Source organism: Amaranthus tricolor, chromosome 8, assembly GCF_026212465.1.
Source record: "Amaranthus tricolor cultivar Red isolate AtriRed21 chromosome 8, ASM2621246v1, whole genome shotgun sequence".
In the NCBI taxonomy this organism is placed as follows: domain Eukaryota; kingdom Viridiplantae; phylum Streptophyta; class Magnoliopsida; order Caryophyllales; family Amaranthaceae; genus Amaranthus; species Amaranthus tricolor.
In genome coordinates, this window is record NC_080054.1 from 25,245,302 (window position 1) to 25,352,768 (window position 107,467).

Here is a 107,467-nt window from a genome sequence, read left to right on the forward strand (position 1 = left end):
CTTTACCATTTGATTTTTGACGCTTCTAGAACAACTATTTTCTCTTTTCTTCCTGGTTCCTTCCTATTCTTTATTTAACATTACCACCCCTAACCTACAAAATTGTGCTTTTTTTTTTTTGTGTTTTTTATAATATTATTCAAACGAAAACAATTTAATTCAAAGACAAAAGATTGATTAGAGAGTAGACAAATTTTTGTATGAGACGGTCCCACCGTGAGACATGCTTCATACTTGAATTAAATAACCTAATAATAGAAATTTTTATCTTAAGGGCTTTTTGTTATGAGATTGTCTCACCACAAGACATTCTCATACAAGACGAGCCGGAGAGAATATAATATTTTCTGAGACTTCAACACTCATATTAGCATTCTAGTTGAGTTGATTTTTTGACATGATATTACCCTATCAAAGCTGTGTATATTGTTGTGGGTATTTATAAATGGATTGCTAGCCATTTAATCTACAAGTCTCAATTATTCTTATTGGATCGAGTTAATTAATGATCTTTATCAATAAAGGGGTAGAGCATAGAATTTTGAGGTCCTGTTAATAAATCATTTTACTATAATTCCCTCTAACGAACAGATCATTTGAAAGGGATTTAGAATTTTGTATCACAAAATAAATTCAGAAAAAAAAAAAATTATTTGAGATTTGAAGTCAAAAAAGTTAGGATGTAATTTGATTATATGATGGAACCAAAATCAAAAGGTGTAGATTAGACTCGTTACATCATTAGCATTGCTATTTTAAAGTTACAAAAATCTTAGAAAATCAATTTTCTTCTACCAATAACAATTAATTTAATTAGGAAAATCAGATACGTTGCAAATACTTCTAGTAAGTGTACTTTTAGTTAGGGAGAATTTATAAGAAAAATAAAAAAGTACCTAAGAAAATGTGAAGGAAACGCAAGGGATTACGCAAGACATCAAGTGTATTGAGTATTGACTGATCAATTCAATACATTTTATATATTATAATTATTACTTCTGTATATTATTACACTAAATAAACAATATATATACCTCCAAAGTTTTGCCTACCATGACGGCGTCACTTATGTTTCATTAATAATGATGACTCTTATATTCAATTAATTTTATTTTGCCAAAATAGAAATAGGACAATTAAAAATAGAAATAGGACAATTAAAAATAAAAAAATAAAAAAATAAAAAAATGACAATTAATGAAATAGGACAATTAAAAATACTTTGCCAAATAAAAAAATAAGACATCTATAATGATTCGGAGGGAGTAATACACAACTACCAAACAGAATCTAAATATAAATATAAGCCTTTTCTTTAATTGAAAGGAAGTGTTATAAATGTAGAGGTCAGAGCAAATATTCAAACTATTACGATAGCTATAAATAAATATGCTTGAATATTTTAGGAAAGACTTCAAAAATAAGACGATACAAGATGTAAATTTAAACAAGTCAATGCCAATTTGTGTCATTATTCTTCCACATTCTCCGTTCGGGTTTATTGATCCTTCAACCATTATATATTTTCAAGTTGCTTTATAATTTAATAAAAAATTACATAACCAACTAAATAATTAAACTTTGTCTTAGTTAAAAAGTAAATACCACAATTTAAAAGAGATTTTAAATTTAATTATAATCTAACTCTATTTTTTTATACGTCTACTATGTAATAAAAAAAATTTAATTTATAAACTACCCTAGTAATAAAAAAAAAAAAGTTTGGCTGACTTTAAGATGTTTTGGATATTACTATGAACTACTTTTTTTATTTATCAACCTATAAATTAAAAAGAAAAAGTTTGGCTGACTCAACCACCTAATAATCAATTATCTTATAATAATTGCAATTTAAATATGTATTTGCTCTCAAAATACTCTGTATGGGAAGGGAGTGTAGTAGGGGTTGTGATCCGAAAACAAATACATAGCAAATGTTTAATTATTAGATGATAATCCAACTATAAGATTATTCACACTGATTTAATAATTTTTCCAAAGTTGAATGCATTTTTTTTTTATTTTGTAGTCAAATTATATATATATAATTTAGATACTTTTCTTATTAAATTCAACGCTATCGTTCGGTTGACCTTAGCTTAATTTTTAATACATATTCAAATCTATTTTAAATGATTAATTAATTCACGTTCTTGGTCTTTGAATTCGAGATTCAACACAAGCACCTCAATTTAATTTTTTATATATGAAATTTATGTCCTTATCTTTTGTGTAAAATTGTATAAATATAAATTATATTCCAAGTATGGTATCCCTATTATAGTTTTAAATATATTTCAATAAAATTTGTAGAAGTACTGCATACCAACATTTATTGTCTTTTAAAATAAAATATATAATTAGAAGTGAAAGTTTGATTAACGATTTGGTTTTCTCTTAAACCAAATCGAACCATAAAAATTTGTTTTTATTTTTTCAATTTCATTTCATATCTTATTGTATTGAATCGCACCAAACCGAAAATCGAATCAAAACGCTAGACCGAATTATTTAAACTTGAATTACGTAAGTTAGGCAACGTATAAAATATTTAAAAGAAGCAAATTCAAAGGACATGATTGTATAGTTGTATTCGTTATTAAGAATTTATTTATTTTTATGATTTGAAATCCTGGCTCACATGTTTGAATTTTGATTAGCTATTAGGCAGAAATCCTTTAGTGTGTAATTAAGTGCCACGTAAATTTAGTTGTTAGCGTTATGAGTTTAACAAAGTCTTCTAGAATTGTTTGACCAATCATTACATACCACATTTACACAGCTCACAATCCACATTCCACATGCTTCCCCTTTTCGTATAAATTATTTTTTACCACTTTTTTGTTTCATTAACCACCTTTTTCATAAAAGAAAAATTATAGGAAACTATCTAATTTATAGGTCTATTTGTAAAAAATTACGTTATATATTTTTTTGAAAAACCTATCTAATGTGATATATTCCTCTGCAAATAACTACCACTTAAAGGAAAACGTTAATTGCCCGTTAAGTTTAAAGATTTGAACAATTTGAGAAGTTAAGTTGTCTAAGTGGCAGTATCTCATCGGTTTCTGTATGTTAAAAATTTAAAATAATTAAAAATCAAAACTACCACTTAACGGAAAACGTTAATTGCCCGTTAAGTTTGAGGGTTTGAACAATTTGAGAAGTTAAGTTGTCTAAGTGGCAGTATCTCATCGGTTTTTGTATGTTAAAATAATTAAAAATCAAAGCACATGAATTAACAAAATAAAAATAAAAGATATTTGACGTCATTTTTACCCATCATAATGATTTTCTCCAAAAATGGACGTCGTGATTATCCTTATGGGGTAACCGTTTCGGAAATCCGGTCGAAACAGATACTTATTCACCTATTTCCTGACACGTAACCGAAAAAGATATTTAACGTCATTTTACCCATCATAGCGATGATTTTTAAAAAAACGGACGCCATAAGGATAATTGCAACGTCCGTTTTTTGAAGAAAAAAATCGTTATGATGGGTAAAAATGACGTCAAATATCTTTTATTTTTATTTTAATTTGTGTTTTAATTTTCTAATTATTTTAAAATATGAGTAATAATGAGATACTGCCACATAGACAACTTAACCTCTCAAATTGGTCAAACCCTCAAACTTAACGGTCAATGAACGTTTTCTGTTAAGTGGTAGTCATTTGCATAGAAATATATTACATTAGATAGTTTTTTACAAAAAAAAAATTACATAAGATAGTTTTTTGCAAATAAATCTATAGATTAGGTGCTTTCTTATAATTTTTCATTTTTATAAATATTACATTAAATTTTTCTTATTTTTATTTTCTAAAATTATTTATGGTCATGATTTATATTTTTTTATTTTTTTCACATATTTAATTACATTTTTAATCTTATCTACACATTTATCTCACTTTTTTCTAAAATATACAGTTTTATTACTTTTGTTCGTTTTTTCTTGATTTTCGCTCATTTATATTTAGACTATCTCTTTAGGACTGAGAGAGTGATACTATTTTTTTACTCAAATATAGGAGTATTTTTGTATCACGCTCTTACGTGTCTATGATTATTAAATACTATCTTTGTTTCAAATATTTTTCCTAATTACCTTTTTTGCATATTCCAATGTAAACTTTAAAATCAAATAATTTTAAATGTGAGTTTTTAAAAATTTTAAAAAGTTGATATTTAGAAAGTATATTGAAACGAATCTAAGAAGATCCCACATGAATATTTTTTTCTTATACATCAATGAGAAATCATAGTTAAAGTTTGACACAAAAATTCGTAAATCTTATTTAAGAAGAACATATAAAACCGGAGGGAGCAATGAATTTGTCAAAGATTAAACAATTGTGAAAGCAATTAAATTGTATAGAGAAGATTAAAAGTGAAAGAAAAATGTATAGTTAATAATTAAAAAAAATGTGAAGATAAAAGAAAAATATTAATTTTAATTGATAGTTGGATGAGAAATTTTAGAAAAAAAATAAAATAAAATAAGTACATATAGTTTTGAAAAAAAAATAAGTGACATAAAAGAGAGATTGAATTTGTGTATAAAATAAGATCAAATAGATATCCTTATATTTCCTTTTCACTTTATAAGTGGAAGTGTCCAAAATCAGTGCTTGATGAAAATTTGGTAATAAATCTCGAATTGTTTTAAAAGTTCAAAAAATGTCAAAAATAAAATTATTGCATTTATAGATGTTTAAAAGTACCTAATCAAACTTATTGAATATATTCTGAATAATAAGCAATTTAAGATAAGATGCTAGTTGAGCAATATCGTCACAATATACCAACTTTTGGCACTTTATTATCATCATAATGATTTAAACACATTAGAGAATTACTTATATTTTTTTTTTGATTATAGAAAAGCCAAAAAAAAAAAAAGGCTAGATGAGAATTAAAATTAAAACTTTTTTAAAGTGATATTTACTCTCCCAGCAAATATGATTTATTTGCTATCTTTTTTCTTTTAGACTTTAACTTTATGCGAGAATAATAAATTAATAATTATGACAATGACTGACTATACTCTTCAGTTGATACAAGATCAGATTCTTGCTTATAATAAAACACCTTTAAGTTTATACCAACACTTTTCAACAAAAAAAATTTACATCAACCTACTTTTGAGATTAATATAATAATTAGTTAAGAATTGTTTTGATAAAAATCATCTTAAGATATTTTGTTTTATACTATCTATAAGTCTATAACGTGCATAGCTTGAACTAATTGATTATGAAATTAAATGAGAGATATTAAATTTATGTTAACTTATTTGGACTTTTTGATTGAGGTGAAATGATTAAAATGCCCCTATCAAAAACTAAATCATAGGAGTAAATAAATGATTTTTTAAGAATTTAATTAACATTTAATCTTGAATAAATAGTGTTTTTGACATTTATGAAATTTATGTGCAAGTAGTAAAATGAAATCTTAACTTGTTTGTCATCTCCACTTTCTAGATTCCAACGTCCACATCTATGGGCTTTGGGCTGTATGCTTAAATTCCCACTAGAAAAAAAAATCTTAGAAAAACATATTAATATAAATAAAGATAAATGGTATATAAAGTCCTAAATAGAATATTGTGTCCTTATAGGGAATATACTATTGTACTTGTTTTGAAAACATAATTTTTTTCCAATTATATTTTTAGAATTTTTAAAATTTACAAGCTCCAATTTATTCTCTAATGAAAGCCAAAAAGAATAATAAGAATCAGATCTTATATCAATTAAAGCATATATACCAATTATTTTAAATAAAATCTTAAATTTGACTTTCGTTATTCATCTCCACTTGTTTTTCATCTCCACTTTCTAGATTCTAAAGTCCACATCTATGGCTTGGACTGTATGCTCCAAGTCCCACTAGAAAAATAAAATGTTAGAAAAGCAAATTGATAAAGGTAAATGGTATATACGGTCCTAATAAAGGATTTTGTGTCCTTAATATACTGCAATTTAGTATTGTATTTATTTTTGAAACATAATTTCTTTTTATTATATTTTAGACTTTAAGTTGACAAGTTACTATTTATCTTTTTTCGGATTTCTTTAAATTATATAAATTTAAACTTGAAGAATATAGTTACCCAATTTGATCTCTAAGACTCTACTTCATAGTTACTCAATTTGGGGGTTTCCCGACTACATGCATCCTCTTTACTTTTTCTTTGAGGGGAACAAGTATGGATTGTCTGCATCTTTCAGGAAAAACACCCCCACCCAAACTCTGTCTTGTGCGGAATACCGAGAGTGTTCTTTACTTTTTTTTTTTATTCAATGAACTCTTGATAGTCTAGTATAAGCAAGATGGGGACCAAAGAAATAATGAGAACCAGATCTTATATCAGTTGAAATATGTATATCAACTATTTTAAATAAAATATTGAATTTAACTTTTGTTATTCATCTGCATGTTCTCCTCCCAAAACCTAGCTAAATATTTTATTCTCTCTTTGGATTGGTTAATTTAGATATCCTTTTTGGTGTATAATGCAATGTCTTTTACTTGCACTTGCTCCAACATATATCATGCATTTATATTTTGGGACGACGAAATAAGGTTAATAAAGTAGTGAAGCATCATGCATGGCGACATGGCGTATCAAATAGTTGGAGTTTGCCTTAAATAAGTGGAGGTAGTTAGCATGCTGAGGCATACACTATTCCACGTACACTTTTGATTGATTAGGGTATAAGAATTTTTCAATTAAATAATGCAAAATGAGTGAGACGAAAAAGTAGAAGAATATACTTCCTCTATTCTGAAATACTTGCTACATTATTATTATTAACAGTATTCATTGTTCAAGCTTATTTATATATTGTGGGAAAAAATATAGTCAAGTGGAATCTCAATTAAATTGTCTAATCGCATGCTTTCGTAATTTTGCTTTTCATAATTTTAGATGTGCATAGTTCAAAATATAAATGATTAAAATAACACATTATCAAATATAACAAGTATAATAAAACGAAGGAGGTAACTTATATTTTTCATTCATGCGAAGTGTCAAATATGAGGTCCTTGCAAAGGAATAACTCTCATAATCTCATCTTATCATTATTCCATTTTTGTTATAATCTATACTTTTTCTATTTTTTTAGTATTGCCTGAATTATTGATCTAAAATGACTTTTTACTTCGTTTGATTTATTATTTTCGAAATTTGTCAAGGAATCAACTCAACCAAAAGCTTAAGCTGATGGTTGAGGATCCAGGATATATTATATACTCTAACACGCCCCTTCTCACAAGAGCTCTTTGGGCTAAAGGTGTGGATGCAGCACAGGCCCTCCTCATACCTGGTGCTAAATATTCCACTTAAATGAGGGGTAGTTAAGATTCGAACTCGTGACCTATTATTACGTTGGCTCTGATACCATGTCAAGGAATCAACTCAACCAAAAGCTTAAGCTGATGGATGAGGCCTCAGAATATGTTATATACTCTAACAAAATTTAACCTATTAATATTATTTAAGATTTAGAAATAACTAAATATTTGTTTTCCTCCTATACTCTAACTAATGTTGTAATATATGTTACTATGGGACTTATTTAGACTAGTTGTTATTATACTTGAAAAAAAATTGTTTTACATCTAATTGTTATTTTGAAAAGATACCAATATAGTTGGAATTGTTTAGAATAATTATTAGTTAGTTGAACTTAATAAGAAAATTGGTCATAAATAATTTCAATTACTCTTAAATTCCATTTAATAAGCCACATTTTGAATTTTAATATAAGAATTTTTTACTTAAAAGGATGCAAAATGAAGTATAGAGATAGTATTCTAACGCAAGTGATATTTTTTAAAAAAGATTGTAACCTTTATTCCATCGTGGAATAAATAGTCCTCCCAACTTCACATTTGAAAATCAATATGAAAATTGCATTTGCCAATTTCTTTTCCTCTCTCACTTTCTTCTCTTTTTATCTCATTTCTTTAGTGGGCCTTTTTCCGTCTTTTCCTCTTTCACTGAGCACGCACTTGGTTTAACTTTAGACAAACTCATTTTTTAGATTTTAGTGGTATAAGGGTTAACTTAATATGAAATTTTAATATATACTTCCTCGCTTCTATACTTGTTACATATGATTTTTTACACAATTTAATATGTATTTTTTGATCATTTATATATTGAATTATACACGTTTAAAAATTATAAAAAATTAATATTATGAAAATATGCGATTAATTCAAACAAGATCCCATTTGACTATATTTTTTGTTACACATTAGCCGTAATATATAAAATAAGCTTGAACGATGAATAGTGTCAATAATAGTCATGTAGCGAATATTTCAGAACGGGAAAATAATAATTCATTATTTTGATGTTGTTTAGTGCTTTTTATTTTTATATATGGGCTTTTGAGAACAAAAATAATTAAAGAGATTGAAATATTAGAATCTTAGAGGCATGCAAAAATTTGAGGTCCGTAAATTATTCTTTGCTATTATTTTCTAGCATAATACATATTTTTTTATCCACCGAGAATTTGCGTTAATATTATTCTAGATTTGGAGTATATAAAAAAATCAATTGATAAGAAATAGTATTCCAATTTCCAGGTGTAATTGAAGTTTAAGGTGTTGATTAGTCTCTCAAGAGTCAAGATATATTCTATTATGTATTATTGGGTCTTGCCTCAGCTTGAGAGTTTGATTTTTTTTAGCCTTTTTTCTCATCTCTTAGCTTACGCTATAATTAATTTGTTTAAAAAAAAAAACTTATTTCTATTTATGGATTTCCACTCGGTACATGAGTTTTGAAAAGTCCCAACACATCCATGATGCATGTCATGCTGCCCAAATACAAGAATTAGTGTTCTTTGAGATAGCCAAGGAGAGGAGTAATTTTCAACTGAGCTTTTGTCATTATTATAACTTGATTTATGTATTTAGATCATTAGCCATGCTTTACATGGAAAACGACAAAGACCCCCTTTCCCTTCTAAGAAAATTTGAAAAAAATAAGATTATTTAACAACTTAATTCTAAAAATAAGCTCCGTAAAAACTTATTTTCCAAAATAAGCGTCCGTACATCCAGACCAGTGCTTTGGATAAGTCGCTGTTAGTAACAGCGAGAGAAGGAAAAAAAAAATTAAAAGACTTAAGTCGCTGTTAGTAACAGTGACTTAAGTCGTTTTATTTTTCCAGTTTCTGCTTCTTCTTCATTTTAGTTCGCGTTTTTCACTTTCTTCTCCCTCGTTTATCCTCCATTAAAATCACATTCAATCTTTCAACTAAATTCATCAAAGTCGAAGTTGGTACCACTAATTTGTTGTATAATCTTCCTACATCGAAGTAAGGTATTTTTTTTCTGATTTTTTTCAATTTTTGGAAAATTAGGGTTTAGTGAATTTTAATGAACTTTCCCATTAATATAGGTTCATATACTTGCAATTTACTAATTGTTGTTCATCTACAGTTTATTGAGGTACGTTTTATTTGGTGTTGTTGTTCAACTTGTTGTTGAATTGTTGCAATTGTTTCAAGTACGAATTTACTAATTGTTGTTCAATTTAAAATTTTTCTATTTAGAGTTGATTTTAAAATGTATGTCATGTATAGTGGTCATTTAGAATTAAGCTCTACGAATATGTCGAATGTAGTTATTATTTGCCTTGATCTTCATAATTAATAGTTTGTTCAAGAATTTGTTGTTGAATTTAAAATGTGTAGTGGTAATATATTTATGAACACGATGGTGATGTTGATTTTGTATTGTGTTGTTGTAGAAATTGGTTCATTTCGTGTGACTGTTGTATGCTTTTGGAATGGTTCAATACGATCAACGAGTAACAATGTTAAGTATGTTGGGGGAAGACGTAAACTGTTTGCATGCAATTCATACATGGATTTGAATGAATTTAAACATTTTATATGCTCTAGGATTGGTATTGACACTACAAGAAGTACTGTCAATTTAAGTTTTAAGAACAATCTTAGTGGAGATTTGTTAGCTTTTCCGGTTGAGAATGAGGAGGCTATAGATGCAATGTGGGAGTATTCAAGGTCTACCCCTAGTCCTTCTTTAGAGTTATATGTAGAAGAGGTACCCCTAGGGAATGAAGATATCAATGTTGTGGAAACAAATGCATTCATGAATATAACTCCTTCTGCTCCTTCTCATACGCCCTTCCCTACCCAAGAAACCCAAAATCCCTTTATGCCATCTTCCTTTTATCCTTCTAATGAACCCAATCAAAGTCAATTTCAAGTCAATTTCATTAATAATTAAGTCTTACTGCAGGCACAGGGCATTGCATCAGTCATCAGCTCCTCCCAAGAGGAGCCCGTACGGGAGATTGCCCAAGGCATACTCCTAGGCACGCAGTTTCAACACTTCATTCCCGAAGTGACTGCGCCCCACACCACTACGTACGAGTACGAGTCATCTCCTCATCACCCCGACGTTCATCTTGAGGAGGTTGACTTAACGTGCCCGAACTACGGTGCCGGGTCCTCACAGGGTGCCACATCATCACACTATCAATCCCCTCCCCTACCCGAGCGTCATGCGACTGCATCTTACTATCGTAGGAGGCGTCGTAAACCGTCACAATTAGACAGGGTACAGGAGGAGGATTAGCATTACAATAGTTTTTGTATATTTTGAAGATTAGTGACATTTTGTATATATTCAACACTTGTACATATTCAGAATTTGTAACATATTGACTTTTGTGTATACTTTGTAATATATGTGTACATGTATATATTTTAATCGTATTAGCAAACGTTTATTATCGTTGCCTTGATGTTAAGTACTCAGACTTTTCGGCGATGAATCATTCCGCCAAGAATGTAGTATGAATTTAATCAAAAACAAACAACCAATCATATTCAAATAGGGATGTTGTTATCGGACATTCAACACAATTGCAATCATGTTCAACAAATTCATATCAAATTACATACTTCATTCGTTAAGTTAAACTATCGTCGCTAACTAACAAGGCTTCTTAAACTTTCTCATAATCCTTTCAGTCTCTTCTTTCCTATGCACCAATATCATCCATTTGTCTCTTTAGATTAAATACCTCATCTTTGAGCTCTTTTTTTTTCTTTTCAAGCCGTATTATTAACTCTCTCTGCCATTTCGTACCCTCCAGAGCAATCCATCTAAAGTATGTGCATCCTAATCCGTCAACCAAGTAGAAAGGGCAAGCAACAAATTCACGCCCTGGATCAAAGTCGCTCCAATCTGTATTAATCTCAACTTCATAACCACAATCACAAAACTCTTCAATACAATGCTCCTTTGACATCTACATAATACATATAATATAGTAACGTAAATGAACTTTCAAAAATTATATTAACATTTAAAAATTAAAAGTAAAACTAACATAATACATAATGTTACCTTTAGAAAAGAGGAGAAGAATGATGTAGAATTGATATAATGAAAGATGGGAGATGAATGAGCTATTTATAGAACATCATTATAACGGCTATTTTCAAGTTTCTAATGGCTATTTTTCTAATTAACAACGGCTACTTTACTTCGTAAAAAAAAAAAAAATCAAAGCACCTAAGTCGCTGTTACTAACAGCGACTTAGCCAATTTTTTTTTTCCTTCTTTCGCTGTTACTAACAGCGACTTACCCAAAGCTGTGGTCTGGATGTACGGACGCTTATTTTGGGAAATAAGTTTTCACGAAGCTTATTTTGGGAAATAAGTTGTTCAAATGTCTTATTTTTTTCGCTTTTTCCCCTTTTAAACCATTAGACAAAGGCCCATCTTAAAAGATCCAAACTATCATGAATTACACAAATTGTTATATGAGACGATCTCACTGTAAAACACGCCCTTTATAAGAATTAATCAGATAACCGAACTAACACAAACTATAAAAGTATAATAAACTCTTTGGTTTGAAGTCATCTTATCAAGAGACAACATCTCATAACAATTGCTGATAATAAAAATTAAAAAAAATCACTTCAAGAGCTGAAATTCTTGTATGGTGTCAAAAAGCCACCATCATCATCATCATACCCAATGTATCCTATTCTAATTATGATCAGGGTCTGAGAAAGGAAGAACGACGGCAACTCATACCCATAAAAGAGTGCAGCAAAAGAGCTCCTCGGCTTGAGAAATAGGTGTCAAAAAGCCAAAGAATCCCTATTATTCAATCAAAAATCATAAAATTTAGTGGGACGAACTAAAATGAAAAAAATACGTATGTAGGTTATAAGTGGTTTAGTAGTGAGTTGACCTAGAGCTGTTCATGGGCGTGCTACCCTCCAGGCCCGGTCCGCCCGGCTCGAAAAACGGGCGGGCATGGACAGCGTTTTTTAAAAAACATTTAAGTTTGGACGGGTAGTACCCGCCCGCCAAGATAAATGGGCGGGCAGCGACACTAAAAAATTACCCGCGGATATACCCGCCCGCCCGCTTAGTTTAATATATATTAAATTTTTAATAATCAATTATATTAAGTTACCCAAAAGAAAAAAAATAAAAAAAATAAAAAATAAAAAAGGAAGTAAGGAACCGCCTCTTTTAATGTTTTAAGTTACCCTAAAATTTCAAAACCTGCTTTTGAGTTCTTGCCTTCTTCATTTCTCCCACACGGGCACACGGCTTCACAGTTCTTCATTCCTCCCTCACGGCTTCACAGTTCCATTCTCCAATCTCCATTAAAGCTTCCCGGCGATTGGCGCATGCTGCGGTAGTCCTCAAGAACTGCGGCTGTCTCAGGTAGTATTTTCGTAATTCTCCAACTTTATATTTTGTATTATATTTTTGATATTTATGTAATAAATACCCGCCTACCCGCAGGTCCCGCCCGCTTTAAAAATGGGCGGGTAGCGACAAAAAATTATGCCCTCAAATGCGGGCGCGGTTTTGTATATTTGTGCCCGCGGGTAGATTTTATAGCAAATACCCGGTCCGCTACCCGCCCATGAACAGCTTATAGATATTAACACTATAAAGAGATGAAACGGAGCGTAAATGTACAAGGTTATTCATTATAGTATTCATATACAAAGCTGTTTTGACACTTTAGTTTCACTAAAGACATTATTAGCCATAGCAGCATTTCACCAGAAAAGTACACATATACAGTATTTCCAGTTAGAATCTTCATCTATCCTAAACACATAGCGTATTTGTACCGTAAAAAGTAGCCACATTTTATTGGAAAATACAAGAGTGCATCAAGCCAAATCTTTTACTTCTGCCAGCGCTACACACTACTTTAACTCCTGCATCTTTAACAGCAACACTGAAATCGGGCGCGGAAATAATGTTCGGCTTTCTCTACATGCGTTTCTTCGCTGCAAAACGGCATAAGTTACGCAAAGTTTCACTTCAGAGAGTTCCTCGTAACAACAGTGTGTTGATTAATTAGTTTGTTTATCTGAAGTCTCCTTTCAGAGCGTCGACTGCTCTTTGTATAGCTCTGGCAACCCTCCAAATCTCATGCTGAATAGCCACTTCATTCTCCTTTGATTCAGAAATAGCATTAGCTATGGATGGAAAGAAGCTTAGCTTGCTATCGCACTTATTGGAAGGCCCGTAAATCTGAAAATCAAAATTAACCCGGGAAAAATTATACAACACGTAACTTCAATAAGAATTTATTTGAGAATTCCAGTTATTGTCTCCCCAATAGAAAGACTAATCCGTATTCCTTTTAATGCAATATTTGGAGTCATCCTTTCATTGTGATTAGGAATGACAAAATGGGCGAGTGGATGCAGTATATGCCCTCCCCCACACCCATACTCACCTAAAATTTCATACCCATCACCCACCTATCGTCCATGGTGAGTATAATTTTCATATCCATGTCTGCCCACCTGGATATGCATTCAAACCTATTCCCACCCAATATGGCCAACTGGGTATACCCATCATGGATACCAACCTTATACCTGCCTCACATTCACTCCAAGTCTGCGTTATATATCCTTACAATTTACTTATACATCTAATTTTATTTAAACCATAAAAAGTAATAAAATAAAATTAATATCCCTAAAAATATTGTCAATATTTTTTTAATAAAAATATACAAAATTGATATAAAGTTGTACATTGTAAATGTAAGGTGGACAGCTAGGGGCAAGCAGGGTGGGGCGGGTAAAACCTCATATCCACCACCTACCCACTACCCATAGCAAATAGGACTTTTTATACCCATACCCACTCACTACCCACCAAAATAATACCCATACCCGCCCCAACTCGGGCAGATGTGGTACGAAAGCCGTATAATTTTACCCGCCTGCCATCCGTAATTGTGACCTGAAAGTTATATGACTTGACTATCTTGGGTTTTTGAGAAGCATAGCTTATACACTAAATCACTAATGCATCACAACATCAATGATATGGCAATATGCCCTTCTAAATGGTTTTTCATTGACTCGTATTTAAATAAACAGATTTTACCGGACATTAAGAAGATGCGACTACTATATCAGAACAAATGGCATGGTAATGAGTAGCTACATGGTGATAGCCTTTACCTTCATAATTCTTTTCTTTAAAGCATTTAAATTTTTTTTAAAAAAAAGTACAACACTTACCAAATGCTTGAACCATCGATTCCCTAGTAACCCATCAGCATCTAAGAAACCTCTTTCAGCAAGCATCAACCGATCATTTAGCATTCTTTTCCTTAGCTCCATATCAGTAGAAGTTTCTTCCATTCTTAGCTTCTGCATTTTTATACAGAATATGTAACAACCCAGACCAATTGCAAAATCTCCGTTTACCAAAAACAATAAAAATAAAAGCACAGAAGTTCACATATGCCGAAGCTTCATGTCAAATGCTCGACTAACGTTTCAGGCTCGATAATATAAGGTCTTGCTTTCCATAGATTCTTAACTAAACTTAATTAAGAATACATCATGAGCACATCCATAATATATTACTCCAAACTATTGCTCTTCATAAAATGTTGGGTTTGTCATTTGTCCAAGGTTTTGTGTGCAGAACGAATCTTCACGATTTGTTCTTGGAAGCTAAGAAAAAAACAGCAGAAAATCACTACTTATGAATAATTAGGATACTTGCCTTTAGATGAGGAGGTGATTAAAAAACGGTTTTCTCAACTTCACTTAGGGACTAGGATGTTTTTGAATAAAATTTTCAAAACATACTCGATGACTTAAGAAGCAAGAACACTGGTCTACTTATTTCTTTTTACTTCTAATACATATCTCATTTTTCAAAATACTTGCCCCTCTATTTTCCTAGTCGTCAATTCTAGTTCAACATAGAGTCAAACAAAGCTGTAAATTTTTCATTAGTCAAAACATCAAACGGAAAGCAGAAGTTAGTTTTGAAAGCACCTTTGGTTGATTCTACAAAGGAACGGATATTAACCTAAAATGATTTGTGGCATTGAGTGTGAAAATGCTCATATGGAAAGTAGCTGCGATTCAGACATGTATGATAGCATACCTATGTGGTTAAACGTAATTGGGAAAGTGACATCAGATGGCTCTAATTAGACCGACGCGATTATATGGGTCATAAGTAAATGGGAAGGTACTAATGTCTACTGCAGTACTGCTAAAGTACTGCTGGGACCACCACTACCAATGTCTATTTTTTCTAGAAAAAAATCTGAGCATATTAGTTTTTGGGTCTCGATAAAATGATCAGGGTCTTAAATAAGGCAACGCGGGTTGAAATCTTAAGACATTTCATTGGAGTATAAAAGAAAAGAAAAAAGAAAAAACAGCAGCTACATTAATAGAAAAAACTATATTAGTCACCAGATGCATTTTGCAAGTTGCACATGAAAATGTCAAAAACGTAGTTGCTTTTGTCTCACCTGTGCTTCCTCCTCAACTTCTTGAGCAACCGCAAGTAGATTTTTAACAGACGTAGTAATAGGAGTAAAAGACACATGACCATCTAACATGTCGCTCAAGATATTTGTATATTCCTGAATATATGTAGATTACTTGAATTAGTCCTCCAATACCAAAAGACGTGAACTAGTTGCAGTACCAGCTGTGGCATTCACCAATCAACTCATACTAAAAGAGTAACAAGTCAATACATAATAGATAGTAGTATTAGTTATTAGTAGGGCCGTCGATTATCATGTGCAAAGCGGTCTATAGCATAGGAACCCGTTATCAGAAGGCCCCAAAAATCTATTTTCATACTTATTTGATTTATTGTTTCAATTACCGCGAACATATTTATACTATTTTATACGAGGGTAACTAAGTAATAAAGACTCAAATATAAATATTTTAATAAATGGAGAAATTTTATCAAATACTACTCCCTCTGTTCCTTAAAGAAGTTCCCACTTTCCATTTTGGGGTGTTTCAATTGTTGTTCTCATAAGGAATCTTTCCATTTATATCACAAATTTTGGACAAAAATAACCTTACTCATCCTCTTTTTAATATTTTAATAATGATTGTGGTCTCCACATATCTTCCACTAACTCCATTTTAACATTTTTATATTCCTTATGGTCCCCACATGTTTCTCACTAACTTTTATAAAAACATTTTTTAATTAGTTGTGGTCCCTATATTTTTTCTACTAACTGTCTTTTAATATTTTTTTAATATTTATGGTCCTTACTTTTTCTCCATAAAATTTAATATTCAATAAAATAATATCTCCACTATCTAAAAGATTCTATTTTTCCTAATTCCCGTGAACATTCTTTATGGGAACTTCATTAATATTTTATTTTTTCTTTTCATAAATTTTAAGGATTTTCAAGATAAAATTGGCACAGGGGCCCCAAAATTTACAAGACGGCCCTTAGCCAAAGCGTGAAATAGCATAAGCTCAATGTACACATAGAAACCAGTTTACACTAAAAGAGTATATAAAAGCATGGATACCTGTAGCTGTATTGCGTATGAAGAATAATTGAACGGGAGAATGGTATCATCTGCCAAACGAAGAGCAAGAAGGCCCCAAAGTCCGGCCACTGAAAATAAAATATGCGTCTTGTTAGAGCCTAGAAGGCCAGGAGCATGAGTTGTATTTTTCCAAATTATTCTTCAATGAAATAACTGAAAGAAAATAACTCACCAGCCGCATGACGCTTAAATAAAGGATCACCATGAGTTATCATCCAGTCATACGAGTCAAAAGCTGTGTGATATACCGGAAAATCTAGAGAGATAGGGAAAGAGTATAGAATTTAGCTTTTGACCTTTATCAAGATTAAATCTTGTCATTCATGATCAAGAGATTCATCTTAAAGTTGACACAAGTACAAAAGCCTTTTTCTGAAACTACTACTCCATGGGAATAACAGATAATTCACTGAATCTTGGCCTGCAAGTACCTGATCGTCTTGTTGATTTAACTAATGAATTTTTGACCCATTTGTTCCTCTTGCATTTACGGCCTACGAGCCTCGTCCGCAAAACAATTCGTTTCAGAAGCTAAGTGCATTTCAAATAACCTGTTTGGAGGATATTTCCTAGGGAAAAGATAGTTTGACCACCAGGAATAAACCCAGTATCACTTACATTACAGGCATCTAGGTGAGCAAATTAGCAAGATGCTACAGTGTGATGCATTGTTATATTGCATTCAGATCTAAAGAAAAGTAAGGATTGTGTCTAAAAATCCCTTATTTTGATTTTCATGAGGTACACCTTGTGAATTACGTTTCACCTTCAAGTATGTGCAAGACCCTCTTTAAGGGGAGTAAAGGGTGACAGACTAATTTTGTGTTTGGGTTGATGGAGGGGAAGGTTGGGGATGGAACACGAGGGAGGGTAAGGTTGGGGATGGAAGATGAGGGAAAGTAAGTTTGGGTAAAGAGACAGACGAGAGACAGTGGGCTAATATTTTGACTCCAAATCTTTCCAACTATGAAAAGATGCGGTTTAGAGTGGAGAAGGAAAATACCTTTTTCCTTTTTGTTTCCTCTCTTTTCCCTTCTTTCTTTTTCGGATCCTCAAAAGGGAAAGAACTTTCATATATGAAAATAGTATGGAAAGTGGTTATCACAAATTTAGTTAACTGAGTTCAATAAATAATACCTTGTTGTGTACTCCCTTGGTCTCCCTGATTTTGCTACATATACTATTTTAATCCATCCCGCATGGTTTGCAACATTACCTCTTTTGGACATGACCTCACCCTTATAATGCCCCACTCCAACTCCCAATGAATTTACCCCATTTTCATTTTCGTCTGCCCAATGAATTTACCAAATTATTATTTTTGGACATGAATCCACCACTTTTACTCTTATTTTTGAATATCACATTACTTTAGCCCATTATAACTAACTTCTTAATCTCCGTGCCAAAAACAAATGGGGCTAATTCATTGGGATAGAGGAGTACAATTTGTTATTTCCTAAACTAAAACCTATAATTATTTCACTAAAGAAGATGAACCTACCTACATACCCCTTATAATACCCACTTTCTACCTTTTCCTTGCTTTGTGTACAAACTCCCCTTAGTAGAAAACTCAGGGAGGCGGAGGAGCAGGTCTACAACTATGCTTTGACATGTAAGGTAATCAACATGATTTGACCCACGAGATGTATCACCTGTCAAGCTAGTTGAGTCAGAGCAGATCTAATTACTCGTTCGAGTGACGACAGTAAATGATCCATCCTTAAGGCATCATTCTTTACAAGAAAGCATCAAAAAGTAAAACACTATTAAAACATAACCCTTTGTTGGCTGGATAAATAATGTCTCCTACGGCCAGAATACCTTTCCCATAATACATGTCAACAGAAGGAACGCCTACATGCTGCAGGAATGGAGCAAAATCCGAGTCCACTCCGCTAAGCCTCTGGATCTGCAAACCAATGAGAAAGATATAAATTAGCTAAAATGTTCAATCAAATATCAACACTCACAGTAATACCCAGTACACTTTTTTCATTTAATGGCGGCTTAAATGCATAGTCTCTTATCGGAATATCGCCCATTAATTCCATTTAATAGTAGGATCCAGTCCAAACTCCTTTTGGATTGGGGAGCGAAAATTAATCAACCACATCGCCTGAAATCCAATCTTGATCCTTTTTTAACTAAACTCATAAACATCACAAGTGAACAAATTTCGATTACATTCTGCCAACTATTTGACCCATAATCTATGAGACTGAACTACTAACTTTCCATCAATTGCAAGTCATCTAGTTTTGCATGGATAGAAAAAACATCAATCTCAGGCTTCTCCACAAAAATAGAAAATTGAAGTCCCTACAATTACTAGTAATTGTGATGTTGAGGATTTTAATGTGAATAAGCAATCATTTATTATGCAATCAGCCACAATTCAGATCATTCACCCTATTGTCATCTATAGCAACTTAAATTTCGGGGAAATTTCACGTGGTAACCCTGAAATATTGAGTTTTCCACGTGGTAACCAAAGTTTTTTAAAAATCCACGCGGTAACCCTAAGGTTTACCCAATTAATCCTCCGTGACCTTTTTACCCAAAAAACGTTTGTAAACGTTAGTTTACTAAGAATAAAGCATGGAACGGCTGAAGCAATCAAAATCTCCTTATTTCCCCAATTTAACTCTCCAAACATCACATTTCCCTTATTTCAACCAAATTCACCAATTTCTTAAAAAACCCTAAATCCCTAATCCTAAATCCCTAAATTCAATACAGAAATTCAATGAAAATCATCTCCAAAGATCACAAATTCAATGAAACATTAGTTTAGTAAGAATGAAGCATGGAACAGCTGAAGCAATCGAAAACCCCTTATTTCCCCAATTCAATACCCAAACTACGGAGAATGTTGTTATTATTTATGACAACATTGATGTTATGTTGTGATGGAAGCAAAAGTTTTACTTGCAGTGTTTTAATTCGCTAATTATCTATGTAAGCGACTATTTTTCCATGCTAATATCTTTGGATTCATGTAACCAGCATTCTTGTTGGTATAAGATTTTGGCATTCTTCTTGTGTTTTATTATTTGATTACATGAACCAGCATGAGAAGAGATTGAGTATAAGCTCTCAAGTGTTAAAAGTCAAATGTTTAGAGAAGATCGGAGTTTTTGTTCATGTTTCAAGATGAAGCTTTTTATATTGAGGGATGACTCTTAATCACTTTTATTTTGGATGATATAAGAAGCCACAAGAATGCGGCCTTCCCATGGAATGTTGGCAACTCTCTGGTGGGTCTGAGGATGGAGATTGCAATGATAAGTCACCGGAGAATGTCAATATCAACATGAGAAACAGAATTAGATAATTTGGCAGCCCTTAATCTAAATTTATCAACTTTAAAACTAAGGAAAATTGGTTCTAATCCTCATTTTCAAATTATGGTGAGAAATTCAGCTTGTCTAAAAGGATTAGAGCTTTGAACGTTCTACATACAATTTATGCCGTAAATAATATCATACTCATGGTTTCTCGCTTTAAGAGGTATGACAAAGGAAAGACTATTTCTTTAAAAAATTTTAAAGAGCTATATGGCGTTGTCTACTTTCTAGTATATGGATAGAGGCGCACACTTGGAAGATGAAAAAAAAAAAAAAGAAAAAAAATACAGAGAGAGACAGATGCATTGAAAGTTACTTTACATTGCATGTCCTAAGAAAGACCTGTAACAATACCACGAGACATTGATCAATGAGTGAACTTAGAAACAGGTTTTTGTCCCGCTTTGGCAAATCCGAGTTCCTTAAGTCCGATTTTCTTTGATTTGTATATACAGGTTTAGAGAGGTTTAAAGAACATGCCTACTGTTTTATTAGAATACTTTATAGTGATTTGGAAACATTTAAATTTGATATTTTTATTAAACTTGGTATTCTTTAACCTTAATTTGAATTATTTTGACTTTATAGTGATCTGGAAACATTTAAATCAACCTAGAATGATGGGGAAATTATAAAAAGGAATAAGGTGGAAATGTCAAATGAAAAAACAAGATTAAGTTTTTCCCGAGAGGGCATAAAATGATGAAGCTCAAATGAAATCCTCGTAAACACCAGCATTCACTCACTCCATACACAGAAAATTGCAATGCATATATGAAAAGAAAGCAGAGTTGTACAAGTATCTTACATTGATGCCTTTATTTCTGGCAAACCATTGTTCAAAAATTGTTTTGGCCTCAGCATCAGGATCCTCAATCTACAGCCACTTAAACCAATTTCAAATCAAAAATATGATTCACATCCCTCATTTACTCAAATTATTATGCAATTCTCAATGTAACATGATTCGCTAGCTAATTCGCTTTTTGAATTTGTGATTCACACAATTTTGCCCAATAGCCCAAAACTGACCGTAATTCATTTTTTCAATTCGCGAGGAAATAAGCGAATCATGTGACACTGGTTATGCTATTACCTTCTTCATGATTTCAACGAGAAGATCATCCAATTGTGGAGTCGCACTAGCAAATAATCCAGAGCCTTGAACTGCACAATCCACATTCAAATAAGCTACAGCCTTTGAACCAAGATTCATAATGTTTAGTTCAACCCATTCAGTAGAACCTATCTGGAAAAGAAGATGGTTTGATAAATTAGAGCTAGCAGTTTATGATATGATCCCAGTAACAATATAGTCATTATTTGTTAGGTTACATTCACAGAAATCACTGAAAACGACAATATAGCCTTACGAAATGGTAACACGAGCCCAATAAGTGCACATGTCCTTAGGAAAACTTTTTCTCCTTGTAGAATACTCGAAGAAATGATGATTTAACTCACAAGGTAGAAAGGGTTTCCATTTTTGTATAATTAGTATGCAAGTATAAATGTTTTATGCATAGCCCATACGTATTAAGATAGTACTTTCTCCGTTCCATTATACTTGTTACATTTGACTTTTTACGCAATCCAATGTGTTATTTTGTTCATTTATATATTAAATTATACACATCTAGAAAGTATAAAAAATTAATGTTATGAAAGTGTGCGATTAGTCGAATTAAACAAGATCCCACTTGACTATATTTTTACATACACATTAGCCGTAATATATAAAATAAGCTTGAACGATGAATAGTGCCCATAACCGAAAAGTAGCAAGTATTTCAGAACAGATGAAGTATTAAGGATCTCGTACATTAAATTTATAGAAAATAAATGCTACCCACCATTCCAAACTCTTCAGCATCCCAGCTGCAGAGGATAATTGTTCTGCGAGGACTCCATCCCAAGCGCATCAGCATGGCATATCTACGAGCCACATCAAGTAGAGCAGCAGTTCCACTATTAGGGTCCACAGCACCAAACGTCCATGCGTCTCTATGGTTTCCAAGAAGTATATAACGGTCTGGTTCTTCTGATCCCCTGATAACTGCAAACACATCATAAATTGTGGCAATTTTTTCCTCTCCCTGCAAAAATAACACCAACCTAATAAGAAAAAAAACAGACAAATAACGGACAAGTATTCAATAAAGGCAAGCTTTCTTGGTTGATTATACACCATTGACCATTCCAAGAAAACAAATTTAACCAATCCTTAAACCAATAGGAGCACAAATTTTTTACTAAAAAAAGCATGTACGATCTCGAAGAACCATCATAACCTAAAGCTTAAGCTGACAATAAAGCCCCATGATATGTTAGACTCTATCACGCCTCTTCGAACACGAGTCCTTTGAGCTAAAAGTGTGCAACGCAAGTCCTCCTCATACCTGGTACTAATGTTACACTAGATTTAAGGGGTGGATAAAATTTGAATCCGTGACAATTTGTCAAGTCATTTCTCTTGATAATGAGTCATCTCAACAGAAAGCTTAAGATATTGTTCAGCTATTGACAGCCACATCATCATCCACATATTTCATAAGAAAGCTTCAATCAGAGGAAAGGGGCAGGCCCACATAGAAGAAGATAAATATCTACAAAGAAAGATCATACTGTGTATAACCTTGATTATATCTACAGCTTATATCATAAATCTTTAAGCTGTTGTGACAAAGCTTATATTCATCCTTTTCAATAACTGGCATCCAAACGAACTCTTTTAAATGGAACTCAATATCAAACTTTGGGATCTATATCACTTTCCATTGACCTTCCATCTTTCTGCCACAACTTATTTGTATAACAATAATATGAAATTAAACATCACCATCATTCACAATCTAATTATCTAGCAACCAAACCATAACCATCCTCAACCATAAAACTGTCATCACAGATAAACTCATCTTCATATTTCTCAAACATACTCCACAATGAAAACAGTTGTGTCAATCCTATTTCAACCTTTGTTGGACTCGTGTATTGATGTCTGATACTGGTACTTGTCCAAGTGTTGGATTCGTCTAAATATTCAATTTTACGCCTAAAATGAAGTGTCTAGGTGTCATACCAATGTCCGAGCATCAAGGATCAGACATGGATACGTGAAGCAAAATGAAAGAGTCCAAGTAACATAGATTTCAACATAAATACACTTTATTCAACCTTGAACCTACCCCATTCAAAAAAGACCAAAACTTGAAGACAACTAAGAATTGACCATGACTTTTTCCTACATAAATAGCATTGCTACATGAGGACCACACCACATTTTCACACATATGCAGTAGTATATCAACAAGTCAGACTACAAATATCCAACAGAAATCAAAAGAACTTCATTAAATTTGTAAACTGTAAAAACTAACCTGGAAGGTATAATTTAGCACAGTGGGACCAGGACCAATCCTTACATCATTCCCATTATTTAGGGCAAGCTCCCATTTTTCTGGCAATTTAGGTCCTTCAAGTGACCTTAAAATAACACCAGCTGTTTCAATAGATATAGGCATTGAAGGTATCTTAGGAAACCTATCCTCCACTTCCTTGTCATTCCTCCCTAATCTCTCACCTCCCTCCACAACACTGGCCCAACCAGGGCTAAGTGGGTCCCCCAACCCTTTCATTACTGTCCCTCTCTCAACCCCCTTAACATACACCCCTTCAGTGTAAGTTAGCACAGCCACTGCTCCTCTTGCTTCTGCCACCCTCACAACACCTCCTCTTGACATTCCCTCCCCTCTTCTAACAATCACAACACACCCACTAACATTCACCCCCAAAACCTCCAGCTCATGATAGTCTTCCTCCCTCCCATAATTTGCAAATACTGCCTTACCTACAGCCATCCCTGAAGGTGAATAAGCATGATATGGTTTAACTACATCAAAACCCACCTCAGAAAACCCAATTTCTTTACTACCCAGATTGCTAAAATACGCTGTCAGTGAAAGAAACTCAGGATAAGACAATAAAACCTTGTACTCTGAGACTTTGTTGTCAAGTCCCAAACTTTCAAAGTGGGTTTTAACATATTGTGTAGTTTGATAACCCTCTTGAGTTCCTGCAAGGTGAGGGTGGAGAGTCAAAGAACGGAGGTACTCAGAAACGGTGTAGTTTGATGAAAGAGAAATAAATGTACTGTGATAATGGAAGATTGAACTTGAGGATTTGTGGGTTTTTTTAGTTGTATAATTTAAAGAAGAATCAAAGGTAAAGAACCCAAAAATGCAAAGAAAAACTATGAAACTGAAGGTGAAAATGGGTTGTCTGAAAATGGAAGAAAAAAGTTGGTGGATCATTATTGTTCAAAGATAAAGATACTCTCAGATTATGAGTTAAAAAGAAAGTTGCAGGTATAATAATGGAGATAAAAGTATGAATTTTTCTGGGTTTCAGTCTTCCATTGAGATTCAAGCAATTGAAAGGAACCCTAATTGACAGTTATGGGTAAATTTTTATTTTTTAGGCTTGTTTATACAGATTACAGACTACGTGGAAGTTGGGACTTGGGAATTTATTAATGGCTATGAAATGGAATGTCACTTGAGGACGGTAGCTTTCAATGGTGAAGTGGAGGGGTCTACAAATAATTATAAAAGGGTCCCACCATTTTTGTATTCTTTGTTTGCTTCATGTCGTCTAACCTTTGACTCAACATCAACCACTAAACTCGCACGAGTCACACAACACTATATGGACAACGGAACAAGTGATGAATGAATGATTGAGTAAATTTTGTATAAATTTATTCTACATAAAAGTTATATAATGGTATTTTGGTGATTGATATTAAATAGTGGAAATGAAAATAAAAATGATTTATTGTGTAAATTTTCATGCTATGTATCGTATTATTTATATGATAATGAAAATTTAATCATAAAAAAAAATTTATTCATAATTTTTCATTATCAACTAATATCATATGTTTAAAAGAAAATAAGCATGACCTTTGACCTTTAAACTTGTCAAGAGATAATCGTACTAAAATTACACTTAAATTTTCATTAGCATTGCCATCATTTTGTACCAATCAAATGGGTCATAAGAGGTGTAATTAAGTGAAGTCTGAAGTAGAAAATAATAAGTGATATGAGCTTGTGAACTAAAGATTAAAAAAGAGTGCACAATTAAAATAGTATGTAATAGGTGTTGGGATACGATGGATGCTTAAAGCGGAATTTCAGGAAACACTTCCCTAACATCTATCTCAGGATCATAAACATAATCAAACATATGAATCATATAAAAGGATTAGTCTATATTACCTTTGTAGCGTGAAATCCACGAAAATAACGCGATAAGATAATATGGAGAGCCTCAAACGTTGCTCCTCTATTCGGTCTACCGGAATCAATTGAACACCAACGTTTGCTAGAACGGAAGAGATTGTTTCTCTTGCTTTTTCTGGTTTTTCAATAACTGTATATGAGAATTGTGTATGGTGAGAGTTTTAAATAAACATATTTATAATACTCACATCCATCGTCCCATTATCCCCACTTCTCCACTACTAGCATTATATCCTCATATAATACTAGTAACCTAGGTCAAAAAGAAACCGATTCTTTTGTTAACCTAATTGGATCGCAAGCCCATACTCCTAATGGGCCCGAGTCATTTACCGTTCAATTGATTCTTTTGTAAGACCTTATAGGATTAATTATATTAGTTGTGGTCCAATTATTATTGACCCACCAATTATATTTATTCTCTAGCAAGCAAATATAATTACTAATAATAATTAACTTTATTATCTTCATAAATATCCTATATATTTATATTTAGTAATTGTCGGAAATGTCTACGGACATATTCCTTCAATCTCCCACTTGTCCGAAGACAATTGCACAATTATAAATTCCTTAAGCCACTTAATGTGAAATTTGACAACACAGTGTTATTTCTCAAATTATGTTTCTTGATCTCTGAGTTCGAATTGTTCAACTAAGGATTAACCATTTAATCTTATTCCGCATGGCCATGCAATTTTCAATTCTCGCTCATCAAGAGGCCTACACACCAATCCTATCACATAGGAGGACTTATTCATTCTTGTATGACCATAACTCCCACTCAATTCTTAGCCCACCTGATCACTGCCTTTATAGCCTCCTTTTACAGCACGACGTTTAACAGCGTCAAGGTTAAACTAATTATTTCGTAGTGATTAAGACATACTCATGTCTAAGGAATCCACTAAATATAAGGATTCGATTCTGCCCTTTCGAATCAGATTAGGTCAAGTCTCAATGCATCAGGTATGCATCCATGTAATCGATTAAACATCTCTATGTTTCCATAGCCCATGGAACCGAGCTATCAATTAATTACATGCTAATCTTTAATAAACCACTTATGTCCAATTTAGTGATTTAGATTAGGGACATTATATAAATTGTGATTTCAGTTCACTTATAGGGTTCCATTATCGAAACGTTTCCAATAGTCCTATTGAAAACACAAATTATATGAACATTTTATTTAATACTAAACCAAGCAATTAAATAAGAAACAAACCATTTATATTATTGATAAACATTCCAAACATATGGTAAACAAAATTCTTTATAATTGTAAACATGAAGTAAACAACCTAAAGACATTCTCCTATATGCTTAAGCCCCATAGACCTAGTATGACTCTCATGCTTCGGCTGAGGGAGTGGTTTAGTCAACGGATCTGCTATGTTATCCGTGGTATCAACTCTACTTATTATTACATCCTGTCTTCCAACAATATCTCGAATAAGATGGAATTTTCTTTCAACATGTTTAGATTTTTGGTGAGATCTAGGTTCCTTGGATTGAGCAATAGCACCTTCATTGTCACAATACAACTTGATGCCATTCTCAATGCTAGGAACTACACCCAGTTCACTAACGAACTTTTTAATCCAAACAGCCTCTTTTGCTGCTTCAGCTGCTGCTATGTACTCAGCCTCTGTTGTAGAATCTGCAACTGAACTCTGCTTGGAGCTCTTCCAGCTCACAGCTCCTCCATTCAGACAAAATATGAAACCAGATTGGGATCGGAAGTCATCTTTGTCAGTTTGGAAGCTTGCATCAGTGTATCCAGTGACAAACAACTCATTAGCTCCGCCATATACCAGAAATTTATCCTTTGTCCTTCTTAAGTACTTGAGGATATTTTTCGCTGCTATCCAGTGTGCATCTCCTGGATTGGACTGGTATCTGCTGCACATACTCAAAGCAAATGCAACATCTGGTCGAGTACATATCATAGCATACATGATTGATCCTATTGCAGAAGCATAAGGAACATTATTCATACGCTTGAACTCTTCTGAACTCGATGGGCACATAGTCTTGCAAAGTTTAATGCCATGTTGCATAGGAATAAACCCTCTTTTGGAGCTTTCCATTTTGAACTTTGTGAGAATCTTATCTATGTAAGTCTCTTGATTTAGTCCAATAAGTCTCCTCGATCTATCCCTATAGATCTTTATTCCCAGTATGTACTCAGCCTCTCCCAGGTCTTTCATAGAGAAATGACTTTTAAGCCATTGCTTGACCGACTCAAGCATATTTTTGTCATTCCCAATGAGGAGTATGTCATCTACATACAAGACCAGAAAGGTGATATTATTCCCACTTAACTTCTTGTATACACAAGATTCCTCTTCATTTCTAAGAAAACCAAACTCTTTGACTGCCTCATCAAATCTGAGGTTCCAACTCCTTGATGCTTGCTTCAATCCATAAATGGATCTCTTAAGCTTGCATACTTTCCTTGGATTTTTCGGATCTTCAAAACCTTGTGGTTGTGTCATGTACACATCCTCCTTTAAGAACCCATTCAAAAAGGCAGTTTTGACGTCCATTTGCCATATTTCAAAGTCATGAAAGGCAGCTATTGCAAGGATTATCCTAATGGATTTTAGCATGGCTACTGGAGAAAAAGTTTCATCATAGTCTATACCATGAATTTGTTTGAAACCTTTTGCTACCAACCTTGCTTTGAAAACACTAATGTTTCCATCCTTGTCTGTTTTCAGTTTGAAAATCCATTTGCATCCAATGGGTTTTACCCCATCAGGCAAATCAACCAAGTCTCAAACTTGGTTTTCAGACATGGAATCCATTTCAGATTTCATGGCTTCAAGCCATTTTTCGGATTCAGGACTCTCCAAAGCATCTTTGTAACTAGTAGGCTCTTCTGATTCTAACATGGTTATTTCAGAGTTTTCTGTCAAAAGGAAATCAATATATCTTCTTGACGGAATTATTGTCCTACTAGACTTACGTAGGGGAACAACAAGAGAAGTTTCTGCCTCATTAGGTAGAGTGACTTCGTGTGGATTTTCTCCACTTGGGGCGGTAGGAGGTAAGTGCGTTGAATGCATTTCCTCCTGGGCATTATCATGCTGGGGCGCCTCTGATGAGGTGTTAACCTTATTCATTTGTTGCTCATCTCGAACTTCTTCGAGATATACATTACTCCCACTTGTTTTTCTAGAAATAAATTCCTGTTCTAGAAAAACACCATTGCGAGCAACAAATACTTTGTTTTCGCTTTGGTCGTAGAAGTAGTATCCCTTTGTCCTTTTTGGGTAACCCACAAAAAGACATTTGTCAGATTTAGGTGCTAGTTTATCAGATATTAAACGTTTTACATAAGCTTCGCAACCCCAAATCCTTAGAAAAGACAACTTCGGAACTTTTCCCGTCCACATCTCATATGGTGTCTTTTCCACTGCTTTGGTAGGTGCTCTATTAAGTGTGAATGCAGCTGTATCCAATGCAAATCCCCAAAATGAAATAGGAAGATCAGCAAGACTCATCACTGATCGAACCATATCTAATAGAGTTCGATTCCTCCTCTCAGAGACGCCATTTAATTGTGGTGTTCCTGGTGGAGTCAATTGTGAGAGTATGCCTCGATTTTTCAAATGATCATCAAACTCGTGAGACAAGTATTCCCCACCACGATCGGATCGTAATGCTTTTATTTTCTTCCCAAGTTGGTTCTCTACTTCATTTTGAAATTCCTTGAACTTTTCAAAGGACTCCGACTTATGTCTCATGAGGTAAACATATCCATATCTGCTTACATCATCAGTAAAGGTTATAAAGTAGCTGTAACCACCCCGAGCCACGGTACTCATAGGTCCACATACATCAGTATGTATGAGAGCTAAGAGGTCATTGGCCCTTTCACTTGTACCTGTGAAAGGTGACTTTGTCATTTTTCCCATCAAACAAAACTCGCAAATACCAAATGATTCAAAATCAAATGATTTTAGAATTCCATCTTTATGAAGTTTCTCTATTCGTTTTGAACTTATGTGGCCTAATCGACAATGCCATAGGTAAGTGGGGTTTGAATCATTTGTTTTACGTTTCTTGCTGTCTATGTTATAGATGTGAGTTTCTAAGTCTAGCACATACAACCCATTTAATAATTTAGCTGAAACATAGAACATATCATTTAAATATGCAGAACAACAATTATTCTTAATAGTAAATGAAAAACCTTCCGTGTCCAAAACCGGAATTGAAATAATGTTCTTGGTGATGGCAGGAACATAATAACAATTATTTAGTTCTAAAATTAAACCAGAGGGTAATGTTAAAATATAAACTCCAACAGCTAGAGCAGCAACTCTTGCTCCATTTCCGACTCGGAGATCCACCTCACCATTGCTCAAGCTTCTACTTCTTTTTAGACCCTGCACATTACTAGTAATGTGAGACCCACAAGCAGTATCAAATACCCAAGAAGCCGAAGTCGCTAAATTAATTTCAATAACATATATACCTGAAGATGAAGCACCAGACTTCTTTTTTTCTAGATAGACGGGGCAGTTCCTCTTCCAATGGCCAATCTTGTGGCAGTGGTAGCACTCATGTAGTGCTGCTACTTTAGCCTTTGGAGTAGCCTTTGGTCTGGGAGAGGCATTAGTGGTAACTACCTTACCATTGCCATTCCATTTAGGAACCCCTTTCTTCTTGAACTTTTTATTCTTTCTGACCATAAGCACATCTTTCAGTGCGGGTTCAGAAGGTAAGCTCCTTTCAGCCTGAATAAGCATACCATGCAATTCTGGCAAGGTTGCTTCCCCTCCTTGCATGTAAAAATTTAATCTGAAAGCATCAAAAGTTTCTGGCAAGGATCTGATCACAATATCAGTGGCCAGCTCTTTGGGATAAGGAAAACCCAACTTTTCCATGACTTGAAAATGCCCTATTAAGGCGAACACATGGGGTCCGACGGGTTTTCCCTTGCCCAGTTTGCATTCCAAAAGTTTACAATTAGCTTCAAATCTCTCTAATCGAGCATTCTTTTCGAACATTGTTCTAAGTTGCTGGATTATTGTGTAGGCATCAAGATTGTTAAAACGTTTTTGAAAATCATGTTCCATGCAAGCAAGCATCAGACATGTTACTTGCACAGAATTGGCCTCGAGATTTTGCCTAGCTCTTTTCTCTGCAACTGTTGCAGTTTCTGGCAGGGGTTCAGGGAGTGGAGTGTCAAGAACACTTTCCCTTCCTTCAGCTCTGAGAACAATTCTCACAGCCATTTTCCATTCAAGGAAGTTGTTTGCATTCAATTTGTCTTTTTCCAAGACACAGCGCAAGTTAAAAGCAGGAGTGTTGTTGTTAGTTGAACCAGACATGATTTCTACAACAATGTAATAAAGTAAAATTAATAGTCTATCAATAAGCAGTAATTAAACAATTTAATAATTTATTCAAAATTTTAAAATCCCCTTTTGAATAAATAACAACTAAGATCCTCTCCCACTACAGTTAAACGGACTTTGGCCCTGCCTTTAACTATAGTAGTTAAGGTAAGTAAACGTTTTACTAATTATAACTAATTATAATTCTTAGTAGATAGATTGATAATTCTTGTTCAATCCTATCTCTTAGTTTCAAAACCCAAAACTTTGTTTTTGATGATTTTGTTGAGTGAAACCAAACATGAACCTGTAAATTTTCAAAAAAAATTTACCCCATATCCCAAGATTTATGAGCAATACCTCGCTTTGGCAGAATGTATTATTCATTATCAAAGGCTTATAGGTGTTGTTTGGAAAAACAATAAAACTCAATATTATTTATGGGGATTCAAGTTAATTAGCATGGTTAATATTAAGTGAACACATAGCATATTTAACCAATACATTAACTTATGCATGAAAAGACCAAAATAAACGCTCAAAGCAAATAAAATCATGAATAAAAGATGATCTAGTATGGCCCCCTAAAAAAAAATTCATGAAGCTTCCATGAATCTCCATTGATCACCTTCCTTGAAACTCCTTTCATTTGTGATTACATACTTTGAATAAAAAAAAATAACGATGCGCAGATCGTATTTAATTACATTCAAAACAAACGATTCGCAGATCGTATATACTTACATTCAAAACAAACGATTCGCAGATCGTATATACTATCCTAATTTTATATATAAATTTTGTTTTGGGCCATACTAGTCATAGCATGTCAAAATAATATCAAATATTCTAAATGACAACAATGTAATATATCAAACTAAATGGTCATAACAATTAGCATATAAAATACCCTTTATGTTTAGTCAAACTTAACTAATTTAAGTGAGACAATTTAAGAGCAAAAAAAAAATATCCTTTAATTTTAGTCAAACTTAACTAATTTAAGTAAAACTAGTTTAAGGGAAAAAAAAATTAAGGCTCTATTAAAAGTTATATGCACATAAAAAAAAAACAAAAAAAATTCCAAAAAAAAATTTCGGAAGCTGCATACAATTAATAAGACCAACCCATATTTTCTGGAACCATCTTCATCATTTCAAAAAAAAAAGGTCACCTTCAACCTTCATGTTAATGGAAGAAATAATACAGAGCCCAGAAAGGAGCCACGCAGCCGCCAGCAGCCGCCAGCAACCCGCCTCCCTCCGGCCATTATAGCCACCTAGACAGCCCGTGGTCTACGCTTCATCTCTGGTTATTGTTCTTTTTTTTTTTTTTTTTTTGATGTATTCGAACAAATTCGAATTGATATACCATTTTTGTGCATGAATTGCTTTAAATATCAGGAAAAACAAGTTTTTCGCATTTAAATCTCAATCCAATTGTACAAATTTTGTGTTTTAACAATTAAAATTGAATTGGGGAAAAATTAGGGTATAAGCATTTTCGATCCAAAACACTTTAATACCATTACGAGAAACACAATAACAATGAACAAATTTTGTGTTTAATTTCATTGTTTGGATTTCGTGAATAATCAAAGCCCCAAGACAATTAACACAAAATATCGAATTATCATAAAAAATTAAATTTTATTTTTTTTTTTTTTTTGTGATGAATTCGAACAAATTCGAATTGATATACAATATTTGGCATGAATGGCAATATCAGGAAAAACAAGTTTTTTTTTTTTTTGCATTTGTTTTTCAATCTAATTGAAATTGAATATTATGAATAACTTCCATACAGTTAACATAAAAAAAACTGATTTTTATGCAAAAAAAAAAAACAAAACCGATTGTATATTGTTCCAGAGAAAAATAGATCATATGAATATTATGAATTAGGCTTAACTGATACCACTGTTGGGATACGATGGATGCTTAAAGCGGAATTTCAGGAAACACTTCCCTAACATCTATCTCAGGATCATAAACATAATCAAACATATGAATCATATAAAAGGATTAGTCTATATTACCTTTGTAGCGTGAAATCCACGAAAATAACGCGATAAGATAATATGGAGAGCCTCAAACGTTGCTCCTCTATTCGGTCTACCGGAATCAATTGAACACCAACGTTTGCTAGAACGGAAGAGATTGTTTCTCTTGCTTTTTCTGGTTTTTCAATAACTGTATATGAGAATTGTGTATGGTGAGAGTTTTAAATAAACATATTTATAATACTCACATCCATCGTCCCATTATCCCCACTTCTCCACTACTAGCATTATATCCTCATATAATACTAGTAACCTAGGTCAAAAAGAAACCGATTCTTTTGTTAACCTAATTGGATCGCAAGCCTATACTCCTAATGGGCCCGAGTCATTTACCGTTCAATTGATTCTTTTGTAAGACCTTATAGGATTAATTATATTAGTTGTGGTCCAATTATTATTGACCCACCAATTATATTTATTCTCTAGCAAGCAAATATAATTACTAATAATAATTAACTTTATTATCTTCATAAATATCCTATATATTTATATTTAGTAATTGTCGGAAATGTCTACGGACATATTCCTTCAATAGGTTCATATATATTAGACTTTTACTAAATGATTTGGATCAATTTTTGGATTCTATCACAATTTAAGAATCCGATCTAAAAATATTAGAATTATTATTTTATGTATTTGCATTTCTATTTAAATTTATATTTATATATATATTTACGTTATTTTTTAAAACTCTCATTTTCCATGCATATTTTTTAAATGGACTTTTGTAATATTTAACTTGTTCAAAGGGTGACCCTATGACATTCTACTTGAATTTTTTTTTTTTATTTGGCTTTTATTTTTTTTAACTTTTTTGTTAAATCTTATGTGCATTTAGAATGTGGCAACGAACCAGGAAGGGTCCTTACAAACGTGAAGCCGCTCTTTCTCTCATCATGATGAAGATATTTCTTTTTTTAGAATAAGACGACTTACGATAACTGAATTTATTAGGACGCCTTAAAAGATTTGATCTCATCTCTGAATTTGAGAAACTCTGAATCGATAGATAAAAATACTCTTATTAGACGAGCGATAGAAATAGTTGAAGGCATCATATTCGTGTGTCAAACCTTTGAAGTCCCCTTTCTTTAACCTCTTTTGCCCTATTTAATTATGCATATTATTTCCTTTCTTTATTTTCTCCTAATGAACCTATCGTAGTCCATCTTGTTTTAGTATCTACCGTTTTGCCTATTTATCTTGGTGCTTTCATTTCATGTTGCAAAACGCTATCTTCATGGGGGTTTTATTCTCCTGCCCGCAATTCTCCTGCTCTCTCCCTTGAGAGGGTACGGGTATGATCTGTCCGCTATCTCTTCTCCGGACCTGACTTTGTGCGGGATGATGGGTTGATGACCATAACCATGACCAATCGCTTGAACCTACCTTATTTATTGAAATAAATAATTATTATTGTTACTTAAAAATTCAATAGCAGACCTAAGATCTAAAGAGGGGTTGCCCAATTTAAATTAATATGCATTTTAATATTTTATGTTGCCATTTTTTTTTAGTGTATGACACAAATAATTTTTATAAATTAAATTCATAATATTAACCCATAAGATTAAACAAAAATGAATAAATGAAAAAAAAAAAAAAAAAACCAAGGTAAAACACCTTGTTACAATGAACATCTCTAGTAAAAGCAAGTGTGAACCAATTATCTAAGGATATGTGGTGTTAGCATTGTGAAATCAATGTGAATTTTTAACAGTAACTCTCCTAAGAGATTGTTTCTGAGAGTGATGGTTCTCGGGAAGCCTAAGCCCACAAAAAAAATTAATTAAAAAAAATGCTAATTAATTATCTTCTAAACATCATTATGATAGAGATTTAGAGTATACTAAATAGGGATTGGATATACATCAAATAGGTATTTAGGGCATGTCAGTAGAAATTTGAGATATACTAGTAGGTATTTGGAGTTGTTAAGATTTTAAGGTATATTAAGTATGAGTTTGAGATATAGTAGTACCAAAAAGGTATTTGAGTTAGATCAAGTAGGTATTTGGGATTGTCAAATAGATGTTTGAGGTATACCAAGTTGGTATTTAGGATATACCTTTAAAGTATACTCAGTAGGTGTTTGAGGTATGTCAGGTATAGAGATTTGAGATATACCAAGTAAGTATTTGGGATATACTAATCAGGTATTTGAGGTTGTCTAGTATGTGTTTGAGGTATATTAAATATGGGTTTGAGTATGTAAAGTAAGTATTCGAGGTATGTCAAGTATTTGTTTGAGGTATGTCTAATGGTGTTTTAAGGTATACCAAGTAGATGTTTGAGGTTTTACAAGAATCAGACTATTAAAAATATATATTTGGCAACTTTAGGACACTAAAAACACCTACTTAACATAATGCAAACTCCTATTTAACGTATTCTAAATGCCTACTTTAAATATCCTAAATCCTATCAAATCAATAAGCATGTTGTTAAACTATATTGAGTTTAAACTCTATCTCGATTGTATTAAGTTATAAATAAATATTTTTTTTTTGAGGTGAGTTGTGATAAAGCAATTCATATTTATAAGTTACAACCTTTTAACTTTTTGTATTCTGAAATATTTGAAGTATTATAAGTGTAAGGAACTAAGTTCACAATTTTATGAAGTATGATTAAAGTTTCTTCTTATAACCTTGTTCAAACTACAACAGTAAGCTTTCCTAAAACATAAATTTCAAATGAAATACAAATGGTAAATTTAACATAAAGGGAAATTTTTAATAATAAATTCAATTTTGCCTTATTTAGGGAAAAAACTTATTTATTATTTATTTATAAATAAATTCACTAAGGATATTTGCTAAAAATACATACATGTATTATTTATAATCATCTTTAAAGCTTTTTTTAAGTAAGAAATTAGAAATAAATAATATTTGAGTTTATTTTCAACCATTATATCAAATATGTAGGTTTATTTATGTCGATTTAATTTTGATAATTTTTCCTATATTTTTTTCCATATGTAAGTAAAAGCATTAACAGTGCGTTCGGTAATAAATCGTAGGAATAATACTGAAAAATTATTGTAATTTTGATAGAAATATCTTTTCACGAGTTTAATGGTGGGAATATTTTTTTTATGATCAAACTTCATTACAATGTGAATAAATATTATAAAAATTTATAGTATAAATTATTCTCATTTTCACGTACAAATTGTGGTAAGTACAAAAACTCATTTTTAATTGATAGTAGTTTTTAACCAATTTTTCTTCTGAAAAAAAAAAAAAAATCCAAACGAGTAATGTGATTATTGAAGAGGGAAGAAAAGGTTATGAAGATAATTGTCTGTCTGACTGTCTCCAAGCTTCGTATCTGATCGATGGACATCACATGGATTTCATCTCTGCCTTAGCGCCTTTATCTTCACAAATCCCTTAGTAATCTTCCTGCTATTTCTCTCTCTAATCAAGGTACGATTCCCAATTTCATCTTTCTTTTGATGTGTGTCAAATTCAGCTACAGAAATGATGCAAACTACATACAGTAGCTCAATCATATCACTAAGAAGAGCCTACGATTACTGTTATTACTCAAACGAAAGATGCCCGTCAACTTATTGTTCTTGTTGCTGTTCCTTTCCCATCTATTCTTGTACTCCTAAATTAATAATACCCACAAACCCTAGTTTTTTATATGGGTTAAGACAGTCCTCTTTGATTCAATGTCCTTCAAGGAGATTCACTTTAGGATCTAGTGATAGGAAGTACTGCTGCAGGTCATTGATTTATGATGTGGGTCATTGTTGTTGTTATGAATCATGCTGTGTTAAGGGAAGAGTTGATAGACTTATTACCAAAAGTTGTAAAGAAAGCTGTTGTGTTAAAGAGAAGAGTATTGATGTGAATAGAATTGTTAAGAGTAGTAGGATGGGTAAGCCGAACCGGGATTTTAGAGTTTATGCAATTGGAGATGCTGAAGCTATGCTCGATTTGTTGAGTGAGGAAGTTATTGAGGAACGTGTGAATGTTAGGGAGAGAAATAGGAGCTTTACCCAAGAAGGGAAAGGTGTTAGGAAGCAAAATGTTGTGATTGAGAATCTAAGGGATGTAAAGGGTAATGTGGATTGTGGATATAGCAGGAAGAGTGAAATGAAAAGACATCAATTGGAGTTGGGAAGGGTTGGGTTTAGGAATTCAAGTGATAAGAAGACAAGAGAAAGAGAGAACCTCTATAGAGGCAATGATGTAAGGTTGAGGAAAATGGAATCTGGCTCATCTTGCTGTTCTTTGTTGGATTCAGGGGACATTGATAGTGATACGGATGTTGAGATAAAGCGGGTGCAGCTCGTTGGAGAGTCTTCTACCGCCAATAAAAAGGATGGAAGGAAAAGTAGTGGTGTTGTGATTAGAGAAGAGACTAAACAAAACTGGGAGAGGTATAGGAATGAGAAAGATCAAGAGTTGCGAAGTAGCACGAGAGATGATCGAAGAATTAGTAGCTCTATTCAGCGAGATTGTAGAAATAAGTCTGAGGGAAGTAAATCGTGGAATGAATCTGTTAGTCAGTCTCAGTTATCCGGGGCTAAAGAAATAAACTCTATGATTGCTTCAAGTTCGAAAAAGCAATCTAGTTATGGCAATGAGAAGTCAACTTCGGATGTGACATTGGTTGGACAATCGAGTTCTCACAATCAAATAGACAAAAGAGCTGATAGATTCGTGAAATCTAGCAGTCAGCATGAACATTCAACGCACAATAATAGAGAAAATATTGTAACAACTTCTGATGCATGGAGAAGATTTAGTCAGGATGAAGATTCAAATATAGCTGATAATTTGGTTCAGGAAGCAGGGTGTGACTACTGCAAAACATGTGGTAGAAGCATGGAGGAAAGGGAGAGGCGGTTAGAGTTTCAACAGCATATGAAGCAATCAGAGATGAATGCTGATGGTAAGTTGGCCATAAATGCAGAAAGTTTGTTGGAGAATAGCTATAGGAAGCAGGAAAGGAATTCAAGTTCACTTCAAAGTTCAATTGAGGAGGAGAGAAACCAGCTGAACCAAGTTCACGAGGTGACTGAACAAGGCAGTGTAAAGGCAAAATCCCAATATTATCGAGGAACAGTATTTAGTGATGATCGTCACGAGCAAAGCAATTTAAGGGTAATGCGGCAATCAGAAGCAATTACGCAAAGTAAGGAGGAGAAGTCAAGAACATCAGAGAGTCGGTACGAAACGAGACGTAGAGCAGAACCGAAGACTTCAAGCTCATTTCATATTTCAGCCAAGGATAGTGGGCAGGATGATCAAATATACCTGATGACTGGTCAAGTTGATGCAAGGAGAAGATCCCAAAAGCACAATAAGATTATGAAAACTGATGCTAGTTATCTTCAGAGTACTTCAAACACACAGAAACAATCTGAAACTGGATTGAAGCAATTGGAGGGAAGTACAATCTCACTTGATGCAGCTGTGGAAGGAAAAGGACTGCATGAGGAATCACTAGGCAAAGTGACTAAGGATATTGAATCGCACAAAGTGTCTCATACTGAGATAAGTGATTCGCGAGTTCATTCTTCCAATTTGGAGATAGATCGTCAATCTGTATTTGATAAGAAGATTCACAACGAGCAAACGTATTCAAAAGTGAAGGTGAAATCTGTAGAGGAATCAGTAGAGAAACGCAAGTGGATTGATGAAACAATGGTCCAATCTACGGTTTGTATGGAGGCACCAGGGATTTCTAAAGGACAAGTTTCTCAATCAGTACCTTTAGTTTCTCAGTTTAGTGAAGAAGAAGCTGAAAGTGGACAGTTTTCAGTTTCACCTCCACCTTACCATTACTTAGACAGAAGATCCCATTCCCATAAGACGTTGGGCAGTCCTGTGAGAAATGACATGGGAGGGGCCATGGAAATGGGCTCTGGAACTACACTTGGAAGAATGTCGTCATTGTATGGTGAAATTGATGACCGTAGAACCAAGGCCAGTGAAGAGTATTCTTCAGAGAGCATGCTAGTTTCTGCTGCACGTATGCAAGAATCATCGAATTTGATTGTTGATGAATTTTTTGAGAAGTTGAGCCATGAAGCATCAACTTCTGAGATTAGTCCTGAGCAGAAACTACGAAAAACAGATATAAAGCATCAAGGTAATATCCCTATGTTGAAAAGATCAACTCAATTGGATACTGATAAGACATTAGAGAAGCAAGGTTCAAACCATTCGTCTGGCATTTCTAGTTCTGATTCAGAGATGAAAAGGTCCCAGAAGCTTAATTCAGAGAATTCATCCCCACATTCTGTAACCAAGGGATCCTCAGATCAGATGTGGGAAGTAAAAGATCACATTGTTGAAGAAGTGTCGGAAAGGGGAACATCAGAGGGTGCAACTTCTGAAAGTGTTGTTACTGTTCGGACAGGAAAGTTTTTGTGGAACGTTGTTGCTAATATATGTCGACTTCGATGGAGTTCACATTCTGATTCTGAAAAGCAGAAATCCCCCGTTAGAGCACAGAGCTCTCCAAGTGGCTCTGCTGGTGAGACATGGTTTTCTGGAGATGATGCAGAGGAAGCAAGTAGCGAAGGCATGAAAGCCGAGCCGATTAATTTGCTGCAGAAAACTACTTCTGATCCCTCTCCACCGGGGACCTCTGGAAGTCAAAAGGGGGATGTGGTTGTTAATGCGAGCTCGTCTTCCTCTTCTAGTCCCTTACAGATTAGTTCATTATCAGGAGGTGTCATTGTTGGTGAAAGTGCAAACTTGGATGTTCCACAACATATGTCTATACCAATCCCTTCTGTAGATTTGTCAATAGATTCTGCTAGGAAATTGAAAAGATCATTTGCTTTTGAAGACGTTGATGACTCGGAGAAAAATGAGGAACCCGTTGGCTCTCCTGAGGAACAGAGGGATTATGCTGCTGAGGAGAGGCACACTGATGTTTCTGGTTCTCAGGGAATTGATATTTCTGCTTCTGAGGAAACTGATGTCGAATTTAAAAGAAAGAGGCTTCAACGTAGCAAGCTAGTTTTGCAAAGGTTTGATGAGTGGGAAGATGCTTATAAACGTGACCGTGAGCAGAAAAAAGTTGATGAAATTTTCATGAGGGAAGCACTTTCAGAAGCAATAAAGGCTGCTGATTCGTGGGAAGTTCCCATTGGTGCAGTACTGGTTCAAAATGGGAAAATTATTGCTCGTGGGTACAATCTGTGAGTAATTGTTTCCGGTTCCCAGAATTAGGATTTCAGATGCTTTCCTCTGCTTTTATTTTGAACTTTTATCATCTAATTGATTTGCTTGTTTCAGAGTGGAGGAATTGAGGGATTCAACTGCCCATGCAGAGATGCTTTGCATAAGGGAGGCCTCAAATGTTCTTCGCACGTGGAGGCTGTCGGTAAATTCCTTTTACTTCCTTTTTACTACAGCTATTGAACGATGTAATCTTTAAGTGGGCTTATGGCTGCATGAAATATGCCAAAGAGTGGGCGTCTTGTATTGGCCTAGAATCAAAATTCTGGCATGGGTTTACTATGAATTATCTGGATGGAAGGTCAAAGTAATTTCACTTTTTCTTTTAAAAAAATGGCCATATCTGGATGCAGATACTAACATAAACAAGGTTTTCAGTATATAACCTGGGATCCCTCAATGTTTATGTCTGGCAGCGTTGCTATTCTTTTGATGACTCCAACTTTGAAGGTCTTCCGTATTTGCTTTTTCTTCACCCCAACACCTAAACTTGTGTTACCTGAAGCTGTACATTTCATTGCATGTTTGTTTTCGGTGATAATGCAATCTCGGACTACACTCACTGGCATGCCAAGAATGACAATTGCATTTCTGTACATAAATATAAAAGACTAGCAGTGTAAATAATTGGTGTTTTATTAGAACATTCTCTCAAATGTTTTGTTTGTTCTGAAAATTTGCTTAATCCAAACTCACACGAACACCTTTCAGGCTGTCATTAGCCACACTTACACTCCTTCCATTTTTTTCTCTTACGTATCCATTCTCTTGCCATTGACTATGAAAGTTAAAATGATACATTCATATAATTAAACCAGTAGCAAATTTCATTACATCTTTATGATCCCAATTCCCAATCGTAGTGCTGTGATGGACCACATATAGCCCAACTAAGGCTCCATGATTGTAAATTTTCACTAGCTTGTTACTCCACAAATACTTAATGAGTGGACCCTTCGGTGGCTATGTGCTCTTTTACTTGGGTATATTGCTGAGTTATATGTAATGAACCGACATAGATATGGAGGATTTTGATTTTTGATCTGTAATAGGCAGAATCAATAGTAGTGTATAGCAACAATGACAGAGAAATATGAGTGAATAGATAGATTTGTATGTAGAATCAAGAATGTAGATAAACAAATGTGTAATGAATGTGAAAGTAAAGTGTAAAGGAATTGTAACCTAGAAAGTTTACAATACAACGTGATAGGCGTCAAGCAATTCGAGAAGCTTGAAGTCTCCTTAAATGAATCACGAAACTAGCCCATTTTTTCAATGATTGAATGAATATATTTTACTCTTCCCCTCCACAATAATTCATTACATTATACTTGGTATAAAAATAAATACAGAACCTTCATTGTGAAATTGATTGCTTCGGAGAGCTGCTATATTTCATGTGACTATAACAACCTTTTATATGTTCATGGTCCTTGGGATGACAATGAACAGTCAGTTATGGACTTTTTTTTTATGTCCTTGTGAGCATGCTTTGTGTATATGGGCATTGAAAATCAGCTGTCAAGATTGTTTCAGACGTATGCCTATGTAATCATGTCATCTAGTCAACTATTTTGGCAATTCTCAGTTCACCTTATGAATGTCCTGAAATTAATGCTGCATTTTCTTTAGGAAACCACCCTCTATGTAACGCTGGAACCATGTCCCATGTGTGCTGGAGCTATTCTTCAAGCAAGAATCAGTACCCTTGTTTGGGGTGCTCCTAATAAGCTTCTTGGAGCTGATGGTAGCTGGATAAGGTATGGATGACTTTAAGCTATTTTAATAGTATTTATTCATTAATTACTGTTAGTATTAATTTTTTTTATCGTGTGAACAAGAGTTGAGCTGTTTGGGCGTTTTGGCGACATATTTTACACTAAGGAGTCATTGTGATTTACATCAATTTTTTATGTTGTCTTAATACATGTAAGAAGTCATTGTCATCGTTCGTCTATAAATTAATCCATAAGCGCAGAAGTTTTTGCCAGTCATCATTGTGGTATGCTCAATCCTTGTGGTATGCCAGTAATTTGTCCTGTGTACGATCACCTATTCGCCTTCATTTAGGTGTTTATGCTTTGTATCTTTTGCTGTATCTCAACTACATCAGTTATTTTGGCCAAAGGTGATGCAAAATGACCAATTAATTTGGTCGAGCTCGAACATGGCTTCATGGTACATTCATAGTGAATTTGTCATGCTTATCTAGACATGACTAGTTTATAATTACGTTCGTGCCCAATCTCTTGAGCTATATGGTTCAAGTGGATATAATAGAGTGGAAGATTGGATTCATGTGCTAAATACGAAATAGTTTGATTCACATTTCTGAAGGAAAATAGTAAATGAAGTATTGCTTATATTATGTATCTAAGAATCCCCGAATTTTCGTACTATACATGCATAATGATATGTTAATTCCCTGTAATCAAATGCTTTCAAATACTGAAATCCACATTTTATTTTCAGGCTATTTCCAGAAAGTATGGAAGGAGAAGAACGCTCGGATGTGGCAGATAAGCCAGCCGCTCCTGTACACCCTTTCCACCCTAAGATGAACATTCGAAGAGGGATACTACAAGAAGAATGCGCTGATATAATGCAGCAATTCTTCCAACTCAAGAGAAGGAAAGCCAAGGCTGAGACTCCATCCGAGGATCCCGCTCAGCCGTCTTGTTTTCCGAAACCTCACCATCGACCAAAGTTGCTGCATAAAATGCATAATGTATTCCATCCTTCGAAACAGTCCGATTAATTTTCACTTGAATGTAGATTTGTGATTTGATACCATGGAAATTTCGGGTTGAGTCAAGTGGTGTGTATAGCCATCACAAGTATATACTCCTATGAGTTACCAGTATTAACTTCTTTTTCGTATCTTTTAAAGATTTATCAACCATATTTTGTTGCGCAAAAACATTATGTGTTTTAGGTAGAAACTGATAGTAGATATAAATATGTAAATATTTTATCTTATATTTAATTAAAATAATACCCACTACAACTCAAAGATTCTATCTTCCTTAATATGTGTGAAAAACCCAAAGTGGAAAATCAAAAAAGAATGGAGGGAGTATCATTTATATGATTTTGATGCTGAATTCAATTCCATATGCGTATTAAACCCCAACAAATAATATTGCACTTATCTTTTTGGAACTACTAATATGCATTAACAAATACTTCTAAATCCCAATACATAAGCTTTTTACTAACAAATCGTCATTAACATGTTTTAAAACTAAAATATCTTTTTGTTGTTAGTTCATCTTTATTGGATTTCAAAACTATTTCATTACATTCTTTGTGTTGATTAAAGAAACTGTTTTCAAAAGGTTTACAAAATCTTCCAATGACGATGCTAAATGTTGATCCTGAATTTTGTTTGAACTTAAGTAATGAGTTGTTTTAAGAAAATGTTTATAAAATCTTCCAATGACGATGCTAAATAATGTCCGTTATAGTTAAGTAATTGGATGATTAAAGTAACTGTTTTCAAAAGCTTAAAGTGATGGTTACCTTCACAATTTCTTTTTCTCTAAAAATTACAAAGTAAGCTATTTATATAGGTCGTTTCACAATAAAACAATCTTATATAAAATTTGCTGAAGTACGAGTTACTGATGCAACATGGTTAAATTAAACATGGATTACCATGTTTTAACCAAAGAGCCGATACTTATTTATTCATATCAGCTTAGCTTTGGCCCACTCTACATGTCGATTTAAGTTTACTATATCATTTTTAATACATGTTGATTTCAATAACGGAAATTATTAATTTAGTGACATATGATTGGAGTTAGTTGGAAGGCGGGACACAAGATGAGTAATCTCCATCACACGAATAACACGCGCCATCGTACGTTACACTACTTCTCACAACCAACTCTCACATTCTCCATTTTTAACTATTTCTTCTCTCACCCTTTATTTTTTTTTACTTTTTAATTTATACTTGGCTCTAATTTTTTTCAGTTGTCCTATTTAAATTTTTTTATATTATTTATCGATCACTCTTAATTTGTATTTAATTTTTAATTTAGATGTCAAAATATTTAAAACTAAATTAATGCATTGGATAGTGTCTCAAAATTAAATGGGATAATTGAATAGAATTGGAAGGAGTAATATTAATAATAATATCTGCCTTAACTCGTACATTCACATCGGCGCCATCCTTTTCACCTCTCACCTCTTTATGGCTTCCTATCCCCTTCAACTCTCCAGATTACATTTCTAAGTCTTTATTCTCTAATATTTAAACAGATTTCAATTAAACTTTCCTTCAATTCAATTTCATTTTCCATTTAGAAACTCCATCAATTAAGATGAAGATGGAGTTGTATAAAGGAATTAAAGAATTGCGGCCATTGATGAACTTACTGTTTCCTTTGTGTGTTCACTGGATTGCTGAAGAAATGACTGTATCCGTGCTTGTGGATGTTACCACCCGTGCGCTTTGCCCTTTTCAGACTACCTGCTCTGAGGCTATTTATCTCAACGGCCTTCAACAAACTGTAATCTTTTATTCCTCTTTTTTCTCCATTTTCCTTTTTTAACTTGTGTTATTACTTACTATTTTAGGTTTTCATTATTTTTGAGAAATTTATTAATATATTAGCGTTAATTTTAGAAAATTAATATTTTTTTCACATTCACGATTTGATTCCAAGTTTTGCAATTATTTAGTGTGATGTCCGATGTTATAAGCTGATTGATCGGAGTGATTGATTTTTTGGTAAAGTGTTTCCACTTTTACTTCTTACGAGTAGAAAACAAAGATTTGGGGGTTGTTGTAAAGAGAGAATATACTTGGCTACTTTTTCATCCAAGTTTGGGGATTGGTCCTAAAACGGCTCTACTTTACAATATTTTTCTGCTTGTTTTTTTTTTATTTTTTTTTATTTTTTTTTTAATAATTTTGCTTCTATCTTATATTGAAAACTTTTGGTTTTCAGTAATTGAAATATTTTTGCCAAATATTCAGATCTTTTATGTATAAAATTCATAATCGAACTTAGATGCATATTTATACGATATTAATTTAATTATACATAATTGTAGATATTAAGAGGAACATTTGGATAGGGTGTATTAATGTAAGTACTTAATAACTCAAATAATGTAAGGGGCCTTTTGTTATGGTATGTGTTTGTTGTTTTTCTTTGATGGAAATTCTCAAAGCATTATCGTGTTCAACTTCATAGCTTGGTGCGATATAAATGATTTATTTGTTGAATTTTTCAAGGAATATGATGGAGATGTATTTGTTTTTATCATTAAATCTGATAACGATGTCCTTATCTTGATACACTATTGGACATGGGAAGGAATGGCTCATGGAGCATTGTAGAATAGAAAGAAAAAGACGTTGTGAAAAAAAGACAAACTTTATCCAAAGTTGCCAATAGTTTTCTCGTAGAAAGTAGTTATCTTGATGAATTTGTTATATTGATACTTTTCATCAAAGAGCTTTTTAAAGAAAATAATATACTTAATGCAACAAAGTACTAATGTTTGTGAAAGATATTGCGTATGAGTACATACGAAAATGACTTACTAAATTTTATGTGCTCGTTATAGTTGTGAAGCTGCAGATAATGTTTGTAATCAATGATTAATTCAATGATTAATGGAAAACAACCTTTGTGTCAATTTACAGTGAAAAACTTGTGTATATTTCACTCTCTCAAACCCACCACTTATTAGCATTGAGTTGTTGAGGAATGTATTTGTTTGTATGTGACTACATCTGAAAATGACATATTGTCTATCCCAATGAAGGATGAGATATTTCCATGACCACATGTAAAAGGAATTATATGCGATTTTTTTTTTTACTTCTGAAACCTACTTTATATTAGTTTTACAGCAAATCGAGGGCCTGATGTCACGCTGTTCGTGTACGGTAATTCGGATTAGATTGCTAAGAACTCTGATACGTTGTATACTTGTAGTCCTAAGATTTAGGTTGCTTATATCTAATTATGCATTTTAAAAGGAAACTAAAATTGTAGGAGTACTAGAAAAGTTTTTAAACAGATTATACAACATCTTGGATACAGATATGTGTTTTCACTTAACATTTAGCACTAGTGTTAGCTGAAATCTAATGTAGCGCATGTTTTCAGTTTGAAGTTTCTAACGCAAGTAACTTTGAAATATAGGTGGTTGGAATTTTTAAGATGGTGGTACTTCCACTCTTGGGTCAGCTTGCTGATGATTATGGACGGAAGCCATTGCTCCTTATTACTCTATCCACAACAATTATCCCCTTCTGTATGTTGAATATTAATCTGTCTCTGCCTTCTCAACTTAACTAGTTAAGTTTGTAATGCGGATTTTGTCTGCAGTAAAATTTTCTCTTTGAGTAAACTTTATGGAAGGTTCTTTTTGATTTATTAAAAGGTAAATATGATAAAAGTACCAGGGGTATCTGCTAATGTATTCTTTTTTAGAAAGAAACGTGCAATTATTGATAAAATGTCGCTGCATTCAACTATTGTGAATTAGGTGTGTTAAGTTTGACATATAGATAATGCACTTGTTATATTTGAACATGTTTTTGTTGAGCTGATTCTGGTCTTTGTTGCTTTCACTCTACCTGTTATCAGGTTTTGAAACAGATTACTTAAGTTTTTTTCTTCATTTTCCCACAGCTTTACTTGCCATTGACCAATCCAGAGAATCTGTTTATGCTTATTATGTACTCCGGACAATTTCCTACATTATAAGCCAGGGGAGTATATTCTGCATTGCCGTTGCTTATGCTGTAAGAACTAATCCTTCAACTCATCATTTGGAACGCTGGATTAATTGTTACTGATTAGTGATTATTATAATTTCATCATCCTCTTATAGGCAGATGTCATTGAGGATTCCAAAAGAGCTGCTGTATTTAGTTGGATCACAGGTCTATTTTCCGCATCCCATGTACTGGGAAATGTGTTGGCTCGATTTCTCCCGGAACAATACATTTTTGCGGTGGGTTCATATTTTAAGGTTGTTTTTACTGATTTATCTACTATTATATTTATAACCAATGAGAATTTTCCTGATATTTCTAGGTATCAATTGCTCTTTTGATCTTTTGCCCTGTTTACATGTTATTCCTTCTGCCTGAAACTGTGAGCCGAAGACAAAGAGAGGAGTTGCAGTCTTCCCTTTGTTCCAAGTTTCTGACTGTTCCAAAAGAGCGATTCAAGTCAATGAAATATGCTGCAACTATAGTGGTTCACAGGTTGAGTCACTACTCACGGTATCTCTGGATGGAAACTGTTATCTCTGGATGGGAATTCTATATATCAACTTAATGAGATTATTTGTGCTGCAGTCCAACACTTCGTGGAATTTCTGTGGTTTCCTTCTTCTACGAATTGGGGATGTCTGGCATTACTAGTGTGTTGCTGGTATGACTCATGACTTTGGATTTGACATATCTGCATAACATTCCCTCCTAGATATAATTTCTTCGCTAGTTAGTGTAAATTTACAAATGATGCAAATTACCGATTAAAGGGAAAAAGTTGTTTTTATATGCTTTTTCAAGTGTTAATTGTTGATGTAGTTTAAACTTTATAGTAAATGAATGTCTTTGTATGCATTAAGGACAAAGGGGACAAACATAGCGTTTGATTCTTTTATTACCTTTGCAGTACTACCTGAAGGCGGCTTTTGGTTTTAATAAAAATCAGTTTTCTGAAATATTGATGGTTGTTGGAGCTGGTTCAATTGTTTCTCAGGTATGTTTTATGGACCAAATTTCTCCTTTGATAATTTATTTTTTGTGAGATCAATTCTTATATGCTTGTTTAATTATGCTTTGACGACTACAATGAACTTTACTATTTTGAAATCCTCATTATTATTAGATTTTCTTGTGCATGATAATGCGACAACTACTATAACAATGTCAAAGCCTTAATCTCAAAAGATTGGGGTCGTTATATGAACTAGTATATCAGGTCCCATAGCCGTCCACATGAAATCTTCTTCTCCATTTATTTCGATTTTCTACCATCTCAAATTTTCTAGATCCTTTATATTTTTTTATTCCCATCCTTCAAGTCATATTTGGTCTTCCTTGCCCTCTTTTTAAGTCTCCCTAGCTCCAACTATTTACCTTCTTTACCTGTTCACTTATACCCCATCTTTGCACATGCTCAAACCATTTTGAACGATTCTCTTTCATCGTTTCCTTAATATTTGCAAATTCTAAACCCTTTCTTATATCTTCGTTGCAAATTTTATCCCTCAAGGTATGTCCACTCATCCATTGAAACATTCACATTTTCGCTGCTCCCATCTTTTTACTATTATTCTTTCTAAAACCCCAACATTCTGATCCATATAGCAGCACCGGTCTATTGACCGTTCGATACAACTTACCCATTAATTTAAGGGCACACCTCGATCACATAATATACTAGTAGCCGCTCTCTAGTTTTTCTACCCACAATTCTAGTGGTCACATCTTGTTGGATGTCTTCACTACCATAAAATATAGGCCCAAGGTTTTGAAGCATCCACTTGGAGCGATTCCTTTCTTTTCGCTTTGTAGTGCCTTTTGTTATCTCGTTTGTGTCAAAGTTATACTCTATTTACTCTGTTTTGCGTACTTAATTTGAAATCTCGTGGCTTCAACTCTTGTCTTCATCGTTCTAACATAGTTTTGACCCCTCTTTGGTCTCATCTACCAAAACAATGTCATAAAAAAAACATGAACCAAGGCACGTCTCTTTATATCGTTTATGTGTGACACAATACATTGCTTCAAATTCTTGAGGTTTATGTCAACTTAAATACTAGTTACTTTACACAAATACTATAGACTTCCAATTTCCAATATCTATCTGCTCCAAAAAACTTTTGCATTTATCTGGGTGAAAGACTCGGATTGTCAAGAATTTGAATTACAGGCTTCTGGTTGCAGGCTGCAGTTTGTATATTTGTGACATAATGCAATGAAGACATAGCAATTTTGGTTGCATTAGCAACCATGAAAAGCCCAATAGCTAACCTCATATTTTGGGACTTAGGCTTTGGAAATTGGCATTATTGTTGTCGCAAACATGTGAGGGTCTTATAGTCTGACTCTTTTAAATGATTGCTGTCGTTTTGCATATGACTCACTATATGTGAATATGCTTCCTTTCACAATCAACATTTCTCATATTGATCTTTTAGAAAACTTGTAAACCATTTTCATCTTTTATGATTGGGTGTAGATATTGGTGCTTCCTCTTGTCAATCCGTTGGTGGGAGAAAAAGTAATATTATGTGCAGCTTTACTTGCATCAATAGCCTATGTAAGTGATAAATCTACTGACGGCTGGATGTGTAATACATTCAAATAACTTGTATTGGTAACTGATAGTTTTTTTATCTTACAGGCGTTGTTCTATGGTTTTGCTTGGGCAAGTTGGGTAAGCAATTCTGAAATTTTTAGCAGCCATAAGATGCATGGATAATTATGTCATACTCTAAGTTCAAATTTACCAAAGCCAAATCAATTATATATTGACGGTCAGTATAGTGACCAGCAAGGATTCATTACTAGTATACATGCCATGGGAGCTTTGAGGCCCAAGGGTTAAATCCTCTTCACTTAACAAGATCTCATACTTGGGTTCCTTTGCAGGTACCATATTTGAGTGCTTCATTCGGAGTTATATATGTGCTTGTGAAACCTTCTGTGAGTATCAACTACAAATATCTCTTACTGCACTACGTTTCATCTTTGTTTAGATCTCTAATATTGTATTCTCATATGATTTTGAAGACATACGCTATCATTTCAAAAGGATCAAGCTCCAATGATCAGGTTAGAATGAACTTCAATATTTCTGAATTTCCATCCAAGTTTTATGTGATTTTTTCATATTGGGAAAAGAAAATGCTTCTGATTCAGATCATAATATATGCTATATTGTCCAGCATATTTAACTAAATTCAGAATCAACAAGTGCAAACTAGGTTTATAATAGTGTTTTCATACATTTAATTATGAAATAGATTCTTGCAATTTCTCAACTCAATAACATTAGTGCAGTTTAGAATTTAGATAGAAACATTCATAAGAGAAACTATCTGGACAGTCATTTTTGACTGAAACAAACTAAGGTTGAAAAATTACATGTATACACCGGAAGGCCAATATCAATACATGAACATCAAGCTACTGTTGTCTTTATTCTCATTCTTTTGAACTGTTTGTTGAGGATGCTCATATCCGTCTATTATTATGCGCAAAATGGTCTATAGGCCCCCATTTTCGGAGGGCCCTAAATTCAAGTAGTGCAAACACAGGTATTATTGTTTAGCCCTATAGTTCCCTAGCAATTACGAGACAAATATGGAGTTGTCAGAGCCCGCAAGATTTTCAAGATGGCCCTAGATGTCATCAAGGATTTTACAATTATAAAAAGTCAAAATTTGAAGTGCCTGATTTCTTAGGACTTGAAATATAATAATGGCCTATTATTGATTTATTTCATGCTGGACCGAGTAATTTTAGGAAACTGATGGTCATTGTGTTTGCCTACATCAAGAAGTTATCTCTTGGCTTAATGTGCTTTTATGATCTAAAGTAGATGGTTGTTGAAACAGGGTAAAGCACAAGGTTTCGTGGCTGGTGTCCAAGCAATTGCTAGTTTGTTATCACCACTAGCTATGAGTCCATTAACCTGTGAGTTATTTTGTTTTTATCAGTAGAATGTAGATATAAGAAATGTTCATCACTATAAAAGCCAGAGTCTGACTTCACTATCACTTTTTTTCCAGCATGGTTCATATCAGAAGAGGCTCCCTTTAATTGCAAAGGTTTTAGTATTGTCTGTGCATCAGTTTCCTTGGTAATTTTCTTCTCTTTCTCTTTTGCTTGAATCCTCACTATTACCCTACCCTACTCCTTCCCTCGAACACTACATCCTTTTCTGCTTGTTTTTGTTTGTTTCTAATTACTAGTACACATATACGTACAGATGGTTGCTTTGGTGATCGCCTTGGGATTAAAATTTGAGTCGCATTCTGAGCATGAGCGCAAGGATGACCTAGATAACATTGAGTCGCCACTCTTGTCTTGAGGCTTTGTCTCTTTTGTAGAATACTCCATTTGTCTCATTGAGATTGCTAGACTAGAGCTTAAATGTTCTTATTTCAATTTGCGTTGTATATCAATCTCAGTGGGACATGGGATGTGGGACGTGGGATGGGGAGTACTTAGACTGCATCAATGGACGGCAAGGGAGAAGGAAACAGTGGAAGTGGAAGATGAAAGGAGGGGAGTAGACAAGTGTTTTTGTCCTCCAAATTTTTCCTTTCTCTTCTAATCGTCTTATTCAAACATGTTGGTTTAAGGAACCTCTTGTTTCAACCTCATCCTTGACATCTCGTCTAATCTCAGTACATAGTTACATATCAAGAGTATTATTGAAGTTATAAGAGTGTAAATATGTGCTTGAATTAGAGGTGGCTTTATATGATCGTGTGCTATGTCGCATTTGATGTTGTTTTAGAAAATTAGAGTATTGACTAAAATAATTGTTCATTTAGTACTCTGTGAAAGAGATTAATAAAAGGAAAATTAGTATGGAAATCTTTTTCGTATGATTAGACTAGCGAAGAGTAAATAAGAAATTGTTAGAATTAGTTTAAATCAGTAGGATTGCCATCCAATGGTGCACTAAGAATGGGCCATGTATGTTGGTGCTGGAAAGCTAAAATCATGAAATTTCATCTTCCTTTCGAGTCATTGATGTCTAACAAGAGTAACTGAACAAAAACAGTGTTCCTACTTGCTCGATTTTACGTTTACTTTTCCCAAATTGAAAGTAACTGATAGTCATCATCAACCTGCAGTCGCGCACTATTTGATATTTAACAAATTCTCAAATGAAATAGTGTCACGTTGGACTATCTCAATATACATTTACTATCTTAAATGATCACTAATAATATTAAAGTGATCACTCATAATTTTAAAGCATCCAATTTTTATAGTTTTAGGGGGTGTAAGTAAGGGATTTAATTAAAATAATCTAATCCCTTTCTTGAGGGTAATAAATACTCTTATTTTGTTACCATCCATTAATGTCGAGTAACAAATTCCCTTTCTATGATCAAGTAAGTGTTTTCCTTATATTTTTATACCAAACAACATATAACTACAATACTTACTCCTCTTTCTCATTTTCCTTTCCATTACATTTTATGTTCTCATACCAAACACCTCCTTAAAGTAATCACTTATAATCTTAAAGTGATGACTTACAATCTCAAAGTGATCAGTTAAAGAAATGAATTAATTATATGGCCCGTCTCATGATGAAATGGTCTCGTACAAGACTTGTTGGTGATGTTTTCATCAGAATGATGTGACTAGCTTAAGTATAAACCCATGTACCTAAACAGGTTGATTTAGACTGTCTGGGTTCAACCCGTTTGTATCAACCTAACTCCTAATCTTGCCCAACTCTATTTTGTGCCTAAATGTTAAGAGGATTGAGATAGGCTTAGCTTGGCTGTAAAGACCTTGAAAACCTTAAGCTTTTGTATGGTACTAGTCACCATCCATTCTTGTTTTAGTATGAGAATGGGATACTTTAACTGATGAAATACACCACTGAAATACTCCTTGTGAGGGTTCATCAATTGTCATGTCCTTATTGTCATCTCAACATTTGTATTGCTGAATACAAACTAACCAATTACCCTAAAAATGCCAAAAAAAAAATGAAAATTTTGATGCAGATTGAAGACTTTTATTATAAGGTGCAGCATCATAAACCCAAGAATATGTTGTAGCATTTTGCATCATTTCTTGGATTATTATTTATTATCATAAATATTTATCCAAAAAATTTATTGGTTCACAATTCATTATCAGAATAAGAATATTTACCAAATCACCTGAACAAGCTAAGATTCCAATAGTACTAGTACATGACAACCACACCATGAACTTGACTCCTAAGCGAAAATGAAATGGCTTTTCGAAGACAAAACCCGAAAACAATTTATTCACAAATGAATTATTTTGTCCTGGGAATATACGGGATGTGTTTGTGACATTACATGAATTAGAACTGTATTCGTTTCCAGTACCATTTTCATTTCATTCATCTTCATCCACTTCATGAAAAGGGAGTGGTACTTGTTTCACAGCTCGGAATTTGCCTGCGTTATTTAGGTGCTCATTCTCTAATCTGAAAACAACATATCATTCATATTCTCTATTAGTATCTTACAAGTTCAATAATAAATAAAAATTTTTAGAGTATATAACCATCAGTTTAAACTTTTGGTTAAGTTGGTTCCTTGATATAGTATCAGAGTCCGCGTAACAAGAGGTCATATGTCCAAATCTCAATCACCCCTCATTTAAAGTGGAATATTCAGCACCAAATATGAGGATGGTCTGTGCTGCATCCACACTTTTAGGCTAAAAAACTCTCGTGTGAAGAAGCGTGTTAAAGTATATAACATATTATGGGACTTCAACCATCAGTATAAGCTTTTGGTTAAACTGGTTCCTTGAAAAAAAACATTTAGAATTTATTCACAATCAAATCATGTAAATTTTACCTATAAAAGTTCCATTGTCCTCTTCTAATAACTTCCAAAGCTGCTAAAAATAGCCCAATCACTCTGCTGTCAACATTTCCAAAATTGGGGTGAAGCACCGTGTGTAGCCAAGCTAATCTTAGTATCAGATTCAACACCTGCAAAACTATTCATTTTAAAAATTTTGTACCTTCCATCTTTTTCTAAATTTAGTTCTTAAACCTTGGCTTAGAAGTTATGTGAGTCAGAAATCAAGGGAATCCTCACAAGTGGATGTGATTTATGATAGACTATATAACATATTACGAGGCTTTAGCTAAATAGCTTGAGTTGATGGTTGAATCCCCCAACCTACTACAAAGCCAAAACCTTAATCATCAGAGATTGAGTCTTGGTTCATGATCATGGGATGTGACTAGGTACGGTTTATTGAGCTGGTTGTCACTTATGTTACTAGGACTCTTCATTTTGCTTCTTGTACCGGTGTCTAATCCTTGATTTTTGGACATTAGTATGACACGTAGACACTTAATTTTAGACGTAGAATTGAATATTTAGACGTATCCGACAACATCCAACATCATACAGAGTCCAAGTAACATAGGTTGTCGCAAACCCACAGCTCAAGTAATCTCATCTTCTAATAAAATACTTTGACAAACACACAAAAAAACATAAAAGAGTAGGCTTGTTTTTGATGGTATACCATGGAAAAATAGTAAATGAACTTGTTGCGGAGCATTAATTCATTCCTTAGCCAAGGGTTTTTGGAATGAAATTGTAGTAACCCCCAATCCTTAGCATAGTCCCAATACAATTGGTAAAGTGTGGCACCACTTGATAAGACAACTACAAGGAATAAATACAATGTTGTCTGTTCTTTATCATAAGCCAACTTTGCTCCTGCTGCTAGCATGGCTGATACATATTTACCCAAGTTCACTAGGTGTGTAACTTGCCCTTCATCAAACCACCTTCTTGCACACTGTAAAATTGCAATTAGTGCTTTATTGTTAGAGTATATAATATATTTTGGAGAGTCAACCATTTGGTTGAGTTGGTTCCTTGATATGGTATCAGAGCCAGCTTGACAAGAGATCACAGGTTTGAGTGTCAATTACTCCTCACCTGTGTTACATCCACACTTTTAGCCTAAAGGACTCTTGTATGAGGGGGCGTTTTAAAGTATATAACATATCTTGAGGCCTCTACCATAAGTCTTAAGCTTTCTGAAAATGAATTTCAGTATTACCTGCATTGCTCTCCAATAGTATGGTAAAAACGAAACCGCGTAAGCTAAGTCTCTGTAGTATGTAGTCCTCTGGCAGTAGCCATAATCTTGAGTTTTGTAACTAGCTGTTATGTAGTAACAAGCTAAATATTCTAGATTTCTTAGCAAAGGCACCTGTTAAAGAGTTCAAATTGATCAAATTCATATTTTAAGCTTCTAATAATCATTTTAATTATTGATTAGTATGAATGTTGATTTAATGATCAATTACCTGGCTACAAAGTTGGTCAGCCATGAAAAAGTCTAGCATTACAACCTGCAAATTAATGAGCCACATCAAGCACTCATGTTTACTGCATTAAAATGGTGGGAGTAATATGAAAATATGATAAAAAAAACAGCTCAAGCTTTAGAATTAGTTGAGTAGGTCATTTGACGATAAAAAATGATATGATATGATATCAGAAATCAACGTGATAGAAAAACATAATAAATTATACCTTATAAAGAGGCGCGAAAAGTATGTTCCGGATGACTTGAAGGAATCTAAACCGAGTTGATCGGTACAAAATGTTGAAGGGGCAAATCAGCACCAGAAGAAAGAACTGCAAAAGAAAGTAATTGTAATTGTTGACTAGATAGTTTGTTACCATAGTATCATGCACATTAGAGTAATATCCTGGGGCCATAATCATCAGCTTTGGTTGAGTTAGTTTTTTGACATGGTATCGGAAGCCATTGTGACAAGAGGTCATGAGTTTTAATCTCAACCACCCCTTATTTAAAGTGAAATATTTGGCGCCAGGTATGAGGAGGGTCTATGCTGTATCCACACTTCTAGCTCAAAAGGGCTCTCGTGTGAGAGGGCGTGTTAGAGTATATATAACATATCTTGAAACCTCAATCATTAGCTTAAGCTTCTGATTGAATTGGTTCCTTATCAATGCAGATTAATGAGACTTGAGCATTAAGAAGTAATTACCACTAAGAGAAAGGCTGGAATAGTTTGAACAAGAGTAGATGAGTATCCTTTGGCTATAAGGGATAGGTGAGTGAATAACACCCCTATAATAAGAGTCATTGAAGCTGTACATATCAAGAAAACTTCTCTGTATTTAAGCTCTTTCATTGGAGTTAACTCCAAGATGAATCCGAAATTTATTCGACTTTTTTTCCATGTATAAATATTGCACCCATACAAGAATATGTGCAGGAACAACAAGCAGAACATGCTGAAAAAAACAGGAAAAAAAAATCAAATTTAAGACAAATTGGGTTGATAGATTGCTACATTTTGTATTTTTAAATGAAGAAAAATTCTTGCCTTAGGACTGGATATACAGTTTCCATGTAAACCGGGTCAGATGATTGTTTTGTGTATATTCCTAATAAATGAGCCATAATGACATAACCAGCCATAAGTGCTATAAAGCACCCTGCAAAAACACCTTTTTTTGGCAAAATAAAGGGAAATTGTTATTAATCAATGATGTTCATAGGAAAACAGGTGTTACTTGCTCCAATCGAGAATTAAAACATGATTAATAGCTTGATTTAGCCTCTATTTTTCTTGAGTATAGCAAAAGTTTAGGTAGAGTTCGACTTTGATCACCTACCAAGACTAGAACATGTTTCCAAGACTAGACGAGCTACACTACCCTCACATCGGCAACAAAAATGTACCTACAACCTTCTAAGACGACGGCTCCTTACCAATTGACCCAACTTTAGTCCTTTGAATCGAGTAAAAGTAACTCATATTCTCTTTGTCCGAATGACTTAACTATACTTTCCTTTTAGTCCGTCTTTTTTATTTTGCTACAATTTCCTTTTAAAAAAATGTCTCCATCACTTTTTTTTTATTCTTATCTATATATTTTAGGTCTCATTTAATATCATCCATACAATTTAAAATTTTAATATAAAGTTTTTTTGTTGCAATCTAAATTAATATGTTTGAAGTCATTTTGTCTAATGGATTTAATGATATTCCTGAAAGGGAATTACGAAGTATAGTGGAAGTCCAAGATGCATTCCATAGGGCATGAAAATAAGCAATAGAGCATGCCATAACATCAAAAAACCACTTACGTTGTCATATAACACAAATTAATCCCTTCTGTGGAGCTTGATCGGCTTTTTTCAGTCTTCTTACCAAACAAGATCATAGTGCTCTATGCTTAGCTACCTTTTTCTTTACTGTCCCACCCATTATAACTGGCCCATCTAGGCCCTTTCTGATCTTGCCTATGTGCTCTATTGGACATTTGGACCCATCCTTTCTAATTTGTACTTTTTACGTCTCACTCAGTTAGCAACATTTGTTATTTTTGTTTATTTTACTTATTTTGTATCATTTTAATTTATTACAATTGCTCATCACTTTTTTAATCTCGTCAGTATATTTTTACTCTCTTTAAATTTTAATGTTAAATATCAAATTTTCATATTTTTCTTAAAAAACACACTATTTCTCTTTCTAATTAATATGAATGGGGTAGCACTTCTATCTTTTATATAACTAAACTATTTTTCAAAGTCACTGGGAGACAGTTCTAAATTAAGCTAAATAGTCTAAGTAAATTAATTAAATATTCACTTTCGTATTTAAAATACTCACTTTAGTTATTTAATATTTACCACATCATTTAAAATGTTAAAAATAACATTTTAATTAAATATTAAATCACTCGATAAAATCATTTAAAAAATTTACTTTATAATTATGTCTCACGATAACATGTTTGCTCAAACTATTTTCATGTTGTCACAAGTCATGAAACAATAAACAATCAGTTTCCGACTTTTCATTATAGAAGACGAGTGAAGAAGAGATTGGTTGTGTATGGTTTTTAGTTAGGAGTTTACTATAACATAAGGTTTGTTAGCTTTATTGAGGGTTTTCTAAATTAGAAACCTTGAATATAAGTTCTTTTTTTATTTTAATTAATTATTTGTTTTTAAGTTTATAAAACTTTACAAAATAAACAAAACATACAAATCTTTAGAAATACTTATAATTTACTTGGAAGGTGTATTTTGCTTATCTTCGCCTTTAAAACAAATGGATTTTAGTCTAGACTTCGCAGAGGAAGATACATAAACACGCGTAAAGTATATTTATCTATGAAATGATTCTTATATGAGACTATTTCATAATGGAATATGTTTATATAAATGTAAAATGTCAAATTTAATTGGCTTAATCAACCCACTTAAGAACTATCTTATGATTAGACGGTCTTAAATTAAAATTTATGTTACATACCTATGAAAAAGGTTACTGCATGAGACTCTTTGCGATGATTTGGTCTAAGATATTTCATAGCCATCCTCTTATCATCTTCAGCAAAATGCTTAACAAAGAGCTCTTCAATCTCATCTGATAATCGCATTACCTATAAAAACATCAAATTAACTATCAATTATTGTTGTAACTCTTTGTTAAATACATATCTTGTTTCATATAAATAGTACATGACTCTACCGTGTAGAAATTAGTGCTATTCGACGTTAGAGATAGGATGGAGTCACGTTTTAGTAATCAGATCAGATTAGATTAATTAAATATCTTATTTAATCCAACCATATAAATAATAATAAGTACATGACTCTACTGTGTAAAAATTAACGTAAGAGATAGGGCAAATCAAAGTTAGATTAAGTAAATATCTTAAACAATCAGACCATTTAAAAATAATAAGTGTATGTTTCTACCGTATAGAAATTAATGTTATTCAATGTAAGAGATAGGATAGACCAACGTTATTAAAATCGAATCAAATCAAATTATATTAAGTAAAAATCTTATTTAATCAGAATCATGTATAAAATAAAAATTATGTTTAGAAGGTCCGACCTAAGTTATGTGAAACAAACATATCTTTTTGTTGCGCATAAAAATCTTAGGCTGAATGCACTTTTGTGGTGTTTCACCCCGAAGCTAGATTTCCACTTGCAAGTGTACGTTAAAAGATGGAGTAGCCCATATTGCACCAATCAAATTTTACGCGGGGATACAACAATGGAAATCCTACTAGTCTTGAGAATAATTTTTGTTTTTTCTTTGTCCTTTATAATTTTTATTGTAAAGGAATGTAATTATTATTTCATATAATAAAAAGAAAGTATATGAAAATGAATTTTAGTGTTAATTTGATTAAAATTGCTTTATTATTTTTATAGTAATGAAGCTTTTATTTTTATGTAATTTTTTTTAATAGTTTTTTCATTACCATATAATATAATCTTTTAAGGTGATAATTGGTATAATGAAATTTATGAAGAAAAGAAATGGTTAGAGTTAGACAACCATGATCATAACAAGCATTGTCAAGTAATTTTCCTAACTAAATTACATTCGAGTCTAACAGGATTGTACAAAACATTAAAAGATAAAACTTATATTTTAAAATTTAGAGTCGAGCATAGAACATTTACCATGCCAGAAGTGTTAAAGTATGAGTTTTCTACCACCCTCAAATAAATTGGCAAAACTTCTTTATTAGTGACCTGAGATGAAACATTCATTCCAACGTTATTGACATGTATAAAAAATATATCTATATATACACTTAAAAACATGTAAATCATAAAAGAGATAGAAACAGCGAAACAAAAGACTTACTTTATCAAATTTTTTTAAAATTTTAACAAAGGCAAGCATGTTTAATTTCCTACAAAACACCATCAACAACGGAAAATTAGTTCCAATCTAATACATCACGTATGAATGTTTTAATATCATGTGATTTAAATGAAAAATTAAAGACATGTATTTACCTATAAGTTTTAAGGTAACTTAAACCCTTATACAACTCTACAAAAGCATCTTTAATCATCTTTCTTGCATGATGAAGGTTAGTTTTGTTGGTATGATGTCCTCTTGAATTGGATTTCTTTTTGGTTGAATGTCCAATTATATCTTCCCAAACAAAGGAACCTATTGCTGATAATGCTTGAGTTGGTGTTGTCAATGGAATGTTAATGGTTAAGTTTTTACCTTGACAATTAAAAACCCTACTTGAAAAGCTTCTACCACTCTCATCTCTCTTCATTCTTCTTGACGATCTTTCTTGAGAATCATTCTCATTTTTGTCCTCCTTTTCCTCCTCTTCTTTTTTCTCTGCTTTTTCAGTCAACTCTACCACTGTTATCAAATATAACAAGATTAACAAAATTTATTTACAAAGCATTTTTTTATTCCGGAAATAAGACTGGAGAATACATATATGAAACGTAGGTGAGAGAATTAACCTTTTAAATCAAACTTTCATCACAAAGGTGAAAAAAAAAAAAGAAAAGTCTTCTCTATTTACAAAGTAATTCCACATATTGTTACTTAAGTAATTTCTTTTTCATGACCTACGTCATAAGTTTAACTTTTGAAGCAAGTTAAACTTTTAAAAATGATAGTTTGAAAGTTTAACTTAGGCTCAAAAATTAAACTTTTAAACTATTCATTTCTACACGATATGTAAGATCGGTAACATGGACCTATAGAGAAATAGGCCCCAAAATGTTAGCTAATTATCTCTAGTTATATGATCGAATCGTAATTCAACACATATTTTTAAAATCGAAATAAAAAACTTAATTGGTATATTTATGATTTTAGTTAGCTAACTATCTAGTAGCAGAACAAATGCTTACCACAAGAGGGGTGACTTGAAATGGATGGATCATCATCATTGGAATGTAGAGATGCATTTTCCTTCTTAGTTTTGAGAGCATTTTCTGCTATAACCCAATAATGAAGCTGTTTCATTGCTGAGTTTCCTTTCTCAACAAAATCTTTTTCCTTAATCCTATAAAACTGGTTCACCTTGTTAAGTTGATCATCCAAACATGAGAAAAATTCACTTGCACCTTCCACATCCCCAAATTGCTCTAACAGTTGTGTCTCATAGAGATCCCCTTGGCTCAACGAAGATGCTAGCTTCTTATGCACCTATACATCAACAAAATTTCACATCATTATAAGTTCTAAGCACGTACAAGGTGACAATCGTATGTGACCTAAAAACAAACAGTCTTAACTATTAGTCTATATGTGTACGTGATAAATAACTTTTTTGTTAACTCAAAATCTTTGACTTTTTCGTTCGTCAAACAGCCAACTAAAGTATTTGGTAAAAGATGACTTTTTAACCATAACCAGTCTAAATAGTACTACGAGAGCATTTTCATTGGTTTTTGGGTTTTTAGTTTAATTTGTCGCTACTAACAACTAACAGTCAATAACTTATTTTTATCAATACATTTGGAATAAATAGCAAACTTATGACCAATAATTTATAATTCAAGCTCATCAAACCAGCCAACAGCTTCGACGATAACCATTTACCCATAAAATCCTATTATAATTTTTCTTTTTATTTTTTTCAAAAATTGCAATATAAAAAAGCAAAACATAAGAAAAATAGTGAAAAAACGGAGGAGAAACAGGGGAAGTACATGAATGGCACCATCATTGCTTTGTTTATGGCCAAATGAAGAGATATTCCCAAATGAAAGAAAAAAGGAGCACTTAAAAAACCCATCATTTTGTTTATCAAAACTATTATTATTAAACATTTGAATTTTCTTAAGCTCATCTTTCAACTTCCAATAATCAAGAAAAGCATCTCTCCATTCAGGCACAAGTTGTGCTTCATACTCCTTAGAGAATTTCACCATGGATTCGGTTGAAATCGTTTTCGAGAAGAAAAACAATGGAAATGATGAAAATGATAGAATTATACAAAGTTAGAACAAGTGTGAGATTTTCAAAGAAGACATAAAATGGAAGTTAAATAGAAGTAAGAAGAGAATTTGAGAGAGAAGTGATTCTTTAGAAGCACATTCTCAGATATTCTATGTTCTTTGTTCCACTACATTAATGCCCTTGCTCTTGCTCACCACACCTAATGAGATATGGTGATTTCTTCCTCTTGGAAGCTACCATGTATGTTCTACCATCGTATGCTTCTTATATGCATATTTTGGTTTAAAAGGCTATGTTCATGGATATGGAAATGGGACCCTACTTAATTCTTAATTATTGACTATTATACTCTATAAAGTTTCACCCTCTTGTATACTTAATTTTTTTTTAAGAGTTTTAGTGATAGCGATTTTTTAATCATTACAAGCAAAAGTTTGTCGGTATTATTGTAAGAGATCATTTCTCACAGCCTTAAATATAAAAAATGTACATGTTAACAAGTTGTATTAGTTGGGCTGTTAAACTCACACGTCTTGTGGTGATAAAAACGCCACGATGTTGATGATTGTCATTATAGGGTAGATCAAGAGAATGAGACGGCTAACTAAAAATCAAAATCATGACCTTTTATAAAAAAAATAATTGTTATCCAACTAAGATAAAATTTGATTTTCAACTAATACAATATAGTGCATATTTGATGTTGGAAATACTTCACATGTGAGACAAGATTCCACATCGATAAAATAGTAGGTTATGGACTTGCATATATATTGAGTGAGCTAATCTACCTATTACCATATGGTTTTAGTAAACAATAAACTCACCAAGTATATGTACAAGTCAACATTCTTAGCCCATAAATATGTGGTCCCAAACCCATGAGTATACCGTGTTCACATAAATAGGCCACGATGGAATTAGGTGACGGCCAAACATTTAAAAGCTGAATGAATGACTAATGTTTATACATTGTCTGCATTCTCCGGTTAGACCACATTGATTTCCATTAATATTCATTTCCATTCACAATTCATAACTTTGTTTAATAGTTAGACATTGCCTGATATGATATCTCACTACATTGTGAATTATGATGCAATTGGGTTGACATAAGAATGATGTCTTTCTATTTATCTTATTTCTCTACACCTGCGCAGACATTACCACTACTATTTCTGCACCAATTAAGCTTTTTTTTTTCTTCTTAATACTAACTATCTACATCTACTTTGTTGTTTTAATACATATACGTCATTATTATACATTTACTTTGTTGTTTTAATACATATACGTCATTATTAGTTATAAGTATTTCAAAATAAATATAATACATTTCAATTGAGGTAGGCACGGGCAGAGCTATGTGATGGTAAAGGACGACAACAACCCACGATCAAAATCAATGAAATTACTTTACTTTTTAATTATGTTTATTCCAATTAATTTGCTATATTTTAACAAAAGTATTTAGAGATGATCTCTCACACTTTATTTTTTATTTAATTTACATCCAATCTTTTATTTTCTTATTTTATATCATCCACATAATTCTAACTTTTATATCATTTTTCCAACAAACTAATCAACTCCTTAGATTCAAAAGTCATATAAATTTGCCAAAAGATTGGAGTATTTCTAAAGTTGCTTCATTTAAATTTATTATTTCTTATTTGATATATATAATATATGGCATCCTACTCACGACATCATTATTCTGGTTTGTCATTTGCTCCTTAGACTTTGCTGTCTAGTGTTTGATAGAACTTTCCCTCATTAATTAACTAAACCTTTTTTATGATAAAGTTAATTGGTATTTCGAGAAATATATTATAAGCCTCATTCAGAAATGTTTAAGTAACATTGAGTTACTACCAACTAACTAATTCAACTAGAATTTTAAGTTGATGTAAGAAGTACTGACATATGTTATGTATATTACACACCCCACAAAAATTTTTGAAATTAAAAGTGTGAAAACGAGTTACGACACATGCTAACTTGTGGGCATCAATGGACTCTTAAACACTCATCTTATATGTAATTGTCCTTAGAATATTAACACTATATATAAGGGTTACAAACCTATGAAAATTTTAAAAAAAGCTTATTTTCCATAAAAAATTTTCAAAATAAGCTTCGAAAATTTTAATTCCAAGATAAGGATTTACATGCAAAAGCTGATCAAGTCAGGTATTTGTTTATGGTAACTAACGGCAAACAAACTGGTCAAAAAAGTCAAAATCTTTGTTTACTGTAACTATTAGCAAACAAAAGAAAGAAAATGTCAAAGCATTTGAAAGGACAAAACAACAAATCTTACTTCGCTATTGATAACAGTGAACAAACAATTGATTTATTTTTTTTGTCCTTCCAAACGTTATGACATTATTTTCTTTTTATTCGCTGTTAGTTTAGCGAACAAAGTCGTGGTAATTTTTTTTCTCTTGTTCGCTGTTAATAACATTAAACAAGCAATGACCTTAAGCTCGGACACAAAGACGCTTATTTTGAAAATTAAATTTTTTCGAAGCTTATTTAGAGAAATTAAAAAAAAATCATTTCAATCAATTTTTCCAAACCTTTTGAAAATGAATATCTAATTCAAAGCCCCTTAAACTTGAAGTAAGATCAAATAATCATTTATAAAGGTCCAACAACAAACTAGACTCAGATTAAATGCTAGGTTACTTAAAACCATCAGCAGAGTAAGAAACAACCCACAAACAATTTTTCCAAACCTTTTGAGTATGAACATCTAATTCAAAGCCCCTTAAACTTACAGTGAGATCAAATAATCATTTATAAAGACCAAACAACAAATCAGACTCAGATTAAATGCTAGGTTAAAACCATTAATAGAGTAATAAACAACCAATAAATAATACCTAATTTTACTAAATATTTTATAATTAACTTATTTGATTAGGTTAAAAAAAATTAACATATTTAACTAATCAAACAATTCAACTAAAAAACGATACCAACAGTTAACATCGATATGTCAAACATTCTATTTGGATAAGGGTAACAAGACAACTAACAAAGGCTCCCAGTAGGGTAACATCAGAGTAAACATAAGTCATGTCATGAATAACCATAAAATGGATCAAATAAAAAACCCATTAATGATACTCTAATACCTCTCTATTTATTTCCAAATTATAGGAAGAATATGATTCTAGATTATGATTCCTAAAAGAAATATACTAGTACACTAGCCTTAATTAATGGTCATGAAAAAGAATTTGTGAAAGTCAGAATATTTAATATTTGTGAGAAGAAACCCATTGTAGAAAAAATTGTCGAAAATAATTCAATCTTTCACTTATTCAATGTAGTACAAATAATCTCACCATTAGATTATCGTATGATAATTCAACCTTTGCTATGTATTTGCTTCTAGCTAGCATACCTAGCGATCTGAACCTGAACCACTACAGCCCCACCCTTCTCCTCCCACACCGGCTATGCTGGGAGGGGGACCGTTTCTTACCCTAGCGAAGGTAGACATTTGTCTAGGCCCTAGAGTTTAGAAAGGGTCAACACCTCAATTCATCAATGTTGTTATGTAGGACTTAAAACACAGGTTGTAAAATTGTATATTTTTTGCCAAACACCCATTAAAGATCGAAATCGACCCTCTATAAAAAGGGTCAATTTCTTTCATTTGGCCTAACACACATAAATGTGTCAGGAACGACACTGGCTATGAGCAAATACATATCAAAGATTAGATTATTACAAAATAATTAATAGATGGGATTACACATACCTAACAGATGAGTAAAATGTTAGATTAGTTTGGAAGAATTTTCCAAAATAAAAAAGTGAGATTGCTAGATTTTAGAGTTGTAATTGTCAGTTATTTATGCTGAGCATATACTCTTTATCAAGTAAAAAAAAGGTGATTTATTTATGCTAATTCAGTCCAATTGATTCTTGCTAGTTGGTAAAACATTATTAGACATCATGGATTGTCACAAAGGATATGCCCTAAGTTTGCATCTACCTTCCGCTTATGATTTTATTTGCATTGCTTTCTGAATTCTGACATTGATGCATATCAGGTAAATGATTCTGCTTCTTCCTTAACAAATTAAAGTATCCAATACTCCTATTATTCTTACGTTTTATAATAATAATATAATAATTATCATTATAATTATTATATATAGAGTATATTTAAATAAATGCACGAATTAGTTCCACGTGTTAATTTAGTAACTAGTTTTATGTAGCGTCTTTTTAATTAATTATCTTGATTGTATTGAGTATATTATACGTGACAATCTAATAAGACGTAATATTGCAATTATTTACATTATGGTTTTATTTGTGTTGTTTGAAACTTTTTATTTTCTTATTATCACAATTTATTGATACTTGTATAAGTATGAATTGAGCTCGTGCACCACTTCATTGAATATGTTTATGATTGAGGTAATTATTTATCACTAATTTTTATGGAACGTATATGATTTAAACCAATCTATTTCTATATTAGTCGTGGTTTATAATTTAATGAACTTAATTTATGAAAATTTATTCGATTGATAAATTTTTTATGAAAATGACGCTATATTAACGTGTTTCAAACTCCAATTACCAAAACCGAGTGTATGAAGTCTTGTGATGAACAACTTACATTTTCAATGAAAACAATATTTGTAGGAGATAATAATGCAATAAAAATGACATAAAATGGAGAATTACAATAGAGAAGAGATTAGGCTTGTGTTTAGGCTCAGGTGTTTTGTGGATGTGTTACAATGGCATATGAGACCTCTATTTATAGAGGTTTGTACATTAATGAGTATTACATAATTAAGGCTACGGATTAATGCACAATAAACAACTTCAAGGAACATCAAGAGTCAAAAACCGAATCCAATACTCGATCAAGGCAATGCTTAAGTCACTCCTTAATTTCTCGATAACTTCATGAATTAATTCAAGCACTTAAACACCATCATCAATCACACATTAAGTTACATACTTAACTCACCCATTTAATCTATTCATGGGATTCCCTCTCTATGCACTCACTAATACATATAATTAATTTGATAAATTTAAGTCACCATTTAACACTAACCTTTTATATTACTATATTATTGTACAATAATCAAAGTTTGGCCATAACCTCTTTTTTTCATAACTTTTTTTTGAGATTATACAATATATTTAGGATAAAGTAATGGACTTCAAGGGAGAAAATCAATCTCCATTTATAAAGTTCATTCTCTGAATTGCTTGATTTTTGGTACGCCCCTTTTCTATTATTTCTTTTTATTGATTTAATTAGTAAATGTTAATTTTTTGTGATTATAGGATGAGTTGAGGGAAGAGAGGAGATATATAAGAATTGAATTTAAGACTGTACATAAGAAAAGCAGCTAATAAGGTTGGTTGACCCACAATAAATGATAAAGTTTTCAAAAAAATTTTATTAGTTATGATGTATAAATCTTATTGAAAAATAACTTTTATTCTTTTACAATTATTAAAATATTTTTTAATGTCACGCAATCACATTTTAATATGTAAAAATATTTTATTGTCAAAAACTCTATAAAGACAACATTTGAAAGTTTTCGGTTCATTATTTATACTTTTATTGTATGATTTGGGCCGATATATTGATTGTGTAATGTCATGAGCAGTGTTTTAGGTACCCGAATACAACTTGATGACACTTTCCCAAGAATGACACTATGGCTTTTTGCAAGTAGGTTGCACTAAAACGGACACGGACACGGACACGACACGGGTACGGGAAAACGCCAACTTAAAAATGGCGGACACGGGGATACGAAAATGGTAATATAATAAATATATCAAATTAAAGATAATTTTACAATCTTTCATTTGACATTTGTAAATAAACACTTAAAAAACATAAAAATCACATAAAATGCAAATAAGTACCAAATAAACAACATGAGTATTTAAAATAAGTCATACAAACCAAATCAAAGAAAACCAAATAAATAGGTAAATTTCGATTTTTAGGAGCAGCACCAGCAACGCAGCACCAAGTTCGAGTGTTCGTAATCGTTTGTGATAGAGGAACAACCGGCGGTGGCGTGGTGCGGGAGTGCGGCAGCGACGGTGGAGGTGAAGGAAAAGTTGAGTAGAGTTTTTAGGGTTAGAGTGAAAGAGAAGGAATAGAGTGAGCCTGTGAAGGAAACAGTGAGTGAATATGAGAAGTTCTCAGTTCAGTTCTTACTTTTGTTTTCAATTTAATTTATTTTTTTTAAAAAAACTTGTCCTTCACTCTTGCCGTGTCCCTTCCGTGTCCTAGCCGTGTCCGCGCGTCCGAAAAAATATTAAAATATTGGACACTTCATTTGGCATGTCGGACACGGATTTTTGCGTGTCCGTCGCGTGTCCATGTCCGACACGTGTCCGACACGGGACACGTCTGTCAGTTGGCGTGTCCGTGTATAAACAACAATTCTAGTAAAATTGATAAACAAAAAAACAGGAGTCAAAATTTAACACATTAATTTGTTAATATCAATCATAAAAAAATTCAAATTTGTCTAAGATAAATTAGAAAGTTAAATATTTAAACAAAGTTAGAGTAGAATGTTGAATTGTATCGAAGTCAAATGGTCGAATATCTTATAAGATCTGACTCAGACATAGAGCTGAATTATATAATCAGTATCAGATATAGAGTCGGAATTCTTTTCTATTGAATTTAAATCAAAATCACTTTATTGAATCAAATCGGTCAAAGATCAAATTGGGGCTAAATTTTGATCACTAGTGTGCAACCTCTCATTATGATAATGCGCTAGACACAACATGACACGACAGGTCACGTACGTAGCCGTCACGGGGCTGTGCCTACCTTAGTTGAACCCCACAAATCTCATTGACCATCTTGTGTAGCCCCCTTTGACTCTAACGAGAGAGCGAGACAATTGACGCATCCCGGAGGCCGCATAGAAGACCTCTCCCGGCTCTCCGGCCTCCTTCATCCTCTCCACGGTCACGGCCAAAACTGCCAATTTGGCCGCATCAAAAGACCCTCACAACACACAAGAACATGATTCATCTCTCCAAAAAACTTGTAGATCAAAATTTTAACACCCCAAAATCAATCAAAATTCCAAATTTCCACCCTTAAGTTCCTTTCCAAATCGGTATTCCTATTAGGCTTCTATGTATAGATGATGAAAATGATGATGAAATCTAAGCCCCCGATCCTTCCCCTAACGAATGACCCATCAAAATCATATCTTGCTTCTTCTACGTCTTCCATGTTTGTTCATCAAACAACTAATTATGAACTACCCAATTCCCATATTCTAATTTCTCCTATTGATGATGATCACTATTCTTTGGAAAAGAAACCCCTTCTTTCCAGGTCTTTTAGCTTCACAGATAAACCCACTAATACCACCCAGCAACAGCGCAGACGTCGTTGTACTAGTGATGATAATCTACTTCCTGGCGGCAATGGGGGTGAAAAAGATTCGTCACTTGCTATCAGTGTTGAGCATGCTGCTGCTGAAACTTATTTGATCACCAGTCTCAGTTTTAAGCTTCTGGGTTATTTAGGGTACTTTTGATATCCCTTTTTCTTTTTTGCTGTTTTATAATTTTTGGGAATTGTTGATTTAATTTGACAGTATTATGGTTTTTTCATGTTGGAGTTAGTTGATGCATTTGATCGACAATGTCAATTACTGTAATGCTTGATTGATGTTGAAAATCAAAATGAATTTAGACAGTTGAAAATTGAAATGAATGGAGGAGAATTCATGTGGACGACTACTGTAGTGATCCATCGGTTCTCATAGCCGGCCCAATTTTTTTGGGATTTAGGCTTTGGCATTATTCTTGTTTCTTGATCGATCTTGAGCTCTTTACAATTTACATGCTAGGTGTTATTTGTATTCTAACTTAGAGAGGGAAAATTGAGTGGGACAGAAGGAGTAAATGATGCTTAGAAACTTCAATGTATGTCCATTCAATTGTTTAATATTATGATCACTATTTCAGTTGAATATGATGCTTAGACACTTCAATTTGCCTCCTCCCACAAGGCAAGTAATCGAAATCTTTATATTCATTCTTCTTGTTTCAGTTTCTTGTACCGAAATTTATGTAAGATGTGTTATAAAGCTGTAAGGGGAACACGAAATGTGTAGACTTGTATTTGTATTTGAAGAGGTAAGAAAGTGGATTACCATTGGCCTACTCTGGATGTACCCTAGTTGTTTTTGGGAGCTTGATTCCTTCTTTGTTGGGTAGTTGTATGGGATGGAAAACAAAGATTTCTTCTGTATTGATTTATTAGAATCGAAACTGAGGTGAACATTGAGCAAACTCTTATCTATAAATTTTGTCCTCATTTTCTCATTTTCTTTCATGCGCTCCATTTCATTAAGATCATATGGATTTCCAGTTCTTGCTAGTAATATTTTTGTTTTAAGTGTAGAAGTTTCTTTCATTCAGAAGTAGTATAATTTGCTAAATGGATACCTTTGTTCTTTTCGTCTCTTGCGACTTTGACCGTAAAGTTCCCACTTTGCGTGGGTTGTAAGCTTAGTTTTGTGAAATTCTTATCTCTTGTTGCATCCCAAAGTGCTTTCTGCGGTTGAAATAATATTTAGCAGTTTGATGGGATCTAGATCAGGTGGTAGCTTTTGTAGACCTTGCATTTGTCCCTTATTCATAAGTTCTCATGTTGCAAACCTGAGTTGCCTTTGTGGACATAAAAGAATTCTTCATATAGGATGCTGATAGCTTCTAAGGATTGATGAAATTTATGCTGTGTTCTAATCCCATTGACATTAGAAATTTCCCTTCAGTTTCAAAGATATCTGAGCTTTGCAAAGTGCAATGCTGAAAATGTAGGCAAGGTTGGGGTTTATGGGAAATGAGCATCCAGAAGATTTTCTAGGAGGTTTTTTGTCTGACATTATTTATTCTTTGAAAATTTATGATCTTATGTGCGCCCCTGTAGTTTTTTTTGAAATACAAGTCTCTTTAGAGACCAAGCTTGATAGCTATCCATCCAACATCGGATACTTGAAAGCATGAAAGAGAAGCTCAACACAAAAAAAGTCCAACTTCTGTTCATTGGGATGGGGGTATTTAGCGATGCAATGCATAAGTCTAACATAGTTTGGACTTTTGTAAGATCCTTTGTGACTTGTAATACTTTCTCGGTGGGTTTACATTACTGTATCTGAAACACATTATTGTAAATAGAGTTACATTGCTGTTGTTTTTGTTCTTTGAATAAGAGGTGTTGGATGAAGAAATATATATTTTTTTAGAGAATACAAACATTGGGGCGCTGAAGGCTTTTCTCTCTGTTTGCAAATTAACCTGAGATTTGATTCATAACAGTATTTTCTGGTATTCCACGTCTTATTTCTAATTTATTCAGGGTAGGCTACAGATGGATCATAAGATTTTTAGCTCTTGGTTGTTATGCCATTTTACTAATGCCTGGTTTTGTTCAAGGTTTGTGAATTGAAGCTCGAGTATATTTTTTCTATTTCTTGAATTCTGTTGGATTTGTAACTCTGGTTTCTATCCTTCTACAGTTGGATATAATTACTTCTTTTCCAGTCATATCCGCAGAGGTATAGTCTATGGTGATCAACCTAGAAACAGGTATGTAAAAAGTCAAGATTGTTGAATTGTTTTTTCGTACCTTATTTATTTCCTTTGATCTTTGATTGTTGAATTGAAGCTAATTTCGGTTTTTGGCAGCCTTGATCTATACTTGCCCAAGAATAGCGATGGGCCGAAGCCAGTTGTTGCATTTGTCACTGGTGGAGCCTGGATAATTGGGTGAGCTGTCAGAAGTTTTTGTTTGCCTGTTTTTTTTGCATGAGTTATAGATGGTCGGTCTTTGCTGGCTTTGTATGTTTTTTGCCTTGTTCATAAATACTTTACTTGCTTCATAGATACCTATTAATTCCTTAGTAGTGTGAAATTGGAACAGTCCTAATTGTCATTTACATCTTTAATCTGGTTTAGAAGTAATTTGCAGTGTTGTAACTGTTGAATACTAACTAGGATGCTAATGGGGATGGAGGAGCGCTGAGCTGCTAAGGTTACTCGGATAATTGTACATGAAGCCAATCTTGGGTGTGAAGGAAACAACATACCATTGTTTTTCACAATAAAAAATCCAAACAAAATTTTGACTTGTAATTACTACTCAAAGCACTTGTGGCTCAATGGATAGAGCATCTACATCAGAAGGTTTGGGGTTCGACCCCTATCGGGTGCAGGTATCAGTGGGGGGTTTTCTTGACTGCGCGCATCTCTCTTTACTCCCTCCTTGAGGATACCGGGTATGGTTTGTCTGTCTCTTTCAGGAAAAAAACCCCCCACCAAGACCCTGCCTTGTATGGGATACTGGGATTGTTCTTTATTTTTTTTGGCAAGGGCCAATCGAAAGCAACTTTTTTTATTATCACATGGTAAGCTTGTGTACATACCCTACCTAGGTGGAAGCCGCTAAATGACAATAGGGTAAATGAGTAATGGAACTCTTAAGGTCTCAACAATCAATTTTGAAGCATCGAATCTAAATCTGAAGTCCAAATATAATCCAATTGAGTTTAAAATTAAACTGTATTATAGACTGTGTTGTTGTTCATGTTATCAAATTTTGCAGTGTTGTCTCAGATTGTTTTGAAGCATTTTATTGCTTTTGGTGCAGTTATAAAGCATGGGGTTCTCTCCTTGGTCAACAATTATCTGATAGAGACATTATGGTTGCATGTATAGATTACAGGTGAGTAATGTAACCTTGCAAGTATTATGAACCTTAAATTGCTGCTGCTTGTAATGGTTGGGACCTGCCACATTTTGTTGGTGTTTCTTCATTTAAATGGAATTTCCAATTATATCTTTTTCCAAGTTTGCTTTCTATTAATCCATTGATGTAGACATATATGCATTGCTTCCTAAAAAGACTTCAATATCAAGATGATGTCTTTTTTTTCTGGCAAAAATGCAATCAGAAATTTTCCTCAAGGTACAATGAGAGATATGATAGAAGATGCTTCCCGTGGAATTTCATTTGTCTGCAAAAATATTGAGGAATATGGAGGCGATCCCAGCAGGTATCAAGGTTTACACATTTCATAATGTTAAACTGCAAACATATCATTGACCTCATTATCATCATCGTTATACCCAGTGTATCCCAAAGAAACATGTCATTTACCTAAGAAGGAGAATACCCCAACTGTTCGAAATTCTCCTATTTATTTTATCAATGTGATTACTTAAAATTTTTTTTTTCTCTTTGTAGGATATATCTAATGGGACAGTCAGCTGGTGCACACATATCTGCTTGCACTCTTATTGAACAAGCTATCAAAGAGGCTGGTGGTGAGGGAGAAAGTGTTTCTTGGAGCGTCTCGCAAATTAAAGCATATTTTGGATTATCAGGAGGGTATGTGTTTCATTGCTGCCTCTTAAGGTGTTTTAGTTTCTTTCTAGTGCAAACTTTTCGTCCTCTTTTTGCTTATTTTGAACACATTTGATCATTAATTTTGCTTTTAAACACCATATCAGGTATAATTTGTTAAACCTTGTTGATCATTTCCACAATAGGGGTTTATACCGTTCCATTTTTCTGAGGTAAGACCCTTATCTATGCTTACAATTTGATGCAATTTGTTACGTTGCTACTTGCATGAAGCTTATACAACTTCTGATTTAGTATTATGGGAGGGGAGCAGTCATTGCGGAACTACTCGCCTGAAATCGTGGTGCAAGATCCAAATGTTAGAAGTGCTGTGTCTCTACTACCTCCTATGATTCTTTTCCATGGTACTGCTGATTATTCCATTCCGTCAGATGACAGGTTTCTCTTTCTCTCTCTCTCTCTCTATCTCTATGTGTGTGTGTGTACATGTATCCTTGTCCGATGCGTTGGTATTTCCTTAAATGATTTTACTACTTGACGAGCGCTAGAAGTAGTTGGAGGCGTTATATTCGTGTGTCAGACTTTTGATAGTCCCCTTTCATTAACCTCTTTGGCCCTATGTAGTGTTGCCTATTTATTTCCTTTCTTTTTTTCTTTCTCCTTACGACCGTATCCTATCCCAGCTTGTTTTGTATTTGCAGTTTTGCCTTTTTATCTTGATGCTTTCATCTCATGTTGCAGGACTCTTTCTACCTGGGGTTCTTATTTGACTGCGTGCATTTCTCCTGCCCTCTCCCTCAAGTGGGTACGGGTATGATTTGTCCGCTACCTCTCCCCCTGGTCCCCGATTTTGTGCGGGATTGACCATGACCATTTTACTAGTTGACTCCGTATGGTTTTTTCTCTGTTTGCGTACATGTAAGTTTTTTGCATAGCCGCTAATAAACTAAACTTGTCTTCTATCAGTGTGAAATTTGCTGACACACTTCGAGGCCTTGGTGTAGAAGCTCGAGCGACATTGTACGAAGGGAAGACTCATACTGATGTTTTTCTCCAGGTAAATGCAATTATTGATCACGTCCTTCAGTTCTTTTGACTGTCAGCTCTTGGTCTTTCGTTTCTCATATGCAAGAGCGAGATCAAAAGGTCAAAAGTGAACTATAAATTTGAAAAGGTATTATGTGAGAAATAGAGCAAGGGTCTTGATATAATGGAGAGAATAGTAGCAACCAGAGAAAATCTAAGACCTTAATCGTATATCTTGAGAGTTTGACAGTTTATAAACCAGATTGATACAAAGATAATTTAGGCCGTCCCAATACAATTTATACTTGAGAACAAAATATTAATGTAAATACCTTCTAATTTTCACCATGCTGCGTTGCTTGCCGCAAGCTAACAACATTAGTTGTATGGGGATACCATGGGTAAATAACATGTTATTTTTTGAAAGGATTGTCTGACGAGTCGTTATTCTGTATGAAGTTGGCTAGTTTCATGTAGTGGTGTTCATTCAAATCATTGGATCAATTTCGGGTCAGGTGTTTCAATTCAGTTTAAAATCGGATCTTGTGTCTGCATTGATTTTTACATTATTTCAAATTCATTTTTAAAGTCGGGTTAAGTCGGATTCGATTCCAAGGTAAGGTATATATCGGGTCATCGGGTCTGCACCTCTAGTTTCATGTATATAACTTGCTCCTTAGATATCAATATCCTAATTGATGTATTCTACTGATTAGGATCCAATGAGAGGTGGTAATGATTCAATGTTTGAAGATTTAGTTGCTATAATTCATGCCGATGATGAAGATGGACAAGCGAAGGATGCAATGGCACCTCAAAGAAAACGTATGGTGCCTGAAATTATGCTGAAATTAGCTCGTGCTGTTAGTCCTTTCTAAGTTTAGTATATTTTTAAGGAATTTGTCTAGTTTTTAGAGGAAAGAAGACGACATATTATTTCCGCTGTTCTACAGCAGCGACATTGTATTTGTACATACATATACATATCGGTATTTTAATTATAAATAGGTCCCAACTTCCAACTTTGTATTTTTGGATCTCACCATTGCAAATGATGTAATGTCAAAAACAGTTTTCTTTGAGATATGGAAAATCTGCCCCAGCCCCCATTCATATTTCACACATTCAATACTAAATGTCTCAATTTCGTCCATAAATAACACAATGCATATTTTAGTTTCCAAAAGTTAAAACAATTTAAAAATAAATCACAAAAAAAGTTGACATGATGAATTCCTAAATAAAATCAAAATATGACTTCAAAAAGAATCTCGATGTATATAATATTTCATTCACAAGATTACTAAGGCTATAAACTTGTGCGTGTCAATAGCTCCTCAGTCAGAGTAAAACAGAAATGCAAGAATCCGATGCCTAGTGACTTCCTTTGACGTATCCCAAAGACGGTATAATGCTTGACGAGAAAGTCAATGGTGATTCTGCGGAGCTATAAAGGGGACTAACCAGTGTTCCTCATCCCAGCCGCAATTCCATTTATGGTAATGAGCAGTGCATCTCTAAGTTTATGATTATCATCATCGCGTCTCAACCTCTTAAGAATTTCCACCTGCAACATATTAATTGGATTAAGATAAGGAAGCCTACTTTCGATCAGTTTCTTCAAGGTCTTGTTACCCTCCAATGGCTTTGCATGCCCACTGACCACCAGCACATACATCTCGGTATTCATTAACTCCTTTCTTAACTGTGCACCGAGTTCTCTCCTACACTCGGATACAAGCTCATCATTATAAAGCTTGGCTATTGGTACATCAGCCTTGCCCAAAACCATTTCTATAAGATCAATGGTGCTTTGGAAAAATGGCCATTCCTGATACATTGCGCGTAAATCATCTGCATGACCCTTTTGACAAGCACTTTTCAAGCCGGCTCCTACACCAAGCCAAGCAGGAAGAACAAATCTTGTTTGTGTCCAAGCAAAAACCCAAGGTATTGCACGAAGATGCCCAATTGCTGTTGAGCACTTTCTTCTTGTGGGTCGGCTTCCAATGTTAAGGTGCCCAAGTTCAGCTTGAGGAGTAGCTTCATGGAAGTACGACAAGAATTCAGGGTTTTCGTACACTGTACTGCGGTAATTCTCGCAACTAACCTTTGAAATTTCCTCCATAACATCACGCCACTTTTTTTCTCTGGGCGGAAGAGGTGGCCGCATTGTTGCAAGTAGCACAGCTGTGGTATAAATCTCCAGTTGCCGAACTGCAATTTGTGGCCGTCCGAATTTTGTTTGTACCATTTCTCCTTGCTCAGTGGACCTTAGCGTACCCTGTGAGTTTCAAGAAGGACGCATGACAAGACTATCAGGCTATCCATATTTGACATTTAGTAGGTGTTCAGTTTGGTAGAAAACCATTGAGAACCCTCCCCCCCTCTCTCTCTTCTGAAAAGCTAAAAGAAAATGTTTCTTGAAGACCACGCATCAGCTTTCATTGAGTAGGAGAAAATCAGCTAAATACAAAGGCACGAGTCCAAGAAAATACATACCATGACAGAACCCGGAGGCTGTGACTGAATGGCGAGATAAGTTGGACCACCACCCCTACCAATACTTCCTCCACGGCCATGGAAAAGAGTAACTTTGATATTATACTCGTTACATGCAGCCACCACATCCTCTTGGGCTTTGTAGAGCTCCCATGCAGCTGTAAAGCGCCCAGCATCCTTGCCAGAGTCGGAATATCCAACCATAACCTGTCATACAAGTTCCAAATTTTCAGTTGGACCTTTAAGGCCTATTTGGTTGTCGGTTATGAATGATGGGAATGGTAGTAGAAAGTTTGTGTAATTCTGGTAGAAAAATCTCTTGACAAAGTTAATTGTTATGCTTGTTCTACTTCAGTCATTTCATTTTCTTCACAAAAAACAATTCTTATGCATTACCATTTGGTGAGGTGGTATTAGATGGTAATGAAAAATTATAAACAAAAAATTATCGAAGTTCCATCACTATGAGAAAGACACCATACACTTTCATGAAAATTTACGCTACATATCATTACCATTTAGCACCAACAACCAAACGGACTGTTAAGAGTATTGCATGATTAGTTTTGGACAATGCATACCTCCTGGTGTCCATTGTGATTCTTTATGATGTGCTCCCGATACCAATCAATTGACAGTAACTTCCTGATAACTGATCCAGCTCCTCTCAAATCTTTTACAGTTTCAAATAACGGAACCACCCGTAACCTATTCCAACAAATAACGCATTTACTTCCTGAGAATACAGAGCTAACTAACAACAAAAAGCATCCAGCTTTCCTCAAATAGTCACATTTTAGTATGTAATTACCACCCCACCCCCCTCCGCACAAAAAAAAAAAGAAATCATAATTGGCCTTTTCTCAAGCATTACCCATATTCTGATCAAAATATTAAACTGCTGCTCAACAGAAATAAAACCTCATCAATTTTAGCAGGATAATTTAAACTAGATTCAGTGGATCAAAACTTACGTTCCACCAATGCTGGGCCTGCATAGCCCCCCACTGATAGCAAGTCGGGCATCTTTCTGTAAAAGCTCAACTGCAAGTACATCACTCGCCTAAAACATAATAAATCAAAAGGATTTCATTATCCATATACTTGAAAGTAGCAAGTTTTTTTTTTTTGGCTGTTTCAAAGATAAATGGATCACCAAAATAAGGATCGCTAAATGCTCATACATTGGATGCCACTGATATCACATAGGCTCCAAATGAATCACTCCCAAGCTCAGCAGCAACACGGAATGTGTCCAAGACTTCTTTCACATCAGGAGACACCTAAAGATTAGAAAGAGTATAAGCTTAACAAAAAAATTTAAATGAAGCAATATAAGATAAACCACTGGGGCAATATACAGAAACAGAACAAACAAAACAGACATCTGAGCAATCATAAAAATGGCTCAGCTTTCTTTATTGTTCTTTTTGGAACCGCTAAATTAAGATTATAAGTTATCAAGATCTATGGCCTCTAGCTATATTAATTTAGCACATCTGTGTTCTTATTAAAAGTTGACCAAAATGCTATCAAAATTAAAGGAATACATCTTTATAGCAAAACAACAAATTAAATTATGGCACCTTTATGCTATGTGGAACTAGAGGCCTCTTTCCTTTCAACTCTCTAGTAAGAAACTCCAGTCTTTTTTCTTCATCCCACTCACTGTATGAACCCATGTCCAAGAAATTTGTAATTGCATCCAGTGCTTCAGAATGTCGACCAGATTCCTAGAGGATGCACTTGAGAAACGTTATTACCGTAAGTAGGCGGGACTCTAAAGTTGAAGCTTCGGAATTTTACCTGACGGAGATCTAGTTTCATCAGCACCATGCCAAATGTACAAACTCTACGTATCAAATCTGCTAGTCTTCCGTCAGCTAGCACTCCAGAGCCACATGATTGCTGCAACATTGACATTTAGCGCATGAACTTGTAGACAGTACAAAATGAGCACCAAGACACGAAATAACCACTGCAAGTGGGTGAATGAAGTTGCACTGATTACCAGAGAATCATAGCATAAAAGTAAGGGTTCTAAAAGTTGTTGAGATGTTTCATAATAATCAGCAGGATCTGCCTCACAAGGAAGCTCTTCTAACAGATTTTCCAGGTGCTTCTGGGTCCTCATAAGCTAGGTTTCAACAATAGTACACATACAGCTTCATTAAAAAACAAGAAAGGTGAAGTTTTAAACAGGGATACAGGATAGAACGGGAAATTCCAGGATACCTTGTCCTTCACATTTCCGAGAACAGCCCTGTAAGGGGCAATTCCAGGATGATGTGGCTGACTTGGCTCCAGAAGTTTCTGAAAACTTGATCTTCCAATAGTGGACTCTGCAAATAGCTTTCTTTGAGCCACCAATTGACCTGAAGGACTGCCAGGGATTCCTGTTGACTGAGTGCCTGGCTTGATGGAAATTTTCGCACTATCCTGAAAATTTTAACACTATAATTTAGAATTTTTTAATGGAAAACATTAGAATTCACAAGTACAACAATAATGTTAGAAGGTATCTCAAATGCATAAACATGGAAAATAGCTACATTATATAAAACAACATTTTTCCAAAAGCATTATGTACCTGTCGATTCAATGGCATGTAATCAGTGCCAGGAAGCTCCAGTTTGGGATGCTGAGAATCCCCATTATTGCAGTCTACATAATCATTCCAAAACAATTATAATGGAAATTTTATTCCTCCTTCACTATTCATGCAAGGATGGATCACAAGATGGAAAGAAGAAGCAACTCAGACATACACAACAATAAAAAAAGAAAGCAACTTCTTTTTCATCAATGCTAATGGAGATAAATTAATTAAAACACAAAAGAGAAATTTTCTGGGAAACCTCTACAAGATTGTTATGCAAATCCCTCTCAATATATAGCATCATGACAATCGAAGAAGATGAATGGGAATAGCAAGTCCCTGAATACTGAAAACTGATACTCGTGAGAATAAGTCTGGAAATATGATAAATGTTTTAGGCAGCGTCGCAGAGATAAACACAATGAATGAACTACACAAAATCTAACAGTTAGTTTATCTGCTCTTTCTGTATTTAAATTTGAACGGCAAACCACATTATAAAAAAATAACTTCTCTACCTGTGTAAGAAGGGAGATCAACTCCAGTGGGTAGTTTGGACTGAAACTTGGCTGGACTCCTCTGCATAGGTGGATTCCGGCTTTCAAACTTATCCTTTGTTTCTTTTTCTGCCAAAAAATTAAAAAGCAGAAAATCAATACGCTGATGAAAGTACTACTCAAAATATGTAACTCAAGTAGCAAACTGCAAACCCAAAGCCTGATGAAAGCACTATACAAATTTGTATCTGAAATCGAACTCATATTAAAAAGTTGACTAAAATCAACCGTAGGTTTAAAAACCTCAATAGAAAGCAATTTATGTGATATGTAAGTATCCCAACAACCAACTTCTCAGATGGCAAATAAAACCAAAATTTTCAGCTTTTCATTCCATGATAGAATTATCAATTTTATAACTTCATTGTGCATAGGTTAACATGCATATTATGTTCAGATCTGTTCAAGACTTCTAGCACCTGTATGAACAAAGTAAGGAATAGATTGTCAAACCAGACCTTGTTTTAGAATCTCATGTGTAAGTTTTAGTAATTCATCACTGCAACGACTCATGGAAAGCTCAAATCTAAGACTATCAACTTCACGGATGAGAAGGTCTACAGCCATCCATCTGGACAATAGAGACACATCTCTTGTGACCTGGAATCAATTAAATCATTATAATTAGTACATAACCTTCAAAGGAGATGGCGTCTATTGTACAAAAAAACATGGACACGAACTTTACATATGTTTGTAAGGGAAGTATACATTAAGGTAGCAGATCAGCTCACAATATCGTTCAGTGGAAGAGAGCTAGACTATGAAGATAAAAGCATACTAAAAGGGAAAATGAGGATTGCCAACAATGGAAGAGATTAAATCAATGGGAGTCTCGCATGTTCAGCAGTGTTGTATATCAGCTAGTGGTTCCTATCACTAAATACATACATCCAGCTTCACCATAAATTGGTAACCAGAAGTACCCAACTAACTAGAGAATATAAAATGCTATGTAACCCAGAATATTTTTTCCTACTACAATATATATTAAGAAAGAGTAAACTTACTTTGGAAGTCACATTAGGATTCCCATCACGATCACCTCCCATCCACGATCCAAACTTTATAGGGGTACTAGTCAAGGGAAGTGCCTCACCAGTGTGCTAGAAGAACATTGCCATAGAGGGTAATACGCGTCAGAAAACTGTGAGACAATTTCAACGATGGAAAGTTGCAGAAAATTCAAATAGGAACCAACCTTCTTCAAAGCATTACTGACACGGCGCAAATAATGAGGAACAGCTCTCCATAGTGATTGCTCAACAATATGTAAACCTGCAAAAGATGTTGTGAAAATGAGAATGGGCAATCTCTAAATGTGTGTATGTATATATATATATATATATAGGTCAAGCAAAGTTACCTGCCCTAGCTTCATCTACTGGAGTAGGTTTATGCCTTCTAAGCTCATCTGTTTGCCAAACTGAGGTTATCTCCCGTACCTGAAGAGAGAACAAGAATTCACTAAGTAATTTATATGTAGCAACAAGTAAACCTTGCTAAGATCATGCTGGAAGACATTACCAGATCTTCAATCAACATCTCTCTATCTTCAGGAGAGAGGTCGGGTCTGTCATTGTACTCTAAAAGATGCTGCACACATTTAGGATTGCAAGACTCATTAAAAACTCAGAGATAAACAACAGCATTGAACTTACTACCAACACATCGGATCACCTGAAGAACTTACAGCGATTCGAATATGTTTATATTGTAAGGTGCGCCTATTAATCTGAGTGGGGTGGGCAGTCAGAACAATTTCTACCTCCTACAATTGCAGAGCCCCAATAAATTGTCAGGAAATTACATCCCTAAAAGAAATAGCTGGAAAAGAGACACTTGTGCAAAAAATCATCAAATATCATATAATTCAATACTTCATATTACTGCCGATAACCTACCTGCTGACAAACATGATTATAAAGGTCCTCTGGAGTTACACCTTCCTGAATCAGTTTACCAAAGATATCATCACATGATTTTGACAATTGTGGAACACTTTTCTGTTTACGTAACCTGCATTTTGGCAAGCTTACGTAAAGTTGAGTACAGAAAGAGTACCGTGGGCTTAACAAGAAAGTTAACATTCACATTACTTAAAGAGGAGATGATTCAACAACTGCAAAAATTATATCACAGATAATATCATAAAATATGATAATAGTTATAACCTTCCAAACAAGTATGTTCTAGTTTAGTGAAAACCACCAAGATAATCCTCAAAACAAAATTTAATTTCCATGGCAAGCTAGAAAAATTTATCCTCTTCAGCACGACAAGCATCACCAGTCTCTAAAAGAAAATCATACCTATGATGAGCTTCAGCAATTCCCATCAAATTTAGGTAATGACTGAGTGCTCGACCAATCATTACAGCTTCCTCTAAATCCATTTTTGACAACTCAGATATAAGCTGCTTCTCAAGCAATCCAGCTGTGTCCTCGATTCCCGAACTTCTCATGTTACATGCACTCTACAAACAATCAAAGCCCAACATGAGTGTACATTAAACAAAACAATCATTTTTGACATACCAATGGCTTGTAAGCTGTAACTCAAAAAAAACAGATAGAGTCGATCTCTTAAATCCAAGTCCTAGAAATGTTCCTAACATGGGTGTCTTAAGTTATTCAAGAAGTCATTCAGGCAAATAGTAAAGCCCTTCAGTTTCATCGTTTCATTAACCTTTTTTCTGCTTTCTGGTTAGAGTATATGCCACAGCAACCTATAAAAGCTGCTTCTCACAAGGAAGTCAAAAGTATCCTCCATCCTCCCATTTCTCGTGTTACGAGCACTTTGCAACTAGAACAATTAAGAGTTGAAGACCCAACTTGAAGTTATTCAATAGCAATTAGTTTATTCCTAAATATACGAAAGCTCCTTAAGTTACATGATCCATTAAAAAGGAAAACTATTTAATTATGATCTCCATATTCCATCTGTATAATGTCTATTCTTAATATAGTAAGTCCAGACACAACGTTCACTGTTCGACCAAAATTGCACTCAAGTCAACTTGGCTAGACATTTTAGTCAATAGTCCATAGTCATAACTCATAAGGACATAAATGATTACATTCCAAATTACATGGTGTTTTCGGGTGTCATTTGTCATTAGACTCATGGTACTATTACTCTAACATAAGTGACTAAACTATTCATATCTACCTCTAAATGAGATGATATAACTATTTCAATCATATTTATATCTTGGAAAGATTGGGTTATTGGGTCAATGTGCTGCGTATATGTCAATCAAAGTATCCAATTTCAATAAAATTTAGAATCAGGTGGGACAAATTTATGGGTCTACACTCTACAGTAAAAGTGAAGTTTGTTGATCCAAACAAACAAAGACAAAAGGGGATTGTGGTCCCTTTGATAGGTCTCCAAGTTATCAACCTATGTAGACTTAGGTGCATGGGAACAACAACATTTACAACATACTCCATGGGAGATGTTAATATATACCCTAAAACATAACGTTTCAGGCTTGATCTCTCACCATGATAACAAACCCAATCGGATATTACCGCTTAAAATATGACAGCAACGTGCCATTACCCCAATACTATAATAAGAAATTTAACAGATTCGTTACTTTTTTTCCTACCCAAATTATGGCTGAAATTCAACTTGCAAGTTGCAATGAAGATCAATTTGTGAAGTAAATTGATACTAAATTCATCTTTATCAAAAAACAGAAAAATATAGTAACTTATAAAGATTACTATAAAAATGAAGAAAACCCAATAATCAGGATTTTGCAAAACAGCATTGATTTAAGAATCGAAAGATTCCAAAAATTCAGATACACCGGTAGCAGAATAGTTGAGCAATTTACGTAAAAATGAATAAAGCAATAAATTAAATTAACAGGAATAAAAATAGTACCTCAGCAAGAATTCTAATACGTTCAAGTTCATGAACAAAAGCAGACCCAACTTCTCTAAAAAGAACATCATAAAAAAGACTACGAAGAAGCCTACAATCATCTTCAAAACTCTGGAAAGAAATCTCTTCAGCAATATCATCAATAGTATCCATTTTTTAAAAAATAAAATCAAAATATGAAAAACAAATGAGAAATTAAAATTGAAAAGAGAGAAAAGATCACGGGTAGTGTGATGAATGAATGAATGAATGAATGAATGAAGAAACGAGTATTGAGGGAAAGGAGGAAGCAAAAATAGAGTTAAAGTCAGAATCAGACGAAACGTAGGGTCATCATCTCTAATTTGTTATGCACTGCGAAAAAACCGTTGGAACTTGTACATGTGTCCATTTGTGCAACATTTGGATCTTCCTTTTTAATAAAAGAGAAAAATAAGAAATTCATAAGGCAAAAGTATCTAATATTTGCCTTATAGTGAGACCGTCTCATACAAGAATTTATAAAAGAACATTGTGGATAGTATCTGAACCAAACCATAATTTAAGTATTTAATTTGATTTACGGTTTAAATGATTTGAGATCTAGTTTAACTTTTTTTTGAAATTTATGATTTTTCTATTTGATCTTGAATTTTTATTTTTTAGACCAGATCAAGTCGAAAACTTTTTTAAAATATAATATGAAATGAAATGTTCAGTCTTAATATTTCATGCCCAACTTTTAATATAATCTTAATCTCATATTTATTATTCATAGTATTATACATAACACTTTTGTATAAATTGTTTTATCACTGAGCTCGAATTAATACCCAAAAATGTAAATTAGAATATTAAATATTGAATAAAACACATTTTAATGTTGAATGCAACTTAAAATTATTACATATTGAGATATGCAAAGTTGATAAGATTGTGTGTTACACTGTTACATAATTTATGTTTTTACCCATTTAAACTGATTTTTATTCATTAAAAGCTTATGCTTTACATTTTTTTTCAGTTTGTATAATCTATGCTTCTGTACATTACATTTGATTAAATTACATAATTTGTGTTATGTTTTATCTAATTATGAGCTGTCATATTTTTAATAGTTATCATGACGTATGTAGATTTAGTAGAAGGTTTAAAATATTTGTATAAACAAATACATTATCTTATAAAAAAAATTTAAAAAGAAAATAAATTGTTGACCAGACCAAACTAGACTGTTGTAGAATAGCTTGGTCTGGTTCGTTCTGGTGTGTCAAATGGTCTAAAAATTTCTCAAATCGAAATTTCTAATATGGTCTAATTTTAGTGTCAGCCCAAACAAAATCGGACCATTCCATAACTACACAATGTCTAAAATAAACTTGTTCCATGTTTTTTTTATTGTGAACTCTTTTAATTTCATTCAAGTCCAACTTTTTCATTATCTAATCTACTTAATTACACTCTTTAACTCATACTCTTGGAATTTAATGTTAATATATTTATAAACTAAGAACATAAAAAGTCAACTCACATAACATAAAACATAAAATATTGCTAATTAAAAAGCACATCTTAAAATACTATTGACAAACTCATATTATAGACAGGGATTTGAATATGTGATTTTATTTTATTTAATTTTGGAAAATGTGATGTAAAGAGGTATGTACTTTAGCTTATTTGCTTTTAAAAATTCGAATTTTTATTTATTTTTAAAGGTTCGAAATTTTGTGATTGCCTACACTTTTAAAGGTTATATTTTAGTAACCTGAAATATCAGGTTACCATCTCCTCAACCTGATTTTTCATCAGCTTCTTCCTTAAACCTCTGCATCAATGGCTTCTTCCTTGAACCTCCTCATCAATGGCTTCTTCCTTGGTCTACCCATGGAGTCAAAAACAAGCACTAAACTCACTACAAAAATCCCCAACCCTACTCCAATTTTAATCAATTCTACTCATGGTTTCTTCCATAAACCTCAATCTGATTTTTTTAAATCCCCAATTGTACTCCAATTTTAAACAATTCTTCCCTACAAAAATCTAATCAAATTCATCTCATAGAAGTCAACATCCTTTTAAAAATCACTTTTTTTCATCTTCATCATGACAATTTGTAAGAGAGCTATTAATTACTTAGATAACACTCTCAACACAAAAAAATTACAATTTTTTTTTTACTGAAAATTGAAAAAAATGAAACTCAACAACGAAAGTTAAACACTAAAATTAACAAAATTCTCCATAAAAAAATGTACCTGAAGAACATTTTGAAAATTTTGATGCTGCGATTTTGAGAACGTTTTGAAAAATTTGTTGAAAAAACGAAGTTAAGCACAAAGTTAAACACCCATTATCCAAAAGTGGAGTACTACTATTCAATAATGCTAAATATGACTTAATCTTTAACCTTTCTGATTATTCCCACCATAAAAATGGCAGAAAGGGAGGGTGGAATTGGTGATGAAGGAGAAGGAGATAAACTAAAAGAAACAGTCAAATGGTTTAATGGTTGAAAAGGGTTTGGTTTCATTACTCCTGACTTACAAACTGAAAAATGAAAATGAAAATGAAGATAAACAGGTTTGGTCATTTTGCTAGAGAAAATCAAAAGTTGAATGCTTAAAAGCTGAATTTGAATGAGGAATAAGAAGACGAAGAAGTGATTGATGAGGAAGAAGAAAACTATTTTTAGTGAAAAAGAAAAACTTGTTCAATCGGTTAAAAGTAAAAATCTATAAAGACTACTAATGAAGAAACACATGTCAGACTCTCATTTAATATTTTCCCACTCAATTATGTTGACGTAGCAGCTTATTATTTACTGAAAATCATTGCCTAAAATACTTGAATTTATTTAAGGTGTAGAATAAGAATTAGATAGCTTTATTTTTTTTCCAATATGATTCCTATATTATTTCCAAACTTAAATGTGACTAAAATGTTAATCAGTATCATTTTTCAATATGATTTACAATATTATTTTCAAAATAAAAGAAAATAATATTTTAATGTAAAAAAATTATTTTTCAAATTTGTTTAATAGGTGTAGAATAATATTGTTTCTAAATTTATAGACCAGTGTAAATTTTTAAATAATATTGTGAAATCTATAAATACTATTAATAAAGAATCTATAATCTATAATCTATAATCTATCTATAATCTATAAAGACTACTAATGAAGAAACGAGACTGACACATGTCAGACTCTCATTAAATATTTTCCCTCTCAATTATGTTGACGTGCAGCTTATTATTTTTTTCCAATATGATTCCTATATTATTTCCAAACTTAAATGTGACTCAAATGTTAATCGGTATCATTTTTCAATATGATTTCCAATATTATTTCCAAAATAAAAGAAAATAATATTTTAATGTAACAAAATTATTTTCCAAATTTGTTTAATAGGTGTAGAATAATATTGTTTCTAAATTTATAGATCAGTGTAAATTTTTGAATAATATTGTGAAATCTATAAATAGTAAACTTAGCCTTTTCACACCTTTATACATACTAACTCTACTTTACTCCTATAAAAATTTAAAAAACACTATACTTTTATACTTCACATGTGGTCCCATTTGATCACCTAAAAAATAGTGAAAAGACAAATTTAAAAAACACTATACTTTAGTGCATAATTTTATGATTATGTTTCATATAATAATATATTAATAATATGAATCTCAATTTAATAGTAATACTTCTACACTTTTTAAAACAAATCGATTTGTAGTTTAAATATACTTAAGAAATTAAAAGTCATATAATAACTTAATTACACATATAAGATTACTAATTTTGTATTCAAATGATTCATAAACCGTGCTTGGCACGGGAATCTATCTAGTAACCTTTAAAAGCGGAAGCACCTCAAAGTTTGAGCTTTTAAAAAATAAATAAAAGTTCAAAGTTTTAAAAACAAATGAGCTAAAAAGTTCATACCTATTAAATAAAATTTTCCTTTATTATCGTAATATTATATACTCCCTCCGTTCTTTTTTGATCTTCCACATTACTATAACGGGTAGTTTCAAAAGTTTTTCCACTTTAGAATACTTTCTATTTTTGGAAACTTTTTATCCCACTTTTACCCCTTAAAATACCCTCTTTTACCTTAATGTACCCGGAATCATCCAGATACATTTATTACTATTCTTGGTCTTTGCATTTTTCATTATGACCCCTACTGCCTTCATGAACGGTCATTTCTTCCTTCTTTCTCTTAAACGGTCTATTCTCTCTCTTCATAAACGCCATTTTCATGGCTTTTCCCCCTGTTTCTTCTTCATTTTTAGTGCATTTTAACTTCATTAAAATGTAGATCGGTTTATTCTCATCATTTTAAGGTTAGTTTTGTTTGTTTTGGCGAAGGTTCAAAATTTGAGCCCCTGTTCTTGAATCCTCCATTAACTTCCTGTTGAATCTTTAAGTATTTTCAATGGAAAACGACGAGTCTAAGAGTGACTCCACAATTCCTTCATATCTTTATGACGGCCTATGCGATTATGGTGAGTTGTGTTCTTGTTCCCTCAATGGTCGTTCTCATTCCTACTCCAATGAAATTTTGAGATGGTCAAAAAAAGATCTTGAGGCATATCAAAAGGTACTTGAAGATGATGCAACTTCTGTGTATAATGAATCTCCACCAACTTCTCTTATTGTTGAAAAGGTACTTGAAGAAGATGGCATCAATTTGGTTGTCCCTGACACTCCTGAATATGTTATTGCGTCTAGGGCAAAATTGAACCCCAAAAAACGTGCTTAATGATTGTAAGGTTATTCTGATATTTCGTTTTTTTTTTGTTAATTAAATTTGAAAAAATTGGAGCTGGTTTTATCTGTGTTGTTTGATGCTGGATTATGATGATCTTGTATTTATGTTTGATGTTTGTTTTTTCGTTTGTGATTAACTGTGTTGTTTTTGATATTGTGTTCTTCTGGTTTGGGGTTTTTTTGGTTCTCTGTTGGTTTTATGTTGCTGGTTTTAGGGTTGATGTTTGTTGCTGGTTTTATGTGTGCAAGCCCCTGTGATGTCAAATTGTTGAACCTCTAAATTCTGAAAAATTTACTTTGATTACTTGGTTGAGTAGCATTTGGTAAACCATTACCCGTCACTTGATTTTTTAGCATGTTCAGTTACTTCATTTGTTGATGATAAATTGTAATCTGAGAGGTTTCATAACCTCTATGATGAATCAGGGGGCTTTTTTTCTGAAATTATGTAAAATAATGAAGTGACTTGCTAATCATTAACATGGGTTGTGATTAACAATTTGTTGCTCCTAAGTTTTTAAAGCTACATTTTTAATGATGATTTGAACAAAATAAACTGAGGGGCTTTGATGTTTGTCATCCTTGAGTTTCTTCAACTGCCTGATCATAAGCTTCTTGAATGATTTCTGTTGTTTGTGCAGAATCCTCATTTTCTGTTAATGCTTGTGTTTGTTGCTGATCCCTGTTCGGGTTAAGAAAAGCTACAGCTTCTCTAACCAATTGTGTTGGGATTCTCACTTGAATCCTTAACCTGCCATTGTCTTCTTCAACCTTCTTTCCAAAGTGGGGTTGTATGTAGTCATTAGACCCCTTAACTTTTAAAATCTCATTTAAATGGTATTGTAATGAGATCCACACATTAGTTAAGGTCTTTGGATGTAACTCTCCGAATGCATCCTCAACTGCTGTGATTAATTCTGTAATGTTTTTTGGCATCTTTTTATGCATAAGTGATTGCATGCTCCTAAAGAAACCCAAGTCTAGAATATTACAATCCGGACTATTTGGAGGTTGTTGAGTAAGAATGAAAGTTAAACCCCCTTGCCTATTGTGTTGTTGCCATATTGGATCCTCGTTTGTGATATGAACCCTTGCATTATCTTGTTGAATAAATATAATAGAAGGTCCATCACTTGGCCATTTTCTTAGTATAGCCGGAATCAATTGTTGTATGAGCATACTCCTATAAACTTCTTGATTAACTGATCACTTGGCCTTAGGTATGAACTTTGATGACTTCGCTGCCTTATATGGGACCTTTTCTTTGTGTGCTAAATAAACCCTTTGCGTTTTCTTGGTTAAATAAAACCACTTCTCGTCAATGTGAATATAATCGTACATTCCTTTGTAAATCGGGTGTCTTTGAATTGTGTCTTCTTGGATAAGGCTCAAAATCCACTCCACCCTCCTTATTTTGTTGGCATCGGTTAAAGCAGGGTGTAATGGATTTGAATGAGCCTTTATGTCGCCTCTTTTTATCAACCTCCACACCGTTGACGGTGCCAAATCTAAACATGTTGCAACATCTCTAATGCAAGTGCGTTCGCCAATGGGTCTAGACTCAAGTAAGTTTGGTGGTATGACGACTCTTTTTCTTCCACAATTTTTGAACTTGGATTCCACATTGTATGGTTTGTTTGCTTCCTTGGTTTGTATTGCTCGTTTCCATAAATTTCGGATGGTTCTATGTGTGTAGCCGTATTTTTGAGCTATGCGTTTGAATGTACCATGAGGAAGTGAGTCACTAACCTTTAGTGACAACAAGTCTTGCAAAATAAGTTGCCTTAACTCATTCGTGAGTCTTCGCTTATACTGAATTTGTTGCTGTGGTCCTATTTGTTCCACATTCTGTGGCTCTTCTTCGGATTCAGAACTACACTCAGGAACGTATGAATTCGATCCAAAGTACCAAGCCCCCTGTTGCTCATCTTCAATTCCTGAAGCCATTGAAGGCTAATGATGCGAATGAACAAATTTTGGCTACTGATTTGAGGCTGTGTGAATAAGTGTTGGCTACTGATTTTGGTTTACTGTTTGAAGAATTATGGCTACTGATTTGAGGCTGTGTGAATAAGTGTTGGCTGCTGATTTTGGTTTACTGTTTGAAGAAGTTTGGCTACTGAATTGAGGCTGTGTGAACAAGTTTTGCTTCTGATTTTGGTTTATTGTTCTATGAGCTGTTAATATAGTGTCATTAGGAATATGTAAAGTCATTTTTTTTGGATTACAAGCTTGTAATTTCAGATTTGATGAAAAATTAATGTCAATCCGTGTAATTAAAGAATGCCCAAAACAAGGCTCTTTTGTTTTTTTTGGAATGGAGGGTCTGTTTGCTGCTGTGAAGCTCCAAATTTTCCTAATTTGGAAAGTTTGTTTATTTCCCTCCAAAATGTAAAGTTCTCTCTTATCATTAATAAATCAGAATTTTTTTTTATTTAGTTTCATTTATAATTATTTTATCTCATACTTTCAATACAATCATTACTTCACATTACTATTTAATTAAAATAATACCCACTACAACCAAAGATTCCATTTTTCTTAATTTGTGTGAAAAACACGAAGTGAAACATCAAATAAGAACGGAGGGAGTAGTATTTAGGAATAGGATGCATATGTTTTGAGTTGTTTGTTCTTGGTGCTCATTTAATATGACATGTGAGATAAAATAGTCAAAATCAAAATGTTAGTGAAATAAAAAGACATAATAATTTTTTTTTTCTATTTTCATTTAATTTTCTCATTATTTTTTTTCGCGGATCCCAATGTAAATATAAAAGTTAAATAATTTAAATTGTGAGTTTTTAAAAATTCTTAAAAATTGATACTTAGATTATATTATTTATTGAGACGTATCTATCATAGTCAAAGTTAGACATTAAAATTCATATATTCTATTTGAGAAAAAAACATAAAAACGGGGAGTAGTTTATAAAAATAATTAATGGGGCAACAAAAGAAAGACTACCTCTATTTCAACGATTTTATCTCATTTCATTTGATCACGTTTGCTAAGACATGTAATAAAGTTTTAATATCTCTAACGGTGTATAACTAAAAATTATAAAAATTTTATTAATAATCATTGCGTTAAGATGAATCAAACAAGATTACACTTGACTATGTTTTAACTTATAAATTAAAAATAAAATATAAATTAAAAGTAAACTTATAAATAGTGTAAAAAACCAAATGAGACAAAGTCCAATTAAATTGTTCAAAATGAAAGCTTGTTGAATTTGCAACTTAAACAAGACTTTTCGACCTTTGGGAATCCACACTCGTGTTCATCCCAGATTCAAATTCTCAAATTCAGAGAAAAATGAGCGAAACGGAAAACGGCAGCGAGATTCCGTTGCCATCGCCATCTCCATCATCATCACCATCACCATCACCATCACCATCTCCATCACCAAAAGTAGCTGTAGTAGTATTTCTATTAAAGGGGAAAAAGATTTTATTGGGACGCCGTCGATCTGCTGTTGGCAATTCTACATTTGCTCTTCCCGGCGGTAATCTTGAGTTTGGTCCGTCCCTTTTCATTCTTCTCTTCTCAACATACATTTTTCCAAACCTTTCTTATTCTAATATGGTCAAACTTTCTCCTTCTACTGTGTATAATTGACATTTTACATCCTCGGTAATAATATGCTGTTTTTTGTAATCGGAATCTACTGTTAATAGTTTTAATCGTCTTAATTTAAAAACTATTCTATGTATTTGATATTTGAGTACAATAATTAACACTTTCAGGCGAAAGCTTCGAAGAATGTGCAGCAAGAGAGGTGAAAGAAGAAACAGGATTAGAAATTGCTGCAACAGAACTACTAACAGTGACTAACAACATGTTTGTGGAAGCACCAAAACCATTACATTATGTCACAATTTTCATGCGAAGTAAGCTAGCAAATACTAATCAAATGCCTCAAAATTTAGAACCTGAGAAATGTGATGGGTGGAATTGGTATGATTGGGATGATTTACCTCAACCCCTCTTTTGGCCACTCCAGAAAATGGTTGATTCTGGCTTCAATCCCTTCCCTAGCTAGAAGGCTAGAATACTTATGTAAGTCCCAATAGTGTCATTTGTGATTGTATTGTTATTATGTCTTGTATCATTTTGTTTGCCTAGAAAACTTGGTATCAGATCCAAATTGTGTTGTCATCTTGTGGGAGATATTAGATGATATGCTAAAAAAATATTTGCATGAAACAAAATGAAAGGAGTAAATGATTGAAAAGTAGCTGTTATTATTATTAGGTTCAACTCACTGTTATTATTATTAGGTTCAACTCCTCTTGTATGATTATCTATGAAATTATCTCACCGTAAAACAGACTCATATAATAAATCTTTCTTTTAATTGTGCAAGTAATCAATTTAACACACTAAATATATAACATTTAGAAATGATTTCACCACGAGACCGTCCAATCAAACACGATTATTGAAAAATACTTATTATTATTAGATTTGGCTCGTCTTGTATGAAACTGTTTGACTCATTCATTTAATTAGTCTATTTTGTTTGATTGTAGAACTAAATATACATAAATTACCTAATAAAATAGTCTGAGACCGTCAAATTAAAAATTTGTGTATTACATTAGTGCAAATTAAAATAGTTTGGATAAATTGATGGAAGTGAATTAGCTAAATAAGGTGACTTAAGCACTCATCTTCTTTCTTTATTTCATTCATTGTTTGGGAAGAAAGTGATCATGGCAAGGAGACGTAAGAAGAATGTGATCCCAAGAACAAAGAAGAAAACATCTACGCCTGAGTATGACAAATTCCTGCCCTCTTATTTATGGATGGACATATTTGCAATGCTTCCTGTCAAAACCCTACTAAAACTCAGGTCCGTCTGCAAATCCTGGCGCACTCTTATCGATTCCCCTGTTTTCATCTCTTTTCATCGCAATCTTTACAATACCCATAATTCTAAAAATGCCCATTTATTAATTTCAACAAGTTTTGGACGATCAAACTTACTTCGTGTCGATAATTGTCAGAAATTAACCAAAATTGCTTATCTCGGAAGACTCTATACTTCTTTTGCTGGTACTAACATGCCCAGATTTTTCGGAATCTGTAATGGGTTATTGTTAATGGAGGTTTCCGATGATCTGTATTTATGGAATCCCTTTTTAAGAAAATCTTTAATTCTTCCACCTTGTCCGTTGGGTTCTAGCAATTCTGGAACCGATTATGTTTTAGGATTTTTACCCTTTTGTGATGATTATAAGGTGTTTGCCTATCGAATTTATAAAATTCTTGGTGTTAAAGAGGTGACAACCGCAGTTTATTCACTTAAAACCCACCGTTGGGCGATTAAAACCAATCCAACAAATGTGGATGCTTCGAAATCATTAATTCGTCCTTATTGGTATGAAGATTATGTTTATTGTGGATGGATTGTGTACTGGTTTATAAGATCCGATGAACGCGGATTTCTCCACTCATTTGATTTTAATACTGAAGAATTCAATACTGTGGAAGTACCTGAAGCTCTGAAAGAAAGTAAGAGGGTAATTCTTTTTACAAAGGGCGAGTCGTTAGTCGTAATGACGAAGTTCTGCGTATGGATTTTGGAAAAACATGATGGAGAGTACACATGGAGGTTGTTGTCTTCAGGATCATTGAGTTCAGAATTCGAAAATTACAGAGAAAAAGGTGGTTTAAAGATTTTCATGATTGAGGAGAGCAATAGATTACTAACAATGAAAGGGGTTTCATTATATCTTGTGAAGTTTCAAGCCTGATATTACAAAGGTTGGGAAATGGAGTTGATTCTTATGTGTGTGGGGGTGATTATGTGGAGACCTTGGCATTGCTTACGGAATCCGAAGGGATGATCTTCAAACGTTTTCCGTAAGGAATATCTCTTTCTGAGGAGTTTTCTCGATTGATTGGATTTGGATGTGTAACAGTTAGCAAATGATCACTGCAAGACCTGTTGTAAATGCTTATGTTTGCAGTTTGTTGATATGAATAACAGTCACAGAAGAAACTACTTGGCAGTTGGCATCATTGATTTGTTGCTATGTAATGTCTAAATGGTTTTACGTATCTTAGCAAGGATATCATCAGCTTTATGTGCTTAATTGGGTCTAAACCATTGCATTTAAGCCTTACTTTTATTCCTATAGCCAGTTACTAAACATTGGAAGTAGAATACTTAGAATAAAAATTCTCAGTCCAACATGTTATTCCCACATAGCTATCTAAGTAGTTGTTTGTAGTAGCTGCAGTTGTACAATTGCAACTTTTAGATATTTGATACTTCTATTTACTTATCTAACTAGTTGTGTAAATTATAATTGTTTGGTAAAAATAGCGATTATAATATCTGTTGATATATAATTTTTTGAGAAAATACGTTGAGAAAATCTTTAAACATTACTATTAATTTTAAAACACTAATTTGCACAAAAATAATTACATAAATTGCAACTTTTTATCGAATTATGATATTTTTTTCTAAATGTTTTAGCCTCAATAGACCACTAACGGTGTCAGTTACACACCTTTCTGCAATGTTAAATTTATGGGCAAGTGAGGATATGAGGTAGCCTAGTGGTCATATTTTTATCCTTTTATCCTAATGACAAAAATTCAATTCTCACCGTTTAAAAAATTAATTTCTTTTTTACTTGGCGGTAGAAATTCTAGCCTTACTCATGAATAGGGGTGTTCAATGGGTCGGGCTCTCATTTTGAGCCCTTATCCAGCCCGTTTTAAGAAGGGCTTTGTAAGGGTCGGACTGCACACGGGTTGGGCCATATACGGTCTATACTATAATTAAAATGAAATGGGTTATAAAAGGGCTCAATAAGGGCAGAAAACGGACCTTTGTAAATAACATAATTAATGTAAAGTTTAAATATTACTCCCTCTGTTCCTTTTTGTTTGTCTACTTTACCTTTTGCACATATTTTTTAGTAAATTTTAAGCCTTAATATCTCTAAGTACGCATCATAAAAAATTATAAAAATTACATATTAAAAAACTTTACATCAAGAAAAATCTAACAAGATCTCATATGAATATATTTTATCTTCAATATATAATTCAAAAATTTAATTTAAATTTTTCTCTCTTAAAGTGGACAAACAAAAAAGAACGGAAAGAGTATAAATTACAATGTCAATGGAATTATTTATATTTTTTCAATTATTTATTACAAATGATAGTTTAATTGTTCTAAATTGATAAACGGGGATTAAAATAATTTTTAGTTATAAAAATGGGCTGGGCTTTGAATGTTCGACCCATTTTAGCCCCACTTTAATTATAAAGGACCCTTATTCAACCCCACTCATATTTACTTAAGCCCAGCCCAGACCGAGCCCGACCATATCTGGCCCATTAAATACCCATATCTAGGATTGGTCATGAGTCCAGGACCATGTTGGACCCACCCCTTTTTAAGGGTTTGGATCTTTTTTTTAGACCCATCGAATTCGGATCGAATCTGGATCTTAAAAATATTTGGCGGGTCCGAATCCAGACCCAGACTCTATACCCGCCCCATAGATCCAGAGCCGAACTTTGATAATTGTTAAATAATCAAAATTCCATATTCCATTCTTGCAGGTTTGCAGCTGCTACCATTTCATTTAGCGACATATATATATATATATATATGGTGAATTTGTCATTAATGGTATTCTATGCTAACGGATGAAAATTCAATGGTATATGGTGAATTAAAACACTTGTGTGGTATATGGTGAATTTCGAAGAAAATTCAGTGGTATATTATGAAATATATTTATATATATATATATATATATATATATATATATATATATATATTAATCAGTATATAAATTTTATGGACTAGTGGTGAGTACATAGAAATAGTCTAAGGGAGCTTGCTTGAGTTTGAAGAAACCAGATTCTCATTTCTGTTTGTTTATGGTCTTTGTTCATAAGATGCGAGTCTTATGGCTCTATAATATGCAGCTTATCTTTATTTGTTATTTCGTAATTAGAATGGTACTAAATCTGTATTCAGCTGTCATTTTGATCTAGATAGAAATTTTTAAATTAGTATTAAATATTTGTTAAATATATTAATAAGTCCCTTACGACAAAAATATGAAAAATAAAATGACTTATAAAAGGCTCAAATTTGAGAAGTCAAAGAGAGTCTTTTAGACCCACTAAGGACTCATTAAGGACCCTAAACACATTAGATTCGGCGGGTCTGAGTCTAGGTCTAAGAAATTTGAATTCTTAGGATTCGGATCCAAATCCATAAAAAACAAATAGGTCCGAATCCAGATCTAGCTAGACTCGCTTTAAATCCGCCGAATGACCATCCCTACCCTTACCATGAATAAAAAATAAAATTCGCAAGCAAAGTTGGAAGGGGAGGAAGAGTGTTATCCACTATTCAACATCAATTGGTTTTGGGAGTACACCAAATCCAACTATCGGTCTAAACATGTTCATTTAAATCATCGAGTCAATTTAAAATTACGTGGATCTAATCAATTTGAAATTGAGTTTTGCGTCCACATTAATAATTACTCCCTCCGTTTTGTAATGAAATTTCTATAAAGAATGTTTATTAATTTTTTATTCTTCTCGTTTACTTTTTGCACAGTTTTCAAAGTCAATTTTGAGCCTTAATAACTCTAAATACGCATCATAAAAAATTATAAAAATATATATTTAAAAAGTATGCATTAAGATGAATCTAACGAGATGTCACATGGATATGTTTTATCGTCTATATATGTCTTAAAAATCTTAATTAAATTTCACTCCCCAAAATAGAATATTCTGAACGGGAATAACATTAGGAAACTGAGGGAGTAATATTTTGTTGAATAATATTAAAAGAAAGTTAATGGAATAAATATGAGGACTACAACTAATATAAAAATGTTTGCAAAATGTTAGTGGAAAACATGAGGAGACAATAATGAATATAAAAATATTTAAATAAAGTTAGTGAAAAATATATGGGGACCATAAACATTATTAAAATATTAAAATGAGAATAAATAAGATTTTTTTGTCTACAAATTCTTTATAGGAACAATGATTGAAACACCAAAAATCACAAATGAAAACTCCTTCAAAAAACAAAGAAAGTACATTACAATATCAAAAAAAATATCAGAAATTCATCATTTGAAGGGAGGGAGACTACTCACGAATTTCACATTTTATTTTTGTTGGAATTAAATTGAATAAAAATAAACAATTTACAAAATAAGACCAAAAAATGAAAAAACGAAGAAATCAAGGAAATGATTCTTAGTCTTCAATGAAACTTGAGTAAGGAGTAGATCTTTTGTTTTGGCGATTTTCTCTAATTTATTTGAAAACGAGAATTCCTTTTTTTTTTGTTTGCTACAACTACTTGAGCCGGATGAGGAGAAACTTTCACGTTCAGTTTTGAAGGGGGGAGATCAAGGATCCTATCCCAATTTTTCATTTGCTAGGCCTATAGTGAAAAAACCTACCTTTTTACGATTACGAGATTTATTCGAATATGAAATCCAATCCTAAAAATACAGCATCCCGCTTTTTTTTACTACCCAAGGATTTGATACATTTCGAAATAGAGAAATATCAACTAAAGCAAGTGCTAATTGAGAACAATTAGCCGATTTGGATTTGTAAATTATTATAGATTATTCATTTGCAGAATGAAAAGAATTAGGAGAAGAAGGACAAAAATTATTTTGAACTCCTCTGTTGCACGGTGCACCTTCTAACATACGTTTAAAATTTAGTATGTAATATTTTCCCAAAACCGCAGAAACATCATCTTCAAATAGTGAAGTAGTGTGTGATGAATAAACTTCACCATTATCATCCTATTTTCTACTCACCTCGCCTCATTCCTCGCTCTTTCTCCTCTATTTCTAAGCCTTCTCTCTTATCCTTCAAATTATTTCTTCCAAACAATGCTTTTTCATCTTCAAATTCTTTCTCTTCCCTCAAACTCCAGACATTCAAAGTCTCAGATTTTGTTCCTTCTTCTTCTTGGGACAATGAAGAAGAAGAAAAGTTAATTGATGATTCTGGGTGTCTTCAAGATTTGGCTCCTGATAGTCCTGTTTACCAGAAAACCCTTAGATTGGTTGAGTGTTCTATGTTTGCTGCTGTTGCTGGACTAACTTATTTGCTTAGCAATTCTCTTGCTATCGAGGTTAGATTTGAATTGGGTTACTCCTGTTTTTACTGTTATCATTTGCTGCTTTACTTGTTGTTTGTTTATCGTTCAAGTTAGGATTTTGAAAATTCAATTACTTGTTATGGGCGAATTTCAATGTTAGTTATTGTACTCAAATGGTTCGAATTCATTTTCTATCTTTTGGGTAGTTTTTTAGAAAGGGTGTGGTGCACATTAACCTTAACTATTTCACAATGTTGTGCAAAACATCTAATTAGCTGACTAACCCTTTGTTTGGATTGAAAGAATTGGAAGGAAGGGGAAGGGAGGGATACAATTTCCCTTGTTTGAACTATAAATTTGGAGGGGAGGGATTTGAAAGGAAGGGATTAGCACTATTTTGAGATGCTACAATAGTTGATTTGTTAAGCAAACCATAAACTTTATGGGAAAAGTGGCCTAAAAAAATCACCGTCTATCCACAATAAGTCTATGTTTAGATAACTATTTTGGAGAGAAAAGAAATGAAGGAAAGGGGAAGGGAAAGGAAGGGAAGAGGAATGGTAAATCTTCATTGTTTGTTTAGGAGGTTTGTTAGGAGGAAAAGGAAGGGGAATGTGTGTTTTCCCTTCAAATTTTTCATCCATGTTTTCCTTCCAATTCCCTCCTTTTTGTAATACAAACAAAGGATCCTTCATCCCTCCAAATCCCTTTTCTTTCTTTTCCTCATTTACTTCTATCCAAATATAGTGTAAAAGTTTTGTATTGATTTGAACCACGCTATAATAGTGTTAAGAGACTGATGAAAGTAGAAAAGAAGGGAATATTTATATTGTTGCACATGATTTTAGTGTGGATGTAGTCCACGCGAACTTACTCCCATCCAATTAGGGGTGCTATTGAGTTGTGCAACTTGAGCAACAGACAAAACTCGGTCTAATGCTCGACTCTAGTTAGCACAACTTGAGCTTGAACTAGACTTGATACATTTTTAGTGAGTGGAGCTGTTGATTTGCTAAGCTCGTGAGGCACTTGATGACTTTGTGCTGTTGCCATGTTACAATTTTGTGGAATTGATATTTTTTTAGAACAAAACTATTAAGTTAATTCCTGCAGAAGGTGAAATAGAAAATGGTGCATAAAAATTAATTACCATATCGGAAATAAGCTGGGGGGGCTCTATTGCAGAATGTTTAAGAAAGCTAATTGAACGCGACTCAACTTGTCGTGTCGAGTTGAGTTGGAGATTTCTTATCTCTATTAGAAATGTTGGCTTGATACTAGACTTTAACAAGTCAAATTGAGAATTTCTCAAGTTGTGACTCGTGATTGACCTTCTCGATATGCACCCTTATACTAGAAAGTTACTTTGTGCACGTGATTGAGTTTGTGTCAATTTGAGAATTTCTCAAGTCGTGATTGACTTTCCCCATATGTGCTTTGTAATATGAAGCATGTTTAACATATGAAAAACACATTCGTTCATTTGAAAACAACTAATATGCAAATGTTGCACTCCATGGTGTGCTACATAATGACTAATACCTAACTAAATAAAAATCGTTTAAAGAAAATTCTTGCATTTGTTTTTCCCATATAGTTAAGCTCTATAATTAACTACGTAGAAGACCATGGGCGTGTTATACTTCAGAAATGATGAGGAGATATCTAGTCAAGAAGGGTGCGTCCAGGTAGGAATATTTGAAGTGTAAATTGATATATAGAACAAAAAAACGTTAGTTGCTTTGAATTTTGTCAACAACAGACTTGAATAGTCGGGTGTGTATGTAATCCATTGGTCCTTAGAACATTCTTTTGTCAAATAAAACCGTACTTCCTATGTCCCTTCATTGGCTCTTCCTTTTTTCTTTTGTTTGGGGTGTGAATGTGGCGCTGCATGTTGCCGTAGAACAATCTGAATGTTTAAAGTGAATTAGGTAACATGGTGTGGCAGCTCACTGCTGCAATCTTTGTTATGTAAAGTGACCTCTTTGGCAATGTTTAAAAGGATTGCTCTTCTTAATGTGTGTACAAGCTTGTCTACGATGTATGATACTTTTCTACGTGGATCTTAGTTTGTTGTTGGTTTGTGCAGAATTATTTTGGATGTTTTTTTGCATTACCAATAGTAATCACATCAATGCGTTGGGGTTTTAATGCTGGGCGAAAGACGATGGTATAATCCCATTTTTGCTTAGTGTATCTTCTATTTGCCTGATTATTTTTTCATTTGTGATATTGATTGCGGTCTTTAATCTGTTAGGTAGCAACAGCGATGCTATTGCTTGTGCTGTCCGGACCTGTAAAAGCATTAACCTATGTGGTAAGATCATATATATGTTTTACTATTGGATATTGCACTCTCTTGCTTTTTTGTACTTTGATATGCAGATTTGGAAATAAGCATCCGTATTTTTTTAAACTTGCCAAGGCATGGATCTTGGGCTCTTTTTATGTTTGAACATTAAATGTGTCACTATATTATGTTAACTTTCGATCTAGAGTAAGGAAGCAGAATTCTAATGAGGAAACTTTTGGATTAGGCAGGCTACAAGCCCCCAACTTTTAGGAGAGGCCTTGTGTCGAATGCTCCCACTAGCTTTTTTTTGAATTTCTATTGTGTTCATCATAGTGTAAAATCAAGGCCGCATCGCATCGGCCGCGTTGTGAAGGTTTTCAAAATAAACTATTGGATATTGCACCTTCTTGCGTATAATACAGGACTTATATTATGTTAGCAAATAAGATTGAATTCTAAATTTCTATGTACGTTAAGATGATTATAGATATGATTAAAATGAACTAGTGACTAAATATCACAAATAAATGACAAAGATCAATATGCTAAAAGCCTAAATCAGTAAATTATCTACCAGCATGCATAATTCACAATAGGAAACCCAATATTAAATCAAACATGGCATATTCAATCACCCAACAAATGAATGCCTCCTGAATTGCTAATTAAACATGTTGTACTAGCACATCCTGAAAACGATGCTATATTAGAGTTCAAACAACGTGTTTCAAACTCCAATATCACCAAGATCGAGTGTATGAAGTCTTGTGATGAACAAATTACCCTTTCAATGAAAACGATGTTTGTAAGAGAAAATAATGCAATAAAAATGACACAATGATTTACGAGGTTCACCCAATTTTGGCTACTTCCTCGGAGGTGTGTAGTATCTAACTTATATTATCACAAAGGAGCTCAAAGAACTCTCAAATTGAAGAATTACAATAGAGAAGAGATATAGGCTATGTGTTTAGGCTTAGGGTATATTTTGGATATGTTACAATGCATATGAGATCTCTATTTATAGAGGTTTGTACATTAATGAGTATTACATAATTAAAGCTAAGGATTAATGCACAATAAACAACTTCAAGGAACATGAAGAGTCAAAAACCGAATCCAATGCTCGATCGAGGCAATGCTTCATAACTTGGATGCCTCGTACAAGAATCTTCTCTCATTAACTATCATTCATCATGCCATAATTCTTATGTTTAAATTACTCCTTAATTCCTCCATAACTTCATGAATTAATTCTAGCTTTTAAACACCATCATCAATCACATATTAAGTTACATACTTAACTCACCCATTAATCCATTTATGGGATTCCCTTTCTATGTATTCACTAATGCATAGAATTAATTTGGTGAATTCAAGTCACTATTTAATACTAACACATCCAATAAACATCAACTTCCATACTTTTGGAGTTTTTGGAATGGTTATATAATCACTAGCACTCTATAGGATGAGACCCTCAACTCTCATACTTTTGAGTCTAATTGCAAAGGATTTAACTTAGTGATTTGTAATCCAAGTTAGTTAATTTGCCTAGCTATTATTGAGTCAATTGTACACTACTAGCGTCAATTTAGTACCATAATCTACTTGGTAGACATAATATAAGATTTAAAACTAATAAAACATTGAACATGAACTTAATTTTAGAAATTAAAAAGAAACTAGTAAACCCAAGTCAAGAACCATAAAGAATAATCACAAAAGCATAATTCAAACATAGACTACTAGAGAATAATAATAAATAGCAAGAAAATTATAAAGAAAAATAGATAATACCTCTATTAATGAAATTGTGGAAATCTTGATAGGAAAATAAATTCTTGAATTAGAGAATGCTGGTGTTACACTAGTTTATTGTGGAACTTTTAGTTTACTTTGACCCATATAGATGGGTGGTATTCAGACCAACCATCCCAGTGTTAGGTAAATTGATGAATCATTTCTTTTTTAACAAGTTACTCCTAATAGCTTGTTCAAAACCAGCTGGTCAAACTAGTTGACAAAATTTATTGGTCAAATCAACCTTTTCAATCCAATAACAGCTATCAGCTATCAACCAATTGCCAAACACCCTATACAACTTCACAAAGTATTTATAAAAACTACCCTCTACTAACACATAACCACATTAAAATAATTTAAAGAAAATAGAATAAAACAGTGGACTCAGAACGTGCAGTAACCGCCTGGTGACAGTCGTTGATGACAATGAGTCCTTGGGCTTCTGGAAAATCTGGAACATTGTAACCAACGAGCCATCACTTGTCCAGTTTGCTTAAGGCTGCTTCTGAATGTGGCAGCGAGTCTTTGGCAGCATCCAGGGGCCCACGGCAGGTTAAGATTCCTGTTGCTCTTCTCTTCTGCGCTTCTTTCAACAAGTGTATAAGTAGAACCACTACTCGTTGTCGTTGGGGCTGCTCTCCACCCATGCAAGCACTTAAATTACAACATAGAAAGATTCGATCCACCCACTTAACATAAAAAACACTCAAGCCACTCAAATTATCTCCAATCAGTGCAAATACACACAAACTCTAAAAATTGACTCAAATTAGTAAACCCTATGAAACACACTCGAATTACACCTAATGTCTTCATATATGCAACTCAAATTACCACTATAAGTGCATATGAAATGCCCTTGTCATAAATGCTCAAGATACTGTAGCCTCCTAAACGCTTCTTGATTGTGGGCTTCAAATTCTGCAATAAACAAATTAATCTGCAAGAGCTCTTCTAGCATGTATTTTTATCTTTCCTTGTTGACCAATATCCTATGATAAGTTTATTTAGATTGATTGCACAAACAGCTGAATTCAGGATCAAAGATGTTGTAAGATTATAAAGTATGACTTCACCTATTGAAGCTTGACATTAAATAAAATCGTGATTTTCATGTAATACTTCTTTAAAGACTGGTCAAATATCATAATATATGCATTACCCGAGACCCGGGTCTCATTAGTGTGTGGGATGCTGCAATAGCTCTACTACTATCCATAGATGAACAATCCCACTGTTAACAACATTTCCTCTCAAAACCATCACTGGATAGGGCAACAACCCTCATAATAGAAAGGAGGAATTTGGAAACAAGGGATTCAACTGAGCTGGAGAAATATCTGTAAAAATTGCTACATTGACTTAGCTGGCATCCAGAGGGCTGGGGCAAGGGCAACCAACATTTTGTCTACTTGATAAGAGAAGTTTAAAGTTGCACAAACTTATCTTGTTTGCTTCCATATCCTCTTGACCATGGAAATAATTATGTTTTCATTTTTGCAGTTAATGCACGGATTACTTGGATTCACCATGGGCTCTTTGTGGAGGTAAGCTATGTCCTTTTGAGTTACAGTTGCATATGCTCTCTCGTGATGGATAAATTATCGGTCAGTTGCTTTATTTTCTACATGTCCTATTCTTGCACCAGCTACGTATCTGTTCTAATATCTCTGATTGGTCAATATATTTTTTGATTTCATTTTTTAAAAAATAATTTCATGTCTGCAAATCTGATTGGTAATAAGCTCAATCAAAGCAAGGAGGCTGGATTGAACAAACTAGAAGAAAGAAAAAAAAATTGTATTGATACATACATTCGTTTATTGGTGTATATTATTTGATTGTTCTTCCTCGCTGAAATTAGCTGAATTCTAGCTTCAAATCAAGGTCTTTTTTGTCCTTCAAAAACCAACCTGCACTTATTCTTGGTTATAATATAAGATTACCTCTTAAAGGTCTTTTTTATTTTTTCACTTTTTCAATTTTGGGTTTTAATGTGAAGAAATCTAAACATTGAAACCAATAAACACTTGAAGGTTGCGTTCTTCATCCATTTCTTTGTTATGCTTGCTTGTCATTTCTTTCCTCATTGTTTCTTGTGAATCGGCTCAACTTTAAGTTTCATCTTTAAATGCTAGATGTTCAAACAACATGTGCAACCTGACTTTCACCTAAACTATTACAAATGCTTTTGGCGTTATTTATGCTGTTTCATGAAATGAATGGGTATTTCCTAGCATAAAATCTTGTTGAGCAATTTGAATGCAATCCCTATTATGATGGGTATTTCCTAGCATAAGAACTCAAAATTTTCCGATGCTTAGGTTGCAAGTGAGATGGAGTTTCTCGATCTTCGTGTGCACATTGGTACAATTCTTTTCCACCTTTACTAATACTTTGGACAAGTTAAGTTTTGGTGCTTTCAGTTGCATAATGAGAATTATACTTCTTTTTGTTTGAAACGTAGGTGCGAGCGATAGGAGCTTTGGGATATGTTATAACTTCGTCATTCTTGATACAAGAAAACATCCTAGCTTTGGTAACTAATTGACTCTTTGGTGTCCATACCTTCTTTGTTTCCGTTACTACTTAAGATTGCACCTAGAGGTGTTCATTCGGGTCATCGGGTTGATTTCGAATTTTAAATGTTTTGGGTCGGTTTGAAATCGGGTATTGTGTTCATGTTGTATTTTACATAATTATAACTCATTTTTGAAGTCGGGTTCGCTCACAAGGTCGGATAAATTTCGGATCGTCGGGTTTGTTTTGAACACCTCAAATTGCACCTAATGTTATAAACCTTATATTGCAGATCACCATCAATGTACATGCTACCCTCACTATGATATTCAACTCATTAGGATTCAATACAGTTCCATCGATGAACATTATATACACTATTTTCGGAACACTGGTAAGTCTGCCGAATCTATTCAAACATCATATAATCATAATATCAAGTTGTACTTTACTTGGCCATTGAACTTGCACCATCTTTTTCTGGCAGCTCTTGCTTAACTGTTGCTTCTTTGTGTTTCTTCTACACATCTTATATGCCTTATTCTTGACGAGACTTGGGATGAAGGCATCATTGGCACTTCCAAAATGGCTAATGAACGCTCTGTAGTATCTTGCGCCTGTTTTATTGTATTATACTTGAAATTGTTCGGTCACTCTTGCAAAAAACCGAGGATTAAACTTTGCAACCATGTGTATCTTGTGTTGCTCCTATGTACATGATGAAAAGGATTTTATTCTTGGGTAGAGATGAAATGATTTCCCTTGTGATATTAGTTTAGTCAGTGAAACATAATTCGCTAGTTAGTTCGCCTTTTGGATTCGTCATACGCTCGAAATGGTTCAATAGCCTATAACCGACATAATTCGCCTTTTGGATTCGCGATTCGCAAGGCGATTAGCGAATCATGTATACTATCTTTAGTTCTGATTCTTATAGATTGGTTTTATCTGTTGTTGGAAAGTGTTTGTCTCTATTTTAGCATTGTTCACTCTCTTGTTCAAAAGAAAAATAAGTTTTGCTCCAGTAGTTACGTGTTCTCTTTATCTCTTTAAATTTGCTCTAATTGTGTTTGGAACTTATATTTAAATTGATGTTCCGATATATTTGGAGCGTGATTCATGCCATTACTTTAGATTAATTGGGCTGGGATTATTGACGTAAATAGAAGAATAAAGAAATCTATGAAATAATGACTTGATTTGTTATTATTAAAGCTGGATATTAGTGTCATGTCATGCCTTCTTTTAAAAAATTCAACTTTTACACATCTAAATCTTATACTCTCTCCTATTCATTGATTTATTCTTTATTTGCTCAATTCATTGATTATGTCTTATTTCTATTTTTGTTATTTGTTTTACCCTTTTATCCTTACTACAACAACACAATATAAATATCAATGTCCTTTATGAAAAAAAAAAATTTCATTCATTTTTAAGTGGTTTTCCACCCCTCCTTGATTTTGATGCAAAACTCAATTATTTATTTATCTATGAATAGGAGGGAGTATACAATTTATTTTGTGTCTCTAGGAAGCAAAGAAAAAATCTACTTTTTTATATTTGTCGGTAACTTTATACTAATATATGTTTTTAATTGAATGTAATATTTTACTATTTTACACTGTTTTATGTGAATTTTAATCTATGTTTTATGTCAATAATTTATAAGAAATTATATAGTTAAAGGGAATTTTATTAGATTCGTTCAAAAATATTTTTTTTAAACATCAATCTTTTATAATTTATAAATATATTCAATTAAAAATTTTAATGATTAATGTATGTAAAGAGTTGTATAATAATCGAATATTACATTTAAATGAAACAAAAAATGTGCTTTCTCTTAAAGAGCTCACTTTTTGTTTTTATATTATTGTGATGAAAGTTTTAAAAAATTATGTTATTATTATTCAAAATAAAAATATTGTAAAATTAAAGAATAGGACTATGATATGTTTAAAACAATACGATTGGATGAGAGGGACTAATAAGTAGACCAAAATTGGTCAAAACTTAGGATCATAATTATTAGGAGTTCTACACAAAAATATAGTAGAACTAGTCTCTAGTCTAGTCCTACTAATTTGCGTTACCTAATTCACGGACGACACGAACGGCTAAGAATTAAAATTATAGAAATACTTGCGTCAATTTTTTATAAAATAATTTTGTTTATGTATTTAATTAATTTTTTCATCCCATCTAA

At 33.2% G+C, this 107,467-nt stretch overlaps 10 protein-coding genes across 14 annotated transcripts; 5 read left to right on the forward strand and 5 right to left on the reverse strand.

The window, feature by feature from the left end:
- Window positions 1-13,009: 13,009 nt before the first annotated feature.
- Window positions 13,010-24,824, reverse strand: LOC130821044 (probable glutamate carboxypeptidase AMP1). The gene is made up of 10 exons (XM_057686643.1): window positions 23,656-24,824; window positions 22,129-22,371; window positions 21,372-21,524; window positions 21,084-21,152; window positions 18,750-18,837; window positions 17,095-17,178; window positions 16,902-16,990; window positions 15,860-15,973; window positions 14,601-14,732; window positions 13,010-13,590 (listed from the first exon to the last, which is right to left on the reverse strand). The coding sequence occupies exons 1-10, from the start codon at window positions 24,586-24,588 to the stop codon at window positions 13,423-13,425; spliced, it is 2,073 nt and encodes a 690-aa protein (XP_057542626.1). The 5' UTR covers window positions 24,589-24,824; the 3' UTR covers window positions 13,010-13,422.
- A 3,578-nt stretch (window positions 24,825-28,402) lies between these two features.
- On the reverse strand, window positions 28,403-33,275 carry LOC130821720 (uncharacterized). The gene is made up of 4 exons (XM_057687509.1): window positions 32,974-33,275; window positions 29,951-30,934; window positions 28,569-29,041; window positions 28,403-28,474 (listed from the first exon to the last, which is right to left on the reverse strand). Exons 2-4 carry the CDS (start codon window positions 30,927-30,929, stop codon window positions 28,403-28,405), a joined length of 1,524 nt encoding a protein of 507 aa, XP_057543492.1. The 5' UTR covers window positions 30,930-30,934; window positions 32,974-33,275.
- A 2,950-nt stretch (window positions 33,276-36,225) lies between these two features.
- LOC130821045 (tRNA(adenine(34)) deaminase, chloroplastic) lies at window positions 36,226-43,140 on the forward strand. The gene is made up of 4 exons (XM_057686644.1): window positions 36,226-40,177; window positions 40,275-40,362; window positions 41,853-41,980; window positions 42,693-43,140. Exons 1-4 carry the CDS (start codon window positions 36,489-36,491, stop codon window positions 42,976-42,978), a joined length of 4,191 nt encoding a protein of 1,396 aa, XP_057542627.1. The 5' UTR covers window positions 36,226-36,488; the 3' UTR covers window positions 42,979-43,140.
- A 1,241-nt stretch (window positions 43,141-44,381) lies between these two features.
- On the forward strand, window positions 44,382-51,822 carry LOC130821048 (uncharacterized). The gene is made up of 14 exons (XM_057686647.1): window positions 44,382-44,743; window positions 46,394-46,505; window positions 46,886-46,998; window positions 47,088-47,210; window positions 47,294-47,466; window positions 47,560-47,635; window positions 47,882-47,968; window positions 49,454-49,534; window positions 49,619-49,651; window positions 49,867-49,920; window positions 50,008-50,049; window positions 50,835-50,913; window positions 51,009-51,079; window positions 51,209-51,822. The coding sequence occupies exons 1-14, from the start codon at window positions 44,555-44,557 to the stop codon at window positions 51,308-51,310; spliced, it is 1,335 nt and encodes a 444-aa protein (XP_057542630.1). The 5' UTR covers window positions 44,382-44,554; the 3' UTR covers window positions 51,311-51,822.
- Window positions 51,823-52,485: 663 nt separating this feature from the next.
- LOC130821047 (phosphate transporter PHO1 homolog 1) lies at window positions 52,486-62,146 on the reverse strand. 2 transcript variants are annotated; one of them, XM_057686645.1, is made up of 14 exons: window positions 61,477-62,144; window positions 60,673-60,970; window positions 59,803-60,169; window positions 59,648-59,696; window positions 59,461-59,532; window positions 58,289-58,418; window positions 56,345-56,468; window positions 56,003-56,252; window positions 55,521-55,625; window positions 55,292-55,336; window positions 55,042-55,194; window positions 54,496-54,774; window positions 53,811-53,947; window positions 52,486-53,431 (listed from the first exon to the last, which is right to left on the reverse strand). In XM_057686645.1, exons 1-14 carry the CDS (start codon window positions 61,696-61,698, stop codon window positions 53,341-53,343), a joined length of 2,322 nt encoding a protein of 773 aa, XP_057542628.1. In that variant the 5' UTR covers window positions 61,699-62,144; the 3' UTR covers window positions 52,486-53,340. The 2 variants fall into 2 exon arrangements, with proteins under 2 accessions (XP_057542628.1, XP_057542629.1); XM_057686646.1 differs by lacking the exon at window positions 52,486-53,431 and having other exon boundaries at window positions 53,817-53,955; window positions 61,477-62,146.
- A 6,266-nt stretch (window positions 62,147-68,412) lies between these two features.
- On the forward strand, window positions 68,413-75,294 carry LOC130821050 (isoprenylcysteine alpha-carbonyl methylesterase ICME-like). 2 transcript variants are annotated; one of them, XR_009045287.1, is made up of 12 exons: window positions 68,413-69,302; window positions 71,142-71,218; window positions 71,302-71,371; window positions 71,471-71,551; window positions 72,432-72,506; window positions 72,736-72,837; window positions 73,029-73,172; window positions 73,295-73,360; window positions 73,443-73,586; window positions 73,890-73,959; window positions 74,115-74,205; window positions 74,891-75,028. XR_009045287.1 is itself a non-coding variant. In XM_057686650.1 (11 exons), the coding sequence occupies exons 1-11, from the start codon at window positions 68,911-68,913 to the stop codon at window positions 75,050-75,052; spliced, it is 1,404 nt and encodes a 467-aa protein (XP_057542633.1). In that variant the 5' UTR covers window positions 68,416-68,910; the 3' UTR covers window positions 75,053-75,294. The 2 variants fall into 2 exon arrangements, 1 of the variants encoding a protein (XP_057542633.1); XM_057686650.1 differs by lacking the exon at window positions 73,890-73,959 and having other exon boundaries at window positions 68,416-69,302; window positions 74,891-75,294.
- Window positions 75,295-75,382: 88 nt separating this feature from the next.
- On the reverse strand, window positions 75,383-84,084 carry LOC130821049 (phosphoenolpyruvate carboxylase 4). The gene is made up of 20 exons (XM_057686649.1): window positions 83,730-84,084; window positions 82,145-82,308; window positions 81,737-81,851; window positions 81,526-81,603; window positions 81,360-81,428; window positions 81,199-81,277; window positions 81,034-81,110; window positions 80,843-80,938; window positions 80,291-80,432; window positions 79,794-79,901; window positions 79,267-79,340; window positions 78,912-79,115; window positions 78,688-78,813; window positions 78,483-78,584; window positions 78,263-78,409; window positions 77,861-77,959; window positions 77,651-77,739; window positions 77,258-77,384; window positions 76,677-76,883; window positions 75,383-76,458 (listed from the first exon to the last, which is right to left on the reverse strand). Exons 1-20 carry the CDS (start codon window positions 83,880-83,882, stop codon window positions 75,634-75,636), a joined length of 3,081 nt encoding a protein of 1,026 aa, XP_057542632.1. The 5' UTR covers window positions 83,883-84,084; the 3' UTR covers window positions 75,383-75,633.
- A 5,613-nt stretch (window positions 84,085-89,697) lies between these two features.
- LOC130821721 (uncharacterized) lies at window positions 89,698-90,438 on the reverse strand. The gene has a single exon (XM_057687510.1). It carries the CDS (start codon window positions 90,436-90,438, stop codon window positions 89,698-89,700), a length of 741 nt encoding a protein of 246 aa, XP_057543493.1.
- A 1,269-nt stretch (window positions 90,439-91,707) lies between these two features.
- Window positions 91,708-94,741, forward strand: LOC130821051 (nudix hydrolase 1). Of its 3 annotated transcripts, none has more exons than XM_057686653.1 (3): window positions 91,733-92,018; window positions 92,245-92,557; window positions 93,209-93,341. In XM_057686653.1, exons 1-2 carry the CDS (start codon window positions 91,814-91,816, stop codon window positions 92,538-92,540), a joined length of 501 nt encoding a protein of 166 aa, XP_057542636.1. In that variant the 5' UTR covers window positions 91,733-91,813; the 3' UTR covers window positions 92,541-92,557; window positions 93,209-93,341. The 3 variants fall into 3 exon arrangements, with proteins under 3 accessions (XP_057542635.1, XP_057542636.1, XP_057542634.1); XM_057686651.1 differs by having other exon boundaries at window positions 92,004-92,131; window positions 93,209-94,741; XM_057686652.1 differs by lacking the exon at window positions 93,209-93,341 and having other exon boundaries at window positions 91,708-92,018; window positions 92,245-93,165.
- A 3,447-nt stretch (window positions 94,742-98,188) lies between these two features.
- LOC130821052 (uncharacterized) lies at window positions 98,189-106,282 on the forward strand. The gene is made up of 8 exons (XM_057686654.1): window positions 98,189-98,669; window positions 100,729-100,809; window positions 100,897-100,956; window positions 104,242-104,285; window positions 105,063-105,105; window positions 105,206-105,277; window positions 105,551-105,652; window positions 105,746-106,282. Exons 1-8 carry the CDS (start codon window positions 98,310-98,312, stop codon window positions 105,863-105,865), a joined length of 882 nt encoding a protein of 293 aa, XP_057542637.1. The 5' UTR covers window positions 98,189-98,309; the 3' UTR covers window positions 105,866-106,282.
- The last annotated feature ends 1,185 nt before the right edge of the window (window positions 106,283-107,467 follow it).

Coding starts and splice junctions, on each gene's coding strand:
- LOC130821047 (XM_057686645.1), bottom strand. CDS start 61,698: ATGGTGAAATTCTCTAAGGAGTATGAAGCACAACTTGTGCCTGAATGG. Junction 60,170..60,672: donor TTCAAGTCACCCCTCTTGTG/GTAAGCATTTGT, acceptor ATTTGATAACAG/TGGTAGAGTTGACTGAAAAA. Junction 53,948..54,495: donor TCATTTACTATTTTTCCATG/GTATACCATCAA, acceptor ATAGTTTTGCAG/GTGTTGAATCTGATACTAAG.
- LOC130821720 (XM_057687509.1), bottom strand. CDS start 30,929: ATGTCTGGTTCAACTAACAACAACACTCCTGCTTTTAACTTGCGCTGT. Junction 29,042..29,950: donor AAGTAGAAGCTTGAGCAATG/GTGAGGTGGATC, acceptor CATTGGATACAG/CTGCATTCACACTTAATAGA. Junction 28,475..28,568: donor ATGAGGCAGAAACTTCTCTT/GTTGTTCCCCTA, acceptor TAACCATGTTAG/AATCAGAAGAGCCTACTAGT.
- LOC130821049 (XM_057686649.1), bottom strand. CDS start 83,882: ATGGATACTATTGATGATATTGCTGAAGAGATTTCTTTCCAGAGTTTT. Junction 79,116..79,266: donor ACATGCCATTGAATCGACAG/GTACATAATGCT, acceptor TAAAATTTTCAG/GATAGTGCGAAAATTTCCAT. Junction 77,385..77,650: donor AGGCCCAGCATTGGTGGAAC/GTAAGTTTTGAT, acceptor TTGTTGGAATAG/GTTACGGGTGGTTCCGTTAT.
- LOC130821050 (XM_057686650.1), top strand. CDS start 68,911: ATGATGAAAATGATGATGAAATCTAAGCCCCCGATCCTTCCCCTAACG. Junction 71,552..72,431: donor GGTGGAGCCTGGATAATTGG/GTGAGCTGTCAG, acceptor CTTTTGGTGCAG/TTATAAAGCATGGGGTTCTC. Junction 74,206..74,890: donor ATACTGATGTTTTTCTCCAG/GTAAATGCAATT, acceptor TCTACTGATTAG/GATCCAATGAGAGGTGGTAA.
- LOC130821044 (XM_057686643.1), bottom strand. CDS start 24,588: ATGATCCACCAACTTTTTTCTTCCATTTTCAGACAACCCATTTTCACC. Junction 21,153..21,371: donor TCGTTGAAATCATGAAGAAG/GTAATAGCATAA, acceptor AAGTGGCTGTAG/ATTGAGGATCCTGATGCTGA. Junction 13,591..14,600: donor ATCGATGGTTCAAGCATTTG/GTAAGTGTTGTA, acceptor TTTGATTTTCAG/ATTTACGGGCCTTCCAATAA.
- LOC130821721 (XM_057687510.1), bottom strand. CDS start 90,438: ATGGCTTCAGGAATTGAAGATGAGCAACAGGGGGCTTGGTACTTTGGA.
- LOC130821052 (XM_057686654.1), top strand. CDS start 98,310: ATGAATAAACTTCACCATTATCATCCTATTTTCTACTCACCTCGCCTC. Junction 98,670..100,728: donor GCAATTCTCTTGCTATCGAG/GTTAGATTTGAA, acceptor TGGTTTGTGCAG/AATTATTTTGGATGTTTTTT. Junction 104,286..105,062: donor ACCATGGGCTCTTTGTGGAG/GTAAGCTATGTC, acceptor TCCGATGCTTAG/GTTGCAAGTGAGATGGAGTT.
- LOC130821045 (XM_057686644.1), top strand. CDS start 36,489: ATGATGCAAACTACATACAGTAGCTCAATCATATCACTAAGAAGAGCC. Junction 40,178..40,274: donor ATTGCTCGTGGGTACAATCT/GTGAGTAATTGT, acceptor TGCTTGTTTCAG/AGTGGAGGAATTGAGGGATT. Junction 41,981..42,692: donor GCTGATGGTAGCTGGATAAG/GTATGGATGACT, acceptor TTTTATTTTCAG/GCTATTTCCAGAAAGTATGG.
- LOC130821048 (XM_057686647.1), top strand. CDS start 44,555: ATGAAGATGGAGTTGTATAAAGGAATTAAAGAATTGCGGCCATTGATG. Junction 47,969..49,453: donor CTGGTTCAATTGTTTCTCAG/GTATGTTTTATG, acceptor GATTGGGTGTAG/ATATTGGTGCTTCCTCTTGT. Junction 50,050..50,834: donor GATCAAGCTCCAATGATCAG/GTTAGAATGAAC, acceptor TTGTTGAAACAG/GGTAAAGCACAAGGTTTCGT.
- LOC130821051 (XM_057686651.1), top strand. CDS start 92,443: ATGGGTGGAATTGGTATGATTGGGATGATTTACCTCAACCCCTCTTTT. Junction 92,558..93,208: donor TAGAAGGCTAGAATACTTAT/GTAAGTCCCAAT, acceptor TTGGGAAGAAAG/TGATCATGGCAAGGAGACGT.